General features: G+C 48.1%; 1 protein-coding gene across 1 annotated transcript; it reads right to left on the bottom strand.

The window, feature by feature from the left end:
* Nucleotides 1-10,481: 10,481 nt before the first annotated feature.
* Nucleotides 10,482-96,372, bottom strand: LOC149325418 (uncharacterized). The gene is made up of 7 exons (XM_089563192.1): nucleotides 96,234-96,372; nucleotides 91,484-91,698; nucleotides 75,849-75,979; nucleotides 53,098-53,224; nucleotides 50,478-50,654; nucleotides 16,783-16,920; nucleotides 10,482-10,631 (listed from the first exon to the last, which is right to left on the bottom strand). The coding sequence occupies exons 1-7, from the start codon at nucleotides 96,370-96,372 to the stop codon at nucleotides 10,482-10,484; spliced, it is 1,077 nt and encodes a 358-aa protein (XP_089419318.1).
* Between the last annotated feature and the right edge of the window lie 18,097 nt (nucleotides 96,373-114,469).

Raw genomic sequence — 114,469 nt, 5'->3', positions numbered from 1 at the left:
GAAGTAATATAATGATCGGCAATTTTTTTTCTGAACAAATGTCTAAATGTGCTGCTTTGCTAAGGACAACAAAAAAAACGAGCGCTCACAACTTTGTTTTTCGTAATTTAGGACCAAATCTGCCAGGGTTGAGATTTGTTTAAAAAAAATTTCGGCTTCATTCCTTTGGAAAAAGTAGTTATAGGCTGCCTGCAACTCGCACTGTTAAAAATGAAGTGTTCCAAGAAAATATTTAAAAAATTAAGCATTCGATAACCAAAGCTATTCGTCTTCCTCAGGTAAGAAAATTTTTCGATGTGAATTTGATTTTAGGTGGTGTTAAATATTTTGAAATCTCAGCGCCCGAATTACCGCCAATTTACCCTCTGTACGGTAACTTAGTGGACATCACTGCATTCTGTCCATTAATCTGGCCTCCAGGTGTTCATGCTCTTTTTCCGAGAGCGTAGCCGGCGGCAGCGTTTCACGAGTTCTGTGTGAGAGTGTTTATACAACCTGCGGCGCGTCCAACCGGCGTCAAGGGAATTGGTATTCGTGCTCTACTAACAGCACCGTCTCCTGTGTCCAGTCTACTGCCATCGCTGAATCTTGCCTTCGGAGCTCGATGCCAGACATCGTCCATGCTGTCATTTCTTTCCTGGGTTCCAAAGATCTCCAACCACTGTTAGTTGTCTATTAAAAAAGCTGTAATACAGTCCTCGCCTGAAATTTGTTCTCAGAGGCATTGCATTATGTGAATATAGAAAAGAGATCACCGCGTGTTCCCTCGCAACTACTTCGTACAGTGTTTGGTTTGAGGATGCTACTAGAGGTGCAGAAGAGGCACTGCACTGGTGCTTTAGAGGTGGTCAAAGCAGCGGTTGCTCACATCCTAGAATATGGAACCGGAGGTCGTACAGCTTTTTTCATACCAAAGCTCCTCAGGCGCTGAGTACGATGTCGTGGAGCACGAACAATAGGGAAAAATGTGGACTTACAGTCCTCTAATACCCGTGTGCCTTCCTAAGGCACATGTCTTGTTACCGAAGCTTAGCCGAAGAGACCGCTGGTATATGATTTGTTTGCTGCACTTCTCATTACATGTGGCCTCAGAGAGTGACTACTCCCAGCTGTAGGTTATCAGAAACCACCAACCATGCTGGATCCCATTAACCAGTCCTGCTACACTTTTGAGCTTCATTTATGATGTACATTCGCTGTGATGCAAAAGCAGTGACTTTGGCAGCAGCGGCAGCGTACGCCCTTCCGCGCACTCACGCTCTACACTGTGCATAGGTTGGATGCTCCGCTTCATTTCATTTCATTTCATTTATCATAAGGGGGGGGGGGGGGGCGTACATATAGGTTGGAGGGCAGTGGCAGAGAATACAAAAAAAGAAAGGGGGAAACATGCACAGGGTACAAAAAGAGTAATAATGTACAAACTAAAAGCAAGGAATAAACATAGAAAAAGAAAACAAGGAACAGCTGGCGCTTCAGTGTCGCAGTATGAATGATGTTTATGAGAAGTGATTAGCCAGTTTCTCGCGAAAAAGGTGACGATCGGAGCATGTTATTATGTTGTCGGGAAGGCCATTGCAGAGAACTATGGCGTCGGGAAAAAATAAACTGCTCATTGCGGTGGTGCGGGTTTTAATGCGTGCGGTTGGGTTACTGTGGTTTAGGCGGGATGACGTACGTGGGGGTGGCTGCAGCAACAAATGTCTTGGTGAGCGATAAAAGAAAGAGTGAAAGAGGCATAGACGGGAAATAACACGGCGAGTTGCTAGCGTTTGAAGTCCGAAGAATCGTTTTAGTAGTGTTACGCTGGCATTTCTTGAGTATTGCGATGTAATGAAACGGGCGGCGCGATTTTGAATGGCTTCAAGGTCCGAGATGAGATACGATTGTGATGGATGCCAGACAGATGACGCGTACTCCAATTTAGGACCTACGAATGTTATGTATGCCAACTTTTTTACTTCAGGTGATGCAGATTTTAGATTGCGCCGGAGAAAAGCAATTGTGCCTGATGCTTTGGAACAGATGGTCTGAATGTGTGTTGTCCATGACAGTGATGACGTGATGTGTACTCCTAGGTATTTATAAGATGATGTTCTGGTAACGGCGACCGATTTTATGTTGTAAGTGCTATCAATAACTGTGTTTTTGTGGGAGAATGATACGGATTGGCATTTATTTAGATTAAGAGGCATGTGTCATTTGTCACACCACGTTGATATAGTGGTTAGATCCTGTTGAAGAGCGGCAATGGCGCTAGCGCCGTGGATGGGGTTGTAAATTACGCAGTCATCTGCGAATAAACGTAGCGTAAATTTTATGTTGATCAGTAGGTCCTTGATGTAGATGAGGAATAAAAGAGGTGATAAGCCTGCACCTTGAGGTACGCCGGATGTTACATCGGTAAAAGCTGAGCGACAGTTAATAACACAGGTGAACTGCTTACGTCCTTTAAGGAAGTGTTCTAGCCAGGAGAGCAATGTTTGTGGAATGCCGAGCGATGACAACTTAAAAAGAAGATGATTATGGGAAACATGTTAAATGCTTTTTAAAAGTCGAGAAAGATACCGCTGATCTGGACAAGGTTATCTAAGCATTGTAGAATGTCGTGGGTGAATTCAGCGAGCTGGGTCTGACATGACAGCTGCTTCCGGAAGCCGTGTTGATTCGGAGAGAAAAAGTTCATTGCTTCTAGGTGGGTCATAAGATTAGAAAAAAATAATGTGCTCTAGTAGTTTAGACGGTATACTAGTGAGGGAAATGAGACGATGGTTGTTAGGGCACGTGCGGTCATCCGCTTTAAATATGGGTGTAATTTGAGCTTTTTTCCAATCGTCAGGGACAACCCCGGTATCTAAGGATTGCGTAAAAATTAGGTGCAGTACCTGGCTAGACAGTGAAATGGTATTTTTTTAGTAGCTTACTCTTAATTTGATCGCAGCCGGCAGATGTAGATATTTTCAGCACTGCCTTGGTTCACGGCTGACATATCTCGTCGCTAGATGCCTTTCGTCTCCTGCGATCAAGTCGTGACTCCCTCAGGTGACGTCACTACTCACGCCACGTTACACGTTTCCAGAGAGGTGGAACGACTATATGTGCCGACGTGGTTTCCGCCTGGCCTTCGCTTTAGCAACAGCAGCGGACGCCCTTGCACGCACTCACGCAGTATACTCTACACAGGTTAGCGCTAGCATTTTTTCTTTCTCCCTTATTTTATTCACGATGGTGCTGTTAAACATGAAGTGTACATGAATTTTGCAAAGTTCCATGCGGAATTTCAAACCTTGTAAAAGAGCTCATAGAAGAAATACGCGACTTACGCGGTGCAATGGACAAGGAACTAAGGAAAGATTTGATCGTTTGGTTTGGTTTATGGGGTTTAACGTCCCAAAGCGACTAAGGCTATGAGAGACGCCGTAGTGAAGGGCTCCGAAAAATTCGACCACCTGGGGTTCTTTAACGTGCACTGACATCGCACAGTACACGGGCCGCTATAATTTTTCCTCCAAAGAAATTCTAGCCGCCGCGGCCAGGATCGAACCCGCGTCTTTTGGGTCAGCAGTCGAGCACCATAACCACTGAGCCACCGTGGCAGGAATGAATACCATCGATGGATCTCTTTACAACACGCAGTTGGAGGCGATGGTCACACACTGCTTTGAAATTAAAGCTGACAAATCTGCACTAAAAAAAGATAATGCGTCACCACATGCCAAATGCAAATCGTTCAAAGAGCTCGTGTGCAAATATGAAAAAAAATACTAAAATCCAATAGTACTGCCGGAATAGACATCTCGAACTGAAAGGTGTACCAGTCATAGAAAACGAGAACCTTACAGGCACGCTGACCAAAATCGATGACATGATTGAGGAGTCCATAACAGGATCTGATATAGATGTCGGCCAGCGTATCCCTTAAAAGACGAGGAATGCCCAAATGTTGTTCAGTTCAGGAATCGCACAAAGTCAGACGCAAAGTCAGAAAGCACTCAAGTATCGACTTGACACATCGGAGATTCAGCTACCGGGCAGCAGCATGCTATTTCTACATGAGCCCCTACACCCGACGCTCAAGGAGCTTCAGGGCCAAAGTGTTGCACACAAAAAGGAGGCAAAATGGAAGTACGCCTGGATTAAAGACGGAAACATCTTTGCGAGTAAACCTGACACATCGCGTGTACTGCGTATCACTTGTGTCATTGACTTAGACAAGATACAATAAACACCTTCCTTCAGCTTTTTCGCGCGTTCACGTTGAAATCAGCAGCCAAGCTGATTTCAATTTCATGCTGATGATGCAGGACATATGCGCTCTACACGAACCAATAATGAGACGCTTAACTTTCTTTCATATGAATCTGCATTCAGCGCGCAACATGGAGTACGATCTGCATGCTTTATTTTCACGCTTTAGCTTTACATATGATATAGTAATGATTTCTGAAACCTGGTCCCATAATGATTACGAAGTACTAAATGTTGCCTCGGGCCGCAGTGGTGGCTGAGTGGTTATGGCGCTCGGCTGCTGACAAGAAAGACGCAGTTTCGATCCCGGCCGCGGTGGTCGAATTGCGATGGAAGCGAAATTCTAGAGGCCCGTGTACTCTGCGATGGCAGTGCATGTTACAGAACCCCAGGTGGTCGAAATTTCTGGAGCTCTTCACTATGGCGCCTCTCATAGCATGAGTCGCTTTGGGACTGAGTTCCCCTTTTTTATGTACCCCTTCTGCTTTCTTAAGCCCAGTATCTCCTGTTTGTTCGTTTTTTTTTCTCCTCGCTGTCTTTTCCTGTCTCTTCTTCCTTCTTACAGATCCCCGCACCTTCCCTCCTTCTGGCCGCCTGCGAGCCTGTCTGAAGAAACTGGGCACGCTGGACCCATCCCTGTTTCATGTTCATTTCGTACTTTTTAATCCTTCAGGGGCGTCTTGCTTTAAAAATCACTTTTCCCCGCCCATCATTTGTGCTTTTTTTTTCCTCTCTTGTAATTGGTTTTTCTTAAATTTTCTTTTGGGCGTTGGCCCCTTTTCTTTTAGGTTTAATTGAATCGCCTGCGATAACCTCTGGTTGGGTGCGGGCTTCCTCTCCAATGTTTCTTTATGTTATTTCATTTCTTGAGACTTTACAATAAAAGGGACATAAAACCCCCATAAGCCATAATGTTGCTGGGTGCCCCACGCATTACTTATACTGCGCAGTGAAAGAAGAGGCGGCGTGTTACTCATGCCGAAAAGTTCGTTAAAGTTAATGTTGTTGCTGACTACACCAAAATGGCTGATGATTTTGAAATCCTAACGGTGTCACATGGTAATGTTGGAGCCTTCCTTATATTTATGGATGATCTTATTAGCTGTCGAAACGAAACTATGTCCAAACTGAATCTCGGAGGCGATATGAATATTAACATACGAAATGCATCACTGACACAGCGTGATTTATTCATGCTGTTATAGTCTATGATTGCATTACCAACATGAGTGAGCCCACTCGTATCCACAAGAACACTCAGGCGGTACTCGACGTCTTTATCACAAACCAGACCGGCTCTGTGACGCTTTAGGGCGTAATTGGCACCACACAACGGTGAACTGATCCCAATCTATCACTGAACTACATAAACCACGCTACTCGTTGAATATCAAGAGCAGCACGTCTCATTTCAAGACAACAATCCAGATTCCTAGAAAGATTTCGCGGCGATGTACTGACTGTAAACTGGTCTGAAATATATGGTAATGCCGCTGCTGATTTGCGTAGAATTTTTATATCTATAGGAATCCATTTAATTCACACATTTTTCGTACAAGACTAAAGTGCGCAGCAGAAAAGGCCAGAAACGTTGAATTAGAACGTGGTTACCTCAGATTAAAGAAAAAATAGAATGTACTGGAACTTTTTTCAAATAACGTAGCCAAACGACTACCAGGAATCCAAAGCTTTTCGAATCAAGTTAATTCGTACCCTAAGAAGGGCTAAGAAGAATTATACGCAAAACCTATACAATGGGCAGATAATGAAACGTAATACACGTTGCCTGGCACAGACTAAATGTCCTAGGACGGAGAATAATTCGGGGTGCTCCGCAGCTTCCACAAATATATTTAAATTGCGCATCAATTTCAGGGTATTCAATAGAATTCCTTTAATGATTACTTTAATTATTTTGTAAACAGCCTCCATCTTCCTGGAAGTCTTCACCATCTAAAATCTAAAAATCCTGCGAGTGCATTATAAGACCTACTAATGCCCTGTAAATATAGAATGCATTCATAACTTTTCGAAACAATAGAATCACTGGTGTCGACGACTTAAATTCGCCCCGTTAATTATTGCATAGATATAAGTGTTCCGGTGCTAGAGCAGATATGTAATCTCGCATTTTAGTACCCCACTTCCGAAAAGCATGCAACAAGCGAAAGTAGCAATAATTCAAAGGGGCGACAAAAAGCTGTTATCAAATTACACGCCTATATCAATAATGCGGTCTTTAGAAAACGTATTAAGAAATTAACGATACAATGAATTCGTTCTGGGAAAGTATCACATCATTACCCACAACCATCAATGGGGGCGAATAGAACCTTTTATCAAAATACGCGCCTATATCAATAATGCGGTCTATAGAAAAGGCATTGAGACATTAACGATACAATGAATTCGTTCTGGGAAAGTATCACATCATTACCCATGACCAGTTTAGGTTTACATAACGTCCGTCAACAAAAATAGCACTTTTACCACAAAAAACAAATTGATCCTGAAAGCATTTCAATGGAAATTATTAACATTAAGGGTATTCATAGAAAATTCCAAAGCCTTCGATTGTATTAACTATAAAACACTAATTGGACAGCTGGAAACTTTCGGTTTTAGAGCATGATTCTGAAGTCCTGTAAATAGCATTCCCGAGCATCAGTACCAAACGGTGGCAATAAGAAACCATGTTGCGCTTCTTAAATCAATTACAAGTGAGTTATCTCAGGGAAGCATTCTTGGGCCGCTATTTTATATTTACATCAATATCTACTGCGATACCATATCGACGCCAACATATCTATTCCGATGCCACACCCCTACTATTTACGTCTGGTAGCTGTAGTGAACTTTTAAATCGCGCCAATTCAGCGTTAAATAACTTAAATACATGGTGTCGTGTAAAATGGTAACATTAAAGCGAACAAGATGAAAGAGGTTCTATTTCAAACTAAAAAATCTAGAGCCATTATTGCCGACCGTATAATTATAAACTCAGTTGCGAATGTCAGGTTCTGAGTTAATGCCTCGGTGTCACTACTGACACCGGTTAAACCTAGGTTAAACATTTCGACATGCTTTGAGGTAAACTTGCAGGCATTTAAGGCGCCCTTGCAAAAGTTCGCTTCTTTCTGCCCCGTTCTGGCAAGTGACTAGAGCACAACCCCTCTTTTATATTGCAACAAAAACTGTTACCTAGTCTAGGTAACGCTACAGGATCAAACATTTCTAAACTTTATCTACAACAGAAAAAGGCTGCAGGAGCCATTAGCAACTAAACCCGTGATGCACATACTGAACCTCTTTTTAAGTTTGCCCCGTAAATTTATTTTTTAATGAATTGCACTTGCAACGCTGTTTAGAGAACAAAAGTGAGGAAGCCACTTTTGCACAACTATGCAGTTGTGCAAACACATAAAAATATACAACACTCGTCATGACAAGACCTGGTTCGTACCACGTGCGCACACAAATTATGTAAAGTAACTATCGTCCAATTCATTACCATACCTTTTATACTTACTTGGCTTTTGATTCTCCCTTCGTTGTCGTGCTTTTGTAACAATAATTATTGTCCTTGTCTCACACTGCTAGCGTTACATTTCAGTTAGTATAGCTACAGCTCCCTCTTACAATTGTTTAATGATGCCTAACCATGTGTGTTGTTGACAGTCTGGTCTCTTCATTACTCCATATGCAAATTTTAAAGGGGCAAAGACCGTCGTAAAGCCGAAAAATTTCGACTTTTTCTCTGTGCTGCTTGCATCATGTGCTGATCTATATATTTGTTTTTTTATATGCATCAAGTGTTTGATTTATATGCTGCGCAGCCAATGAACAAAGGAACTAAAAATTGTCCTGCCTAAAATTTTTCCTCCGCACGAACAAAGCAACTTTTCACGAAAAAGCAAAGTTATCAAAGCGGTAAGCTTACGTACGCGACATATTTCCTCGGAGTATGAAGTGGCCCGGCCGGTGGTGTTGGTAAAAAACTTAAGGCAAAAGCCTTTAATGGCTCAGGCTATCGGGAAAAATGCTGTCACACTATAGCTGTCAATCAAACTGATGACGTCATCGGTGATGTAGTATGCCGTAGTCATGAATACTAGTCTTGGTCATTGAGTACATTGCATTGTCGTTAGTAAACAATTAGTAATTAGCCATTGATAATTAATTCATAGTACATAGTCGGTGATTCCAACTAGTGAAAATTAGCAATTGGTCATTAAATAGTAACTAGTGATTTCTCGGTGTGACGTCATCCAGTGGTGACGTCACAAGTGTCATTGGTAATGTCACTGAGTTAGTGCCGCTTCTGTCTACTACGCATGCGCCTGACGCCAGATGGCGCCACAGTACCGTGCCACAAGCGATGTCTTTCATTCACAAATAGCATGAAATCAGCAACAGAGGCAGTCAAAGTGGTGCGGAAAAGGCTATTGCTTCTACGCACTTTAGAGTCAAGTGCCCCTTGGATTTTTATTATGAACGCCTACTGGGGAATCAATCCACGTGAGCGTAGATTCAGTCCAGGTATCCAATAGCTTCTGGTATTCTGCAGGCTCGAGCGATGAGCCATTTTTGACCGCACCAGAAAGAGAGTGGTGCCGGGGTTTGGGCACTCCCACGTGGATTGGTATAGAGTATGCTGGGCGTTTTATGTGGCGGGCAGTGAGCGGGATATTTTGAGGGGAAGGTGTGCTTGTGGTCGAGGTTTGGGAAGGAGTTTATCGAAAGCTGGAGCTATATATTTGTGTGTTTGTAACAGACAAAAGAGTTTAATTCAATGAATTAGAAGTACGTCCCAGCGGTGCCAAACCTCAAATTTTTTGTAGCGTACAATAATGCCCTCAATACCCCAGAGCGCGGGGCCCGTAACACTAGAGAGTTTTACCACCGTCGTAAATTATGGTAACTAGGATTGAATGGAAAAATATCGCCTAGCAAGCATTTTAACACTAGCATTTGGTGCCAAAGTATCGCCGTATTGGCCAAGCGATTGTCCGACTCTGCTGAAGCCCTCTACAAGCTCTGAAATGCTAAATATTTTTTATTCAGACCAGCTCAGTACAGAGTTTTTGAACGAATACGACGCAGAAAGCACTTTTTCGCATCTAATGAACCATCACTGAAATGAATTTGCTGGAACATACTCATTATTCTGCTTGTGTAATACTATATCACTCGTATTCTTTGTTTTACATAGAAAGTTTTCATTTTGTTGAAGTGCCTGAGAACAATAGTAGAGTAATCCAGGAATTCCCTCTGATTGTACGAAAATTATTTTGGTCATTTCGATGAAAGCAAATATAATTTGTGTGAGAACAACTAAGGCGTTTGACATAACCGCGCAGAAAAACAGCGTCGGGTGAAAACAACTGACAACGTGTGTCTTTACCCGTCCGTGTCTTTGTGCTCGAGCATGCAAACAAGCTCAGATCCATATCTTACTGCGGCTAACACTGTTCAACGCGGCAAAAATAATGAGCACAAAACGCAGCTCTGTAACAGGGGATTAGAGCAAAATAGTTGCCTGCGCACTGTTTGCGCGGCTGTAGGTCATTCGTATGCAGATGTCGCGTCTAGAGCAGGAACTTCAGAAATTGTAAATGGCCGACCAAAATGTTTAAGAAAGGATTCCAGACGATGCGTAGTTGGCCGGAAAGAAAATTAAATACAGTATACTACACTACATGCTACTATACACACTGAACAGATTTTGCGTCCTGATGTAATGCTTCATACAACTATTTGAACAGGCATGAGAAGACGATGAGCGCACGTTGCGGAGCCAAAACACATAAAGAAAACATGAATTCTCCAGTAGTGGTGCTCTGACTGAAAGTTACCCTTACATTCGCGCTACACAAACAGAAACGTGAAGAGAGTGATATACTATAGGCAGTGTTAATAGAGAAAGAGTCCCTGGTATAAAATCGTTGCGCACGCACAAAAAGATGTTGAAAATAGACACCAGTCAAGGACCATATGCAGCGCCAACCCAAATGTATCTTGACCTCCCGCTGACGCGACGATCAGGCAGCAGCGGGCGCTAATCAAACAAAGTTCATTGCTCCCTTTGGGTCATTCAGGTGACGGCGAAAATTAGCAGGGGGTTGGATGAACAGAAGAAAGCCGTTCGCATGAATGACGCTGCCATGGAAAAAATAACTAAGGAAGGACAGTGTCGAGGTCCGATGATACCCTCCAGGCTGGCGCAGCAACTCTTATTTTTGGTCGAGGAAGTCTCGGGCAGCCTTCAGGCGATTCATTTCGCCGCCGCATTCGGATGGGGGGACGTTCTCAGAAATGCTGTCCACAGACCAGCCGACAATGTAACCGGGTTGATTCTGCATGTAATCTTTCACCTTTTGCATCTGAAACGCGTTGCAAAGCGAAGGAAAGCTTTAGTTAGCAAGCGCCGAAAGCAGGCGCAGAGCCCCTGACTAAAAACAAATGAATCCCCAAAACTATGTCCTTTATCGGGTTCCACAACACGTTTCGCTAGTTCAGGAGTGATGTGGACCTCAGCCAACCATAAGTGTTTAGTGCTAGGATTTTGAAAGAATCAAGAAACAAATCATGACAGCTACAACATACGTGGTAAGTTGCTGAACTGCAATGATTTGTTTCTTGAGGTAAGTTGCTGGGCGAGTTGGTTCCATTTGACGGACTATGCACTCCATCATTCCATAGGTTACATCAATACTCGCCATTGCATCCTTAGTACCCATTTCATGGCCGCATTTTATCTTCGTTTTTTTTTACCTCTTCCACTCTGCTGTCCTTCTGTCTTTATCTCCCAAATTCCCCTCCCTACGCAGAGTAGCATGTCATCGATTTTTAAACGCCGGCTAAATTCTCTGCTCTTCATTAAAGAGTCTCTCTCTCTCTCTCTCGAGTTGGTTCCGATATTCCATGACTACAGCGCAACGAACGGGACAAGAAGAAAGATACAGGCAGCGCTGTGTTGTGTCTATGCCTGTGTCCTTCTTCTTGTCCCGTTCGTTGCGCTGTAGTCATGGTACATCATACAAGGTGATGAGCAGAGTTAAAGCTGTTCTCCCAAAGATTTCTTAGCTCCGGGGTAACTTGAGCAAGTGTTTAGTTGGGAATTCGTAACTCTGGACGTTTGGGTGATTTCGCTCAAGGAGTCTGAAACCCGGCCGGCAGCCTGATTTTTATGGTATGAATTTCTGTCGGGGGAAAAACGTGCCATTCAGCGCCAGCCAAAACAAGCCCCTGTAGGAGGTTACACTAGGTCCTCACCCTAAAGCATTCTAGTGCAACTTTGCATTCGTCCTATACAAGCCAGGGACGGCCCTCGTCTACCGATCTGGAGCTTGCAGCCCATTGCTGCACATGCGGCCATGCATATAATTCGCACAAATTTCACGAGTTCCAAATCTTTAGTATGACGGCAGCCCGTCTTGTCAGGATGGCATGACCTTTGTCAAACGTAACGAGCCCAACAGTTAGTTCATATTGCAAACATTGGAATCCGCCAGGGATGCGAGATACCGTCGTCCTCGCCCCTCCGAGATTTAACACTTGCACTGATTCTACAAAGCCCAACCACATGGTTTAGAAGTGAACCCTGGGGCGTTTTGCTTTTGACAAAAGCGGTGCATGAATTAAAATGGATTGACGGCGTCCAAAATGGTAATAATATTTCTTTTAGGCTCCCACCTGGCAGCCTTCATCAGAGCGAGCTCTCACAAGGCTTTCACACAGCGGGAAAGGCCCAGTAAACATATTTTACGCGGAAAGCTATTTTAACCTTCGCTAAAATGACGCTATTTCTGTCTTTTGAACATCTGGTAGACTTCTGTTTACGTCACAAATGGCTGTACGTGTGGCCCATTGTTCGGTGCGTGAGCTCTTGGTCTGCAAGGCTAAGTGACTTGATTTTTACGAACTGACACGCCTACAGAGGTGCGTGGGTGCGATTTTGGATTAGACTTCATAATTTCATAATGAAAAATTGCAGAGAACTGCAGTCTGCTGCATTAAAGAATGCGAAAATTGTGTTTGAAGGTCAGCAACTTTTTTCGCAAGCCATTGTTATCACATGAAACCTATCACCTGACCCTTGGTTGATGTCGGCAACTTTTTTGCGACTCACTGTTGTCACGTGACTCTTATAACTCGACCCTTGGATGAGGTCAGCCACTTTTTTTGCAAGTCATCGTTGTCTACCATCAGTGCACACCCCCCACGAACTTTACCAACATAGACACCACGATTCTTTCACTTCTTGAACCAACGATTCTTCGCAGCGTGCTGAACAGTGGAGGCTGATTTGTTTGTATGCACCGAGAAAGAGGGTTTTTCTCTATGCTGCTGGGCAACGTTCTCTGCACGGATTGCCAAATCATATTCCTTGGTGATTTGAATTGTTTTAGCAATAATGAGGAACAATCAGTGCTACCTGTGCGTAAGGGCCCTAGTAAAGCTATTTTAACTAATTTGTTCGCTGAACATAACTTTGCTCACACAGGGTGACAAAAATAGGATAGTAGGCAATGCGCACATTTCCAATCTCCCTCAAACGCTTGGTTGCACAGTATCTCTGTTTCTGCTAGACTGTTATATAATGTGCATAGCTACTCGGTACAGAAGGTTTTCTTTAGTGATCATTGTAAGGTGTCTGCTAAGATTCGAAGGTGTTGCTGTCGTGTTCTATAGCCTCGGTGGGTGTTCTGGAAGCTCAGTAACTCTGCTGAAAGATGAAATATAGGACACATCGGCCCGTGGTTATATATCAGTCTTTCAGAAGTGGGATCTATTCAAACAAGAGGATAAGATTTTGCAATCTAAGCCTCAGCACAAATCACATTTCTGAAGCGTCATAACCATCGTGAGCTTGGACGTACATTAAACGACCTGCATGAGCTAGAAAGAATTAATCCTGAGGCTTACGTTGATGACAAACAATATTAAAGCACAGTTGCAACAGTTTAAGGCAGAAAAATATTAAGGGGCCATAATTAGATCTCGGACGTGTATGTTCCTTGAAGCAAAGCCGTCTGTATGCACATTAAGTGATGAAAGGCAGGCTGCTCTCGTAAAAGAGGTATTAGCAAGTCAATACAACGGAAATACTTACAGTCACACACCGGGGAATCTCGGCAATTTTATGAATATTAAGGGCGTTTGTTTGGAGTGCTTGAAGTCAGACTTGTGGGTCAGACTTCAGTAGCTTATAAAATGAGTTTTCTCGACTTGGCGTGGAGCAGCGAGGTATAATCGAGGGCCCTCTTAGCTTGGACAAAGTCGAATAGGCAATTTTCGCTCTGCAGGGGCAGAAATCTCCTTGCCCGCACGGCTTGAGTTGCGAATTCTACAAAAAGTTCAACAAGGGAAAGCTTTGGGCCAGTTGGTGTGACATGTTGGACATGTTACCGCTCGTCCTGTCCTCATCTCGTTCTTCAGTCTCGTCCAAGTTCGCGGTTATTCCGCCTCTACAAAAAGTTTTCGCCATTCTTGGCGCCTGCATGTGTTACTGGAAGCCATCAGAGGGCTTTTTTACCCTCCACTTTTCATTCTGGTCATACAAGACTCATTTCGAAAAGCACAGATAAGGGCCTGTTGAGGACTATCGATGGGTACCGTCTAATTTTTTTTGTGCAGTGTAGACTAGAAATTACTTTAAAAAATACTTTTTTTCCAGATTGCTCCTTATGACGCTTCATTAAAATGGCTCACATTCATCATGTGGCATTCCAGGCCGCCGTATCCAAGCTCATAAGCATATTGCAAGTTCGCTGTGGGTGTCAGTAACCGATGAGGCCGGACAGGTTGCTCTAATTCAGATTTATCTTGCGAAAGGCATTGATAAGGTACGTCATGAGTTCTTGTTTGCCGTCTTGGAAGATGCAAATATTTGGGACGTATTGCTTAAGGGCATTAGACTATGCTACAAAGAGCTCTGTACAAGGTTTATTGTAAATCATGAACTTACATCATCAACTTTAGAAAATTCCACAAATCTCGTTTGTCCGGCAATGTTGCCCACTGTCACCTCTGTTATTTGTTTTATATCTTGAAATCTCGTGTCTTAGTATCATCAGATCCAAATCTAATAGAGGATTTTCACTTGATCAGTCGGAAATTAAAATTTTAGCTATTGTGGTGAAGTTGCCCTTTTATGTTCAGATAAAAAGACAGTGTGCTTGAAGCTCTGCGTGTAGCAGTGCAGTCCTGTAACGTCTATGGCGCAGCTCCAACTTTAGAAAAATCTAAAGCTTCTCGTCGGGTTACTGGGGTATGAAACCTTGGGGTTCCTCTTCATCAGGTCCGGAACAATGTATCTTATTGCGAATCCCAAATTCTCTCTGTGAAGCGCCAAACGGCGGCGTGGATAGATAGGGAGCTCTCAATATTTGCTAAGGCGTAAGGTTGCAAGATCGTCTGAGTTGCAAAGCTCCTCTATGCACTGCAAGTGGTGTATCGTGCGAGGAAAAACATAGAAGGGCTGCACAAATTATTTGCGACTTTTGTTTGACGCTCTCAATGGGACCCTATGCGTCGAGACAATTTGCATATTTCTCTCTAGTCTGGAGGAGTTGGCCTTCTTCACTTGTTTTTGAACACCTCGTTTTCCGGTTTTCTCCTTCAAAGCTGGAAGCCACTCGTGTCTGCTAGCTGTGCTTCGAAGGCATCTGAGTGGGCGTCTACCTGATATAATTGCTTCGACTGATCATGGCAGAGAGGATGCTTTGTGGAATTTCGTGAAGGAGGCCTCTAATACCTGACTGTGCTCCTCGCTGAAATATTTATTCCACCTATCCAGAATGCAGATGACCAAACTACTAACAGAATCTTTATTCCCCGTGTACGTGTGTCGGCCGCCTGACCTTGCTTTAATGGATTCTTGTGCATTCAAGCGAGTTCAGCAAACCTATTTTCACAGCAAAATTCTTATTTTTGAAACACTGCACTTACTCTAAACGTCAAAGCCTGCCTTCACGCCAAGGGGACTTCTGTACGACGGTGCAGACTTGAAACACAGGCGCAGACTCGGAAGTGTGCGCCTGTGTTCTCGTCTGTGTTCTTCGTTCTCGCGGTACTAATCTTTTCTGCGGTGAACTGTCACCGTGAGACGATCGATCAATGCTTTGTGTAGTGCGTGATTCAGTGTTTTTCTGGGACATAGTACAGTGGACAAACAAAAAGGCCATTGAGATCTACACTTACAGTATAAGGTTATTGCCTGTCTGAAAGACTCCGAGGTTCCATGCAATATGTTAATGCTAATTGGACTTAACAGCCAGTGGAAGAGGCGCATGATGAATCGACACACAGAACCACCTCGTTCATTTAAGTCTCTGTTCACTGAACAGTGCGCCTTGGTGCGGGAGGTTCATGCTGTGCTGGAGCGCCACCTGAATGGGTGCCGATTCTTGACGCATGTGTATGTCTCCCGCAATTTTGAGGTGCTGGTGGAGTGCAGTTTACGAAATCATGAGATTGTGTACCTGCAATACAAAATTCTACGCGTGTACATAAAACATTTGATAGCTCAGTGGGTTTGATTTCCATGCAATAAAAAAAAAACATGCTTAGTGGCGTACGCGTTTCGTGCCCGTCTGGCATATAGAAGGCCTGGGTTCGAACCGCAATGCCTGTGGATTTGTTTTTTCCAATAATCATTTTCGTGCGGACACGCTGTGATCGAACGCTCTGCTGACAGGTCCTGTACGCACCACTTATGAGGGAAGAAATGCTTTCGCATTTAAAGTGGTAGTGTTTTACAGTTTTACATTACATCGAGAGTAATATTAGATGATGAAGAGGACGAGATGCAATGCACAGCGCGAGAGTGTATTGCAGTTTAACGCAAGGCGTGCTCGGTTGCAAAGACAGCCTTAGTGCAGTCGTGAAGCGGCCACCGCGACTCCCAGTCGTGGATATTTATTTCATTTCTTTCTTTTTACGCACGTACTATCGGTGACAAGAGCGCCCAGCTCACGCGATTGACAGCCGAAGAATAGAGCTTTGTTATCAGCCGGTGGCTGCAGGTCGCCATTGCTAAACAGCCAATTCTCTCCGATGCATTTCACAAAGTGCTTTAATGTTCTGTGCTCGAGAACATTTTGATGCGTGCATGGGAATAAAGTCAGTCAATTATTTTGTGCATGAAGATTTTCTCAATTTTTGAGAGTATTGAAATTTCAGAAATTCCCAATTGCTGGACGCTTGACCGCCACGCAGTAGTAATATATTGATAACATGGAAACGTGACATATGAGACCACCGTTTACAACTTTATAACACATTCATCAGCAGCTGATAATTTGCTCAGGTATAGTTTGAGAAGCAGTGCCACTAAAATGCGATTTCTAATAACACTTTTCGGCCATTCTGAGGAAAAATTAGATGTAAAACATTTCACATTTTGACATAAAAATAAAGCACAACAAGCAATAAGAAGTAAAAGGTTTCACGACACACAAACACCTAAAAGACGAACAAAAGCAACCTTCTTGCAGTTGGAAGCTCTAATGAAGTTTTGAAGAGACATACCTTGCCTTGAATTGATAGGTCTGTTTCAAAACTATACACAACATTAAGCGTAGCGTCGTAGAAAAAATTTGCCGTACACTGGTGATCGTAGAATAGTTGCAGACTTGGATTTCCGCCCGGATAAAAAACTGTACAGTTCTGAAAGGAGGCACATTTCTTTGTTAAGCAAAAATTGACCGCATCAGTGCGCGGCGCCTGCCTCAGTGACGAATTATAAGTATCAATAGTTTACGATATGTTGAGGTAGAGAATATGATAGAAACTTATCTGTAATGTCCTAGAGCGCTCTTTTCTATTTTCTATTTTCTATTCGACTACTCCGATTTCCCGTGCGCCGCTCTGTGCGCGTCACGTCAGCGGTAACCCTCTTCTAATGTGGCGCGTTTTGCAGCTCGTGGGGGGGGGGGGGGGGGGGGGGGGCGCATATACAGGGTGTCCCGGCTAACTTCGACCAAGATTTATAAAAAAAACTACCCGTTCTTCTGAACTTAAGACATAAATGGTAATAGCGCTGCAATAAGACGTACCCAAGAAAGACTGACATAGGAGATGCGCTTTTCTGTCTCAAATAATGCACCACCACCAAATTGACGTTCTTCTGAACCTTCTGAACTTGAATCACGTGGATGTTGTTAGGATTTATCTAAAGTTACTGTACCATTTTTTTTCGCTTGTCCTATTTGAATAATTAGTCGAGATATATAAACTAACTTTTTAAATATAGCGTGAAATGTTCAGGCATCAATAAAAGTGTTTTGTAGGTCCACAAATATTGTCCGACCCACGCACTTCCATCGAGATAGACTCATAGCGTGGCCGTTTTTAAGCGGAAAAAAAGAAAACCTGCAGAGTTTAAAAAATACCACGTGACAGCGCGCACCGTGTGCACGGATGCGCCGCGATTACAGCGCTTTCATCCATGCTTTGTAAAAAACATCACTCGTTTCGCACCTTTCGTGCTGCTCAAGAAAGGGCTTCGCGTTGTGCTTCGTTCCAAGATAAGCGCTTGTGGGTACGGGCGGCAGTTGAAAAAAAGCGCGGCTCTCTAGGCTTTTGGAATGCTTTACGAATCAAAGTGATGAAACTGACGCAAAACGTGGTGCTAAGCAATTGCTTAACACCGATAAAGTAACGTTGGTGAGCAACTCTGCAACAATGATATTTTGAACAATTGTTCAAGGGGGGCCGCCAGCAATGTCAGTCAAGGCCGCCAGTTAAGGGTTTGGTTTGGGTTTGGTTTTATGGGGTTTAACGTCCCAAAGCGACTAAGTCTATGAGAGACGCCGTAGTGGAGGGCTCCGGAAATTTCGACCACCTGGGGTTCTTTAACGTGCACTGACATCGCACAGTCCACGGGCCTCTAGAATTTCTCCTCCAAAGAAATTCTAGCCAACGGGGCCGCCAGCAATGTCAACATGAACAACACATACGGGATCACACCCTAACTAAATTGCGGTTTCGTGGCTAAGAGCTTGACCACCAGAAACCACGTGATATGTCATAGGCGCTTCAAGATAAATGTATTTTTTATTGCTTTGGAAACAAAGAGCCCAATTTCACTTCAAGATAAGCTTCATACTGCCAAGCATTTGTCTAATATCGGCTTAACACCGCTGTACTAAGCAAATGACAAAGGTTTTCAGAAATTCTTCTTTTTATTAGTTTTTCATTGCGACTGGTTTTGCATAACTTGCTCTGGGCAGTTTTTTAGGCAGCCAAAAGGGCACGATTGTACGTGAGCCGCTCGCTTTGAGAAGCCTAATCTTCTTCCATACCTTTTTCTTTGGTATCCCATCAAGTGAAATGCTCATGAAAAAGAGACACATGCTTTACTACATATCAGCGATTTCTACACTGTGACACAGTCGAGATTTAATTTCGGCAATGACTATTCTCCATAGAAAGAGTTCCTCATTGGGCGATTACACGTTACATCCTAAACCGAGATCTACTCCTCTGGCTCAGCTGATCATCGTGAACCAGAACTTGTGTTTAGTCACCGTGTTTAATCACCGAGGTCCGCATAGCCGGCAGGAAAAGAAAAAGATGACGCTCTCGATGTGGCAGCAGCACTGCACACGATTGAGTGTCTTCCCACAGGTTACACGGGCCGCCAGTACAATGTCGTAACCCCAGAACCAATCCCAAAATGCACAATATGGAGCACCAACGCACTGAAGAGTCGCGACGGTGTGGTTGGTGCGGCAGAAAATAGCCAGACGACCGTGCGGCCTAGATCGTGTTGCACGCAAGACAGTTTTCAAGCACAGTACACATACCAACCCCGAACGAAATCGATAATGGATGCGTGGCCGAAACAATTTCGTGTGGCTACAACTGCAACAATAGCAAAGAGTGCCACCAGCCGCACAACACCAAGTTCATTTTAACATTAGGAAAAGACGGCGTGTGTAGTGGCCTTTTGGCATATACATTTCACTGGCTTGACAAAATAACGCTCGCGCCTATATTTATCACTTTTTCTACGCGGAAGCTTGTTGTGCGATGCTTATTCACGACCAGTAAATTCACCGTCTGCAGCTGTTACTGCCGCTGTCCATGACGATTGTCGCAGGAATTAGGAACGCTTGCGACAAGCGAAAAACGACTTCAAATGCGCTCTTCCTGATGCCGCCACTGCATAGGTCTTGCGTCGGATTGATGACTCCTCTCCCAAGTCGAGCCGCGCAGATGATCACAAAGCCGCCACGGTGGCTCAGTAGTTATGGTGCTAGGCTGCTTGTCTGAAAGACGTGGGTTCGATCCCGGCCGCGGCGGTTGAATTTCTTTGGAGGATAAATTCTAGAGGCCCGTGTACTGTGCGATGTCAGTGCACGTTAAAGAACCCCAGGGGGCCGAAATTTCCGGAGCCCTCCACTACGGCGTCTCTCATAGCCTTAGTTGCTTTGGGACGTTAAACCCCATAAACCAACCAACCAAGCAGATGATTCCAGAATTCAACTTGGGAGGAAGCGTCGCTCACCCGCTGCTGCCCGCGGAAAATTTCGCATTCACTCTAAACATTTGTAATAGCAACTCGTGGTTAAAACAATAAGTTTTCCCGGCGTAGATGAAAAAATCTAGACCTCGATCCCCAGTTCGATCTATCCACGCTCGACAATCTCTGCCCTAGTGAAACCGAGGAGCGGACTGAGACATCACACAAAAGAGAAGCCAACAGCTCCGGTCGTCGTCCGGACCAACCACGTCCGCGCAGAATTCCAAGTTTGTTTTTCGTTTCGACGTACGTCTACTGTTTGGCCAGTGCGGTCCTTCGTTCTCATGCCGTGCGGAACAGCGGAAAATCGATCGCATAACGGCCTTTCGAGCGCAGCATTTTCGTGCAAGTATTTCTGGCTTTTAAATGTTCTAAATGCGCGGGTGTCGGCTTTGACACAAATCGATTGATGATTTTTGTGGCCCAGAGCTGGAGAGCGACACGAGCAAAAAGTAGTGCGTTTTCCAGTGTGCGTAGGGAGCATTTGCGCCGGCGCTGAGCGGAGGTATGCTACCAATTGTGTGTAATCACTGTAGCGCATATTCTGCTAATGTATTTTTAAGCTTTCTTTTGTTAGCTGCATTTTACACTCTCTGGACTGATTATATATATATTAAAGAAGCCAACAGCCACAGAAACCAAGAAACATTGGATTTAATATATACGAGGTCTGTTAGAAAAGTATCCGACTTCATTTTTTTTGCGAACACCTGATGGATATGAAACAAGCGCGCTTGCACCAGCCGACCTTGAACCTTCGTGCGCATGTACGAATATTTTCCGGCCTGCCGATAGCGTCAGTCGCTGGGACGCAGCGTTTGAGTGAGGCAGTGCGCAGTGATCTCGTCGGTTTTTTATAACAAGGAAAATAGCGGAGCGACAGGAGCATCGCTACTGCATCAAATTTTGCCAGAAACGGGATGACAACCAAGTGGAAACTGTTCGGGATATACAGTGCGGCTTTCGGTGAAGATGCTATTAGCAGCACACAAATTAAACAGTGGTACAATTGGTTTAAAGATGGCCGCACATCGGCGGAGAGCGAGCCACGCTCTGGTCGGCCATCAACACGCCGAAATGACTAGGTCATTGCCGAAGTGAACGCTGTGGTGATGCGGGACTGTCGTGTGACTATCCGAGAAAGTGTGGAACAGGTGGACATCAGCAATTTTTCTGCACATTCCATTATCCCCGAAGATTTGGCCATGAGGAGAGTTGCGGTGAAATTCGTGCCGAAGCTGCTCACGGCGGAGCAAAAGCAGCTTCATGTTGAAGTCTCGCAGGACATGCTAGATTCCACAAACATTGACCCCGACTTCATAAACACCATAATCACTGGTGACGAGTCTTGGGTGTACGGGTACGACCCGGAAACCAAATCCCAGTCGTCACAGTGGAAGCATTTCATGTCACCGAGACCAAAGAAGGCCCGCCAAGTGCGCAGCAATGTCAAAGTGATTCTGACAGCTTTCTTTGACTCCCTCTGTGTGGCACACCACGAGTACGCACCCTACAGGGTCAAACAATGACAAAAGAGTACTATAGGGACGTCCTCCGTCGCCTACGTAGTGCTGTGCGGCGCAAGAGACCGGAGTTGCGGTCAACAGGAAATTGGCGCATCCATCACGACAATGCTCCTGCACATTCCTCGCACTTGATTCAGACTTTTTTGGCGAAAAACCAGGCTCCCGTAGTTCAACAGACTAGTTACTCTTCTGATATGGCGCCCTGCGACTTATGGCTGTTTCCGAAAGTCAAGAGAACATTGAAAGGAGCGCGATTTCAGACAATAGAGGACATTATGGCTGCAACGACAGCTGAGCTGAACTCCATTCCGAAAGAGGCCTTTTCGGAATACTTCCAATAATGGCAGCACCGCTGGGAGAAGTGTGTGGAGTCCCAAGGAGATTACTTTGAAGGTTATTAGGTTGCTAACGCTCCAGTTATGCCAGTTTTTTTTTCTTCGGCCAAAGGTCAGATACTTTTCTAACAGACCTCGTATCTATATATTTATATATTTAGTGGTGTTAATCAATAAAAAATATCACTCATGTAGTGTATTGCCTGATTCTTCGCCATGGGGCTCCTCTCTTCAAAAACTGCTTTGCGACCGTGGATGCGCATTCCAGCCTGACACTTTTGAGGCCCTCCTCAAGGAATGCCGCATTATCCATCGAGCCACTTCGTCTTACCACCCTCAGACCAACGGCCTGACTAAGCGCTTCAACCGAACCCTCAGTCACATGCTGGCCATGTACGTCGACGCCAACCACTCCAACTGGGACCAGGTTCTTCCCTTTGTCACCTACGCATATAACACTGCGACGAAAACCACCACTGGATTCTCTCCCTTCGTTCTTCTGTACGGCCGCGAGCCCCCCTGCACGATGGACACTCTTCTTCGCTACTAGCCCGACATTTCCGAGTCCACGCCACTCTCCGACACTGCCAGGTACGCCGAAGAATGTTGTCAGCTTGCTCGCTCGTTTACCACACAGACCCAGTGGCAGCAAAAGCATGACCGCGACACTTGCGAGGGCTCTACCTTCTATCCTGTCGACTCCCTTGTGTGGCTCTGGGTGGCTCCCACAACTCCAGGCCTTTCGCGGAAACCGCTGGCTCGGTATCATGGTTCCTAGCGGGTTCTCAAGCAAACCTCTCCGGTCAATTACATTTTGAGCCCGTTGCACCCTCTGAGGACTTGCGTCGTCGTGGCCGCGAAACCATCCACGACCACCGACAGAAGCCGTACTACGACCTCTTTGTCCTTCCTTCCCCTTAAGACGCCAGGTTAGCTCCTTTTCACCCGGCGGAAACTGTTGTGTGCAAGCTGTGACGAGTTCCGCTACCGCCATGTGCCGACACTACGCTGAGCCTGACGACGATGAAGTTGCGCCGCTCCCTTGGTGCTGGCTACGCCTGTCTACGCTGCCAGATCCTACACAGCGGTGCGGTCTCTTGAGGACGCCCAATAAACGCACAGCTACACTCAATATGTTATCGCTTAAAGACAACTGATTAGAAAAGCAGAAGAAAAAATTGCTGAGGCTCAGCTTGGCTAAGCCTGGGGACTGCGAAGCATATTAGTGGCTAGGCTTGGTAATACATGGCTTTCCTTGGTTGAATACTTCGTCATTTTAATACAACCACTAGAAGCCTTCGTCGTGGGGGAAGACAACGGCATGGCTACAGCGGAACGCCGACTAACCCCGAGACGCGCGTTGGGTGAGCGCCTGGATTGCCACGGAAGCCTGCGTTCAAAGGGCAAGGCATCGCGCCGAACGGGTGGTGGCGTTCCTCCCTTCCTTTACGGTGCGGTTCGGGTGTCCACCGAGATGGCAGAGAATTACTGCGCCATTTCCTTTCCTCAAGAAACCTTGGGTTCAAATGGCAAGGCATCGCGCTGAACGGGTGGTGGCGTTCCTCCCTTCCTGTACGGTGCGGTTCGGGTGTCCTCCGAGATGACATTAGGCCCGTAAACATTTCATGCTTACTCTACTCTCGGTTACGGGAGAGGCAGAGATTTTTGTCCTGATCGTTTGGAAGTCAATAAACTTCTCTTTATAGTATGAAACACAAGGATATTCAAGTGGTTGTATTAGAAACAACGCTCTTCAAGCCGGTGCTCTCGTTCTTCAGAGGATTCCATGGGGCGCCTTTGTCGTCTATAGGCATTCCGACGCTCCAAACGAGTCGACATACTACTACACTCACTACCGTCCACACTGATTGAAGCACAGTTTAACTCTTGCACCAGAGTCGATACACCACTGTCCGCTCTGGTTGAAACACAGTTCGACGGCGCGAGGTGGAGGCCGGCTCTCTCATCCGATGTCACGTAGTGTGACGTTACGGTGTTTACGTGGTGTGACGTCACGGTGTCACGGGGGGGTCCCACGGCGACGGCGTGTGTGGTAGCTCTAGTAATATGCTTCGCATAAAAACAACCACATGCCGCCGGTGGGAACCGAACCCACGACCTCCGAATTACGCGTCCGGTGCTCTACCAAGTGAGCTACGGCGACGGCTGTCAGATGTTCTGCCTTCGGAGGTATTTATGTTTACAAGTGACCTAAACTTCACAGTGTTCATCAGCGGCACCCACGCTCACAAACGGCGGACGTAATACGTCCTGAGTTACCGCTGGTGTGACGTGGAACGTCATCGAACGACGACAGTGGAAGCTGTGTGAGAACCCTCTTATGCTTCCTATGGCATCAAGCCTCCCAGAACCGAGGCCCGGTTGGTCCGATTCCCACCAGCGGCATGTGGTTGTTTTTTCTTTTTTCTTCTGCTTTTCTAATCAATTATCTTTAAGTGATAACATAATAACATATTGAGTAATATTCTTCATTGATCAGCACCACTATATATATATATATATATACATATATATATATATATATATATATATATATATATATATATATATATATATATATATATATATATATATATATATATATATGCGGCCTCTGCTTTCTTAAGCACCACAGGCTTGCTTATTGACAGGCGTGCCCAGCTCCGAGAGGCTCGACAGGGTGCGTGGCCGTGTAGCAACTTTCGCGGAAAAATGCGGGAACTAGTCCCTTTACCTGGCCGCGAGGGCAGGAAAAAAAATATATCTGACTCCCAACTGAGAGCGCATCGAAGAGAAAAAAGAAAACGAGAAAACGAAAAGCGCAGGGAAAGGACGTCGGGAAAAAAAAACCCTTTAAAGCGGTGCTTTTTCTTCGCACTCCGCAATAATGCAGCCACCCCTGGTTGAGCAGAAGTATCGGAAGGAATGTCAAAATATGTAAGCTTAGTAGTAGTAGTAAAAGACTTTTAATCGACCATAATTTACAGGCCGAGCATTTCGACCGCCTGGGCGACCAGAAGCCGCTGTTCTTCTTCCCCTTCAGCGCCAAGCCAGCCGAGCCAGGTGGTGATGGATAGAGAGGGTGGCGGGAAGGAACCCGACTGCTGAGCAGCCGGGCAATAGAATAGGCAATGGGCCAGGTCCGCATAGATACAGGGGCAGTTGGGACAGGAAGGGTCCGATCGATAGCGATAGAGGAAGAGGCGGGACGGGGTGATAACTGCATTCATCTGAATGTGCCGAAGAAGGCGAGACTCCGGCACCGTGAGTGATGGATGAGGGGGAGGGTAAAGGCGTTTGTCGAGGCGGAGCTCAAGGTAGACCTCTTTTATGGTGCGGCGAAGGGTGAGTCTCCCACCGTCCTCCGAGGGCTTGGGCCAGGGGATCAACGGTGCCCGGAAAAGTGTGTCGCGGGCGAGCTGATGAGCCAGCTCATTGCCGTCAATCCCTGAATGCCCAGGGACCCAGCGGAGGAAAACGATGGAAGGCTGCAGTGCGGAGACCGCTCGTTCGACCTCCTGTTGGAAAGAAGGGGTCAGGGTGCGTTTCTGTATGTGGTGTATAGCGGCTTGTGAGTCCGAATAGACTGTGTACTCTTGGAGAGAGGGAAGGAGGGAAAATGACTGGAGGGCATGCGCAATGGCGAGGACCTCGAGGGACAATGCGTCTGGAGGGTGTAGATACGGCCCGCTGGTGTGGGTTTCAGGAGCAGGGAGGTGTGGATGGTACAGGGCGTAGCCGCAGGAACCTCGAGGAGCCACGAAGGAGGCATCCGTGTAAGCTACACCCTGGGTATCAAAGAGAGGGGAATGGTGCTGTGCGGCCGCATGACGACGTCCGGCGTGCAGGACGGGGGACATGTTGGTCGGGAGGGGAAGGATACGAAGATTGGGGGCAGGGGTGGGAATAGGAGAGATAAACGGGGAGATTGGAATGGGCGAGATACCCGCTTGAGTCAATAACCACTGACCCTGACGGGTAAGGGAAAGCCGGGCAAGCTGCGAGTCACGATGGAGACTGAGAAGAGAACGAAGAGGATGGAAGAGGCCTGTGGCAAAGAGCTTAGTGGTAGAGGTAGTGATAGGGAGGTTGAGAGCTGCCTTGTAGAGGCCCACAAGGGCAGTCTCGAGAGCGTTAAGTTGAGTCTGAGTGAAGGAAGCGTAGGGTGCAAAGTACAAGACCTTGTTGAGGGCCAGCGCATGGGCAACTCGGCACGCGTGAGCCTCGTGGAGACCTGAGCGTCGAGTGACCACGCGCCGCAGGAGGTGAGTTACAGAGTGGCAGGTGGTGACAGCGCGGTGAAGGGATTGCACATTCTTAGCCGCATGCAAAGGGAAGCCAAGAACTTTGCACTGTGTGACGACAGGAATGGGAGAGCCAGAAAGGTGGAGAGAGACGAAGTGGTTGTGTGAGCGCTGGTAGGAGGAATGGTTGAGAAGGAGAAGCTCGGATTTCTCAGGAGCAGGAGAGAGGCCAGCGGTGGTGAGAAAGGAGTCGATGAGATCTAGGCCACGTTGTAGGGTGTCCTGTACGTGACCGGGAGAGCCAGATGAACACCAGAGAGTGATGTCATCGGCGTAAAATATATGATGCAGGTCGGGAATTTCAGCTAGCTGGGAGGCGAGAGGGGCCATAGCAAGATTGAAAAGGGTAGGAGAGAGAACAGCACCTTGAGGAGTGCCTCGGGTGAGGTTGTGGGGATCGGACAGATAGGTGTCGACTCGAAAGCGAGCGACACGTTTAGAGAGGAATGAGCGGATATAACAGTACATGCGGGAGCCACAGTCTAGGGAGGCGAGTTGGGAAAGGATGTGGTCGTGGCAAACACCATCGAAGGCCTTGCGAACATCGACGGTCACAAGTGCATGAATTTGAGTGGGGGTAGGTGACAGAAACGTGTGCTGGAGAACAAGAAACATGTCCTGTGCACAGACGTGGCGTCGGAAGCCGATGAGAGAATGAGGGAAGAACTCCCTCGTCTCGAGAAAATTAGAGAGGCGAGTCAGGGCCATTCGCTCAAGGGTTTTACCGACACATGATGTCAGGGAGATTGGGCGGAGGTTAGAGAGAGAGGGAGGCTTGCCCGGCTTTGGAATCATAGAAATGAGGGAGGAGGTCCAGGAGCTGGGCAGGCAGCCGCTGTCCCATGCATCATTGTAGGTTTTAAGGAGGAATTCTTTGGCGCTGTCAGGAAGGTTGCGAAGTGTGGTGTATGTAATGGCATCCTCACCGGGAGCCGAGCGTGTGGCATTAGCAGCCAGAGCCGATTCGAGCTCCCGGAGAGTGAAGGATTGGTCCAGATCGGGGTTAGGTCCACCGCAGTACACCGGGTAGGAGGGTGCCAGAGGGGGCGGGAGATAGAGAGAGGCGAGCTGATCAAAAACATCGGAGGGAGTTCCTTGAGTGAGGGCTTTAGCTAGAGTGGGAGCAAGGGTAGGCTTAGTGCCAAGGAGGGATTTGAAGAGAGACCATGTGGATCGCGAGTGCAATGCAGAGTCAAGACGGTCACAAAGAAAACTTCAACGAGAGTGCTCGAGGGAGGCGCAGTGGGCGACGATCTCGGCCCGCAAAGCAGTGATCCGGGAGGAAAGTTGGGCATTGTGTGGTTGGGAGCGAAAGGAGCGTTGAAGACGTTTACGGCGACGCCATAAACGGAGAAGGTGAGGATCTGGGTCTTGGATTGGGTAACGAGAGCGAACGCGACGGCTACTGGACGTGAGCGCTGCAGAGATGCGCGACGTCCAGTCGTCGTAGGATTGAAAGGAGTCGGAGGCGAGATTAGTGCGAAAAGCATGCCAGTCAGTGTGAATAATCGGATGACAGCGAGGGATGTGGGAGAGAGAGGTGGTGATATGGATGAGAAAGTGGTCACTTAGAAGAGTTTCGGCTGTCACCTGCCAGTGAAAGGAAAGTGAACCCCGAGAGAAAGTGAGGTCGGGTGTCGTAGGGCGTTGTGAGGCAGTGCCCGCTCGAGTAGGAGAGCCAGGAGTATTAAGAAGGGTGAGGTGGCGTTCCTGGGCCAGACAATAGAGGAGGCGGCCGGGTTTGAGGGTTTGTGGGTAGCCCCAGAGTGTGTGAGGGGCATTAAAGTCACCACCAAAGAGGAGATGGGAGGTAGAAGAAAGAGAGTGAAGGAATTTGCCCAGAGCAGAGAATAAAGAGGAAGTGACAGGGGGGTTGTAAAAAGACAAAAGGACGAGTGAGATGCGGGAAGAAGGGTGGTAATAAACCACACCGACTAAATATTTAAGGAGGGTGGAGGGGATGTCAATTTGCTCTACGAGCACGTCACTGCGCACATAAATAGACGCAAGTGGTGTGGCCGTAGTGGCATGGTAGGCGCGGTAGCCTGGGACATTGCGGGCCGTCCGGGTCTCCTGGAGAAGGAGAAAATGAGGTAGGGAGGGGCGGGTGAGTAGATACTGGTGGAGGGGGGTCTTATTGTGGCAAAGATTTCGGCAGTTCCACTGCACAATCTCGAGGTCCTCGCCAAACGCCATTATGATAGTGGAGAGGAACGCGATGGTACGCGTTCCTTCTTTTTTGCCGGGGGCAGTGACTCATGGACGGATTGGAGCATAGATGCGAAGGATTCCAATTGCTTTGATTGTGCTTGGAGGGTGGTAAGGATCTGGAGAACCAAAGTTTCCAGCTGAACCAAGCGAGTGTGATGTGCCTGTGTGGTGGTTTCTACAAGGTCAGCCAAAGGGGCGACCTGGGCGCTGGAGGAAGGAGTGGTGAACGTGGCAAGGTGCTCATTTAGCTTGCTAAGCTGGGAGGTAAGAGAGGAGGTGGTTGTCTGGAGGGTTTGAGTCAAGGCATGTATCTGCTGTTGTAGATCGTGGGAAATGCGCTGCTGTTCTCGCTGCTGGCGTTCCAGCATTGCCAGCCGGAGGTCGAAGGAGCGGTTCTCGTCAGTCAAGGATGGAGAGGGTGGTGTAGTGGAAGAGAGGGACGCTGGCACCGAGGAACCTTTAACTATGGCGGCGTAGGAGCCTGGTGGTGACGTGATCGGAGATGGAGATTCATGATTAGAGGAGGAGGAGGAGGAGGCGGGGGAGGGGGGAGGGTTGGTGGGTTGAGTGGCCCGGCGCAAAGCTAGGCGTCGGAGGTATGCAGCTTTAGCACACTCGCGTTGCTTAGCAAGGATGAAGGGGCAAGTGGGGTCGAGGGAGGGGTGGGTGTTCACCTGGCAATGAACGCACCAGGGCTGGGCACACACATGAGCGGAAGGGTCAGCGGGTAGAGGAGCAGCACAGCGACGGCACTTGGCCGGAACGCTGTGCTGGGGGCATTGGTGGGCGCGATGGCCTAGAGTGAGACAACGGGTGCAGGTGGGAGGCTTAGGTTTATGAGGACGGCACCGGAAGGCAACGCGTTTGAAATAAACAAAGTGGGGGATGACGGTGCCAGCGAACGTTATGAGCACTGATTGAGTGGATCCCATCATGCGAGCAGCGAGAATATCTGTTTTGAAAGATTCCAGGTCATGCATGAGGTCATCAGGAGTGAAGTGGCCCCCGACGTTATGGATGACGCCGAGGCATGAGATGGGAGGATGGGGGGTGTAAGTTTTGATGGTGACAGGCTTACCATGAAGCTGAAGATGCGTGACAGAGAGTAGGAGGTGGGCGGTGAGAGGAGAATGAGTCTTTAGAAACACAAGGCTTTGGGCTGGCTTGGCCTGAAGGGTGATGTCGGCACTGGTCTTCTAGGAAAGTTGTGCAGCGGAGGCGACTGCGGCGAGTACGTCGTAGAGAGGTAGCTTGGGGGTGAGGGTTCCAGGGGGAAGCTGGATGGCAACTGTGATGAGCTCGGCGCGGGGTCGGGCTGCGGTGGCAGGCTTACGGTTGGCACCGATGGTGGTCCAGCCGATTTCCTGGGAAGGAGTGTCGTCTGCCGGGGACGTCGTAAGGTCCATGGCTGAGTCCTCAGCCGGAGTCTCACTGTGCGACGCGGGTGCCGGGCTGAAGGTCTTGGCGTCAGTGGGACCTTTGGCTGGAGTAGGTGCAGCGGCTCCAGCGGCGGCGACGAGCGCAGCCGGCTGCGACGCGTCTATGACCCCGAAGCTCTTGGCGTCCCTTGTAGCGTGGAGTTGGCTAGGTGTGGACGCTGCGTCGACGACGAACGCTGCCGGCTGCGCCGCGGCTGTCGATCCGGTGCTCCCAGCGTCGCTCAAGGCGTGCAGTGCGGCAGGAATGTGCTCGGTTGCGTGGGCGGCGTTGAACGTACCCGTTTGAGAGACGGCTGTCGACGTGGTTGGAACAGGCCCCGCGGTGGCGGCATCGGTCGGTCTGGGCTGCAGGGGCTTGGTCAGACGCTGCATTGCGGCGGTGGAGGCGCGGCGCGTTAGGTTTAGCGAGGCGCCGCGCCGCTTCACAGTTTTGGAGACGCTTGGAGGGCCAGTTCGGCAGCGGGCCGTGATGCCGATGGTTTCCGCGTGCTTCGGGAGCCTTCCTGAAGCGATGGAGTGTAAATCCAGGGGCGGGCGAGGCCCTGGACCAGGCCAGGGGCAGGTTAAAGCAGAGCGCGGTAGGCAGCCAGCTAACCAGGGCGGCGCCACCTAGCGGAAACCTGTAAGCTTACATAGTAAAATTAAAAAACGAAAAAAGAGAAAAGAAAAATTATGTGGCATTCGCGGGACCGCCAGGTGAGCACACCTGGGGGGGGGGGGGGGGGAGGAACGGCACAGATGTGGCATGCAGAAAGGGGTATGACCTCATACGACATAGTCAGTGGCGCTTTGTTTAATTTCGTAGGCCTCTGACCACGGAAGACAGTTGAGGGTGCCGTAGGTTTCGTTAAGGCCATTTTGCACTGTGTTAAATTTAAAACTAAAATATGATTCTCGTTGCTCGCGCTCTCTAGTCTTTTTAAAGCCACTCTGTAGTATTGTTACTTTAAGTTTGTTAAACTCGTGGCCTTCCTCGCGGAGGTGTTTCGAAAGAGGGAGGTGTGGGAGTGATTGAGTATGTGAACGGTGGTTATTGAATCTGAATCGGAAGGAATTGTCTGTTTGACCTATGTATTGCATTCTACAGTCGCCACACTCGAGCATGTAAACCACGTTGCTGGAATCGCATTTAGGTCTTCCCGGATAGAAAGCTTGAAATTTGAAATCGGTGCTTTTAGCCAGTGCCGTGGTTTCCGTGTGTTTGCAGACTTAGCATCGGCTTTTCCGGCATGGTGTGCAACCTACAGCTCTCGGTTTATTGACTGTCGAATGGACAACATGGTTCTGTAGATTTTTTGGTCTTCTATATGTTGTCTAGGGGACCGTTGTGAAATTTTTTGAAAGCCGGTCACTCTGTTCTATGATATTAAAGTGTTTTTTTAGGATTTTGTTAATATTCGGGAGGTTAATAGTGAAGGTTAAAGATTAAAGCGCTGTGATGTTGGTTGAGATTCCTTAATGACGTGATTAATATTAGTTGCTTCCGCCTTTTTAATGGCATCACTGAATATAGAGGACGGGTATAATGTTGTTTGTTTAGTGTGTCCCGCATGCGATTAGCATTTTCGTGAAAATCCTCCAAACGTGAGCAAATTCGTTTGAATCTGGTGGCCTGTGAGTATGGAATTGAAGTTTTGCAGTGGCGTGGTTGGCAGCTGTTGAAATGAAAATACTGTTGTCTGTCCGTGGGTTTCTTATAGACACTACTGATAAATGTACTTCCCTCTACTCGAACCAGAACATCCAGGGAGTTAATTTCATTGGTTGGGTAGGTGTGTGTGAAAGAGATATTGGGATCGATTTTGTTGAATGAGGAGATAAACTGGATGAGTTCGTCCTCGGTTTCTGTCCAAACTATGAATATGTCACCCAGCAAGCGTTTGTAAAAAGCTGGTTTTGTTGGATATGAAGAGAGAAAGTCTGATTCAATTTTGTTCATAAATATGTTGCAGTAATTTGGAGCCTTTTTGTGCTCACAGCAGAACCGCTAGTTTGAAGATAATATGAGTTGTTGAATTAAAAGGTGTTAATTAATGACCAAATTTGCAAGCATCTCGACGCCACTTGGACTAGGGGTGTCTAGAATTTTGTATTCTTTATATGATCCGATTATTGCCTGAATTCCGTCGTCATGTGGGATGTTTGGGATGTTAGTGTAAAGTGATAACACGTCTAGGGTAACCTGGAAAGCGCCTTGAGGGAAGGTGACATTGGATAATTCTTTCAGGAAGTGATTAGTGTCGCGTATGTAAGATGGATGTTTCGGAGGTATATGTTTGATGAGAGAATCGATATACTCTGAGATCGGATTTGTTATTGTGCCACTACCAGAAACAAACGGTCTCCCTGGATGATTCTGTTTGTGTATTTTCAGGAGCATGTAGAAGCGCCCCGCGAAGCCATTTCTTGGCGTAAGCGCCTTACCTACTCGCGGTGGTTATTCCCCTTCATTTGTTAGTTTTTGATAGTTTTCGTTACGATGTTCTTTTGCTCAAGCCATTCTGCAAATTCTGCCCAAGCCATGGCAAGTATAACGAGTACAAGTTACTCCAGAATCTAGATAACTTTTCCCGAACTCTCAGATTACGGGAATATTTCTTCGACAAACCCAACACAAATAATAGTCAGTCAGTACCCCCAACCTCAGGAACAGTGGACACCCAAAACTGGTAGGGATAGACATCTAGACCTATATATAAAAGCGGTACAAAAGGAGATTCTTCAAGCTCTTGGGACACGAAAATCCGGGCCACCTAACCTCAGAAAAAAAGAGCGTAACGCTTTAGGCTCACTTAGCAAAGGAACTGACATCATCATTAAGCCCGCCGACAAAGGTGGAGGCGTAGTTATTTTAGACACAGATAACAATATTCAGGAAGGCAACCGCCAGCTCAACAACCCAAAATTCTATACTAAACTCCCATCAGACCCTACCACTGAGCAAAAGAACATCGTAACGAAAACTATAAAAAAACTAACAGATGGAGGTGAATTACCACCGCGAGTAGGTAAGGCACTTACGCCAAGAAATGCCTCCGTGGGGCGCTTCTACATGCTCCCGAAAACACACAAACAGATTCATCCAGGCAGACCGATTTTTTCTGGTATTGGCACAATAACAGAACTGATCTCAGAGTATATCGATTCTCTGATCAAACATATACCTCCGAAACATCCATCTTACACACGCGACACTAATCACTTCCTGAAAGAATTATCCAATGTCACCTTCCCTCAAGGCGCTTTCCTAGTTACCCTGGACGTGGTATCGCTTTACACTAACATCCCACATGACAACGGAATTCAGGAAATGGTCGGATAATATTAAGAATACAAAATTCTAGACACCTCTAGTCCAAGTGCCGTCGAGACACTTGCAAATTTGGTCCTTAAACTTAACACCTTTGAATTCAACAACTCAGATTATCTTCAAACTAGCGGTACAGCGATGGGCACAAAAATGGCTCCAAATTACGCCAACATATTTATGAACAAAATTGAATCAGACTTTCTCTCTTCATATCCAACAAAACCAGCTTTTTACAAACGCTTTCTGGATGACATATCCATAGTTTGGACAGAAGCCGAGGACGAACTCATCCAGTTTATCTCCTCATTCAACAAAATCCATCCCAATATCTCTTTCACACACACTTACTCAACCAATGAAATTAACTTCCTGGATGTTCTGGTTCGAGTAGAAGGAAGTACATTAATCACAAGGGTCTATAAGAAACCCACGGACAGACATTAGGATCTTCATTTCAACAGCTGCCACCTACGCCACAGCAAAACTTTAATTCCACACTCACAGGCCATCAGATTCAAACGAATTTGCTCAGGATCGGAAGATTTTCACGAAAACGCTAATCGCACACGGGACACTCTAAACAAACAACATTCCCCGTCCTCTATAATCAACGATGCCACCAAAAAGGCGGAAGGAATTAATAATTATCACTTCATTAAGGAATCTCACCCAACATCACAGCGCTGTAATCTCATACTAACCTTCACTAGTAACCTCCCGAACATTAACAAAAAACTAAAGAAACACTTTAATATCATAGAACAAAGTGACCGGCTTACAGAAATTTTCACAACGGTCCCCCAGGTAACATATAGAAGACCAAAAAATCTACAAAACCATGTTGTCCATTCGACATTCAATAAACCGAGAGCTGTAGGTTGCACACCATGCGGAAAAAGCCGATGCCAAGTCTGCAAGCACATGGAAACCACGTACTGGCTAAAAGCACCCATTCAAATTTCAAGCATTCTATCCGGGAAGACCTAAATTGCGATTCCAGCAACGTGTTTTACATGCTAGAGTGTGGCGACTGTCGAATGCAATACATAGGTCAAACAGACAATTCCTTCCGATACAGATTCAATAACCACCGTTTACATACTCAATCACTCCCCAACCTCCCTCTTTCGAACCACCTCCGCGAGAAAGGCCACGAGTTTGAAAAACTTAAAGTAACAATACTACAGAGTGGCTTCAAAAACATTCGTGAGCGCGAGAAACGAGAATCATATTTGATTTTTAAATTTAACACAGTGCAAAATGGCATTAAGGAAACGTACGACACCCTCACCTGTCTTCCGTGGTCAGAGGCCTACGAAATTAAACAAAGCGCCACTGACTATGTCGTATGAGGTCATACCCCTTTCTGCATGCCACATCTGTGCCGTTCCTTCCCCCCCCCCCCCTGGTGTGCTCACCTTGCGGTCCCGCGAATGCCACATAATTTTGCTTTTTCTTTTTTCCTTTTTAATTTTACTATGTAAGCTTACATTTTTGACATTCCTTCCTATACTTCCGCTCAACCAGGGGTGGGTGCATTATTGCGGACTTCGAAGAAAAGCACTCCTTTAAAGGTATTTTTTCCCTTGGTCCTTTCCCTGCTCTTTCCGTTTTGTCGTTTTCTTTATTTCTCTTCCCTAGTCTCTCAGTTGGGAGTAAGATATATTTTCTTTCTTTTTTTCTTCTGTTTTTTTTTTCTGCCCTCGCCGCCAGGTGAAGGTAGAAGTTCCCACATTTTTCCACGAAAGTTGCTGCGCGTCCACACACCCCGTCGAGCCTCTCGGAGCTGGACACGCCTGCCAATAAGCAAGCCTGTGGTGCTTAACAAAGCAGAGGCCGCATCTTGACGTTGTATTTTCTTACTGAGTACCTGTTCATCACACTTTTTTTTTCATGTGGGTCGCACTCCCTCTATATTTTTTATGTGTATTTCTCTGCTATGTGCTTTGTGTTTCTCACTTACCTCCTCTGTGCCCACCCCTATGAAAGGAAATGCAGGAAAGGGGGGTCGCTCGTAGTAAGGCTTCATTCGATACCACATGCACAACGTCACTGCGCTTGTCGTTGTGCGATGAACGAGCTGGCGAGGCTGGTGCAACTTCGTACGTTACATCGCTGTGGTGGCGGACACCAAGGTAAGGGCCGAAGTAGCGGCGCAGTAACTTTTCGGACAGCCCGCGGCGACGAACGGGCGTCCAGACCCACACATAGTCGTCTGGGTTGTAGGTAACGTAGCGGCGTCCAAGGTTGTAGCGGTCAGCATCGATCTGCTGCTGACGGTGAATGCGGTGTCTGGCCAGTTGCCGCGCTTCTTCCGCGCGCTGAATATAAGTGCCGACGTCGACATCAAGTTCACTCTCACTGTCAGGGGGGTCCACGGCTAGCATAGCATCCAGGGGGATGGTAACCTGTCGACCGAAGACTTATTCGAACGGAGTGAACTGCGTCGTCTCTTGCTGCGCGGTATTATACGCGAATTTTGCGTATGGGAGAATTTGGTCCCATGTTTTCTGCTCGATATCAACACACATGGAAAGCATGTCGGTCAAGGTCCTGTTGAGGCGTTCCACCAGGGCATTTGTCTGCGGGTGGTAGGCCGTTGTACATCTATGGCTGGTGTGCGTGAGCTTGAGCACAGATTGTGTGAAGCGGACCGTAAATGCAGGTCCACGGTCAGTAATGATAGCTGCAGGAGTGCCATGACGCAGGACGATGTTGTGGATGAAGAAGTAGCCGACTTCAGCAGCAGTACCGTTTGCAAGTGACGTCGTCTCAGCGTATTGGGTCAAAAAATCTGTCGCGACCGCAATCCACCGTTTTCCTCTGGACGAATTCGGAAAAGGGCCGAGGAGGTCTATGCCAATTTGCTGAAAAGGGGTCTTTGGGGGTGCTACGGGCTGAAGAAAGCCGGCTGGCTTCAGAGGAGATTTGCGCTGTTGGCAATCCCGGCATGTTGTTACGTATTTACGCACTGATGGTAGTAAACTGGGCCAGTAATACTTAAGTCGAATCTTTGCCAGTGTACGACTGACCCCCAAGTGGCCGGCGGATGGTTCATCATGACAAGCGCTCAAGATTTCGGAGCGTAACTGGGATGGAACAACAAGCAGAAACGTCTCCTTGCTGCTGTCAAAGTTGCGCTTGTAGAGGACTCCACGCCACAGAATGAAGGACTGTAGTCCACGGCAAAACACACGAGATACACGAGCATTAAAACCCTCCAGATACTTAATGATTGGCGCCAACTCAGAATCTGCTCGTTGAAGCTCCGCCATACGGGAGATGCTAATGGCCCAAAGAATAGGGCAATCTTCGGTGATGTCTTGCGTAGCCGGTTCCACGGGCGCTCGTTATAAACAGTCCACGTTTTGGTGCTACTGACCCGATTTATAGACGACTGTAACATCGTACTCCTGCAAACGGAGGCTCCATCTGGCGAACCGGCCAGAAGGGTCTTGAATGCTGGCTAGCAAGCATAGCGAGTGATGATCGCTGACAACACGAAACGGTCGGCCGTAGATGTATGTTCGGAACTTACTCAGAGCCCAGATGACGGCAAGGCACTCTTTTTCTGTCGTCGAATAGTTCCGTTCCGATCGAGAAAGTGTGCGGCTCGCGTAGGCGATTACTCGCTCTGCGCCGTCCTTCCACTGTACGAGGATCGCTCCGAGGCCGACATTGCTGGCGTCAGTGGCGTCGCGCCTCGTGTAGGTCCATCACAGCACCGTTTTCCTGTAGAAAGACGAGGTACAGGATAAAATGTATCGAACGCTCGTGAAATACGACGAATTCACCCACGTAGACGTAACCGCGGATGCCGACTCGATCTGTGCACCTTCCGGCCGGGCTAATGAAGTGACCTCCAGCCGTTCGAATGCTAGGGCCCAACCATGGTGCCAAAACTTTGCTCAATTCCTGGCCGAGGGCGTGGCTCATCACTAAATAGTCTGCACCAGTATCAAGTAAAGCGATGGTGTCAGTTCTGTCAATTGTCACACACAAATCAGAAGTACCACGTCGGGCGCTGTCGCTACCCAGCTCCTGTGAGGAATCAGCGTATCGGTATATCGGCGGCGGAGGGTCTTCAGTTTTTCCGACAGCAGCGGCCTTGCCTCCGGAGACCGCTGGAATTAGTTTTCCCGACGTGGACTGGGAGAACGCCACTCAGGATAGCCGACGTCTCGGCGAGGGCTTGGGGAACGGTAACGCAGCGGAGATGACGACCTAGAATTATAGCGACCGCATGTCCCAGGCCTCTGACGGGCCGACAGATGAGCTTCAATTTCGACTGGACGTTCGCCATTCCGGGGGCAAGGGTCGTCGGACGCGAAACCATGCAGACCCACTCGGCGGTACGGGCAGGCCCTGTAAAGATGTCCCGCCTCCCCACAGCGGTAGCAACGGGGCCGCCGGTCCGATGCACGCCACACATATCCCACTTCCGTGGCCGCTGATAAGCTGGTCGAACAGGCACACGGGAATGACCAGACTGCTGCGCTGCTTGAGTCGCGGTATTCACGTCGTAGTCTGACGTCGGGGCCCGGCAGAGGACAGATGCATAGGTAGGTCTGACCTCAGTCTGTCTTGGGATCTCATTGAGATGTTGCTGCTGCGCTGCTAGGCACATCTCGTCCCGGACAACTTCAGACAACGATGTAACAGGCCGCGCGCTGGGAGGCAGCTGGAGGGCTTGTAATTCCTCCCTAACGGTCGAACTGATTAGGTCACGTAAAACGGTCGCATCACTCCCTAGCGGCATCGAAGAAACAGCGGGCCCAAGCGTGCTTACATCTTGATTGTATTGCCGGGCTCGTTGCAGGGGCGTCGTCTCCATGGTAGTCGCTTCCGTGAGGAATTCGGCAACAGTACGCGGTGGACTGCGCACAAGACTGGCGAAAAGATCCTGCTTGACCCCGCGCATGAGATGGCGAAGCTTCGTCTCCTCCGCCATGGATGGGTCAGCACGCTTGAAGAGGCGCGTCATGTCCTCCACAAACATGCTGACGCTTTCGTTAGTCCGCTGGTTACGGGAGCGAAGCGCAGCTTCAGCTTTCTCCACGCGGTCTGCGTAGGGGAACGTAGCTAGGAGATTTTGGCGAAATGTCTCCCAGGTGGACAGGTTGCTCTCGTAGTTCACGTACCATGTCGTAGCGGAGTCCTCGAGCGCAAAATACACGTTATGGAGCTTACGGTCGTCGCTCCAGCCGTTGTAGCGGGCGATCCGCTCGAAGGTGTCTAGCCAGTCTTCCGCATCTTCGTACACGTCGCCGTGAAAGGATGGCGGTATTCCCGGTGTGTGGTAGAGGATGGGCGCCGGGGACCTACTATCTGTGGCCATTTCTGGTGGGACCGTCGGTCTAGACTGCGTCATCCTCGTCGGGTTGGCAAGAGGCCCGAATTGAGGTGACTAACCACGGAGGCGGCGGCTTGGGCGCTAATGTACCGGTGTGAGTTCCGTCTTTATCTCGTAGGCCTACGCAGGTCAAGAAGCGTACCCAGCACCTCCACCAGATGTGTAACAGTTGTTACACTGAAAAGGAAATGCAGCGGCTGAACGAGGGCACCAGAGAAAACAGACCTACACTTCAGCGTCGTCTACTTGTACCGGCTGCGATCTCTTCTTCTACTTCCGATCCTCGTGTCAATATATATACAGGGTCTGTTCTGAAAGTAGTAGGACTGGTTTTTTCCTGGGCGAACGGGCGGACGAGAGGCTGTCTGCGCGTGCAGGATCGTTGAAGGGGGATATTGGGAATGCTGGGGAAAATCGGCAGTAGGCTCTCAGCCGTTGAAGAGAGGAGGTCGCTTGTACTGCGAACCCCTGTCGAAACGTCTCGTCACGCAGAATCGTCGAGCATTTACTGGATCAGCGATACACGATCAAATTTTGAGTAAATCTTGGTAAAACGGGCAAAGAGACTCACAACATGATTAAGGAGGCCTACGGTGACGCTTCCATGGGTAGATCAGGTGTTTTTTGAGTGGCACAAGCTTTTCCGAGAACGTAAGGAAAGAGTGGAGCAAGACGACCGCTCCAGACGCCCTTCGACCAGCAAGACCAACGAAAATGTGTAGTGAGTGAAACATTTACTGAACAGTGATCGTAGAATGAGTATCAGAATGGTTGCTGATGACTTGAGCATTCCTCAAACCCAAGTTTTTGAGATCGTGAGAGAAAACTTATCCATGAGGAAAGCGTGCGCGAAGTTGGTGCCGGGAGTGTTGTGAGAGGAGGAAAAGGCCAACCGATAGAATCTTCTGCATCATGTGAATGAGGACCCCGATTTTTTGCCCAGCACAAGGCGGCAACGCTGCCTCAGCACCCCTACAGCTTCGACTTGGCCCCGCCAGACTTTTTTCTATTTCCGAGTATAAAATCGACGCTCGAGGGGAAACATCACGAATCGGTAGAGATGGTTCAACAGGGCGTGACGAGGGAGCTAAACAGCATTCCAGTCCCGGCGTTCCTTGAGGCGTACGAAAACTGTAAAACTCATTGGCAGCAGCGTGTAGGTATGGAAGGGTGCTCCTTGAAAAATTGTAATCGTTTGTACTATTCTCTTGAATAAATTTTAAGGCGGAAGCCTTTAATGCCTCATCGTTCTAAGCAGGAGTTGTCGACAGAAAATGTCACGCTTTTCAATTGGTCGAAATGCTCGTGACGTCACAGTGCGCGAATTTCAAATAGGGCCAATTGTACTTTGGCTAGTAACCATGCAACCAATCAAAGGGATCGTATAGTGATGCTCCAACTAAGTGGGATTGAGTTTAGTTAATTGCTTAATTAATCAATTAGCCTAAAGTTAATTGATTAATTAATGAATTAGCCTAATTAAGATACAGGAGAATGAAGAGGTCAGAAGACAGAGGAAAAGAAAAGAAAGAAAGACGCGGGTCGCAGCGACAACAGCGTCCGCGGAAGGAGACGCTGCTGAAAAAACAGATAAGTACGAAGCCGCGTTCGCTCCACCACCACGCACTTACCCACTCAGTTCGACGTTGCTCGTTTCATATACGTTGTGTCGAACATCCTAGACAGTTCCAACATTTGACAGGTGAATGACAGAACACGATGGATAGAAATACAATGATATAAATATGAAATAGCCTAATTAACCTTTCTAGTTAGACCGCATAAATCAATAAAACCGAGAACGAAATTGGTCGAGTTGGGGAATCGAACCAGGGTCTCCGGAGTGCGATACGAGCACGCTAGCCACTCCGTAATGCCAGCTGAATGGTTTGGAATGAACAAAGGCGCGTCTAGCTAATACGGCGTCTTCGTTCACTCCCATCTTCCCCCTTTCCCTTACGGCGAGGTGCAGGTATCCACCCAGATATGCGAGACAGATACATTTCCTTTCCTCAAAAAATAAATTTACCGTCCAGCAAGGCGTACAGCCAAATTGGCGATGGTGTTCTGTGGACTCCCTGGCAGCGTTGCAAGACGCTGTCGCGTTCCACTCTTACAGGCGAAGCTTAACATGTTAACCACACATCAGTAACACACGCAGAGAGCCAATGGACGCGTCATTCGCTGGTAGCACTTGAATCATCATTCACAAGCACATTCGTGGCAGAATGCTGTACTTAGGCTTTCGCCTTGCACCACTTTAGTCGCCAAAGTGACTCCTAATTTTTGTTTAAAAAAATGAGTCCTACTACTTTCAGAACAGACCATGTATATATATATATATATATATATATATATATATATATATATATATATATTGGAATGAAGAAGATGACTCAGCACCGCCACCAACGACGACGAAGCGCTAGCGCCGCCGGTGGAGGACTCGTGCTGGAGAACTGCCGCTTGTGTGCCGGGCTCTCGCCACGCTGGTTCCTAGACGACTTGCGCCCGGGTCATCGTCGCCAGCCCTTCAACGTGCCAATAAACCACTCTACATTTGGTGGAGGTGCGGGGTACTCGCGGGGTACTCGCCACCATCAAAGACTTAGTGCGGGAGGAGGTCGCCCGGCAGCTCTCGCTCATATCTAACTCACACCTGTCACCGCCTGTCCTCAGCCCTGAGATCCGGAATGCCATCACGCAGGAGGTCGCCGATGCACTTCCTAGTCTTCGTCAACCGGCACCCTTGGCTCCCCAGGCCGGTCTTCTCCCGATCCAGCCCACCCAAGTTGCCGCCCCTTTAAGCTACGACCCTCAAGTAAGCGTGCCGCCTGCGTCCGCACCCGTGCCTTTCACGGTGGCTGTCAGAAGACCACCGCGGCCGCAGGCCTACGCATATGTTCCTCCTGCGGTGCCTGCGCCTGTTTTTTCTCGACAGCGTTTCGCGCCCGCTGCCTACAATCCTTGGCGCACTACAGACAACAGACCGATCTGCTACGCCTGCGGTTTTCCAGGCCACGTCGCTCGCCTCTGTCGACGTACTCTGCCGGCGCCTCTCCACCCCCTGCCGGACTACCGCGATGCGGACCGCACCTTTCGCCCTCCTTTCGATCCACCCCTTCAGGGGACCTCACCTGACCACGCGCTTGGCCGCCAGCCCTACGTTTACCACCACTCGCTCTCCCCTCGACGCCGCTTCTTGTCGCCCATGAGGCGTCGCCCCGTCCCCGCCGATTCGGAAAACTAGCAGCCGCAGTTCCTGGGGCACGAACTGCGCTATCATCGCCCTGCTTAAGTCCTCGCCTTTCACCGCCGAATCTTCTTGATGTGTTTGTAGACGGCGTCAAGATACTTGCGCTTGTGGACACTGGGGCAACCGTTTCTGTCATTAACGAAAACTTCTGCCGTTCGCTTCGAAAAGTTACCACCCCTTCTTCTTGACTCTCCCTCCGTACAGCTGGCGCCGAGCCAGTTCATCCTTCTGCCGCTTGCACAGCGCGCGTAGTCATCGCCGATGTTTTATATGTTGTCGAATTTTTAGTTCTCCGTGCAAGCTCCCATGACGTCATCCTTGGCTGGGATTTTCTATCCCGCCGCAGCGCCGTCATTGACTGCGCCCGTGCGCATGTTGTCTTTTCTACGCTATGTGATGCGCCCTTCGACGAGCCTTCGATTCGCCGTGATGCTAAGCTTGTTGTCGCCGACGACACTCACATTCCCCCTGACAGTGCTGTGCTTGTCCCTGTTTGCGCCGCCTTTGTTTCTGACGCCACCGTTCTCTTCACGCCTTCCCCCATCCTTGCTTCTCGCCGACGCCTCTCTGTTCCCTTCGCCGTCATCGACATTCAACACGGTGCTGCCGCCATCCTCGTTTCTAACACCTCCTTCTCTGCGTTCTCCCTGCTCCGTGGCGAGTGCCTTGGCCATGTTGAATCCGCTCACTTGATCACTTCCTTGGACACCGATGTTACCTCCTCCAGTCCCGACATCGCTGCCCTCACCCCACGTGGCGCTACTCCCGATCACCCACTGCCTTCGAACATTTTCGACCGCTGTATTGACCCCGCCCTCGACACGGCTCACCACGCGCAGCTTCTTGCCCTGCTCAACCAGTTTCGCTCATCGCTTGACCACCAGTCCTCTTCTTTGGGCTGTGCGACCACTGTCCAGCACCACATTAAAACCGGTACCCATACTCCTCGCCGCCAGCGCCCCTACCGTGTGTCACTTCCCGAGTGCCGCCTCATCGCTGAGCAAGTGGACGACATGCTACAACGCGGCATTATTCAGCCATCTGCCAGTCCTTGGTCATCCCCCGTTGTCCTGGTGAAGAAGAATGGCTCGATACGATTTTGCGTGGACTATCGCCGGCTCAACAAAATTACGCGCAAAGACGTCTACTCGCTACCCCGTATTGACGACGCCCTTGACTGCTTGCAAGGCGCAGAATTCTTCTCCTCTCTGGATCTCCGTTCCGGCTATTGGCAAGTCCCGATGTCTGACTCCGACCGTCCTAAAACGGCATTCGTTACCCCTGACGGTCTGTATGAATTCACCGTAATGCCGTTCGGTCTTTGTAACGCTCCCGCCACGTTCGAACGAATGATGGACAACATCTTGCGCGGCCTCAAGTGGAACATTTGTCTCTGCTACTTGGATGATGTTGTTGTGTTTTCGCCCGATTTTCCGACGCATCTCCAACGCTTGCGCCAGATATTGAGCTGCCTCACCCGTGCTGGCCTTCAACTTAACCTCAAAAAATGTCACTTTGGCGCCCGGCAACTGACAATCCTCGGCCACCTGGTATCCAAAGATGGCGTCCTACCCGATCCTGACAAACTCCGTGCTGTGGCTGACTTCCCTAAACCGACTTCTACGAAACAGGTGCGCCGATTTGTGGGCCTCTGCTCCTATTTTCGGCGCTTTGTCCCTAATTTCGCCTCTATCGTCGCGCCCTTTACGAAACTCCTCAATGGTCCCGCCAACCTGTCTACGCGGGACTCTGCCTGCGATGAAGCTTTTGCTGCCTCCGTCGTCTTCTTACTTCACCCCCTATTCTTCGGCACTATGACCCCAGTGCTCCTACTGAGGTGCACACCGATGCAAGCGGAATCGATCTCGGTGCTGTCCTGGCCCAGCGCAAGCCCGAATTTTCTGAATACGTTGTTGCGTACGCCAGCCGTGCTCTCACTAAAGCAGAGCCGAACTACACCGTGACTGAAAAGGAGTGTCTGGCCGTAGTGTGGGCTCTCACGAAATTCCGCCCATACTTATATGGCCGCCCTTTCACCGTCGTTGCTGATCACCACGCCTTGTGTTGGTTGGCCTCCATCAAAGATCGCCCAGGACGCCTTGGCCGCTGGGCACTCCGTCTTCAGGAATTCGATATTACCGTAGTCTACCAGTCGGGCCGCAAGGATTCCGACGCCGACGCCTTGTCACGCTCGCCACTGCCCTCTCCTGCGCCTTCTTCCCTCCTATCTGATTCCCCACTCGCAGCGCTCACTACTATGGACATGCCCAATCAACAACGCCAGGATCCATGGATTTCTTCCTTGCTCGATGCCCTTCGTGCACACTCTACGTCCTCCTTCCCTCGGGCACTTCGTCGCCAAGCTTCCCATTTCGCCATCCGCGACGATCTCCTCTACCGCCGCAACTATCGTCCGGACGGCCGAAAGTGGCTCCTCGTGGTTCCCCGACATCTTCGGTCTGAGATCTGTGCGCACTACCATGGCGACCCTCAAAGCGCTCACGCTGGATCGCTAAAAACCTACGAGCGACTACGCCAGAGGAACTACTGGCGTGCATGTACAATTTCGTTCGTCGCTACGTTCGCTCCTGCACAGCCTGTCAGCAGCGGAAGTCGCCTCCTCGACCCTCGACTGCCACGTTACAGCCCTTACCGTGCCCGGCTCGCCCTTTCGATCGTGTGGGCATCGACCTATATGGGCCGCTCCCCTTCACGACCGCCGGGAATCGATGGATTATAGTAGCCATCCCTTTTATAGTCGCCATCGCTTTTGTCTCGCGAACTGAAAGGTTCCGATTAAAAGGGATCTGTTTCTTATACAGTTGTAGCACATCTTTTTGTAAAGCACTAATGTACAATTCTAGACACTTGTCACGCTGTGTTGGAGGAACCCAGTGTTTGTAAGACGGCAATGTATTGCGCGATGCATTTGAATTAGGCTTATTATGAAAAAATTCTCGAAGGCGAAGATTCAGAGCAAAATTATCCAGATCTCTCATCAACTGAAACACGCCAAAACCGCCTGTGGCAGGACAAAAGATGAGGCCCCGGGACAGCACTTTATTTTCTTCGAAGCTTAATTCATGATCTGAGATATTAATTATATTCGAAAAATCGGGAGGACTGCGTTCTTTTTTAACCGCTAGTGCCGCCGTCAAAGAAGACGGGCATTCTTTGTCAGTTGAATTATGCATGAATTCGCGGTCATTGCTAACTACGTTGGAAGAATAGCCTACATTGTCTCGTAACAGCTTTTTTGTTTTAATGGCGCAAAGCTCGTCTCGCTTTTTGGTTTTGAACTCTTCCAACACGAACGTTTCAGAAGAGATTAGTTTATAGCGAGAGCACAGTTGGTTTGCGGTATTACGTAATGTATTCCCAGAAGATACATAGTGTTCTAAAACAACATGGGTAAGTTCAAGCGAAGCGGTTGATAGCATCGTATTCCATCGTGATATATTCTTTTCTTACATTTCAGATATAGCTGGTTGTACGGTTATGCGAAGGTCTTTCGGGGCTATGGACGAGGCTAAGTAGGTCCTTAGGGCGGCAACATGCAACTCGTGGCGAATGCACTTATCGGCTATTTTTCTGAGCTTTAGAAATCCGACAGAGTAGTGTGTAGGAGCACTGTTACCGGAAAATGACGTGGCTAGTCATCGCTGTCGCTCGGACCGGGAGGCTTTGGAGTTGGTGCTGCGGAGCTCGTATTCGTCACGCTCAGAGGCTACGACAGATTTGTCATTTTTCGTAGGGCGACCATTTTGTCTGCGTGGTTGAGACTTGGAGGCACTAGATGAACTACCCGGGACTGATGCAGGTCTTGTTTTCCCGCACAGTTGGTGAGGCGAAGGCACAGCCCCTGACGACGCTGAAGCAGGCCTTGTCTTTTCACCCAGATGTTGAGGAGAAGGCGCATTCCTTGACAACGATGCGTTGGGCGTGAAGTTCGCTGAAGAGCGGTGGCCTTTTGCTGTAGGAGCTGTTCCGACTTGAACGGGTGGCAGAGGTGGTTGCTCATTTCTTGACGACGGTTGGGTGCTGGGGTGGCTCGCTGTGTCGCTATTTCTGTCACAAACAGCCACGGAAGCATTCGTAGTGGCAGAAGAACCGTTATTTTCACAAGGCGGTTGAGCACGGGAGACAGTCGCGGAAGTCCTGGACGTTAATGAAGGCCATTCATCTTCGCAGGATCGTGGAGCGATAGGATGAAGTTGGGTATCAGTACTGGTAATCTCAGTGGAAAGTTGGGGCTCACTGGAAGGTGTGCAATCATTCCTGGAAGGTGAAGATCTGTTGTAGGAAGACTGGAAGCAGATCTCTCTAAAATGGCCAGCCAGTTATGAGACGCCCTCAAAACTGGGATGCAGGCCATCAGCCGCGAGGAAACGGGCTGTTGGTAGCCAATCGAAACCATGTTGTAGAAAGCGGACTTGCTTTGAATATCGGCAGTAGTGCTGCAGAATGTGGTTGAAGTGGCTGGCCTCTTCGTTACAGCGGTGCACGATCGCACCATTGTTGTCCCTTCGACGGCGGTTTGGCGTCCTTGGCAAGATGAGACTTGCATATATTCTGGTGATATCCGGGTGTTCGTTAGAAATGTAATCCAGCAGGGAACTGTATTTTGCAAAAGATGCTTTTCCGGAACTTGAAGCGATGTCGTTTGTGCCGACATGAAGGATCAATGTCGTTGACGTCCGGGGTACAAAGTCCAAGATTGCACTTAATAATAATAATAATAATAATAATAATAATAATAATAATAGTTTATTTTTCCTCTTTTACAAAGGAAAGGAGCAGACACGAAAAAGCTGCTTCAGAGAGCAGCTTGACGGGGCGACTGCCCCCTTTCTGACGGCATTTGGCAGCGCAGGATAAATGAACTGATTGAATTTTTACATCAATAAATCAAAATAAATCAAAATAAATCACTTACATCGTCGATGACAGCCCCGCATTGCGTAACGAAGGCTGGGGTTCCACTGACGTGTGGGTCAAAGTGGTGGAAAAGATGTTTCGTCTGTGAATCACCTAGAATGGTTGTTGAGGCTTCGTTCTTTGGGAACTTCCAAAAGATGCGTTTAAACGTGGTCTTCCCGTGATCCATTGGTATTCAATAACGCAGCCAAAAAAAAGGGGAAAATCTTGGCACGGTATGTAGCAGTAAGAACGTAGACCAACGTTTGGAACGCTTGAAACAATTTATAGACGTTTTGACCGTGGAACGGCCTTCGTCAGAATGTCTGGATCGAGAGGGATGGCACAATGTATGTAGGGAAGAACAACGCACAGGATAACAGAGCCACAAAATTCGATAAAAAGCATCAGGCGCATGTCTACAGAACGATAAATGAATCCCAATGTCAATCACAAGACGATAAATGAACCACAATACACAACAGTTACTCTGAGAAATTTAGTCTATCTGCTGTGTTGGCTATATATAATAAACATGGCAATGTACTTTGCTTATAATCAGTCCTAAGATGAGAAGTGACCATCTTGAACAGCGAGATTGAAGAAGGAAGAAGTTGCACATGATCAATGAAACACATAGAGGCAATGAACAGCATAATCAGTATAAAGAATACCTATTACTAAATCTAGAAAAGAAACTGATGACGAACCAGAATACACTGACCTAAAAGCGAAATATTTGGGCATTAAGAGGGTATGGAACTCAATTTTCCTGTGCTTTCATTTAAACCGGAAGACACTGTATTGAACTTATAGATAAGGTAAGACGCCCTAATTTCCCGGTCATGATTAGTTTTAAAGCCTGATTCCAGAATGGTAGCAGAAATCTGATCAAATGAGTGGCCGTGGGTTCGGATCCCACCGGCGGCAAGTGGTGTTAGCTTTAAACGATAACATATTCAGTAATATTCAAAATCGAACAGCTCAAAATAAATAAGTAAATTAAAAATCCCCTGCGTCCCTTGGTTTCTGCGGCTGTTGGCTTCCCTCATATTTATAACGAGCCCCTCACTCCCCTTCCCTTGTTTGCTTAATTGCTTAGCGAGGGCCTCGGTTCTGGCAGCCTTGACGCCATAGGAAGCATAAGAGGGTTCTCACACAGCTTCCACCCTCGCCGTTCGATGACGTTCTACGTCACACCAGAGGTAACACAGGACGTGCTACGTCCGCCGCTTAAGAACGTAAGTGGCGCAGATGAACACTCTCACGGTTAGGTTATTTGTAAACATAAATACCCTCGAAAGCAGAAGATTTGACAGCCGTCGCCGTAGTTCAGCGGTAGACCACCGGACGCGTAATTCGGAGGTCGTGGGTTCGGATCCCACCGGCGGCATGTCGTTGTTTTTTCTTCTGCTTTTCTAATCAATTAGCTTTAAACGATAACATATTCAGTAATACTCAAAATCGAACAACAGCACAAAATAAATAAGTAAATTAAAAATCCCCTGCGTCCCTTGGTTTCTGTGGCTGTTGGCTTCCCTCATATATATAACAAGCCCCTCATCCCCCTTCCCTTGTTATATATATATATATATATATATATATATATATATATATATATATATATATATATATATATATATATATATATATATATATATATATATGGGATTTTTTAAATTTATTTATTTTGCTGTTTTGATCAATTTAAAATATTATTGAATACGTTATTGCTTAAAGATAATTGATTATAAAAGCAGAAGAAAAAAGAACCACATGCCACAACCACAAAGAAATCCCCTGTGCCCCTTGGTTTCTCTGGCTGTTGGCTTCTCTCACATATATATATATAGCAGACAAGGAAAGGGTAATCAGGGGCTCGTTATAAATATGAGAAGCCAACAGCCACAGAAATCAAGGGGCACAGGGGATTTTTAATTGGTTTATTTATTTTGTGCTGTTGATCAATTTATATTACTGAATATGTTACCGCTTAAAGCTAATTGATTAGAAAAGCAGAAGAAAAAACAACCACATGCCGCCGGTGAGATCCGAACCCATACCTCTGAATTACGCGTCCGGTGCTCTACCGCTGTGCTACGGCGACGGCTGTCAAACTTCCTGCTTTCTGGGGTATTTATGTTTACAAATTACCTAACCTTGGGAGTGTTCACCAGCGCCACCCACGTTCTTAGGCGGCGGACGTAGCACGTCCTGAGTTACCGCTGATGTGACGTAGAACGTCATCGAACGGCAAGGGTGGAAGCTGTGTGAGAACCCTCTTATGCTTCCTAAGCCATCAAGGCTGCGAGAACCGAGGCCCTCGTTAAGCAATTAAGCAGACAAGGAAAGGGGAATGAGGGGCTCGTTACAAATATGAGAGAAGCCAACAGCCACAGAAACCAAGGGGCACAGAGGATTTTTAATTTATTTATTTATTTTGTGGTGTTGATCAATTTATATTACTGAATATGTTACCGCTTAAAGCTAATTGACTAGAAAAGGAGAAGAAAAACAACCTCATGCCGCCGGTGGGATCCGAACCCACGACCTCCGAATTACGCGTCCGGTGCTCTATCGCTGAGCTACGGGGACCGCTGTCAAACTTTCTGCTTTCACATGTCGTCAACTAACAATGGTTACACACGTCCGAGTAAGTGAATGCCCAATATAAGCTTTCTACACCCCGGCCACGCGACATCCAGTGGGATCCGCATCGAAAATTCGTACATACGGGGCAAGTGAGAAGCAGGTTTGTTAAAAGGCACTAGATGCGTATTTCTGCAATTGAAAGGACTGTGTGACATTCGGAAGGTATGAATAACCAGTATGAATCCCACGATTGAAAGCTCAACTACGAACCCTGTTCAAAGCAGGCAAAAGCCGACAATTACCAATATTAAGGCGGAAGCCTTTAATACCTCATAGTTGTAAGCAGGAGTTGTCGGTAGAAATGTCACGCTTTTCAATAGGCCGAAACGGTCGTGACGTTAGAGGGCGCGAATTTCAAACGGGGCCAATTGTACTTTGGCCAGCAACCATGGAAGCAATTAAAGGGATCGTATAGTGGTGCTCTAAGTAAGTGGGACTGAGTTTACTTAATTGCTTAATTGTCCGCTGATCGTAGTTAACGTTTCTAGTCAGACCAGATAAATAAATAAAACCGAGTAGGAAATTGGTCGGGTTTGGGAATCGAACCCCGGTCTCCGGAGTGCGAGATGAGCATGCTACCACTCCGCCATGCCAGCTCGATGGTTTGGAATGAATAAAGGCGCGTCTAGTGAATACGGTCTTTGCGTTCACTTCCATCTTCCTCCCTTTCCGTTACGGCGAGGTTTAGGTTTCCACAGAGATATGAGAGAGATACATTTCGTTTCCTCAAAAACCAATTTACCGACGAGCAAGGCGTGGAACCGAACGGGCGATGGCGTTCTATGGACTCCCTGGCAGCGTTGCAAGACGCTGACGTGTTTCACTTTTAGAGGCGAAGCCTAACATCTTAACAACGCATCGCTGACACAAGCAGCAACACTGCGCTTAAGGCTTTCGCCTCACCGCACTTTAGGTCACCAAAGTGCCCCCCTGAATTTTTTTTCGCCTTTGTCATTAGAAGTACCCCATCACCGTTATTGCTCTGTGTCCTGACTATGATGAAATCATTTTTTCTCAAGGCCCTTTGTAAGAATGTTAGTTTATAATCATGTGTTACTTACCTGTTATAGATCTTTCTAGCGATACACTTAAACGACCAAGCGTATCCAGAAATAAAGCCATTCAACGCAATAAGACCGATACACATCGTTGCTCCGTCACATATTCAATAAATAATGTTTATAATTCATTGTATTCTTAATATTCTGTTTGTTTTCACATTGTGTACGCCCTTCTGCTCGATAGAGGAAGGCGCAGAGCCAATTCTAGCCTTAGTAACCAGAGGCAACAGCTATTCGGGCAGCGGTTCTGCCAACTAGAAGTTCTAAACCGGTGATGAATAACGAATTATAAAACATTTTGTGTCAATCAAGATTTTTTTTTCAACAACTTACAGTGGGATATATAAATCTGTCGTAATCCCTGCACGTTTTCTTCGCTGGAGATTGCACGTGCACTTCAAGCAGAGGAGATGTGGCAACGTTCGTGAAATACCGAACATTCAGATCTACCGCAAGGAAATATTTTGCAGTCGGACTGGTCATATTTGTTATAAACTTCAGCATTCTCATCTGTTAAGAGAGAAGAGATGACAGCATAAGCAGAAACATCTTGTACATTGTTTTAGAACTGCAATAAGAAACAGCGAAACAGTAAATACCAAGATACCAAGGAGAAAAAAGCGAAAACCAAACACGTCTGTACACCATTCAGCAGATTTCATGCAATAGCTTCACGTTTCAACAGACTTTCGGGCAAAGAAATTTTTATCGCGTTCAGTCCAGAATGGTGGTAGCAAAATTTTATTTGTCAAGGAAATTAGAGGGCCACAAGCCCCGGGTTGTCCGCACGACACCAGTCACAGTTTAAACGTTCGTGTGGTCCACTACATATACGGCCTGGCTGACGATCTTCTTCCGGGTCAGAATGCTCTGTGTATTATGCGCTGTGTGGCCAGTGATTGGAAGCTGAGAATTTAGAGTCCAGTGCAAGCGCGCAGCCGGCACAGCTCACACCCAGCATGAGCCGCGCAAGAAGCCTGCGACTGCAGTGACGTTTTCCTGCCTTCAGTCAAGAAGCTGTTTAGGTATTTGCTGAGGTATAAAGAGTCAGCGCCCCTTTACCTGTGTAATGATCATTGCAACTTTGCATTTCCCCGAGTGTGTCAGCTGTTAATTACCGACATTACCATTGTTGTCATCATACTGACCAATAGCAGCAGTCACGTCAATTTCACTGCTGTATGGAGTGGCTCTCATTGTTCACTTACCCTGTCCTATCTACAGCGCGCGCCTGAAACCGCCAATGATTTAAAATTTTTACCGCCTTCGCTAACAGCTGTAAACACTAATTCGGTATACTTCTCTGTCTTTCACATTCGCCGCCTTGTTTGCACAAACAGCAAGTGCTCCTTTCTGTACATTTCATAACATGACCAACTCACTGCCTTCCCTTAAGTTTATCTACAAGGCTATAGAAAAGCCTTGCCTTGACGTGGACGTTTTATGCAGTGAGGGAAAGCTGTCGCCAAAATCTTCAAGAAATGCTGCAACCTCATCTTTACTGAGAAGGGTGTGCTATGTAATACCGAGAAGAAATTTAAAACTGAGCAGTCGCCAAAAATGTCGCAATATGTTACAATACGCGGTAAACTGTACAGCTTTCAGCGCACGAATAGGGCAGGTCAATCATGCTACTTATTTTAGGGCTTTCAGTCGAAACATTGGCGTAGCCACCGATTAATCAGGGACGTCCTGCTGGTTTCTTGCCATAGCATATCGCCAGGATGGTGTGTGGAAGTAGCACACAGACGGACATGACGCTAACCAATGGGGAGGTCCGACTTTCACTGCTTGTGATCGCGCCGTGTAGTGTTCAGCCAAATGCCGCGCACAGGAACGGAGCGCTTGCGCTCTTCTCTCTATAGCCTCTCTTTGAGCATTCCTGCAGTAAAGATAAGAAAAGCTGGCCCACTCAGGCGTTCGCGCCTACACACCCAGCCAAAGTGAGCTCAAAGGCTTTAAAAGAAAACGCACGCCTGTCCGTAGCGGGACACTTTGTGGCCTCCTGAGCCAGAAAATAACAAGAAATTAGGGCATTAAGCATACACATTACTTTAATAAAACGTCAAAATAGTGTACATGACAATGAGGGACCGCATTATCACAGCACCAACATCACTTCGAGTGGACAACTACAGCTCCGGCGGCAGCTAGGAGGACTGTGCATCAGGTGGTGACAAAGCTCAAAACCAAGACGAATAATGCTGGGAAGCCGCTAAATCTGAGAGTGATTAACGTAACTTCTACTGTTTGGTTCCAGTTTTGATGCTCTTGTCTATTTGTGTGCTGCCTAAACTTACCTTATCACCAACCAGCTCAGTTATGTGTCCATCGATAATAACACCTGTATTCGTACAACTGGAGGATAAAAAACAGAGTTAAGACCAAAACGTAAAGGTAGAGGAGCAATAGACAATAACAATAAAATTACTGTAGGCCGTATGACTATGACAAGGTAGTGAAAACACATAAAGCGTAGAACAGAGGACAGAGGATGCTTCGGGATACCGCAGTACAGCAGCCATCAACTGCCATTTAAGCGGGAGAATTACTGCACTTCTCAATTTGATGTAGGTATCCCTTGACCAAGCTTTCATTAGTCGGATAGGTGAAACGTTTAGGACATCTGCATCCCAGTATAGCAATGGCCATAGTTGCATAATGTCGTCGTAAGCAATGACCAGAGGTTCACACGTCATTTACGACCAGTGTACTGAACGCTTGTTAGGGCCGCCATTTTCGCCAGTGCCGTACAGATATATCTCAAGAGTTTTCGGATGGTGCTCATTGCGTGCGTGAGACTGCCTTGTGGACTTTATTATCGACCTAGTCAGAAGTTTCCGATATCATGGCGTGGTTTGTGCTTTTTCGTGAGCCTTAAAACAGGAGGTAAATGAAAATCTACTATATCTCTATCTCCAGAGTCATTCTATAGCAGAATGCCGTCGCTCACCACGCTGGTTTGGTAGCTGTCAATGAAGCACGAATCATCCCAGGAGCTGATGGGTTCCACATGACAATCTCCGGCATATCTGCCCCGCTCGGCTATAGAAGTGGTCAAAATCATAAATGTCACCATCCTGTGAAGAACATTCAACATTGATGGCTATCGGGCAAATTACACACTTCCATTTTTCTGAGGAATTTCATAGTTACAAATACCAGACTGGTTTACTTTTGTCACACAATCAGATTATACCCACGAATTAGGTCTCCCAAAGGAAAAAATCTATAGAAATGACACTGATACCTAATAAAGAAAAGAGTACAAAATAGAGCAAGCTTTAAACTGCCATTTTTGGCATGATAGAAAGCATTTAACGCTCTTCAACATATCTTGCGAAAATAGCTGTACATAAACGGCGCACATGGAATAGCATTGATTTTAAGTAAAAATTTTCAGTGATTGGTATCACTGTGTTAAAGCTAACGGCATATCATCTAGTCAAAAATCTTATACGCCGTCTCACACGGCTCTAATTAGGGCCATACTTACTTCTAGTCTGCATTAATGATAATACTTTAGTACCTAGTTACGCATAAAGAGTATTATATGCTGACAACAATATCACTTTTAATGGCTTAAGGGATGACTACTGTCACGTTGTAGTGACGGCAGTCCAGCGGTCACGAAAACACAAACAAGACTTGGAAACGAAGCTCTTTATTTGGGCTGACTTGCGCCCGCAAAAGAACTGAATCACTTGGCGGCGGCGTAAGCAACAAACGTGCTCGTCAGTCGTCGAACTGCTAATGTCCGCCGCTCGCGGCATCGATCAATTTAAAGCCGCCAAGGAAACTTCCAGATAGCAGGACAAGATCATCTACCGTAATCTGGAAAAACCTAGATGCAGCCTTTCATGGCTGCGATCAATCGAGATTAGACTGGTCGCTTCTCACGTCACGAACAAAAATAACAGCCCTTTCCTGCAGCCTTGAGCGTGAACGAACACACAATACAATGATACGTGGCATTACCTCCCTTCCAAAGAAGCATCGTCTCGATGCTTTAAAATGAAAATAAACACGGAGAATGAAAACTTCGAGTCCTTTAGCGTTCATAATATGGCTTCAGGCGTACGACATGTACGACTCCGGGCGTGGGCGCCGTCGCTGAGATGCTGTCGTGCCATCGGGGATGACTTCATAGTCGAGGTCACCGATGCGACGGAGAACCCTGTACGGGCCAAAGTAGCGTCGCAGAACTTTTCGCTCAATCCACGGCGGCGAACTGGCGTCCATATCCAAACCCGATCACCTGGCTTGTATGCGTGTCTCGTCGGCGCAGATTGTAGCGTCGGGCGTCGCTGTGCTGCTGGTCTTGAATGCTAAGCCGCGCAAGTCTTCGGACTTCCTCGGCGCGATGAAAGTAGGCGGCGACGTCGACTTTGTCTTCTTCGGAAACGTGCGGGAGCATTGCGTCGAGTGTGGTCGTGAGCTTCCTGCCGTATACCAGCTGGAATGGAGTAAACCTAGTTGTCTCCTGGGCGGCAGTAGTATAGGCGAAGATCACGTAGGGCATAATAGAGTCCCACGTCTTTTGTTCGGCGTCGATGTACATGGAGAGCATGTCTGCGATGGTCTTGTTCAGACGCTCTGTGAGTCCGTTGGTTTGCGGATGATAGGCAGTTGTCCTCCGATGGCTTGTCTGGCAGTACTTTAAAATGGTTTGCGTCAGCTCCGCTGTAAATGCCGTCCCCCTGTCTGTGATGGGCACTTCGGGGGCGCCGTGTCGCAGGAGAATTTGTTCGACAAAAAATTTTGCCTCTGTTGCGGTACCATTAGGCAAATCTTTTGCTTCGGCGTATAGGGTCATGTAGTCGGTGGCCACGATGATCCACTTGTTGCCTGATGATGAAGTCGGAAAGGGGCCGAGGAAGTCCATCCCCATTTGCTGAAAGGGCTTTGTTGGAGGTGGTATGGGGTTCAGGAGACCGGCTGGTCTAATCGGAGGCGTTTTGCGTCGCAGACACTCACGGCACGTTTTCACATAATGGGAAACGTCGGCAGCTAGCCGCGGCCAATAGTACTTCTCCTGGATGCGGTGCAACGTGCGAGCAATCCCGAGATGCCCCGCAGTCGGCTCATCATGACATGCCTGCATAATGTCTTGCCTAAGATTATTGGGCACGACAACATGTACTGTCCAGTTGGACGCGAAGTTCTTCAGGAGGACATTATTGTGAATGACGAAGGACAACAGTTGGCGCTTGAATCCTCGAGGAGGCGATGCAGTCTTGCCTTTCAGGTAATCAACTATGCTTTGCAACTCAGGATCGGAGCGCTGCTGCTGCGCGAAACTGCTGGCGCTTACCGGTCCTATGAAAGCATCGTCGTCTTCTTCTTCGTTTGCTGCGTCGACGGGGGCTCGCGACAAGCAGTCAGTGTCGGAATGCTTTCGGCCAGATTTGTAGACTACAGAGTACAGTTATGTCGAATTCTTGAAGACGCAGGCTCCAACGAGCAAGGCGGCCGGAGGGATCTTTCAAATTGGCTAGCCAGCACAGAGCATGGTGATCGCTCACAACCTTGAATGGTCGTCCGTACAGGTAGGGGCGAAATTTCGACGTGGCCCAAATAATGGCGAGACGTTCTTTCTCGGTCGTCGAATAGTTAGCTCCGGCTTTCGACAGTGAACGGCTAGCGTACGAGATAACTTTTTCCTCTCCACCATTTTTCTGAACGAGCACCGCTCCTAAGCCCACACTGCTTGCATCGGTATGGATTTTATTTTATTTATTTATCAAGTACTGCCAACTGCCTCTTGGCAGTCAAATCAGGAGTGGATACATTGTTCTTGAACAATTGCTAAGGTGAGTTTAACAGCGGCAAAGAAAGAAAACATGCTATTGACATGTGCACAATCAAAAAACACACAAAAAAAGAAAGAAGGAATACACTTTGAAAGGCGGAAGGCAAAGCAAGAAGCGTTGTAAAGAAATACTTGCAGCATCATAGATGAGATGACACGGCTGTAACAAAAGATTCAACTGAGGGCATGTCAGCTACTTCATAGGGTAAGGCGTTCCACTCAGCTGTGGTTCGAGGAAAGAATGATGAACGGTAGGCGTTAGTTTTAACCTGCGGCATTACAATTGTTTTGCTGTGCTTGCCTCTCGTTTTCCTGGATTCGTTGAAGTGCATGTAATTATGAAAATTTATTTTGACATGGTGGTTGACAATACTGTACATCATTTGTAGGCGGTGTAGTTTGCGGCGCATTTCTAGCGACGGGAGCCCAGCTCGTGTTCTCAGGTCTGAAACAGAGATACTTCTATGGTAAGCGTTAAAAATGAATCGAAGTGCTTTCTTTTGTACCCCTTCAATGTGATTGATGTTTTTCTTAGTATGAGGGTCCCAAACAGTGTCAGCGTAATCAAGAATTGGCCTAACGAGTGTCGTGAATGCTGCAAGTTTTGTTGCACTAGTGCAGTGCCTCATGCGGTGCTTTAATAACCACAGCTTTTTTAGTGACGCCGACACAACATATTCAACATGTGCGTTCCACGTTAATTTGGAGTCAATTATAACACCAAGATATTTGAAGTTGTCAACCCGCTTGACATCAGCATTGTTAATTTTGTAAGTATATATTAACGGTTTTTTCTTTCTTGTGACCATCATGTGGGCACATTTAGAGACATTTAGGTTCATACGCCAGGATTGACACCAACTGGTAATTGCAGAGAGGTAATCACGTAGCACAATTTGATCTTGCACAGATTCGATGACCTGGTACACGATGCAGTCATCGGCAAAGAACCGGCATTGTACAGAGGAATCCAAAGACAGGTCATTTAAATAGATCAGAAAAAGAAGAGGTCCAATTACAGAACCTTGTGGTACACCGGATAATACAGGGGCAGATGAAGAAAGTGAGTTTTCAATGCAGACATACTGTTGTCGATTGGATAAGTAACAATCAAGCCAATTCAAAATTTGTTCATTTTGCAATACACTTTTTAGCTTAAGTAATAACCTTTTGTGACAGACTCGGTCAAACGCCTTTTCGAAGTCGAGGAACAGTATATCAATTTGCCCACCCTGATCCAAAGCTACCATGAGATTATTAGTAGTGTGTAGTAGTTGCGTAACCGTGGATAGGCCACGTCGAAAACCGTGCTGTCCCTCAGAAAAGAAATTATTATTTTCCAGAAAACTGCTTATATGCTTAAAAATAAAGTGCTCCATTACCTTGCTAGCGGTGCACAGGAGCGAAACAGGCCTGTAATTGTTGACACTAGCCTTATCTCCAGATTTGTGAATAGGGATGACCTTAGCCAGTTTCCAATCATCGGGAATGGTAGCTTGATTCAAACTCTCGTTGAATATTATGAGCAGGTATTTCTAGCACCATTCTGCGTACCTAAATAGAAAGTTGTTGGATATTTCGTCTGGTCCGGCAGATTTTTTTGTGTCTAAGTTTAACAGTGACGAAAAAATGCCTTGTTCCGTAATAAAGAGGTTCGGCAGCTCATATTTTGGGCATACATATTCAGGACTAAGATTGTCAGCTTGTAAAAATACGGAAGCAAAATACGCGTTGAAAGCCTCGGCAATACACTGAGTATCAGTGGTCTCGGTACCGTTCAGTCTGACTTTGGTCACCGGAGCTTTTTTGTTTGTTAAATGCATCCAAAACTTTCTTGGCGCGTTTGTAAGAAAATGGTGCATCTTAACGTTAAAAAAGTGGTATTTAGATAATTTAATTTTATTTTTAAGTTCAGTGCGCAATGACTGTAGCCTTGAGCGAGTGGTGCAAGAATTGAGGCGTGAACAGCGTTTTAGTTGACGCTTTAGGTGCAGTATGTCCCGAGTAATCCATGGACGGTGGCGAGGTGCTTTCTTACACTTCATGGGAACGAAATTCTTAGTGCATTCATGTACTGAATGTTTAAAATGCTTCCATAAATCGTTGACGCTAAAGTTTCCCAGCTTGTGTTCTTCAAGAAAGGAGTCAAAATCCTGTTCTAAGTAGTCAATCATTCGGATTTCGGTTTCGGCGTTTTCATCAAAGTGCTCGGGCACAGGAGGGGACTGTAAGCGGCGCTTTAGCTCTTTGAAAGCATCCTCTTGCGGCATTTCCCATTTAAAAGGCACGTCCGCCTTGGTAAGTTGGATCAAAGGCTCAGCGATGCGCGAAAAGTTCTTGACGAATCGCCGGTAATATGCGCACAATCCAAGAAATCTCCGTGTAGCTTTCTTGTCATTAGTCTGTGGAAACTCTGCGATCGCAGCCGTCTTCTGAGGGTCTGGGCGAACTCCATCCTTGCTTACGACGTGACCAAGGAAAAGCAGCTCCTCGTAGGCGAAGTGGCACTTCTCTGGTTTCAGTGTTAGGCCTGAAGACTTGATTGTTTCCAGCACTGTCCGAAGCCTTGTGAGGTGGTCTTCAAAGCTTGTGGAGAAGACAACAGCATCATCTAAGTAGACTAGAGAAATTTGCTACTTCAAGCCTGGGAGCACCGTATCCATTACTCGCTGGAGCGTCGCTGGGGCAGAGCAGAGGCCGAATGGCATCACCTTGAACTCGAAGAGTCTGTCTGGTGTGATGAACGCAGTCTTTTCGCGATATCTTTCGTCGACTTCAATTTGCCAGTAGCCGCTCCTTAGGTCCATCGATGAGAAGTACTTAGCTTTGCACAGCCGGTTCAATGTATCGTCCATGCGGGGGAGGGTGTACACATCCTTCTTCGTAATGCTGTTCAGGCGGCGGTAATCGACGCAAAAGGGAAGGGTGCCGTCTTTCTTTTTCCCTAGGACGACTGGTGCTGCCCAGGGGCTCCTCGACGGCTGGATGACGTCGTCGCGAAGCATTTCCTCAACTTGCTTGCGGATAGCTTGGCGTTCTAGCGGCGATACGCGGTAGGGGCTCTGTCACAGTGGTCGGCCGTGTTCGTCTGTGACAATGCGGTGCTTGGCAAGCCGGGTTCGTCGCACATTCGATGCTGATGAGAAGCAATCGCTGTACATTTGAAGAAGACTGCGTATTTGGTCTTGTCTGCTCCGTGGTAATGCTGGGTTGATATCCAACGTTGGTTGATGGCGTTGGTCAGATGGTTCTACAGGTTGGTCGGGCAGGGAAAATATGTCTCTGATGTCTGCCAGCTCGTCGAGGAAAGCGATCGTTCTACCTTTGTTTAGATGCCGGTATTCTTCGGTGAAGTTGGTTAGCAACTCCTGGGCTTGGCCATTTCGGATTTGGGCGACTCCCCTTGCGACGGCCAGTCCTCGATCCAGGAGTGGCTGGGTGTTCCCCTCGATGACGCCTTCGGCAGTTTCGATGTCTCCAGTACCTATGCAGGCGAGGACACTCGATCGGGGCAGCACGCTCAATGCTTCGTCGAGGACGTTTAAGGCAACGTGATGAGTTGCGCTCGTCGCAGCAGGTATGGCGTTCTCCGTGGAAAGCTTGATCGACTTAGATCGAAGGTCGATGATCGTCCGATGTTCATTCAGGAAGTCCATTCACAAAATCACGTCTCGCGGGCATTGCTGTAGGACCAGGAAGGTTGTAGCATAGGTTCTCCCATTTACAGTAACTCTCGCGGTGCAGCGTCCTGTAGGCGTAATCAGGTTACCACCTGCGGTGCGGATCAGCGGACCATACAGAGTTGTCACTTTCTTCAGTCGAACAGCGAATGGCCCGCTCATGACAGAGTAGTCACCTCCCGTGTCGATCAAGGAAGTAACCGCGTGACCGTCGACCGTAACTTCAAGGTCACTTGTTCGCGTTTTTTATTGCACGTTGTCTATGGTGTCCGATCTCGGCTTCGTCGGGTATTGAGGTTGCTGTGGGCGTACTCCGACGTTACTTCTATGGGAAGCGGTAAAGGCGTCAAGTCTGGCCGCGTCGTCGTCGCCGTTGGTGTTGTCGTCGAAGTTGTCGTCGTAGGTGTCGTCGGAGTTGTCGTCGGTGGAGGATCTTTGTCCTTGCGCTTAGAAGCATACTCACCTCCAGAGGCTGCTTTATTCAGTTTAACCTTTGGGGGATGGGGGAGCGTCCACGCACGGCGTAACCTCGCTTAGGAGATACAAAGCGTAGTGACGATGGCGACGGGGAACGTGATAGGCGGCTCGGCGATGGGCATTCTTCCCGACGCAAAAACTCTTCGATTTCGGATGGTCGCTGGCCGGGTCGGGGTCGTGGAGCGTCGTAAGAGAACCCTCGGATGCCCACTCTTCTGTATGGGTAGTGCCGGAGGACGTGACCGGCTTCGCCGCAGTGGAAGCATAGTGGGCGGCGCTGGTCGAGAGTTCTCCACTCGTCGCATTTCCTTGGCTGTGTGCGACGTTTGTAGGACGGGCGGGTTGGGGCGAGAGGGCGGTGGTCCAACGCAGCTGCCTGAGGGCTATTATTGCTTGGGTCCCGTCGTCGAGGTGCACGACGGCGCACAGCTGCGGCGTAAGTCATGGCTAGGGGCTGCAGAGGCTGAGTGGATGTCGGCGTCACAGCCAAGGCCTGTTGAACCTCGTCCTGGACGACGTCAGTGAGCAATGAAAGCTGCGGCTGCGTTCCCGTTGGCAGCAATCGTCGGAGCTCTTCTCGCACAACCTGACGGATAACCTCCCGCAAGTTATCTTTGTTAACGGTGTCCAGGCATCTTGATGAGAAAACGCGCTGCTGGCGGTCATATGGCAGGCTCTGGCATCAAGTGTTTTTTCCATGGTGGATGCCTCTTTGACGAATTCCGCAACGGTTTTCGGTGGGTTCCGTACGAGGCCCGCAAAGAGTTGCTCTTTAACTTCTCGGATAAGCAGCTTGACCTTTTCTTCTTCCTTCATGCTCGAGTCGGCACGCCGGAAGAGACGCTTCATCTCCTCAGTGTACACTGCAACGGTCTCGTTTGGGCGTTGTATGCGAGACTGTAGCAGCTGCTGGGCTTTCTCCTTTCTCACGACGTTCGCGAAAGTCTTGAGAAGCTGCTCCTTGAAGGTTTCCCAGTTCGTGAGGCTAGCTTCCTCATTCTCAAACCAGATTCTTGCTGGTCCCTCCAAGGCGAAGAAAACGTACCTAATTTTCATGGCGTCGTCCCAGTTGTTAAAGAGAACCACACGGTCGAACTGTTCCAGCCATTCTTCGGGGTCAGCACCAGGCGAAGCGTGAAAGGTTGGTGGCACCCGGGGCTGCTGAAGAACGATTGGAGCCGTCGTCTGGGGCAAGCTCATGGTGGACATTGCTACTGGCTTTCGCTTCCGGGTAGGGTCCGGCAGAATCACGAACTCAGGTGCATCGCCTTGCAGACGTCGGCTTGGGCGGTGGACAGGACTCAGGTCCTGCGGTAAATAACTCAGAGGGCTGGCGTCACGACTTGTACGGGGTGTCCGGAACATGGGACGCTACCCAGCACCTCCCCCAGATGTCACGTTGTAGTGACGGTAGTCCAGCGGTCACGAAAACACCAACAAGACTTGAAAACGAAGCTCTTTATTTGGGCTGACTTGCGCCCGCAAAAGAACGGAATAACTTGGCGGCGGCGTAGAAAAGAAGTTTATTTTTTTCTAATGTCAACAAAAATACAAAGCAAAACTGCTGAACTCATTGCTCTGGGGCGCGATTACGAGTTTTCGTCTCAATTTTGAGACTCTGACGTCAAAATGACGACACCGCAAGATGCGAACGCGAAGACAACCAATCAGCGGTGGCCAGTGAAGTCCCTAGCTAGGGGCTTTAGCGGCTAGTAGCAGGGATCCACCCAGGAAGCATTTATTTGCGCAATAGGGGACCGTATGCAAACGTTTTGCTGTAAACAAGCCGTTAACAAAATGAACAATGTTTTATTTTCCCAACAAACTATGTTTCAAACCTAACAACATTAAGCAAAACAAGAAGCGTCCTCAGTTCTGCAATTAAGTTTGCTCTTCAGTCACTTTTGCTGCCGCGAGGGTGCACTGACGCTGGAAAAGCGTCGGCTAGGTGGCGTGAGCTGCCGCCTGATTCAAAGGATTCAGCTACATTCAGCCTTATCCCTCCACCCACATATTCACCCATCGTAAACATGGCAGCCAGAAAAAAAATCAGCTGATTCGACGGCTGTCCTCTTTTTTTACACATTACGCAGAATCAAAGTACTGCGCAAACGTCTGAAGTGCGCGGAAAAATCTGTTTAAAGGCAGTGATTGCTACGAGCCTGCCGAGATCAATTTGCAAGGAGCGCTTGGCTCGAAAACCGGCGAAGGCAGCTTTAAGGCAAGTTCACACTGGCAAGTTGCAATCGTCGCGCTAGTATTCTAGGCGACCGATTTCGGTCAATTAGTTACGGTTTGCGAAGCACATGTAAAGCGGAGAGGGAGCGTAATAAATCGATTTAAGCCTGTCGCGCGACCTCCGCGACTCGCCAGTGTGAACTCACCTTGCTGCTATCGATGGCAAATGTGCTCCAAGGGCGATGCGTGATTCTATTTATTTTTGTTCAGAAAATACCCGGCTACCATGAATAATCACACTGCACCAACTGCCGACATACGGAAGCAGACCGGTGCAGCTGATGGAAGCTTGCAATCTCACTGCGGGAATTAAGAGCCGGCACGCCCGGTCACTGCGGCAACAATCACTCTTCCGCCTCGTAACCAACTCATGCCGCCCGCTTCGGGTTAAGCACTTGTTATTCGTGTTGGTGGTGCCGTTCCGTTCGGATGATGCTCGGATGACGCCGCCGGGGATACTGCGGTGGCGAAAGTTTATGCGAAGGAAGTCCACCTTCGCCGCCGCCTTGTCTTGAGGGGTCTCGCCGGAAAGCGCGCACCTTCTTTGACAGTGGTCTCCGCAACTCACCGCAAACAATTGCACAGTCGGTTGGGCTACGCCGACGTTTACTTCATTTCCTACGGTGTCTTGAAACCCACCGGCGGCGAAGGCGCGCACAGGCACTTGCCGCTCCACTGACCGCGCACTCACCCGCACACCTCCAAGTTCAACGGCGAGTTGTCGCACAGCCATTATGCTCCTTCCTATGTCAAAACGTCGAAACAACTCGTCCGGCACGTCAAAACCGTCTTCATGCACCCTCTTACACCGCTGCTCGCGCGGCTACAGTGTACTAGCGCGGCCACCGGCCATGTAAACAACCGCCATTTTCTGTCTCGAGCGGTTTGAGATCGCCCGTTCTAGTCACAAAAAATCGTCTCAATCGGCTCGCATAATTAGGCAAGCAACGTCACCACTTCAGGCGCACTTCTGACGTCGGCCGGTGACGCAAAAAACCAATATGGCCGCTGGTCACGACCGACCAATAGGAACGGGGCAAATGAGACACTTTTTGAGACACTTTCCGATTGAGACGATTTTGAGCAACTCGTAATCGCGCCCCTGATCAGCCAAGCACATGGGCTGTGACGCAACACTGAGCACGTCAGTAACGCAGAAAGACGTTAGCAACAAACGTGCTCGTCAGTCGTCGAACTACGAATGTCCGCCGCTCGCGGCATCGCTCAATTTAAAGCCGGCAAGGAAACTTCCAGATATCAGGACAAGATCATCTACAGTAATCTGGAAAAACCTAGATGCAGCCTTTCATGGCTGCGATCAATCGAGATTAGACTGGTCGCTTCGCGCGTCACGAACAAAAATGATAACAGCCCTTTCCTGCAGCCTTGAGCGTGAACGAACAAACACTATGATCCGTAACTACAGCGCAAACGACAGGACAGAGATGAAGAAGGGACACCACACAGCGCTGACTCACAACTAAAGATTTATTGGATGCCAGCAGGTATAAATACCGCCCTGGCGGCCAGAAAGAATGCAGTCCACATTTACATGCGTGACTGACATACTAGTATACCAGTCACGTGCTTGCTACGAAGCAAATCACATGCGCGAGAATACAATATAATCAGTGAGCAAGCACTTATCAATATTCGCAATCAAGGTATCGTCTTTCTTTTTCTGACAACGCGACAGATGAAGCACTGATGCATTCTTCCGACAGCCTAGCTATTAAGTGAGCTTCAATGATCTCCCTTGCTAACGAGTCACGGTTCTTTTCTAACACTGCACTTTCCTGATAGTTTGGCGCAGACAAAGGTATCATCGTCATCTTCATTGCCTTTGCAGTGCCTGCAATGTTTCGCCACGTGGCCAGAGATAGCGACACGGGAGACATTATACTCATGCTCTTTGAGTCTTTCATTTAAACATCGGCCGGTTTGGCCGATGTATCGCTTACCACAAGACAGTGGCAGCGAATATACCACCCCTTCCTGGCAAGGCACAAACTGTTTTTACATATACCACCCCTCCTGTGCCTTGCCAGGAAGGGGTGGTATATTCGCTGCCACTGTCTTGTGGTAAGCGATACATCGGCCAAACCGGCCGATGTTTAAACGAAAGACTCAACGAGCATGAATATAATGTCTCCCGTGTCGCTATCTCTGGCCACGTGGCGAAACATTGAAGGCAATGAAGATGATGATACCTACTCTGTGCTCCAAACTATCAGGAAAGTGCAGTGTTAGAAAAGAACCGTGACTCGTTAGCAAGAGAGATCATTGAAGCTCACATAATAGCTAGGCTCTCGGAAGAATGCATCAGTGTCAGAAAAAGAAAGACGATACCTTGATTGCGAATACTGACAAGTGCTTGCTCACTGATTATATTGTATTCTCGAGCATGTGATTTGCTTGGTGGCACGTGACTGGTATACTAGTATGTCAGTCACGCATGTAAATGTGGACTGCATTCTTTCTGGCCGCCAGGGAGGTATTTATAGCTGCTGGCATCCAATAAAACTTTAGTTGTGAGTCAGCGCTGTGTGGTGTCCCTTATTCATCTCTGTCCTGTAGTTTGCGCTGTAGTTATGGATCATCGAAAACCCCAACTCGCCCAACAAATGCTTTTGTCGAACAAACACTACAATGATACGTGGCAATACTTAGAATCAATTGCTGACGCGCAACTGCTCAAACTGCTGTAGAGGCTATTCAGTAACTAACTGAGCTAAAATACAAGCTGTACAAAAATACAGTCTTCAACCCAATAGTCACAGGAGATTGCGCCACAACACAGGTTGCGACCAGATTTTGATAGAACAGGTAAAACGAGAAAATTATTTACACGTCACTCTGTGAAGAACTTTCATGCACCAAGCATGTTGGTAAAGTGAAAGCTGACTATACCATTTGTAATTTCCGGAATTCCATTGCTGACTGATTAAAACAGTTCCTTTAAAATTATCTTATTTACTACAGGCTACAATGTAAAATTATACTACCAAAGTATATGCACCAAACCATAACTTTGGGAAGACAATAATAAAAATTTATGCATAAATAAAAAAGCACTGTGCATATTTGACAACTACAAAGGTGATACACGTAACCTACGAGGCCTAAATGCACAAAATGAGATATGCCAAACGCGAACCAGGTTTTTCGGTACAAACTGCTGCAGTAGATCTAAGAAAGCAGACTGCGTGTACTTAAGCAAAAAGCCCCGCCGCGGTGGCTCAGTGGTTACGGCACTCGGCTGCTGACCTGAAAGACGGGGGTTCTATCCCGGCCGCGGCAACCGAATTTCGATGGAGGCAAAATTCTAGAGGCCCATGTACTGTACGATGTCAGTGCACGTTAAAGAACCCCAGGTGGTCGATATTTCCGGAGCCCTTCACTACGGCGTCCCTTATAGCCTGAGTTGCTTTGGGACGTTAAACCCCAATAAACCAAACTTATGCAAAAATACTTTAGCACATAGCTAAGCCGCAATCTGATGAGGCGGGTACCAAATTATTTCTGCCAAGTTTTAATTTATCTGCCTACTAAACCATGAAACAGATCTTGCGAATGAAGAAACTTTTGGTGAATGCTGTGTTACTTATATATTTAAGAATTGTAGTATCAAATGTTTTACCACTAAAACTGATTGTTTACAACGTTTTTGCATGGCCGGCATAGCTTGCGCTTGCCACTGTATAACTGCGGCTTTGTCTAGCATGGGTTTTGCACTGCAGGTGTATTGGTTTAAATTTACGGTTAGGCATATTGATGGCGCACTTCTTGCAATTTTCGCATTTCATGTTTGTTGCCAATCTATTCTTCTTGATATTTGTACAGCTGCAACGGAATAAGAATGGCACAAGTTAATCATGACCGGAGCGAAAAAATCGCGACACGCGGCGCTATTGTTGCCGAGTACACCGATAGCGATTGTGTCAGAAACATTGCATTTCCTAAAGCGGGGATGGCCGGCTGAAAGCAGCCCACCTAGACATTCGCCCATCAAAAATGCAACGTCGCAAACGAACGCCTGTAGATGGATGTCTTATCAGCCAAACCATGTGCTAAGGCGACTAAGCACATGAGATGGTTTTATTTATTTATATTTTTTTGCGCTGGCGTGGCGAGCAACGTTATCTTAATCACCGTTTTCCTTTAAAAATGTGCTGGGGAAGCACTGTGAAGAGTGGGGACGCACTGGCAAAAGTAATGTGTGGCAGCGCCTGCTTTCGGATGGGCTGCTGTCTGTCGGCCACCCCCCCTATGGAAAGTGGAATGTGCCAGGCACTCTCGCTATCTCGCATACAGCTACGATAGCGCCGCGTCTCGGAACTTTTCTGCTCCGGTCATGTGTGACTTGTGCTAATCTTTTTCCGTTGCAGCTGTACTGCAGTCCGAGAACGTTAGGCAACCTCAGGGTTTTTATTTCTTAGCCTTGGTGTTCTCTAATACACTATCAAAGCCACAAATAAACAAAGAACAACAAGCTATCAGGCAGCACAAACTGTCGGCCCAATATTGGGAGAGAGCTGACTATTCTCGCCCTATATATAGGACCAATACTGACTTCTTTGACGCCATATTGGCATAACCATTCTGTATCATATCCAACAATGGCCCTACTCATCCGCTATTTTCCCCATATTGGCTATGCTCTGTTACATCATCTCAAATATTGGCCCTAAATGCGCGCGGTTGTCTCTATATTGGCAATGCCGCTTCATTACACCTTTAATGATGGCCGTACTTGTCAACTGTAGCCCCAATAATAGCAATGCCACTTCACTAGACCTTCAACGATGGCCCTACTTGTCTGCTCTTACCCCCATATTGGCAGTGCCACCTCTTTGCACCTACAATGATGGCGCTACTTATGCGATTAGTTAATATTCATTCCCCAAGGCAACAATTTTAGGAAAGCGGCGTCTTTTGTCATTATGGTATGTGGTGTAGAGGGCAAAGAAACTTTGTTGCTTTCAATTTTCATCCGACATGGGTGAGGAAAAAACACCGAAACGATCTTTTGCGTGTGCCTGGAAGATGCGCATCGCTGTGCTTCGTTTTTTCTTCTTCTTCATGCAAGCTCAGTGCTTCCCTATAACTATAAATGATACGGTGTGATCGAAGTGGGTATATAGTTTTACCACAAACAAGCGCAGACAACCAATTTTCTTACTTGATGCTCATTTGATGCGTGCAAGGGCGAGTGACGCTGCCTACTGCACTGAGAGCAGTCTAGGAGTGGGAAAAGGATGTGTTACATAAACAAAAATAAAAATTATTGATCCCCGTTCTCAAGAAGCGAAGCTGTTTTTCAAGCTTTCCCGAAATAAGGAGATTAAGAACATTAGCACTGCTGTAGCTATAAGAGAATTAGGTGGGCGACGACGAAGACGCGTTAACACGGACTCCTTGTATATGAATACCACATTCAATAGGTTGGGGCAACCAAAAAGAAATACAAATAATAAGCCCCTGCCTTCACCACGTACGTACAACAGGCTTAACCCAATTGGAAAATAAAAGAATAGGCCCGTAGGCAAATTGTACCTTCGCCACCCGAGGGTGGAAAAATAAAATAAAACGGAAAAATGCTACTGTAGCGACCCACAACCGGGGGAGCGGGCCCGGGGAGACTTCCCTGACCTCCCCTGGGAAGTAGCGGAAGGGATGGGCAAATGGATGGGAAATTCGAAATTGGTTTGGGTTGTGGGAATTGGGTGGGATTGGGGACAGCAGGGATTTTGACCAGATTTGGTTTGATTTGATCCTGAGTTCCTTTTCAGGCCTCCTTGAAGGGCGAGCACTCAGTCCACCAATAGTGGGCCCTCGGCGTCGAGCGTACTCCCACACCACAGAGAACGTTTTGTGGGCAATCTCCGACCGCCTGAGACAGAGAAAACCTACAGGGGCTCGACTAGGATCCCCTCCCCCAAGCCAGGTTCCGCCACACCGACCGTCCAACAGTACTAAGATGACGGATTTTTCACACCACTCGTTCGGTGCTTCGGCTCTTACTCCACTGGTACTCGCACACGCAACAGTTATCCTTTCAAGGTTTTCGCGGCGTTCGTGCCCACAGACGATCGCCCCTGGCATAGTATGTGAAACTGCAATCCATTCTCCCACGCTTTCATGGTTGAAGTCTCAATTGATGTCCGCAGTTATCATCACATGCTACCCCAAGGTAGCATGTTGTCTCTCTGCGATTTCGCCGGGTCTACTAACCGTTACTCAGACAACCGCCGGGCTTTCCCGCTTTTCGGAGCTTACTGGCCTCCTGAGCGTGTTACTTACTCCATCACTTTCATGTTTTCGGGCCAAAGGCGGCTTCCCTTGTACTTTTTGTTTTGTGCTTTTTTGCATTGTGTTTATTGTGCCCCTCCTGCCAGGACCCTTCACTGAGCCTGCAGTATGTCCTAAATAAATAAATAATAAATAAACAAAGCTTGGTTCGCCCAGCCGCATGCCCCCGCGAGGCACCGAGCTCTTCGTGATCGGAAACCAATGCGTCCGCGGCTAGGTGGTACGCCCTCGTACCGAGAGGGAACCGTGTGACTTTCGATTTTGCGAATTTTGGAACGACCGCGTCTACCCGGGCGATCTCGTCGCTCGGCAAAACGACTAAGTCAGAACCGCGTCTACCGAGGCGCGAACACCAACGGCAAAACGACTAAGTCCCGACCGCGTCTACCGGGGCGGCCACGCCAAAAGCAAACAAGTCGTTCTGGTCACCAGTTCTGCTTTTGAGCCGGATTCCACGTGCCCAGTCCGTCTCCCTTCTCGGACCTGCCCTCCCACTTATGCAACGGGCATCGTGGGCGCGACACGCTCACAATGTCGCGGAAAGTCTGCTGAACCTTTCCTGGGGATTCGCAACCCCAAGAGTGGGTTCCGGCGGCTCCACTCACCGCTGTGCGTTGCACGAAAACAAAACCTAGCAGCCGAAACCGCACCGGTCCGTATTTGGTGGCGAGGGGGGGGGGGGGGGGGGGGGGGGGGGGCACGGGCAGGTTGTACAGTCTGATTTCCCCCCGGCATGAATACCACAGTAGCACATCGTATTTCCTAGTGTATCACGCGGAGGGGACACGACATGCTTGCGTGCACCACATCAAGTCAAGCGAGAATAGTGGCCTCTTGTCCAGGGCACGCTGCGGGAACGCAGCCGCTCACTTCTTGAGAGTGTTCTGCATGCTTTGTTATCCGTCTGAGGGGGTACTGTGTAGGCGCCTAGGGAGAAGGAGGCATGCCGGGAAAGCCAGGGCGCCTGGATGCGCAGGGGAAGGGGGGGGGGGGGGCGCACACATCTAGGCGCCCTACCAAAACCTGTTTCGGCTCACAACAGCATACTTTCACCTTGAAATGTGTTCGGAAACTAATATGGTTCTTGCGGCTTTGACTCTCGCCGACCTTTTTTTTCTCCCGCAGGAAAAGCGACGAAGCACTGGGACGACTTCTGAATGCCAACTGTCACAGCGAAATGTCTAGCGCAGAGGAGTGTACAGAATGGTGACAACTTCATTTTTCAGCTTCGACAAAATAGATTTGCCAAACGTTGACTACCTCTTCAATCAGCGTGGTGGAATGTTGTGTGGTCCGATTCATATTGCGTTCACTACGACATCGGTCGTCTATTGCTTGTACAAGATTAGTATTAGAAGCGCTTATTCTTCCACAGCAGCGGGCCTCTCAGGACACATGTAATATTTCCGTGCCGTACCCCTTTGTCTTGGTCACTTGCAGGCATGCAAGAAAATGCGGAATTCCTGGTCCCAGCGAATTTTACCCCACGTCTGTGAATTAATCACCCATAGACTATCAGAACAGTGCTTTCGTGTGGTTTTCAATAAGAGTTCCGTCTCCCATGTTGCATGCATGCGAAGCGACATCAATAATCTGCTTGCTTAAAAAAAAAGTGTACTCAGTCTCCTGTTTTCATCACCGCATTTTGCAAAACTGTGCAAGCCATCTTTGGAAGGCATATTTTATTCCATGCAGAAAAAAAAATTGCTCAAAGCTGTTCAATGGGGAGATGCTCCCACCTGTGCCATACTTTGCTGGAAAAAAAGGCAAACAACCAGCTCGCAATATAGACACGTAATTTTGATAGTAAATATAAAAATATATTCTTTTGTATTAAACACTATATTAACCTTGTTTGTAACTTCTAATATGGTTGTATTTCAGGGTGCGACACGGCAAATTAGGGTTATAAATTAGCCGTACAGTGGAAGAGGAATTTGGTAAATTCGATTCCACATTTTGCAATGTGGGGATTTATATTGAGCCTCATTTAGAAATTATTCTTTAAAAATCTGTTGCTAGCACCATCTCGCACACTGTGCGCCATAAAATTGAATGTGTTATTTTAGTTCTTGTCTTTTTTGTGCGATGGTTGCGCTTGCACTGATGATCGCATCATGCATCTCTTTGCAGCTTCGATGTACAGTGAGGTCATCGCGCCAGAGCTCGGCGAAAAATTTCGTTCCGGACAGTGCAAAAGTTATCTTACAAGAGGAATGCAACGATTAGTGCCGGTAAGACTCATCGGTTCAGCGGCTCCGGCCAGAGTGCATCTCACGATGTAGTGGCACCGTAGATGGAATAAATTTTATTCCTTGAATCCTTTCTTCCTTTCTTTCTTCCTTTCTTTTTTTATTCCTTTCATCCTTTCTTTCCTTCTTTGCTTCTTTCCTTCTTTCTGTCTTTCTTTCTTCCTTTCTTCCCTTCTTCCTTCAATTCTTTTATGCATGTCCGCTGGCTGCTTATTTATAAAATGTTACATATACAAGCTCTAGCTGGTAGAAAACAAGCACAATAAGTCTGCATTATTCTTCGTACAAAAGTCAGCGCAAAACACGACACTCACAAGAAAGGTGGACAGGACAACGCGCTACTGACAACTGATCCTTTATTGGAAAGAAACACGTAATATATAGGCACACCGTCACACCACTTATCAGCTGCAGCAAACGTCAGAATGATGTAAAGGGTCAAAAAAGCGATAAAAGACACAAAGACTGAAAACACGACATAGCTAAAAACGATAAAAAGCGGCGAAAGAACATTAAAAGCATGACACGTGGTGTATAAGGCCAAAGACACATGACTGAATGGAATCCAACAGGGTGATAAAAAAACGATATTGTATAAAAAACGTAACAAATGCAGTAAAAGAAAATACGTGAAACAAGAAAAACCTGATAAAAAAGCCTGTGCGCTGAACACTTGATATTACATTGGGGGGGAAAAAACACCTGTACACATGCTCTTACTAAGCGCACAGGCTTCAGCGCACAGGTGTTCAGCGCACAGGCTTTTTTATCAGGTTTTTCTTGTTTCACGTGTTTTCTTTTACTGCATTTGTTACGTTTTTTATACAACATCGTTTTGTTATCACCCTGTTGGATTCCATTCAGTCATGTTTCTTTGGCCTTATACACCACGTGTCATGCTTTTAATGTTCTTTCGCCGCTTTTTATCGTTTTTAGCTATGTCGTATTTTCAGTCTTTGTGTCTTTTATCGCTTTTATGACCCTTTACATCATTCTGACGTTTGCTGCAGCTGATAGGTGGTGTGACGGTGTGCCTATATATTACGTGTTTCTTTCCAATAAAGGATCAGTTGTCAGTAGCGCGTTGCCCTGTCCACCTTTCTTGTGAGTGTCGTGTTTTGCGCTAACTTTTGTACGAAGAATAATGCACCAACTAGCCCAGCAACAAGTGTTACTTAAGTCTGCATTGTTGTTGGCCAATCTACATGTATCAAAAGGTTGCTTGCAGTCGTGGATGAAAGCTTGGCTCTTGTGGAGAAAAACAAATTACAGAATACATAGCAAGAGGTCGGGACCACCCGCCATCACATGCACTTTCCAATTCGCCTTGCAATTGATAGCCCACCTCTAAATGATATTCGCAGTACATCACTGAATTAGTTTATAATAGTCAGGTCCTCTCCGACGGTGAAGAGAAGGCAACGTGTCTTATTGACTACTTTCAATCTGTATATTTACCGACACACGACTTAAACAGTGTACCGCCTGTGAGCAATGTCCCTCCAATGCAGTCAGTAGAAATTAGTGTATGTGGTATTCAGAGGCTGTTAGCAAATGTTGACGAAGGTAAAGCTATTGGTCCTGATGATATTTCGCCACGTATTCTTAAAAGGTGGTCGGTATCGATTTCACGTTATCTCTATTTGATTTACAACAAATATTTGGCAACAGGCAATTTACCGGATGACTGGAAAATTTCTCACGTGGTTCCTGTTCACAAGGGTGGTCCAAAAAAAGAAGTTGGTAATTATAGACCCATATCACTAACATCAATAGCATGTAAGATTCTTGAACATATCCTATATACAGAGGTAATAAGACACATAGCTCAAAACAAATTGTTAATTAAAGAACAGCATGGGTTTCGCAAGGGGTTGTCTTGCACGACCCAGTTGGTTGAGTTTTATCACGACTTAGCATCAGGCGTTGACAGGATAAATTGGGTTTGCTTTTTTAGATTTTCACAAGGCTTTTGATAGTGTCACACTCACTCTTTGTTAACAAGCTTCATTTATTAAATATTCACTCTTCTGTACTTAAATGAATTCAACAATATTTGTTTCAGCGGCGACAATGTGTTGCTTTTAATGGGAAGCGTTCAGGCTACGTAAATGTTACATCGGGCGTTCCGCAATGCTCGGTTTTGGGACAACTCTTGTTCTTGGTTTATGTAAACGACATTTCTGATGGAATTTCATCTCACGTGCGGTTATTTTCCGATGACTGCGTGGCGTACAGAAAAATTGTTACTGACAACGATATTTAATGCTTATAAACAGACCTAACAAGAGTTGAATCATGGTGTTCCAATTGGAAAATGAATTTAAATGTCAAAAAGTGCATTCATCTTTGTTTTATTAGAAAGAAAAACCGAACTGATTTTCGATACATGATTAACAACGAACTAATACGTAAAGAGGCAGCAAATATGTATTTAGGCATAACGCTGGCATCTGATTGTTCCTGGAATGCGGACATTGATGACTTGGTGCGCAGGGCAAGTAGAGCCCTGAATTTTATTCAACGCAATGTGCGATGTTTGCATGTCAATTTAAAAAACACTGCTTATCTGATTTGCGTCAGACCTATTTTGGAGTATGGCTGTGCGGTTTGGGACCCTTCGAACAAGACGCTCACTGAACTCACTGAGCACTGGGAACTACTTGCCTCTCGCCGAAGAAAACTAAGACCCAAACTCTTATACACAATACTTCATAATAAAAGCGGTATTAATAGAGAAACCTATCTGAAAGAGCCTCAATATGTTTCCAGGCGCACAGACCATAGTCTCGAAATTCGTGAGTATCACTCAAAGACTGGCACTTACGCAAACTCTTTTTTGTTAAAACAATAGGCGAATGGAATCGACTCAGTGAAATGCAGGTGTGCTGTACTCACGAGGATGTATTTTTTTCAATGCTGTGACCCCCCTGCTGTAACGCCTATGGGCGCTGTGGGGTAACCTCTGAATAAAGAATAAAGAAATTAGGGATGAATCTTGAACCAGGGAGGAAAAACTGGCACATGGGCCTAGTGCTTGCACAAACGCAGCGGCATTATTCACAGACTGGTAGAGCATGGACATATTCCTGGGACAAACTTCGGGCCAGTATTTATAGACGAGCTGAATATGGACATAGGGTCAGTGCGAATGATGGGCCATTATTATGAGGCTGGCTGATCATGGGCATAGTCCGCGCTCGAACGTCGGGCCGCTGTTAACAGACTGGCTGCACATAGGCCCTGCTCGGGCGTAGACGATGGGCCAACGCCGATAGTTAGACTGGCTGAGCATAGGCCCTGTCTTGGCATGAATGAGGGGCCATTGTTGGAAAAAAGTCTCGGATTCCCCAAATGCCGATGTACGACGCATATTCGTGCCAATTTTCGCCACTGCCCCGCAGCGGTAGCTCAGTGGTCACGGCACTTGGCTGCTGACCCGAAAGACGCGGGTTCGATCCCGGCGGCGGCGGCTGAATTTCGATGACGGCGAAATTCTAGAGGCCCGTGTACTGTGCGATGTCAGTGCACGTTAAAGAACCCCAGGTTGTCGAAACTTCCGGAGCCCTTCAGTACGGCGACCCTCATATCCTGAGTCGCTTTGGGACGTTACACTTTAATAAACCAAACCAACCAATTTCCGCCACTATTTTGCCACTGTCGGCGCAACCTTTTTGTGATGCTTGGGTAGCGCTTTTAAGCTGCCGGGGCCTTCAGAACGTAAATGACCAACAGGAGTGATCATATAGCAATTATACGAAATCTAACTATTGGCATCAAGGTAGGATCAGGTCCGAGGTGTTATTCCCGGTTTTACAAATGAGATTACGAGGGACACTTCGTGTTATAAACGGAGCCAGCTTACTCATGCAAGGGCAAATGCACATGGCCCACAAATATGTGACGGAGCGAAACGAATTCGTTTTGAACGGAAGCGACAAACAAGAAAAGTTTAACGGCTCCACGGTCGTCTGCAGCCGCAAGGACAAATGTTTCCCAAAAAGTCTTAATGCGGTCAAAAGTAATCGAAGCACTATGTTGTCTCCACTGCTATAAACGTAATTATAAGCGGCCTATGGGCAATTATCAAAATTCAGGGCTGTTCGAATTCACATTTAATTCCCCACTGGACATACAGGCTGTTGAAGAACTCTGTTTGGCATTTTCTGACCATTTCATGCGGTGTCTGAGGCTCAGGCTGAGTGAAGGACGGGCGGAGGTTCCCCTTTACCCGTCTTTCATTTTGCTGTGTGTTCAGATTTCTTCGTCTTAATTCTCTGCCTGTAAAAATGAAACTATAATAAATGAACAAGTATTGTATAATTACATATTTCAGAACAACGGCACAAAACACTCCCGAAGGGGTCGTAGTTTACCCTACCAAGGCTTTCTTGAGAGAGCCTATCTTTATCCACTCTTAACAGCTCTTTCGCAGCGACTGTGGGGAAAGAAATTTTTCGAGAGAATTATTTCAAAAAAAGAAAAATTCTATTTTGAGATATCTTCATTTGAGTGCCTGGGTAAATAAAAAGGAATGGACCTAATTTTAATATACTTGCTCTTTCTTGGCGAAACAAAGTTAATATAATTTTTATGCTTCCTACTTCCTACCATGGGCCTGGTTTTTCTCCTTGTGCTCTTTTAGCGTCACCGCCTTTGCATTTATGCATTTGATTTAAACTTTACTTGGGTTCCACATTTCCGCTACCTCTGCGGGATTGGAGTAGTGTGTCTGGTGGAATTTTCATTCTGCCATTCGAGCTATACTTAGGAACGGTGTTTGCAACTGCGCGGTTGTTCACTGAGCATTGTGTCAAACTTCACGTTGCAGGAATTGCAGAGTAAGGCTTCAATCGCCATATTTTAAAATATGAGACAATATCAGACAGCGACCAAAAATATCCAGTAGTATTCCGAAATATCTTTTCCTTACTTGCTGAGCTCTTGGTAGATGTCGTACGAGTCTTGTCCAAAGTATTTCCAGTTACTTGGGCGGCTTTGAAAGAATGTTATTATCTCATTTTTCGGATAATTCGCATCGTTCTCGAGAACTTGGGGAAGAGTCTGCACAAATGTGGGAAAGAAATAAAAGGAAATTCATTCTGGTTAAGGCAATAGGGAATAATGTGGTATGCGAATTTAAAGTATACAGTGGAGTTTATTTCGGAAATAAAAAGCATACTAGCGGTGCTGCTACCGGTATCAGCGCACTTCATGAAATGACTGAATGCGGGTAAGCGAGCGCGAAAGTTTATTTATTTATTTTCAGAGAACCAGTAGCTGCAGTGCAAGAGCAAGAGTCAGATTACTTACAGGGTACTGCCACAATCGACGAGTTCGGGAAGCAACCAGTCGTTACGCTCAAACAGCTTGCCACTATTTATCATGAGCTGGTGGCGATTTGTGACCATACCGCGTTTCCTAACAATAGATGACAGTGAAATTCTCGGCATGACAACCAACGGCGACACCAGGCAGACTCACCCTGTTCATGAACCGTGTTATTCTATTAAAGTACAGAACAGCTTTTGTAGTACTGCAGCTTCCCTTAACGAAAACTAATACGTTCGGAATATACGGTGGGCTATTTAAATTTTATTTTAAACATATTTTTTTATCCACGAACGCACTAAAAATATGGAGGAAATACGTTCCTGAAATTTCATGCTCGGTATTCGAAATATCTTCTTAAAATATGCCAGAAATACCTCACTTAAAGCTTACTTCGAGCAATTTTTAAATACGTGAAAAAATATGTATGTAGTTTTGGCATCTTGTCAATGTATTAAAAGTGTACTTTCATAAATTATTTCATTCAAAGTATACTTCAATTCTAACAAACGGGCAGTCCTTTTCATCGTATTTTCAGTACACTTCAAGCTGCCGTTGAACCGTCCAGTGCTCGAAATCGCGTTTCGGGAAATGGCAGTTACTTGTTGTCAATGTATTTGAAGTGTACTTCCGTAAATACGCAACTCATTCGTCCAAAGAATACATAAATTCTAGCAAATTGGCAGTCCGCATTAGCATATTTTCAGCGCACTTCAAGCTTCCGTTGAACAATCTAATGCTCGAAATCGAGTTTCGCGAAATCACATTTTGGTGTTGGCAATGTTTTTGAAGTGTACTTTTGTAAATACGCAATTAATCAGTCCAAAGTATGCTTAAATTCTAACAAATGGGCAGTCCACGTAAAGATATTTGCATTACACTTCAGGCTACCGTGGAACAATCTAGGGCTCGAAATGACGTTTCAGGGAACAGTGAAAATTCTCCCTTCCCTGTCATCCTTTCGTTTATGGTATCTTCTAGCAGGGATATAGTCACCACTTATTTACTCTAAGTGCGGAGAAACTGTTAGCATTTTACCGGCAGAGGCGCTTTGGGTACTTCCGGGTCCAAATATGCCAGCGAAAATGACCCCGACTGTCAAGGGCGACCGGCTCCCTTAGACGCATATCTGTTGGTTTACAGTTAGACTCCTGACCTATGCCTGACGCAAGTTTCAACTAGCAATTCGGTTTAGATCGCTCGCTGATTTCAATGCGACCAGTAGAGCACTACTGCAATATTTTAGGGGCGCACAGTTTTTGCGCAAAAAGCGCCTGACCGGGCAAGAAAGTGCGTCGCTCTCGGAGGGTAATAACATGGCAAGCCAAGTACGGCACCTGTCGGAGTACTTGTTTGCTGCGGCACTTTCGTCATGATTTGGTGTGTTTGTGTCTTTGTCGTTCCTATTCCGTCATGTGACCTTATAATGCTTATAATGTTGAGACAGAAAGGGTATTAGCGCTGCAACATTATTATTCCTAGTATACTTAGAAAGCATTCGTATTACAGTTTAAGCATAGGCACCAAAAATGCGAAATAAATATGAAATTAATACAGTGTGTTTGAAATGCATTTTTAGCACATCCTGTTTTTTGCTAAGGGTTTGTATGGAGGACAAAGGGGCTAACCGGCTCAAATCACACTTAAGGCAGAAAAGAACATTACGGCATGTTGCGAGAGTGCGTTCATCATCATCAGCCTCATTACGCCCACGGCAGGGCGAAGGCCTCTCCCATGTCTCTCCAATTAACCCTGTCCTTCGCCAGTTGCGGCCACTGTATTCCCGTAAATTTCTTAATTTCATCCGCCCGCCGAACTTTTTCCGCCCCCTGCTACGCTTGCCTTCTCTTGGAATCCACTCCGTTACCGTTAAAGACCAGCGGCTATCTTTCCTTCGCATTACATGCCCTGCCGAAGCCCACTTCCTCCTCTTGATTTCAACTAGGATATCATTAACGCGCGTTTGTTCTCTCACCCACTCCGCCCGCTTCCGATATCTTAACGTCACCCCTATCATTTTTTCTTTCCATAGCTCGCTGCGTTGTCCTTAACTTAAGCTGAAGCTTTTTTGTTAGCCTCCATGTTAGTGACCCATAGGTGACTACCGGTAAGATACAGCTAAGACAGTAAGAGAGTGGGTTACTGCCATTCATATAGTTTCTGAGAGCAATGCACTGTGCTCTCCTTCTCTGGGTATTGGATCGTCAAAGCTTATAATTATTTTTTCAAATCAACTGATAGTAGTATTATAAGCCTTGCATAATCAAAAGAAAGCATCGAACCCCAAAAGGAACGACATAAAGATATAGCTCCTAAGTAATCATTACGTGAATCGTTTGTGCTACGTTGTGCCCAAAGTATTAAGCAAGTTGCAGGGTGCTAGATTCGCTGCTAGACCCCACAGCGGGTATAAAAGCGGAGAGCAAAAGAGGGCGAGCGGAAGGCACGCAGCAAAGAAGGTATTAACCGATTGTTTGTGAGCCAGCACTGTCTCCAGAAGCTATTATGGTGCTAGCCCTCGTGCCGAACCTTTCTACTATGCAAATGTAACTAGTGTATGTCGATCTGTTCTCGTTCACCTAGCCGTTGTGTTTCTGGCTGGCCCTGGTCCTGCGCGGAAGCCGTACATTGTGCTATAAAGCTCAGCCGGACTACCGTGATGACCCTGAGGCCGCAACAGCGCTTACTCCAAGCTTCTGGTGCCGCCATTGAAACCCTTTCATGGTGTTAGAACCCCGAACCTGGCTTCAAGAAAGGAACGCCAGCCCGTGACTCCTGTTGTGGTACCGTGTCTTGACCCGAGAGTCGGCCGAACGCTCATTGTAGATAGTGCAGGGAAGTATTAGGGCCGCAAGTTTAGGAATAGCGAATGAACACCCTAAATGCAAACCTGTAAACGCATCCGACTCCCTCAGGACGAATCTTCGAAACATTCCTGTAACCGTTCCGAGCCAAATTACGCAACCATTCTAAGCAACCCAATTCCCGTTCTTGACTCGTGAGATTAGTGGAGCCTCCACGCGCACTCGTGTGGTTTGCTACTAAATCTACAGATTTATTTATATTCTCCTTCAGGTGCTGAAAACAACCATTGCCTATCTGTGGAGGGCTAGCATTCACTATGCGTACTCATTCACCCTCACCTCCTTAGGGCTAAGTATATTTGCTGAGACCCGAAAACGACCTGTGTCAGTGGTTGTTCTCCACAAATTGTGGACTCTGGACGTCGCGTCTTCCCCCTCTGCTCCTGACCAGTGCTTACTTCAGCTGCTTCGCAGGGCGTACTTCCCCCAAGAGCTACCAGACGCGGCTACCTCCGTCTGCCTGTCTTCCATCGTGTCAGCCTTCTCCGTAGATCCTTCCCCCAGGTACTGTCCCCGTCTTCTCTTGCGCCACCACCTCGAGAGTTGTACGTTTTCGCCATCAAGCTTCCCGACATCTGGCCATCGTACTTAAAACTTTGGTTCCTCAGAATCGAGGCCTTGTTGCGGCGGCACCGCTTTACTTGTCTGGTGACCATGTTCGACCAGGTCGTGGGTGCGCTCACACCTACTGCTGCCGCGGTTGTTCGCGACGTCCTAAGCTCTCCACCTGCCGATCCCTTCATGAAAATCTTTGGCGACTCTCATCCAGCGCAGTTCTGAAAAAGAGTCAAATCGTCTGCAGCAGCTTCTCACCTTGGTGGAGCTCGGAGACCGCAAGCTTTAGAAGCTGTTGTGTCGCATGACTTCATTTGCTGGAGATCTGGATATTTCCCATGACAGCGCTCTCCTGTGGGAACTCTTCCTGCGGCGCCTGCCTCCGCAGGTGCGCATGATCCCTAGGGCGCCTTCGTCACAGACCCTGGAATCTCCGGCTCATATGGCCGCTAAGATTACGGACGTCGTCTCCCCTCCGTTGTCGCAATTCACCGCCCTCCTACCCCTCAATTGCCCAGCGCAGCTGCTGACGATTTTTGTGCGTGTCTCACCGCTGCTAACGAGGAACTCACCGGGAAAGTAGCGCAGCTTACAGGTGACCTTGCTGCCCTTTGGACGCACCGGCCGCGTTCCGCGTCTCCACCCCGCGGACCAAGTCCAAGTCCTCCAGCCACCCGTTCTCTGCCCTCCGGGACCCTTTTCTGGTAACACCGTCGTTTCAGCTCTCGCGCACGGCAGTGTCGCCAGCTGTGCGTCTATGCGGAAAGCGGTCCGGCCGCATACTCAATGCGACTGATGTTCTCGGCCCCAAATACAGTCGCCTCTTCTACGTCACCGACCCTGTTACCAAGGTCCACTACATCATAGGCACTTGCGCCGAGATCTGTCCTTCCCCCGGCGGTGGCCGAGGATCGCTGTACCTCAGACTACCCTCCTCTGACCCAATAAACGGGTCGTCGGTATGGACAAATGGTCGATCCGTTGGACATATGGTCAGAAGTCAGTGACTTTTGACATCGGGCTCCGACGTACCTTTAGCTCGGTATTTGTCATCGCAGACGTGTGCTCCCCAATCATTGGCGCCGACTTCCTACGGCACTACAGGCTCGTAGCTGACATTTGGCAAAACCGCATCCTGGATTCTAAAACGACGTTGGCAGACCAAGTCCTGCCGCGCTCCACCCCTATGGCTCCTCCAGGCGCGCAGCACCAATCCCGACTCTTACTCCGACGTACTTGCAGACTTTCCAGATGCCTTCTGAGCACCGTCCTTTCAAGTGCCGGTCGCTAACAGCGTGACCAATCACACTGACCACTGGGCTTCTCGTGTTTGCTCGCGCTCGTCGCCTCACACCGGATCGCCTCGCTGTCACCAAACAAGAATTTGAGCGTATGCGGGACCTTGCCTTCTACCGTCACTCCTCCAGTGCTTGGGCATCGTCCCTCCATATGGTGCCCAAAAATATTGTCGATCGGTGCCCGTACGGCCATGACCATGCTCTTAACAAAGCCACAGTCCCTGACTCCTGCCTAATGCTCCACATACAGGATTTTATATCGGCCCTTCATTGCTGCACCATCTTCGGCAAAGTCGGTTCTGTGGAAGCATATCACCAAATTTTAAGGCGAAAGCCTTTAATGCCTCATCGTTGTAAGCAGCAGTTGTCGACAGAAAATGTCACGCTTTTCAGTTGGTCGAAACGGTCGTGACGTCACAGTGCGCGAATTTCAAACGGGGCCAATTGTACTTTGGTTACTAATCATGCACCCAATTAAAGGGATCGTATAGTGATGCTCCAAGTAAGTTTGACTGCGTTTAGTTAATTGCTTACTTAACCAATTAGTCTAACCTTTCTAGTCAGACCAGATAAATAAATAAAACCGAGTAAGAAATTGGTCGAGCTTGGGAATCGAACCCCGGTCTCCGGAGTGCGAGTCGAGTACGCTACCACACCGCCATGCCAGCTCGATGGTTTGGAATGAACAAAGGTGCGTCTAGTGAATACGGTGTCTTCGTTCACTCCCATCTTCCTCCCTTCCCGTTATGGCGAGGTTTAGGCGTCTACCGAGATACGAGAGACAGATAATTTCCTTTCCTCAAAAAGCAATTTACCGACGAGCAAGCCGTATTTGTCCGCGTTTCAGATTGGCCCAAATTGTCGTGACGTCACCACGCGCGAATTTTGACGGGTGTCTACCGAAATATGTGAGACAGTTACTGCGCAACTTCCTTTCCTCAAATACAATTTTCGACTAGTGAGATCTACTGAGATATGTGAGACAGCTAATGCGTAATTTCCTTTCCTCAAATACAATTTTCATTTCCTTCACTACGGCCCCTCTTTCTTCTTTCACTCACACTTCCTCCCTTCCTGTACCGTGCGGCTCAGGTGTCCACCGAGACGACAGAGAATTACAGCCCCATTTCCTTTCCTTAAAAAGCGTTGCGTTCAAAGGGTAAAGCATCGCGCCGAACGAGTGGTGGCGTTCGGTGGACTCCCTGGCAGCGCTACAACACGCTGTCGCGTTCCACTCCTAAAGGCGAAGCTTAAGCGTCATTAATTGGCAGTTAATTAATGCACCAACAAAATGTGAAGTGAACAATCGCGTAGCAGAATGCATCACTCAGGCTTTCGCCTTTCACCACTTTAGCCGCTAAAGTTCCTCGTAATTTTTTTGTGGATCTCTCCGAAACTGCGAAGACCGCCATTATACGCCTTTTGGCTTGTTTGGATATCTGAGGATGACTTACCGTGTTCGCAATGCGGGGCACTTTCAGCGCTTTGTTTAGGAAGATTTGACGGGGTTCTTCGCTAATCTTGACATCCTCGTTTTGAGCCCCACGGCAGAGGCCCAAAGCACTTGACATGCGTCAAGTGCTCCCAAGGCCCAGCCGCTTTGGTCTGGTCGTCAACGATTACTAAAAGCGAGTTCGGTGTAGCAGAGTTGGATTTTCTCGGTCATCGTGTCAGCTCCATGGAATTTATTTGCTAACTGCCCGTGTCAGCGCCTTCATTCAATTTGCTCGGCCCACCGCCACCTGGCAGCTGTGCGAATTTCTTTGCCTCGTTAACTATTAACTGCGCCGCCATATTGCTGCCTCTCTACGACCTCCTCTCGGGCCACACCAAAGCAACCACTCTGATCGCTTGGGCCGATACCCCTAATCGCGCGTTCGGCAGCATACAAGACACCATTGCAAGCGGGGCGGTCATGGTACATCTCAACTGTGACGCACCCTCGTCCGTCATGGTTGACGCATCGGACACTGCTGTCGGTGCGGCCTTGCAACAGTTCGCCGCTGGAACTTGGCAGCCAATCGAGTGCTGTTCCACGCAACTTGCGGCCTCTGAACGCCGCTACAGAATTATCAATATATTTGGCCGTGAACCACTTACGCCGTTTTACCGAGAGACGCACCTTCCAAATCCTGACTGACCACAAAGCATTGACGTCCTCGCTTGATCCCAGCAGTACCTCCTGTGATTCTGGCGAAATCAGACAGCTCCCCTACATTTCCGAATTTACCAGCAACATTGGTCACGTCCACTACAAGTCGAACGCATTTGCCTACGCTCTTTCTCGTGCTGAACGCACCATGGTCATCCAGCGATCGAATTCACGGCTATGGCCGCTGGTAAAAGAGCCGATGACGAGGTACAGTGGCTTGGCACGAGCGACTCCTATCTGCTGCTGGACGAAATCTTGCTCCCTGACTGCGCCTCTCCCCTCATTCGTGATGTCGACTGTTTACCCTCGCCTGTACATGCCTCGACCATACCGCCGAACCGTGTTTAATGCCCTCTGCTTCGAATAACAAGACACTGGCACTGTGACTGGCATGAGAAGAACCACATTTATTGCGTTCCGCTTTCTCATACCCTGTGGGTCTCGCCAGTGCAGCCAGAAGACCACAGCTTAACTCGCTACATACCGATACATTTTGCCGTCTGCAAGGAAAACAGACGACATGGGAGAGCAGGGGAGAGTAGAGGCAAACACACACATAAAAGAAAGACTAGGATAATTGCTGAATGACTTGAGAGTACGTAAGCCTAGATGGCGCCCGCCTGATGAGAGCAGACCTGCGCAGATTACCGAAGCCATCAGCAGCATCGGGTGCATGTTGACTTGACTGGTTCTAGTCATCATGCTCATCTGATTTGGCCTGTGTCATCGGCTCATGTGAAATGCTTGCTTTTGGTGAGTTGTGCGCTGAAGCTGGCCACCGTGCTGTCGCAGTTTTGCCGTCTTCACCACTACGTCAATGCCCTGTCGAATTTGGGTGTAGTGCGCGAGTAATACCTCGGAATTGATTCCGGTCTTCATACCCTACGCTCGCGTCTCTTGGCCGATATTCTCTTCTTTTCCGGATGTTTTGCTGGTTGCGTCGTAGGGTGTTTCCGTCTTCTGTTCTAAGAAGATAGGATCGCGCAGCTACTAATTTTGAGCTGCTGCCTTTTTTGTCCATCCAGGGTGGTCCAGAATTCGTTCCGCATCTCTCCTTGAAAGGACTAGATGTGAAGTGGCTGGCATAGGTTTTGTATGTATTTTTTGACCTCCAGCTGCTGGCTGGACCTGAAAATCAGGGAGACGGCGCAGCAGTCGTCCTCCCATAAATAGATCAGCTGGGCTCTGACCACCTTAGAAAGGCGGTAAACAACTAATAGTTCAGAACGGCTATCCAGAACGGTCCTAGAGCATCTCTGGTCTTCTTAAGGAGAAGCTTTACGATCTGAGCTCCTTTTTCGGCAAGGGGAAATCTCGTGCTGGAGACGATGTGCTTGAAATCTAGTAATTGGGTAAAGTCGCGAAAGGCACTTCAGCTGAACTGCAGACCACCATCGCTATGCACATCTTGCGGAATGCCTTGTCGAGAAAAATCATTTCGAGCTTCCTAGTTACGCTTTCACTAGAGTTCTGCGCTAGGCGTTCCACCTCAGGGTAAACTGAGTACGCATCGTAGACGAATAGGCACGAAGCTCCTGCATGGTAACAGAGATCGATAGCAATTATTTCCCCTGAGAAGAGCGCTGCAGGGCTCCTGATGACTCGCTCTTTGGTTCACGGTAGGCGAAAGGGCAGCATGTTCTGCATTTCGAAATCATGTCCTTGCTTTTTCTACATCCGGGCCAGCCCTGCCCTTGTTTTTTATTTATGCCGCGATATCCTTCATGCAGGCGTTCCAGCATTTACGTACGCATTCGTCTGGGGATTAACACTTTGCTGCCTATTATTAATATTCCATCAATGTAGGACAACTCTGATTGGAGACTGACGTAAGGGAAAGATTATTTACCTAGGTAAACCGCTTATTATTTCCTGCACTTCTGGATCGTTCTGCGTTTTTTTATGCAATCTTTGCTTTGTGTTTTCACTTGCGATGCTTGCCAGTATTTTTGTCACATGTCTATTAACTCCTTCCCCTTCGGTACGCGAAACACTGAAGGGGGTAGCTATACGGTATATAACATCGTATAGTAGCAGCTGTTTCCCAGGCATGAAGTGCAAGTAATCTTGAAATCACATCATTTGCAAAAAAATTGCTAAAAACGAGGCGGTATTTCGGCGATGTTTTTCTTTGCAATCGCCAACAACGGTGGATCAGTTTCACAGTTATCTTAGTGTCAACTTTAACCTCTGAAATTCATTCACATCCAAAGGTGATTCCAAGTGTCTCTTTTTCTGTCTGGGCGTATCTGGTTTCGGCCTCAGTGAGCGCACGTGAAGCATATGCCTCCGGTCGCCAGTCCTTATGTCTTTGCGATAGTGCGGCTCACAAAGCTCTGCTCGATGCATCGGTGCTAATCTTGATTGGCTTTCGCGAGTCAAATACCGTCAGGACTGGTGTTGTCATCAACAGACGCATGCTCCTCCACTCTTTTTCATGAGCGCTGTTCCACTCGAAGCACTTGTCTTGCAGGATTTAATTCAGCCCACCTTTTCGTTTCTGTTGCGAAAGCAACACTACTGGAGCCCAGCTCGGCTCGTTGCGTATGCTCGCGGCGGTGCGGCTACCAAACGACCTTGAGCCGCTGTCGCCTAGAAACCACTTCAGCTGCGATTCAACAGATGGCGCCGCACCGCTGCCGCCTGTCGCCTACACACCCAGAGGGCACCACCCTCGCACAGGCGCTGGGTTTCGCAGCTAATGACGGTGTCTTGCCGGCTAGGGAGGTTGCAACGTCCAAAAAGCGACTGCGTCAGTGGTGATGACTGACTCTGCGATCTTGTCGTCATGGAGGGCGCGAAAGACAGGCAACAACAACAGAACGCGCTCAAGAGACGGCAGAAGACCGCGCCGCACGACTCGAGAAGCGCCGTGATAATTATTCTGCCAGTCATCCCACGTCTCCGAGGGACTCTTTGGCAGCCTCGGAAGAGGCCAGTTCGAGTTATCAAGAGCGTTGGAATGAGACGAAGCGTAGACGACGTGCCGAGGAAGAAGCTGCACGAAGACTCGAGGCACGGCGTCCTGTTGCTTTAGCTAAACCACAGCCAATTTTTTCCCGACAAACAGGGTATGTACTTGCTGAAGTAACTCACTGCTCCCAAGAACCTTTGGTCATCGTGCTTAGACGACGGGGTTGGAAAGTTGACAACACACTGAATGAGATAATAATCTGGCTTATTTCCTCCCCTTTTGATTATGTCTCCAAGGATTTTGATTTTTCAGGCACCAGAGATACACTTTTCTGTGTTGTGGGTGCATCCATCTTCGCGAATCGCCTTAAGCACTACCCTGAAACAACCGTCGTGTTCGGTCTGTGTTGCGCCCCATATCAATAAATCGTCTTTGTACACTCTCACACCGGGCAGCCCAACCAGTGTTTGACCGATTCCATATTGAAATAGTTCTGTTGTAGAGCTTAAGCCAAATCGAAATCTCGGGAACCTGTACCGCACGTACGCAGTGTTGAAGTTGCATATTTTGTATGATTGTTCCTCTAATGGTATCTAATAAAAATCGAGATATGCGTCAAGCTTGCTGAAATAAGTTGCATCAGGCAACTCTGCTTCGATGTCTTCTCTTCTAGGAAATTCGTACCTGCCGCGGTTGATGTTTTCGTTGATACAAAGCGGGTCGACGAAGAAGCGAATGCCATCGCTCTTCTTTTCAACAATAACAAGCGGATTCACGAAAAAGTCCTCGGGCTCCGTCATATTCACAATGATGCGCCCGATTTCCAAGCCTTGCAGTTTCTCACGCAGGGCAGCTTGTCTTCCGCGGTTTACTTGATCTTGATGGAGTAAAGACGCTTGACACATCATCCAAGTTCCTAAAACCCTGAAGTCCGGAAATTCTGCGGCGATCTGATTCTTGAGACTTATCTCCATTCGAATCACGTCATTGCGAGAGACAAGACCGATACGCACACGTCGAGAGTCTCAGTAGTGCCTGCTTGCCTTTTCTCACAATAAAAAAGTTTGCCTGTAAAGTATGTCGCCAAATGAGATTGGTAAAGAAACAGTGCCGAAGTGTTGAATGTCATTTCCTTCGTAGCTAGTCGAGAGCATCTTGCGTGGGCTTATATTCGCCGGACAGCGTAGTTTCTCTAGTAGAGAATGTCGCAGTAAATTTGCTTGAGCTCCAGTGTCATTCTTGAATGTAACTGTTCGTCCTACCACTGTAGCGTCGGTTAACCAGTCATGTGCCGTATCTCATTCAACGCCACTGATTCTCGACTAACTTCTCGAGCGCGCTTCTTCCTCGTACGCTTCACTAAAACGGTCAACTCCGCCTGTGTATTTCACCTTGAAACAAACGCAAAATGATTGTACTTTCCGCAGTTTGTGCACGCCGGACATCTTGGTGCGCGAATTTTGTTCCCACAGTGCAACGACGAGCAGGGGGTTTAACGCATTGCTCGAACGTGCCTTTACTGCACGCCACTCGCGCGCCTCGAACGCGTTTCTCGACACCGCACACTTTTGCTGCTTGCTCTTCTTTTTCCAGACGAGCCTCTAACTAGTTTCCAGCTCGGCTGCTTTGGAAAGTCTATTGCCTCTAAAAGGCAGAATTTTTCTCTCCGAGAAGTCGAGCCCTCACCTTCTCATTCTTTGTTCCATATACTAGCTGGTATCGTATGAGCGAGTCTCTTAGGCTTCCAAAATTGCCAGTTTCCGCTTTTATCTGTGGATCACGCAGGAATTGTTCAAACGGTTCACCCTCTTACTGGATTCGGGAACGAAAACCGTACCTCTCAAAGGACTGGTCTGCTGCGGTGTGCAGTAGTCTTGGAATTTCTGAACGATTAACGATCGCTGCGTGATCCTCGTGCTGCATTGACGTGAGGTGAAAGTGCTGAATACGCCGATGGCCCTTTGACCAGCTGTGTGCACAAATAAGGCAGCCTTTCCCGCACCCATGCATTCCTTGCCTGTTGCCTTGAAATGTAGGCCGTTGCGCAGCTTGAATTTGTTCCAATGCTCCGCTGCGTTGTCCGATAGGACGAGCGGACCAGGAGGCAGAATGGTGTCGATCGTGCGTTGTTCCAGCGTTGCGGCTATGGCGCACCATTCACAAGTTGAGGCGTGATTGGGTCACTACGTCTATCTCAGGCTGCACCCCATTTCTCACGCCATGTTTCAAATAACAAGACTCTGACGCTGCGACTGAAAATGGAAAAAAATTCAGGGGGCACTTTGCTCACCTAAAGTGCGGTGAGGCGAAACCCTTTAGCGCGGTGTTGCTGCTTGTGTCACTGATGTGTGGTTAAGATGCTAAGTACACAATTATTTCTGAATCTTAAATGCTGGAGACACTGGAGGGCGTTTGGGAGACATCAGTCTCATTCGACGGTTTTCTACAAACACTCTCCAGCGTCCTAGACAAGGAGAACTACATATGCGTTGGCAGGAAGTAGCGTAGCCATTATTGCACGCTAAGCTGCGGAACAGAAGGATGGTGGCTCGATTCCCGTCGTCGTGCAGAAAGATTTTTTTTTCTGGTCTGACAACCATCTGCTGACAACCTTCTGCCGACAACGATGAGGCATTAAAGGCTTTCCCTCTAAAACCTTTATGTGCTGTTGTAGCACCTGAAGGAAGAATGCACGGGCCTGACCACTGGCTCTTGCTAGGCCTTAATCACTGCCATGTGCAGAAAGGGGGAATTAAAAGAGGCGTGATAGGGAAGATCGGGAGAAGCACGTAACACAACCGCGTCCGCCTTAGCGACGACGCCGGTTTTGAAAGCAGATAGCTATCCCCCCGTTGTCTCCCCACATTTAATTTATGTTGTTGTTGCGAATGAAGGAAGGATGAAAATGAAAGTACACGGGCCTGCGCACTGGTTCGAGCTGAGCCACAGTCACTGCCACGTGCAGACAAAGGAGAGATGAAAAATGTGACGAAAGATTGGAAGAACATACTTGCATCACAACAACCGCGTCCGCCCGAAGCAATGACGCCGGCTGTAACAGATACCCTGGGCCCCAACCCCCTCCACCAAGGACATATATTGCGTTGCACTTCCAGTTATATCCCGTTGCTCTAGCCAGTGTACTGCCAGACAAACACAGTAAAACCCGCTACATATCGATACACCCTCCATTCTTTCGCCCATCCTCGCATTCACGTCACCCAACGCCTTGTCACATCTCGTTACGTCCGGCCTTGCATCTGCGTCGACATTCCCTGCTGGTCGCGCCCGTGCCCCAGCTGTCAGCTGCAAGGTGCACGGACACACAGATCTTCTCTTGGCACAGTCCCGTCCTTGGACGCCAGCTTCAGCCATCTGCACGTCGATATTGTCAGTTCTCTTCCTCCCTGCGCACCACTGCTGCTGTCGCTGTGGTGCGCAGGGAAGAAGAGAACTGACAATACTGACATTCAGATCCACCCTCCTCACACTACTTCTTCCTAGAGGCTGCAGAGGAAGCCGTTACTGCAATTGTCATCACACGCACGGAAGTCCGGTACAGTTTATGTTACTCCAAACCTGCGATTCTAAATTTTGCTCGAGGCACAGTCCATGTTCCTGCGGTTGGCATACTGGGCTCGCCCGATGCACCCCTTCCGCCCCCTCCCCCCTCCCCCCCCCCCCCCCCCGCGCCAAGTGCAGCTGATATGGGTGCCTGCGCTGTCATGGAATCCCGGAAACCAGACCGCCAACCTTTTAGCCCGAGATTCTTTAAACCGGGCTCAGGAGGCATCGGATCGGGGATTCAATCACGCAGCGCATGCACGCATTCAGCGAGATGACATATGCCTACAGAGGCTCGCGCCATCTCTACCCCACCCCTCCCTGGATATCAAACGCGCAACACACTGGCGCAGACTACCGACACACTCTCCACTCACCCCTTACCCTGGCCTACTCTAATCCCTCCTTACCGACTATTGCTTGCGTCCTATGCCCAGAATTCTTCGCCTCTTTCCTCCACAAACTCTCCTTCTTCACTGCGGACCCTGCCCTTCGGGACCTAGAGAACCTCAAGACCTGGGATAACTGGAAGAACCTTCTGCGCTCTTAGGACGCGGTCATGCAGACAATCGCCACCGACCGGGCTGCCAGTTTCATGGACCTTAGAAACATGAACACATGAGTGTAGTGCGGTTTTGTAGCAATGCAGTTGAGTGCCCCGAAATCCTTTCATACAATAAAGCTTTTTCGCTCTCTCTGTCATAAAAGTTAAGAAAAAGCAGTTTCTACCTGACTAAGAGTAAGTATTTAAGCAATGTTGTACGGTTTTCTGAATTTTTTTGCCTAGTTATTTTCCCTGCAGTTTATTTTCTTCCTTCTCGCTTCCACTATTCGTATCTGATTATTCTTGCGCACATGGATTCAGACATATGCCTGCTGGCGTAATTAAACCTAGTTGTGCTGTAAGTCGCGGTTTTTCGTTCCCTTTTCTTTTTGATGACAAAAAGTGTTGATATGGTATATTACGAATGGAGTATGTTCCTGCCGTAACAATTTCAGCTCTGAGTCCACTGCTAAAGATCAGTAAATGATAGGCTCCTTCTAGGAAAAACCGCGACACGCAGGTCTGCGGCCTTCACCAAGGCTAAGCTATTCCTCTAGAATCACACAGGTAGGCAAGCTTCATATCTAGGAAAAGTATTACCCGCATGCTAAGGCAGTTTTCTCACTTGGTTATTTCCTTTGAAAGCAGACTCTAACGGGTGTACTTTCCGCTTGTTTATAAACCCACGGCTGCTGTGCACATTTTAATTGCATTTGAGGTCATGCATTCACGCCTGTATTAGCAGAAATTGCATCCGAATAAGAAAACTATTGCCTAGTTTTCACATCAATTTCCCAGTTTTCACATGCAGTTTTCTGACTCGATATTTGTTGCTTACGGTGGCTTACACGTATTGTAGAAAACTGCGTTGTAATTTTGATCATAATTTGTATCGCCTTCTTGACTTGCTGCGTGGGATCTGTGCTCGGTTAATATTTCGTGCCAGATTTTTCCTTCAATGCAAGAAGAAATTGCTGTCACATTCCCTTCTTCCTCTCGACTCACCAGAGCAGAAGAAAGGTGCAGTGTTTTCCCGTAAACTGGGCATTGGAGGGCATTTTCTTTTCTTTTGCTCGACCCCATACTTCTTATTTGATGGTTAATCTCACATAGTTTCTTGCAATCGTGCTATAGACTCAAATGCGTAAAGTATGGGAGAAAACTTTTCACTATATAAGATGCAAAGCAGTAGCCTGAATGATGAAAATATGAGAAAGACTTCTGTCCGCGGAAAACGCGATGAACACGAAAGATGTTGCAAAAAGCTTTGAAGAATAAGTCGCACAGACAATGTGTTCATTAAAGCAGTAACTTCGACAAACACGTCGCCAAGGCGATGTTCTCACCGTAAAAAGCTCTCTGAGCTTGTCGGCATAGACGTCGGTCGCGTAGGATCGAAGGAGTATGCCGAATCCTCGACATGTCATCGTACTGTAGAGAGTCTTAGCATCATTGATGAAGGCGGGCCATCTTAACTTGCCCGCCGTGGAAGGGCCGTAGTCCAAGTAGAAAAGAAATGGTGTAGTTTTTCCAAGGCCTGTAAAATATTGGTAGCCTGATTCTGGGGGCGGGGGGGGGGGGGGGGGGGGTAGAAAAAATGAAAAAAGTAAGCAGTGTCAGCACTATGAAGAAACTAGATTGTGTCGCCTTTCGTATCACAAGGTATAGTAGTACTTAAATTATGTGGCTAAATCAAACGTCTCCCCACCGTCCATCATACGGATGGTGGCACTTAAATTACGCTACGGATTTTGGATGGCGACAAACGTAGGTTGCTTCGTGGATTGTAGCAATTCATATGTCAGATTAACAATGCCCTCATGTAAGGCGTTCTACCTTTTCTAGATTTCAAAATTTCCAAAACACTTGTTCTTCCTCACGTACCCTCTGCCCGATTTGCCAAGGATACTGACCTACACTGTTTCATTCCGTTTGGGCCTGCACAATACCTCCCAGCGGCGTCCCGCCTATAAACCTCCGCAACCCTTCCTCTTGGGAAGGTGCCCTGACAAGCACGGAGCTGACCGACCGTCGCCGGCTCATCGAGCGTGCCGACAAAATAGGGGTGGAAAGCGGGGTCATGGACTGAGAGCCCTGGACTGAGAGCCCTTCATGAGACTGATCTCACCGGCAGGAATCCACAAGGCCAGAGACAGCCGCTCTTGTGGGCGTTCAGGATCGCGGTGGCACGTAGAGCCCTGGACCGAGGGCTCCGCTCAAAAAGACGAGCCCAGTATAGTTTTCTAATGAAAGGTTTTCCTCCTCCTTTTTAAATAAAAAAGGTTTCCGCGCGTAGAAAGTGGAGCAGTAACTCAGTGCCTCTGAAATTATACCGCTGGACACCAGTACACCTTTATTCTCGGCCGTCGTAGCCATATTCGGACCTGCCGCCGCGGTGGCTCAGTGGTTATGGTGCGCGGCTGCTGACCCAAAAGACGCGGGTTCGATCCCGGCCGCGGCGGTTGAATTTCTTTGGAGGAGAAATTCTAGAGGCCCGTGTACTGCGATGTCAGTGCACGTTAAAGAACCACAGGTGGTCGAAATTTCCGGAGCCCTCCACTGCGGCGTCTCTCATAGCCTTAGTCGCTTTGGCACGTTAAACCCCCATAAACCAAACCAACCATATTCGGACCAAAAGGTGAGGGCCGCTGTAACGAGATTAGATTGCAGGTTAAAATTATTGGAATAAAGATATATTTACATGCATTGATCTAAATTGCTGGACCAGCCGTGACTAACACCTTCAAGCCAGTCAGGGTTTTCCTCTTACCTTGCCCCGGATGCACCGGATGCAAAGAGACTACCTGTCCGCGGTTATACCATTTTCGGGAGAGCGGCCTTTCTGTGAATCAGGGCGTTGTCTTCGTTGCAGTGCCCTCCGCGTTCATCAGTTCAGTCGTATCATCAGGAACGTCAACTAGTCTCTACTGAGAATTGCTCAAAACCGACTAGTCAACCGCGCCACGTCACCTTCTATAACGCCCGACCACTACAAGAGTGCTTCAAAGCCGAACGAGAACACCAGCCGGATACTGTTTCCAGCACAGCAACTTTTCTTTAAATAGATGGCGAAGCGATGATGCCATAATATATATAATGTAAGCTTTGTAATGTTTATTTGCCTGCGCGGAGAACCGCCGGCAAACGGCTTCATCGCTTTGTGACGCGAGATCGAACCAGATTTATCTGGAAATAATGCAGCGCTGCGCAGCTGCTTCTGAGATTGCAGTGGGTGATTGGCGTGCCTTTCCCTGAAAGCATTTTGCCGGCTTCAAAATGAGCGTGCTCAAGAGCAGCAGTGATTCCAAAGTCCATATATGTTCTTCATGGTCGCCTACAAGGCACCAAACGCGACATCAGTTTCAAGGTTTCATTGAAAAGACCCCTAGAACGTGGTGCCACAGCACTTACCAGAGAAATATATTTTGCAGTAGAAAATAGAACGGTAAAACATTACTACCTTGTGCACAACTGGAAGCAGTTCATTCCTTTAGCTTAAAAAGGGACGCGTCATAAGTGCTTGTATAAACGGTTTCTTTGTGGCAGGCAACGCAGCGATCGCTGCGGAAATAGCGCGCCCGCAAAATCATATTACTCCCCCACGGATGATTCGTTCCTCTCGAAGCCATGGTGAGTGCATGGACGAAAAAAAGGAGCGGTAAACAAATAGCTAGCGTTGCGAATAACGGTCGAATCTGTAAGGCGCTGAGTGTTCGGGTCTTCTGGCTATAGCTTTCACTGAGTGTGTACTACTTTTCAGACATGGATGGAGCCCGATCGATTCGCCCTACCAGCCTGGTATCACACCACCAGATGGTCGTTTTCTTCACGAAATCTAGATCAGTCGCAAAACGCATATATGGCAAGCGGTGAAACGAGGTGCCGGAACAAAGTTGATAATCAAGGAGCTTGAAATTTGTGGAAACAAAATATGCCTGGTTTCATATTGATGTAATGGCGAACTACCTTTCGGGTGTGACGTAGTTTGCGCGAACGGGTGGGCTAGCTTTGGCAGCCTTGGCTGCTGTGTATGAAACTGATATAGTTCCTATATTTCAAGTCGTTTCTCGTGCCATTCCTTAGTCTTGTAGACCCGGCAGCCAGCCTAGCTTACGAAGCAAGGTATAAATGCGGCAACCTGTTTGCATGCGGGAAGAAAGCGGCGCCGCTTCAGCTCTATCATGACGCCTTTCACAAGCAACTGCGCAGAACATTGTTTTTCTGCGTCAAACTTTCCCCTATTTCTATTATTGGTAGAGCTAAAGTTGTTGGTGACAGCAAGCCCAAGACGGTGAACGCACTATCAACGTAAAATAAAATGGGAACAGCGGGACGCGTGGCCCAAGAACTATTTTACTTCATCTGCCTGTAGCCATCAGAGATAGGCGTACTCTCACGCTTAGCGACAGCTTTGCCTGTCTTTCCTTTGACGTTCGTTTTTCTCGCTTTGCCACTGGAACGGCATATTTCTGCTGGCGGGAGAGGAACAATGTTCTGCTCAATGCCAGAATCGAGAGGTTCGGAAATGGCCACGTTAGATACCGACCGCAACCCGATCAGTTCTTTGTTTTTCCTGTTCGCATCGCAACCAGACGCTGATAACCGGGCGATGATAGAAGCAGAATGAAAGCTACAACATCAGTGTGTCAGCGTTGAAAGATAAATCAGGGTTATCACTCCTCTCAGAATCGTCTTTTCTTGGGCTAGTTGGTTTTTCATGCTGTAGGTGTTTGCAGCGCACACGAAACACGGACGGACAGAAAAGGGAACGAAACACAGCACTGTCCGTCCGTGTTTCGTGTGCGCTGCAAACACCTACAGCACTCCTCTCAGTTCGTCGCGGCATCGCCAGCCTTTGCTTATTCTACAAACTTTAGCACAGTTCACTTTCCTGCGTGACCTATATCGTCCCGCCAACCCGCATATCTCATCGCACTGTCATCTTTTCCAAGTTTCTCGACCACGTGTCTACACGGTCACTTTTGCATCCTTAATTTTCACCCGTACCATTGCGGACGGGAACGACCTTCCCAGAGATATTGGAGCCATTATGTGCTCCGCCACCTTCGCTGACAATCTTCATGCTCAGTTGTTATCGTGTTAACACTTTCCGCCTACGCATATTATACCCACCCCTTATGCAATGCCTCTTACCGGGCCTTTAAGGAAAATAAATGAAATGAAAAGATCAAAGTAGGCCGTCATGGCGTGTGCTGATTGCCAAGGCCCCACGCGCCAGCTGCCAACCAGCTTCAAATGGCGCAAACCGCACTTCGAACCTATCGGAGCAAGCATCAAATAAATGCCTTGTGTTGCAACCAAAAAGCGACAAACACCCGTTGGAATCGCCGAAACTGATCGCCGGACTTACGAGATAGCGAAGGCCTGCGTTACAAACCACTGCGACATATCTTTCCACGCGGTCGCGCCTTCCATTTACTTCTCGCAGAACCTGTACAGTGATCAACAGTCGGCGCAGAAAAGTTTTGAAACAACGGCTGGAAAGTTTCTACGAGTAAAGGGAATTAAGCGCGGTCGCTACACCAGCGTGGGCTACAGCCGCTCCTGCCAGCAAAGTCGCGCTGCGCAATTTGCGATCTGTGGAAAGTATGATCATGGTTGGATCGCGTGTTTGATATTCGTACTGTGCGCTACAGGCTTCGTCTGTTTTGTGCCGGCTGACGTCACAGCAGTGCCACTGGCCGAGCCTAGCTGCGGCGTTACGTGCTATTTTGTATAGCGCATAGCGCGCTAATTTTTTCATTGTTGCCCGAAGAAGAGTAATTCGTAGCGTGTGAATAAAATTATGACTGTACTGCCTCCGCAAGTCGTCCCGCCAGGATGATGGACTACTCACGAACAGAAAAGACTGCATGAACTGCCTGCCTACGAAATAAGCACGACTCCTGCGTCACAGAGCTCTTTCAGATTCTTTTGGGCAGATAAAATAAAACCCCAAACAGTACAGGCTGCCCCTTAATATAAATTGCTACAACGGCTGTGCCCCGGCTTCGTGGCTGCGTCGCCGCAAAATGGTAACCATTTACTTGCGACGATATGAAAGCCGCATGCACAATGACAAGCAAGAGCTCTTACCTGGGAAGCCACCACTGCTTTCTTCCTGAGGTGCAAAAAGGATAAAGATATCACAAATACCCGTCGGCGGCAGCTGCTGGGTTCGTAACCTTTGCCTTCTGTCACGCTGTTGCGTCAGAAAAAAATGCTCCCCGCTCATTAAATGGCACAGCAGCAGCGGCGCTTCTGAAAAGAACAAGAGCACCTTTAAGTTGTTGGCTTGTTGTAATTAACCACGAGGCCTTACAACAAACAGAAAGACGAGACATGTAACGTGCGCGAACTTTCGAGTGTTTATTAGTAGCGATGCGACCCCTATTTGGATGCGCATAACAAAGAACAAATGTACAAAACAATTAAGGAACCCAACAAGATGGGAAGTGCCATTCATAAACCGAAACCCATGTACCACCGCTTCCCATCGCGCTGCTTGTCAACAATTCAATCTCACTCTGCGTCAGGCGGAGGCAGTTGAAAGAGGATTAACCACGGCTCAAACGGATTAACTACGATTTCATAAAAATTGTTGACGCCAATGGCTTCGGGGCCTCCTTGGAAGAACACCTGTTGCTTCGTTCTTGTGTTCTATCCGACTATAGTTACCTTTCTGTTATCTTTTTTATATCTACTCTTTAATGTCCACGTACTAAACGCAGCTAAACGATACTTCAAAAGAGTTTTATCGCACATGTGGTGGTACTCCATGCTGCTGCTACGTGCTGTCATGCACCACGCTTCCGAAGAGCCGGACTTGTGCTGTGCTGTCCTAGATTTCCATCAAACGAAAAAACTCCTATGCAATAAGTTCTATAGTATACATCCGTTGTCACGTAAGTTATATTTCTGCCATATGCTCCACGGGCTTTTCGAGAATGCCCTCACACCATTGCGTGCTGCACATGCTGCAAATCTAATGCTCCAAGAAATCCCGAAATGTCTTACCATGAACTGGGATCGAACGTAAACGTTCACAATGTGGGCCGCGAAAAATTTCGAAGCAAGCCGCAGATACAAGGCCATAAATTGGCTTTGTATCTTTGTATAAATTGGCTTTGTAACGCTCAAGTGCTCTTGTGTGCACGCTACGTTTCAAAGTGGAAAACTGCAGGAAAGGAATGAAGAGCAAGGTGCTGAAGCCAACAGCGGTTCCGACAATTTTGATTTGTTCTCGACATGCAAATCACCCCTGCTTTCCAAGAACCAGAGAAGGCTGATCTGGCGCTCTGACCTCTCATGCGAGCGGTGCATCAGAAAAAGACATGCAGAAATCACGGAAGGCTGAGAAGAAATGCAGACATAAAGCTGTGACTGTGGAAACGGGGAAAGAGAACATCCCAGCATGCTGCCGCACGTAGCGTAAAGGCATGCTGCGGACGAGTGTTTCCTTATCGAGGTATGTCGTCTAAAAGACTACAGAGATAAGGACAAAAGAGAAGGAAAAGAAGACTCCTGCGCTCATGAACAACACGAGCTTGGCACTTGGTTCCAAAAGTAGGCGCTTAGTGGGCCGAAATTATTTCCAGAAAACTAAATTACTACTCGCCATCTTTTAGAGACGTCCGCTATACTCAAAAATATATAGCTCCATTATTTGATAACGTACGTTTGCCCACGCAAAAACAATTAAGTAAGTTCCCTGCAAAAATAGACAAAGACTATTAGTCAGCATACTCTAAACAGCGTCAGTAAATAATACAACACGTAAAATTACATCTTCTGTAGAGCTTCATGTGATGTAAAAATTAACTGTCCATGCGAATAATATCTTTGTGCAAATTCATGTACATTTTTATTGTTTGGCTTACAGAAGTTACTTGGCAAGTTCCCTTTTCTGAGTCATTGCAGGTATTTAATACTATAGGAGGGGGTTGTGGCTCAGCAGAACCTAGGTCGCTTTGTAACGTTCAGCAAAGGTTCGGGCCACTCGTTCGGGCTGCGACCGAGCTTCACGCCTAAGGATCGCTATCGTCTTTCACCACCAAAGTTCACCACAGTGAGCGAGCGCGGCTGCTGCACTACAATACACAAGAAGACATTTAAACGACAAATGCTTTTTTATTTCCAAAATCGCAGGACACAAGAGGACTGACGCAAGCTAGTGGGTTACACACAAAACTGTGTTTTCGTCGTATCACATAAACTAGCTTAACCACAAGGATCCAGGGTTTCAGAAGACGCTTCGTACGCTAGTACAAACAATGTTAGGAAGCGCAGTGCATACGGCCAAATAAAGGCGATAATTCGGCGACATATGGGGCTGCTGCCAAGCCGGCGCCTCGGCTCCGATGGATGGATGGAACCTAGGGGCGTCCCCTTCGAAACGGGGTGGTGGCAGTTGCAATCATGCTCGGCTTTTTGTCTTTATTTTTGTTTAATTGTGTCGTAAACTGTCAATAAAATCCTCCATTTTATTTCACTACGGTTTCCTGCACTTCTAACCTTATGTCCCACCTCTGCTTTTCAGCCACCAATCCTCCAATCGCTATTTGCTAACATCCGCCGCAGATTTATTTACTTGACCTTTGTTATCTCTAAACCCTAGGGCCTCAGGAAGAGTGACTGTGCCTGCATCGACATCCTAATGGATACCATCACATTTCGGTATGAGGTATTCAACTGGTTCTGCAGATCTACCACACACAGCACATGAGTCATCGTCATCGTTAATTTTTTTTTGTAGCTGCGCATACTTACGACACCCTGACCTAGCTTCAATAGTAGGGCACAGCTTCTTGAGTTATCATAGAACAATTCCTTCCTGATCTGCCTTTTCCAGTTTCGATATATTTCTACACTATGCTCCCTTTTCATTTAATTAATCCAGTTTTTAACTTTCGCGTTTTTAACCCCTCGTTTTTAACCCTCTTTCTCCGTCCTCGCGTACGGCATACTTACTGGTTAGTTTCCTAGTTATTTTCCACGCCACTCTGAGTCAACGCTCTTTCTGTATATGTATTTAAATACCTTAGCTGCCCACCTGTTATCGTCCAGTTTCCTCAGGTGTTCTTCATGCAGTATTTCACTCAAGCTTTCCGTGGTTAGAAAGATGCCCAGCCCATATCCCCATGTACTGCCTCGTATGTGGTTTCGCCGTGGAACCTAGTGCTAATCTTTCAACAGCTCTCTGAATTACTTCGAATCTCGGCTGAACATCTGCCCTTAAGCACAGAACCGCATTCCCGAGAGTAAGCCCCGGCACCATTATTCTTTTCCAGATACCTCTTAGTACTTCATATTTGTTGTACACCCATAATGCCCTATGTTTCATTATCCCGGCATCCCTTCGCCCTTCACCGATAGCCAGCGCCACGGCCGCCGCGGTGGAGGACAATGGAACTTTCGTGATCACCGGCGGCGCGGTGTACTTGGTGGGCCTCGCGGGCCGTTCCTACGGGAGATTGAGCGGCTGTTCTCTGGAAGAGGAAGCCGTCGTTGCAAACCACGAGATGGAAATAATCGAAAACCAATTGCAAATAAGCGGCAATTCGTTTTCGATCATCAGGTACATATAAAGAATATTAGCTCTACCGAAGCAGCCTCCTTCCACGTAAAGGGGAAGTGATGACCAAACGAAACTAGCCTCTGTATCGCACGTTGTAGGGATCAGCGAGGCGCTCGCGCGTAATTTCCGCAAGCGGAGGCGTTATTACGCATGTCCCAGCGGGTAAGATACGGACGGAGCTTGTTAACGGGAAGGGCCAGCTCCATCGTAGAAACTTTCCAGCCGTTGTTTAAAACTTTTCTGCGCCGAATGTTGATCACTGTACAGGTTCTGCGAGAAGTAAATGGAAGGCGCGACCGCGTGGAAAGATATGTCGCAGTGGTTTGTAACGCAGGCCTTCGCTATTTATTTATTTATTTATTACCTCAAAGGCCCCGGTTGTGGGGCATTACATGAGAGATGGGCGGATTACATGGAGATTATATAAAGATTACAGAGTACATAAAGATCAGGATACATAAAGATTACAGGATACATAAAGATGACTGATTACATAAGGATGGCCTCAATCTTTTTCTTGAAGTCGATGCAGTTGACGATCAGTACGGCTTTCGGCGGCAGATCGTTCCAGTCCCGAGAGGATATCACAAAAAAAAGAACGGAAATGAGATGTAGTTCTTGCAGCGGGTGGATATACGGTCTTGATGTGGTTGTTGCGGCTAGAAGGACGATGCGCTGTTGATATGATAGATGATCCTAAAGGTGAATGATAGAACTTATGGAATAGGCATAGTCGAGATATTTTTCTTCTAGTTTCAAGGTTAGCCAAGGATGCTCTAGATTTTAAAGAGGACACGCTAGTATAGTAAGAGTAGTCACAATAAATAAAACGGATAGCACGGTTCTGAACTTTTTCAAGGATTATAGAAAGGTTAGATTGATGAGGATCCCATACTGCTAATACGAATTCTAGTTTAGGTCGGACGAATGTTTTATAAGCTAATAATTTGATAGAAGGGGTAGTAAAACGAAGATTTCGACGTAGGAAGCCAAGGGTGCGGTTAGCGTCGTTAGCGAAGTTCGTGATATGCGAAAACCATGTTAGGGTATGAGTTAAGGTGATGCCAAGATACTTACAGGAAAGAACAGATGATACTTCAGAACCGAAAAGAACATAATTTGAGGGAATATGGAATTGCCTGCGATGAAAAGAAATCATGCATGTTTTAGTAATATTAAGGGACATTAGCCAATGCTTGCACCAAGTTTCGATTTGGGTTAGATCAGTTTGGAGGGTGTCAGAGTAAGTTCTTCTGGTGATAGGGCGGTAGATTACACAATCGTCGGCAAATAATCCGATGTTCGAGGTGACGTTAGAGGGAAGCTCGTTAATGTAGATTAGAAAAAGCAAGGGTCCAAGCACTGTGCCTTGTGGTACACCTGAAGTAACGGGGGAAAGAGGTGACGATGATTTGTTAGCGTAGACAAATTGCACTCCGTTGGTCAAAACATTTGGTAGCCATTTTAACTCCAAGTGGCTAAGGTTAAGACGTGAAAGTTTTAGTAGTAATCTTTTGTGGGGTACCTTATCAAAAGCTTATAAAAAAAATAAGGTGGTGGTTGAATAATCGGCAAGTAGTACAATGGTTAGATTCCTACCTTACACAGCGGCATCAGTTTGTTCAGATATCTGAATCTCACTCCACAAAAGCGCCAGTACTTTCAGGAGTTCCCCAGGGCTCAGTCTTTGGGCCGCTTGTCTTCCTTATTTATTTGAACGACCTGTCCTTCAACTCACGCATACGCTGTCGGTTCTTCGCCGACGACTGTGTTATATACCATAGTATCACATCAGTCGAAGACCACGCACTCGTAACCGACTACTTAACCGCAGTTTCCAGCTGGTGTTGTACTTCAGTCCTGTCAAGTTTGCGGTTATTCCTCCTCCCCAACAAGCTGGTGTTGTACTTCGCAAATGGGAAAAACAGTTCAAAGTGCGGAAAAATGACAGTATCACGAAAGAAACACCCGCTCCAATGCACATACAAAATCAATGGACTTCCGATCAACTCAGTGACTCAGGTGAAATATCTTGGGGTAACCATGACATCCAACCTGAACTGGAGCGTACACATCCAGTCCATTGTCTCAGCAGCGTCCAAAAAACTTCGGTTATTAAAGCACCGCCTAAAGCATTGCACGATCAAAACTAAACTGACAGCATACACATCACTTGTGCGTCCAGTGCTCGAATACGCCGACGCTGTATGGGATCCGCACACAAAAACGGATATAAAAATGCTTGAAGGCGTCCAGAGGAAAGCACTGCGGTTTATTTACCACGCTTATGGTCGGCAGGTCTCGGTATCTGATTTGCTCAACAGATCTGGGCTTCCCACGCTTGAATCCCGTCGAAAGCAGCACCGACTAAAAATGTTGTTCAATATCGTACATAATAAAACAAAACCGAATTTTCAAAGTTACATGCAATACAACACAACACGCCCCACCCGTAACAAACACGAACGGACTATCTTGATGCCACGATGCCGAACAAAAGCATATTCTTGTTCCTTCTTTCCACGCACCATTTCCGAATGGAGCCGACTGCCAAGCGATATCACCAACCTGGTATCTTCAGAATCTTTCTTGTCTCCTGTTTCGGCTCATGTATCGCAGTAGCGCGTCTAGTACACAGTGTATTTCAGTTTCCTTGTTTTTATTCTGTTCACTTAGTCTGTTTGACGTCGGATGATTTGCCTGTACTTTTTTTGCTTCCCGTTGGTCTTATTGAATTTTGTTCTCGTACTGTAATCGCCCTTTGTTGCTGTTATTTTGTTGTTACTACTTTGTAATTTTTTTCCTTTTTTTATTTGTGCACTCCTGCCTTGACCGCCAAAGGGCAGTCATCAGTATTTATGAAATAAATAAATAAATAAGAAAGAGCGTGTCAACGGCAATGTTTAAGTCAAGATGAGAGCTAAGATCATTAATAAAAAGGGCTAGTTGGGTGTCACAGGAAAGACCTTTTAGGAAGCCGTGTTGGTTGGGATGAAAAAACTTGACCGAAACTAAAAATTTAACAATGTGAGAATATATAACATGTTCCATTACTTTTGAACAGATGCCCGTAAGAGAAATAGGGCGGTAGTTTTTACATGAAAACCATGAATCTCGTAAGCCCGGCGATCAGTTTCGGCGATTCGAACGGGTGTTTGTCGCTTTTAAGTTGCCACACAAGGAATTTATTTTATGTTGCTGCGATAGGTTTGAAGTGCGGTTTGCGCCATTTGAAGCTGGTTGGCAGCTGGCGCGTGGGGCCTTGGCAATCAGCACACGCTATGACGGCCTACTTTGATATTTTAATTTCATTTATTTTCCTTAAAGGCCCGGTAAGGGGCATTGCATAAGGGGTGGGTACAATATTCCTAGGCGGAAAGTGTTAACATGATAACAAATATGCATGAAGATCGTCAGCGAAGGTGGCGGAGCACATAATGGCTCCAATATCTCTGGGAAGGTCGTTCCCGTCCATAAGGGTACGGGGGAAAGAAAAGGCTGCAAAAGTGACCGTGTGGACACGTGGTCGATAAACTTGGAAAGGATGACAGTGCGATGAGATATGCGGGTTGGCGGGACGATATAGGGCGCGCAGGAAAGTCAACTGTGGTAAAGTTTGTAGAATAAGCAAAGGCTGGCGGTGCCACGACGAACTGAGAGGAGTGATAACCCTGATTTATCTTTCAACGCTGACACACTGATGTTGTAGGAATATGAAGAATGAAGGAATCTGGCTGCTCTGTTTTCTACTGCTTCAAGTGCGTTGATAAGGTAGGCATGATGGGGGCTCCATATAGTTGAGGCGTATTCTAATTTTGATCTGACAAGTGTTTTGTATGCTAGCAATTTTAAATGATCGAGGGCATGGCGGAGATGATGTCGTAAAAAGCTTAGTGTTCTATTATCATGATGCTGCCATAAGCGGCGTGTTGCGGGGTGCTGTTTTATTTATTGTGCTCCATTCGAAAGCCTTCGTTTTAGCCTCTTCCCCTGAAGAATACAATTCGAAGCCGTCATGTAATGACCAAAAAATTCTGCTAGTGTGTACGCCAGCAGATGCATCCCTGTCTGGTAATGAGGAAGCCCACGAGCTCTCCCGGTCGGACCCGAGCTAGGGTGATGATCTCCACAGATAAGGATCGCATGGCTGGATACAGATAATTTACACAGCATGGATAAATTCTTAAGCGGATACGAAGCCATAAGCTGGCGCCGGTTACAACCTTACGCATTTTTAAACCTGGCCCTCTGGAGTGTTATGTACACAGGGAAAGTTTCAGACTAATGCGCAAACTGCAGACTTAGATCCACCTTGGAACACATACGATGCGAATATCCTCATGCCCACCTGGAGAGGACACAAAGTCGAGAGACCAATGGGAAGCCTTACTACTGAGCTCCGACCCGGCGACTCGGCTACAACTTGTCCGACTGGCCGAAGCCACCGCCGAGAGCTAAGACCTCTCGGCCGTCGCCTTGGCGCGTAGCCCTCCAGCTGCACTTTTTCTGTTGAACATTAAAAGTTTTCTTATCCTATCGAATTCGAGTGTGACAGAAAGAGTGTGGGAACGCGCTATGAGCGTGTTAAATCTTTTTATATTGCGCAGGCCACGAATTATAGGTAATAACGCCTGTTCCTCCTTCAATTACGCTTATAGCGCATGGTGTACGAGTTGCCTCCATGACAATGGATGATCGAAACACGTGGGCGCGGGGGGTGTTCGCATGGCATCTGCTGCATGCGGGGACTCGTCCAAAATTGGGCGTACTAGAGGAGGGGGGCTGATGTATCGTTGTGCACCCGCTGCGCGCGGGCGCATGTTGCGCTTTGCTTTTTTTTTTTAGAGCGCAGCTCTTTTGCGCCCGTTCATGCGTTTCGTGGCGTCGCCGTTGTCCCTCGTAACCAGCTCCGCGGTCGCGGCAGCGCGCTGCAATAGCTGCACGTGTTCCTGGCGCATCTCCCACTCGCCCAAGCTAAAACGCATAGCCGCAGCTGTTCGCCACTGCCTACCGCTCTCCTTTAGAAATAGTTTATTCTCTGCCAGTTCTTTATCAACCATCAGTGAGGCCACCTTTGGAACTCCAACGTGAACCCCTCGCGAAATACTTGCATGGACCTCGGGTTTGAGAACCACGCATTGGTGCAGCAAGTTGAGCATCTATCCACCTATTTCTCCGACCCCAAAGCTTTCTTCATAACAATCAAGAACTGTTAGTGAAGTGTTTCTTGAAGAAGGAATATGTGTGGAAAATGACGTCTGTAATCGTGCATACATGTCTTGCTCGAATTCTTTGCCTCAGTCTATTGAAAAGCTGGAACAGCTGATGATTTGCGCTCGAATTACTCATTAGGAATTAACGTAATCGTCGGCAATTTTTTGCATACCGTTTCTTTGCTGTTGTAGCATATTAAAATTGCTTGTGCTTCTTGAACAATGGCAACCGCAGCGCTGGGACAATGCATGTAGAACAGACAAAGGAACAACAGATTGCTACGGACACTGGGAGGATGACGAAGTGTTTGGAATGAAGACGACGCTGCGCTGCGCGCTTGTGTGCTGTGCGACTGTCCCAAGCCGCCGATTCTCTGCCTAGCAGACTATCTCTGCTGCTTATAGCCATCACGCACGCAACATTTGCTGGAGGTTGCAAATTCGATCCCGCACCCCAATCTGTCTGGCCCTCCGCAGTGGCCGCCATCTCGCGACCATGTATAATGAATCCACTACATCTCTACCAGCAACGCCAGCCATCGTCGTGGCCCACCACCACAAACCAGGCAGATTCTGCGGGACAGACGACATATATGTCAACGACTGGCTCTCGCTTTATGAACTCGTCAGCATGCATAACAGATGGGACGCGACGCTGATGTTCACAAATGTAATGTTTTATCTGACCGGCAGCGTGCGAGTGTGGTTAAAAACACACGAAGAAGACCTGACCTCATGGGTATCTGTAAGCAGAATCTCAGCGTCATCATTGGGAAACCCATCGTACGTCAACTGGACGCCATAAAGGCGCTCGCGTCGCGCGCCCAAACGACATAAGAACCATGCATCACCTACATTCAGGACGCCCTGGCCTTGCGCCCTGAAAATTTACAGGGACATCTCCGAGGCAGATAGAATAACCCACATACTGAAAATTTTTGCCGACGATGCTTTTAACCTGCTGCTCTGCAAAGACTTTCTGCGGTCGCTTCTGTTCTTTATGTGTGCGGCCGTTTCGAGCACGTCAAACGCCGGTGCGGTTCCCACCATTTTTACTGTCTCTCGAACATTGCTGCCAGCTCCTCATGTGATGATCTGCCAACTCTGTGGCATCCTTCCGACCTAGCTAACTTAACGCGCATCGTGCGCTGTGAATTGGAGGCGATGACACCCGCTGTTTCCACCTTGCAACTGCCGGACAACATCCTAGCACTCATCCAGGCCGTCGTTCCGCAGGAGGTAGCCAACATGGCCGTACCTTCTGCTTGCGTCGTGGACAACGTTAATAACAGCCCGGACCCTCCAGTTATCTCGGTTGCCTTTTCCAGTCGCAGCTTCTCGCATCGGTACCGGTACCGCAACCCTGACGAATAACGTACTCCGTTTGATCGGCCAAAGTGTTTTACCTGCTGACTCTTCGGACACATCTTCCGTCACTGCCGCAGCTGTTGGACCCCGCCACCACATCCATTCTTTTTCGTCGACCACCGAAGCGACTACCTCCCGCGGCGCTACTACCGGCGTCTTGATCCACTCCCTGACGAATCCGCCCAGCCAGCTCGTGGGTCCAGCCATTCAGCTTCCCCACAATGCCGCCGCGCCGTTCTCCCACCACTCGCCCCAACTGTTCTCCTTCCCCACATCTTGGAAAACTAGCTGATGCAGCCCCGTAAGTAACGCTGCATCGTTGACCCCGTCTGCAAATACTTTCTTGACCCCCACTGTCCAACGTAATCTCGTGAATGTTCTCGTGGATGGTGCCCTCGTCATTTCCCTCATTGATACTGGCGCCCAAGTGTCTGTCCTGAGCACTTCTTAGCGCCGCTGTCTCAAGAAATTTTTAACGCCCGCCACCACGACTACAGTTCGCACCACCAATGGTAGCACCGCTGCGTGGCTGGCGTATGCACTGCGCGAGTCAGCATTGCCGGACGACATATGTAATCCTTGGCCTTGGCTTTTTAACCACCCATTGGGCTCTTAATTACTCTTCCTCAGGCCGTCTTCAATTGGATCTGCCCCCCTGCTATGACGACTCCTCCAGCTCACCTCGCCTTTGCTCTATTGAGTTTGCTCGTCTCCCGCCACAAGCTGCCGTCTACATCCCTATGTCACCTCCTCCTCCTGTCCCTCATGAAGACTCCATCACTTGCCCTATCACAGCTGTGATTCTGTTTTGTAACGTCGTATTTTTCTACGTATTTGTCCATATCACCAGAAACTGCACCTACCTCCCTGTCCTCAACATCAGCCTGTCACCTAAGACATTTTCAACAGGCATTTCACTTTCTGACCTGTCCCCCCTGACCAATTGCACAGTTGCTGCCCCAGCTCCTCGCCCACCGACTGACTTCTCCAACGGCCCTCCACCTCAGCCTTTTCGTGCGGATCCTATTTCTAAGATGATCACGGGGGATCTGTGTCCTTGAGGACTTTGAGGACCGTCCATTGCGTCAAACCTCTGTTTTCGCTTGAGGCACTGACACTGGCGAGGCCGCCCTATTCACAGTCGGCCCTATAGGGTCTCTCTCTCTCACACAGAACCGTGCTATCAAGGCGGAGGTAAAGAAGATGTTGCCCCGCAACATTATCGAACCTTCGAGTAGTGTTTGGGCGCCCCCTCTCATGCTTCTTAAAAAAAAGAATTCAAATCTGGCGGTTCTGCGCCTATTACCGCCACCTGAGTACCATCACCAAAAAAGACGTCTGCCCTCTGCCTTGAATCGACGCCGATTCATCGAGAACTTTATGGAAATAGCCCACTCTCTTACCACGCTCCTCAAAAAGGACCTCCGGTTCTTTTGGGGGCCCGCCCAAGCTGCCGCCTTTAGAACCCTTATCAGTGCCCTCACCACTCCTACTGTCTTCGCTCTCTTTCATCCTTCAGCCCCTACAGAACTTTCGACCGACGTGAGCGGCCATGGCATTGTTGCCTTATACTTTCTCAGCGGTATTGCACTCAGTTTTGCGTCATTGAGTACACCAGCCGTCTCCTTTCTGTTTCAGACGGCAACTATACTATCACCGAGCGGGAATGCCTCGCCCTCGCTTTGGCCATTGCCAAATTCCGCCCTTACTTGTTAGGGCCCCCCTTAACTGTTATAACGAATCATCATGCCTTAAGCTGGCTTTCTTCGCTCAAAGACCATACTCGCCCGCTGGGCCGCCGGGCTCTTCGCCTTCAAGAATATACATTTTCTGTCGTCCACAAGTCCGACCGCTTGCACCAGGGCGCAGATTGCTTGTACGGTCACCCGGTCGATCCCCCTTCCTCCAGCAAATATGAGGCTGGCGCCAGCGTTTGGTCCATGTATGAGTTCCGCAACATCACTGAAGAACAGCGCTTGGATTCCTCTCTACGCTCCTTCATCGACCGCCTCTCCGCCAACCAACTGTGATGCTTCCCTCGCCGCGTTCGTGCTCCACGAGAATATCCTCTGCCGGTGCAATATGCGGCCTGGCTACACTGAGCTCTTGCTCGTGGTTCCTCAACACCTGCGTTGTAACGTCCTTGAGCAGCTCGATGACGTTACCACGGCAGGTCACCTTGGCGTACACCTCAGGTACGACAGCGTGCGCCGCCGCTTATTTTCGCCAGGTCCCTACTGCTGTGTTCGCCGTTATGTGCGCGCTTGCGAGCCCTGCCAACGCCGGAAGACGCCCTCAGTTCTGCCTCCCGGACAACTTCAGCCGATTCCAATCCCGATACACCCCTTTTCTAGTGTCGGCCTAGACCTGCTCTGCCCTTATCCGGTGTCTGCCGTGGGGAAGAAACGGACCGCCGTCACGACGGAGTGCTCGACGCGCTACGCTATCACACGAGTGATCCCAACCAGTTGCGCCACTGATGTCGCAAGACTTTCTCCTGTACGAAGTCATATTCCACCACGGTGCTCCCCATCACCTGTTTACCGATCGCGGTCGCTGGTTTCTTTCCAAAGTGGTCGCCCAACTTCTCCGCTCCTGCTCAGTCCGCCATCAATTCGCCACCCACAGACGACCGCCTCAGCCGTAGCGTCACCGACATCACTTCCTTGTACGTCTGAGACCATCACCGTGACTGGGATATTAGCCTGCCATTTGTGGCATTCGCATACAGTTCCACACGTCACGACACAGCCGGTTTCTCTCGTCTTGGTAGCGAAAAGCTACACTACGCGGGTCAGAGCCGAGTTTCGCGTGTGCGGGCGCCGCCAATTCTGTGCATGTGTGAAAACCAAGTGACGTCGTGAGAGGCGCCGGTGCGTCGCCTCCTCGCCGCAGCCGTCGCCGACTCCGCCGCCTGACCCACAGATGCGCCGCGCGTTACTGCGCATGCGCGTCGCTTCCTCGCCACGGCCGCCACCTGACCTTAACCGGTCCGCGTGTTTACGACAGATGCGCCGCGTGCTACTGCGCATGCGCGAGGAGAGTGCGCTGCGTGTATATAATGCTCTTGAAGTAGAACTGGCGGGCGCGTTCGACATGGAAGCCAAGGAGAGTGCGGCTGCTGCTAAACGACGCAGAAGAGCAGATAAATTGAGTTCTTCCTACCTAGAGGTAGTTGCCTGGGAGCTGACCGCCGAAAAACGGAGGCAAGATCGAGCAAAGGTGAAATGTGCACCTGAAACGCCGGAGCAACGCGAGGAATCCCTCGCAAAAACACGTCGCCAAGAAGCCGAAAAACGCGCTATGGACACCGTTGTGGCCAGTGGTGCACTGTAAAAAAATTTGCACCCTGTGTCTAACTTACATTCTTGCACCCTCCCGAAAGGGTGCAAACTATGATCCTCGCACCCATAGTAAGACTGGGATCATTACAGTGGCCCCCTTTTTTCCCACTACCTAAAAGGGTTCAAGTATGCTTGTCACACCCTTTTTCCGACGGCTTTCCAGTTCAATAGATTTTGATTCCTTTGAAAGGCGCTGATCATTTTTTTTTTGCAGTTTTGAATGGCAGCTAAAAATTTCCTACGAAAAGCTGCTGAAGACGTTTCTAACTTTGATCTAACGTTCCGGCATCTCCAACTATAATTATAGTACCCAGATGTGCCTCTCACGGTGTTTCTGAACCTCCTTGCTGTGGAGTCACATTGTGATGTTCACGATGTTATTTTGCTGAATATATATATAAATATAGAGAAAAAGACCTTGCTAAAAGGAGGCAAACTTGCAGCAAACTCGCTCGCACAGTAACACGATGTTATAATGTGTCCCATATTTTTGCCAAAGGAACATCAACAGGTATGAGCATAACTAGAATGAGTCTTACAAAGCTACTGAGGGGCTCCGGAACAACACAGGAGACACCATTGCTACGCGCAATACTCATACTTTGTTGTTGCGGCGACTGAGAGAAGGATGAAAAGGAGTGAGTGAGTGAGTGAGTGAGTGAGTGAGTGAGTGAGTGAGTGAGTGAGTGAGTGAGTGAGTGAGTGAGTGAGTGAGTGAGTGAGTGAGTGAGTGAGTGAGTGAGTGAGTGATTGAGTGAGTGAGTAGAAGATTTATTGATTTCTTAAGTTTCGCTTGCGGTGGAGGTCGTCTTCAGGTCTTGAGGTCGCCTCCTTAGCCTTGGGTGGCCCCTAGTGCAGGGCTTCAGTGAGTCTGGCCACCTCGCTTGCGTATGCTATGAGTGGCCTTTGGGCCTCTAGCTCGCAGCTGGTGAGCCGGCTCTCCCAACAACCAAATAAACTGATAAACACACAAGGATGGAACTGAGCATGCTGCAAAAAAAAAAAATAACACACCGTGCTTCACCTGGGTAGGGCCTGAGAGAAAGCTCGCCAGCTAGCTGAGGCTGCGTGCCTTCGGTTGCGGAAAAGTCCGCCGTCCGGCATCAATCACACCGGTGACCGTCGCCTCAGATTGTACCGGTGCTCCGTACGCTTGCGTTCCGCAGCACCAGTTGTGCCTTTGCGCTTGCTTTTGATACCAATGGGTACCGGCGCAAGCTCGTCAGACCGTGACGCGTAGGCCTTCAGGTCTGCGATGTGGGCACGGCTGGTTTTCCCCGAAAGGGGGTCCTCCAGCAGGTACACGAGTGGCGACCCGAGTCTGACCACTCGGTACGGACTAAGCCACTTAGGAGCGAGCGAGGCTGAGAACCCCTTGCTCGCATCGCTAAGAACGTGGTTGCGCTTCAGGACAAGATCACCCACCTGAAAAGTCAGGCGGCGGTGCTTGCGGTCATACTGAGCCTTCTGTTGGGCTCTGGCGGCCGCCAAACTCTGTCTTGCTCTGTTGAGAGCCCGACGAAGCCGGTCCCAAAGCGTCGACGTATAAGCAGAGCAGTCTGCCCGCGTCTGCTCATCCCCGAGCTGGCTCTGCACGACGTTTGACATCGGATTCGCCAGCTCCCTCCCGAAATTGAGGAAGGCGGGAGAGAAACCAGTTGACCGATTCTCAGCTGTTCGGATGGCGAAAGCAAACTCTCTCAAATGGTCTGCCCAATCCTTTTGATACTCGGCAAAGGCTGCAAGCATTGGCTTGAGCGCTCGGTTGATTCGCTCGGTCAAATTGGACTGGGGGTGGTTGGGTGAAGTGGTGTAGTGCTCGATTCCGAGGGAATGGCACGTGTTACCGAACACCCGAGCGGTGAAATACGACGCATTGTCCGTGATCAGTCTTTCCGGAAAGCCGAACCGCCAGAACACTTCCTGGAGTTTATCCAGCACCGCTCGTGCTGACACTTTCCGAAGGGGGTACAACTCAACCCATTTGGAAAAGTGGTCAGCGACTACCGTCAGGTAAATGAACCCCTGCTTGCTCCTGGGGAAAGGCCCCATCAAATTGCAGGTGGCCATCTGCCACGGACGCACACTGTCAATTGGTTTCATCATTCCAGGCGGCTTGCCGCCCCGTGACTTCACCGCTTGACAGACATGGCAGGAACGGCAATAGCGGAAAATGTCACGCTTCATGCCGGGCCACGTCAACGATTGACTCAGTTTTGCAAAAACTTTGGAGCCACTCAGATGACCGGCCAGTGGTTCGTCATGAGAGAATCGCAAAAGTGCGCCCCTTAGACTTTTGGGGATAACCACCTTGAACGGGTCGATGGACTCGTCATCGGTGGCTATGTACTTCAGCACGAGCCCGTCATGGTGCAGTAAATATGAATCCTCGTGGTTCGCCGCGACACACGCTGGCTTCTGCCCCCCTGCGCCCGCTACAATACCAGTAGCGTCACGGCGCTCCGTCTCCCTGAGACCGTCGCTCACCTCGCGACAAAAGGGGTTATTTTGCTGGGCTTTCAGTAGCTCTTTACGGCTGAAAACGATTCCAGTCATCCCAGAGGGGAGCCTGGTCTCGTCCCCACTCAGGTTTGCAGCCAAAATTTCTGTTCGCGTCGGCACCTCCAAGGCGCTCACGAAGAGCTTTGCCTCTCGTCCGCTTTGCGAAGCGCTGCTTGCCTGGTTAGCGGAATGGGTTAACCCGTTTGCAGGCTCCCCCTCCTTGCCGCCCGGCGGCTCGTCCGCTGTTTCGCCCCCTCCGCTTACAGGCGTCAAGGCGCCGCTTGCGAGTGGGGCACGGGATAGCGCGTCAGCTACCACGTTCGTGCTCCCCTTTCGATACTGCACCGAAAAGTCTTAATGCTGTATCAGGAGAGCCCAGCGCGCCAGCGGACCCGCAGGCTCGCGGAGCCGCATCAACCAACTGAGCGCACTGTGGTCTGTCTGCACCACGAATTGCGTTCCATCAAGGCAGACGTCAAATTTGCGCAGTGCAAACACGATGGCGAGGCACTCCTTCTCGGTCACGGAATAATTCCTCTCCGAGGGCAGCAAGGAGCGGCTGGCAAAGGCCAGCGGTTGCAGCACGCCATCGAATTCCTGTAGGAGAACTGCTCCTAAACCCAGATCGCTCGCGTCAGTCTGGACTACGAACTGTCTCGTCAGGTCGGGTAGCCTGAGCTGCGCTGTCTCGGCAATGGCACTAGACAGGAGGCGAAAGGATCGCTCTTGCTCGGGTCCCCATCGCCACGCTGCAGTCTTTCCCAAGAGCTTGGTCATGGGTGCTTGCACGCGGGCACAGGACGGGATGAACGACCGATAAAAATTGGCCATTCCCAGAAAACGCCGGAGGCCGCGTACGTCCTTGGGCGCGGGAAATTCGAGTATGGCTCGAAGTTTCTCCGCATCAGGCTCTATGGAGCCCTCGCCCAGCGTGAACCCTAGTAAATGAACCCGGGTCCGCCCTAGTTGGGCTTTCGCAGGATTCAAAGTCATCCCAGCAGCCCGTACCCTCTCGAGCACGACGGCAATGTGGCCTAAGTGCTCATCGAAGGTTCGTGAATAAATCACGATATCGTCCAGGTAGCACATGGCGTGAGACCATTTCGCTTCCCCCAGGACGCGGTCCATGAGCCTCTGAAAAGTCGCAGGACCATTGGAGAGACAAAAAGGCATACGAGTGAACTCAAACAGCCGTCTGTAGCACGTGAACGCGGTCTTAGACCGGTCAGTGTCAGCCATCTGGACCTGTAGGTAACCTATGGAGGCATCTAGCGTGGAAAAGTACCGCGCACTGCCCAGGTTTCCTACGATTGAGCTGATCGTCGGGAGCGGATAGGCATCCTTGCGAGTCAGCGCATTCAGACGGCGATAATCCACACACAAACGGTGGCTGCCATCTTTCTTAGGCACCAACACCACCGGAGACGCCCAGGCGCTGGACGAGCGACGGATAATGTCCGCCGACAGCATCTCATCCAGCAACCCATCAATCACCTGCCTTTCGCAAGGCTGACGGGTCTAGGGTTGCACTTCAAAGGAAGCGCGTCTCCAGTGTGGATCTTGTGGCTCACTAAAGTGGTACAGCCAGGTTGATCCGTGAGGAGCTCATCGTACTGACGCAATAGCGCTGTCAAACGAGTCTTCTGTGTGTCATCCAATTTTACCGCACAGGCGGCCAGCGGATGTGGTGCCTAGTCGTGCCGCGCCGTAGGTCCCAAAGGGGAGGCTGAACGACGGAACGCTCTACACAAGGGCGTGGCCCTGTCCGCTGAGCGTGGCACTCTCCGAACGCCTTCACTGCGCAGGCAGATACTGACGCCGGTGGGCTGATGAACGGCTTAAGCTGGGAAAATGGTCCGTCGCGATAGCCGCCATTCGCAATGTCCACCACGATCCCGGTTTTCAGGAGAAAGTCCGTCCGAGAATCATGGGCACACTGAGCCCTGGAGATGAATGAAACGCGTGCGTCTCGTCCGCTCTCCCCACCTGACAGTCAGCCTCGCGGCGCCAGCCGAATGGGCTACTCCTTTCGCAAGATTGAATGCCGTACGGCAGTCCCGCAAGCGCACAGAGTGCTTTTGCAAGTGGGACAACACCTCTTCACCGAACAAGGAAGCGCTGGCTCCCGCGTCCAATAACGCCGAAAATTCGCGGCCAGCAATGGTGACCGGAATAAACGGCGCGTGCGCATTAGCAAGGCAGCTTGCTCTGTACGCAGAGGGAATTAGCAGAGATTGGGCCGGTGGTCCCTTTACGACCGACCCCCGCCGCCGTTTCCCTGCCTCGCAGGAAGCCTGGCTACGGTGCATTCTCTTGCTAAGTGGCCCC

This window comes from Amblyomma mixtum, chromosome 10 (assembly GCF_055824585.1).
Source record: "Amblyomma mixtum isolate Tamu chromosome 10, ASM5582458v1, whole genome shotgun sequence".
Lineage (NCBI taxonomy): Eukaryota > Metazoa > Arthropoda > Arachnida > Ixodida > Ixodidae > Amblyomma > Amblyomma mixtum.
Note: the sequence above shows the minus strand (reverse complement) of the source record. Positions and strands in the feature narration are given on the sequence as shown.

What these genes read in the sequence shown, in the direction of transcription:
- LOC149325418 (XM_089563192.1), bottom strand. Translation starts at nt 96,372, where the DNA reads ATGAGCGGGGAGCATTTTTTTCTGACGCAACAGCGTGACAGAAGGCAA. An exon ending in AGCTCAGAGAGCTTTTTACG is followed by an intron (nt 75,980 to 91,483) that starts GTGAGAACATCG and finishes ACATTTGTGCAG; the next exon opens with ACTCTTCCCCAAGTTCTCGA. An exon ending in ACAGCTACCAAACCAGCGTG is followed by an intron (nt 50,655 to 53,097) that starts GTGAGCGACGGC and finishes CTCTCTTAACAG; the next exon opens with ATGAGAATGCTGAAGTTTAT.